Source organism: Cottoperca gobio, chromosome 14 (genome assembly GCF_900634415.1).
Source record: "Cottoperca gobio chromosome 14, fCotGob3.1, whole genome shotgun sequence".
In the NCBI taxonomy this organism is placed as follows: domain Eukaryota; kingdom Metazoa; phylum Chordata; class Actinopteri; order Perciformes; family Bovichtidae; genus Cottoperca; species Cottoperca gobio.
In genome coordinates, this window is record NC_041368.1 from 327,713 (window position 1) to 471,891 (window position 144,179).

The 144,179-nt window shown below is 40.8% G+C and overlaps 3 protein-coding genes across 7 annotated transcripts; 1 reads left to right on the top strand and 2 right to left on the bottom strand.

Moving 5' to 3' along the window:
- Positions 1–667: 667 nt before the first annotated feature.
- Positions 668–63,228, top strand: cblb (Cbl proto-oncogene B, E3 ubiquitin protein ligase). 3 transcript variants are annotated; one of them, XR_003833394.1, is made up of 20 exons: positions 668–905; positions 1,899–2,069; positions 2,642–2,892; positions 21,897–22,043; positions 27,872–28,028; positions 30,471–30,592; positions 42,440–42,577; positions 43,488–43,575; positions 44,539–44,670; positions 48,920–49,120; positions 49,795–49,989; positions 50,493–50,879; positions 52,849–52,940; positions 56,847–56,981; positions 57,091–57,155; positions 57,360–57,476; positions 58,701–58,880; positions 59,096–59,212; positions 59,683–59,952; positions 60,101–60,238. XR_003833394.1 is itself a non-coding variant. In XM_029447526.1 (19 exons), the coding sequence occupies exons 2-19, from the start codon at positions 1,902–1,904 to the stop codon at positions 60,352–60,354; spliced, it is 2,946 nt and encodes a 981-aa protein (XP_029303386.1). In that variant the 5' UTR covers positions 668–905; positions 1,899–1,901; the 3' UTR covers positions 60,355–63,228. The 3 variants fall into 3 exon arrangements, 2 of the variants coding, with proteins under 2 accessions (XP_029303386.1, XP_029303387.1); XM_029447526.1 differs by lacking the exon at positions 59,683–59,952 and having other exon boundaries at positions 60,101–63,228; XM_029447527.1 differs by lacking the exons at positions 59,096–59,212; positions 59,683–59,952 and having other exon boundaries at positions 60,101–63,228.
- Positions 63,229–65,126: 1,898 nt separating this feature from the next.
- alcama (activated leukocyte cell adhesion molecule a) lies at positions 65,127–121,238 on the bottom strand. 3 transcript variants are annotated; one of them, XM_029448350.1, is made up of 16 exons: positions 121,007–121,238; positions 90,253–90,359; positions 88,402–88,621; positions 87,398–87,462; positions 85,254–85,341; positions 84,859–85,029; positions 82,755–82,879; positions 82,221–82,353; positions 78,254–78,366; positions 77,763–77,886; positions 77,217–77,338; positions 76,773–76,902; positions 73,698–73,724; positions 72,429–72,543; positions 71,892–72,008; positions 65,127–67,306 (listed from the first exon to the last, which is right to left on the bottom strand). In XM_029448350.1, the coding sequence occupies exons 1-15, from the start codon at positions 121,062–121,064 to the stop codon at positions 71,924–71,926; spliced, it is 1,683 nt and encodes a 560-aa protein (XP_029304210.1). In that variant the 5' UTR covers positions 121,065–121,238; the 3' UTR covers positions 65,127–67,306; positions 71,892–71,923. The 3 variants fall into 3 exon arrangements, 2 of the variants coding, with proteins under 2 accessions (XP_029304210.1, XP_029304211.1); XM_029448351.1 differs by having other exon boundaries at positions 65,127–67,310; XR_003833429.1 differs by lacking the exons at positions 65,127–67,306; positions 71,892–72,008 and having other exon boundaries at positions 76,773–76,924.
- Positions 121,239–133,140: 11,902 nt separating this feature from the next.
- On the bottom strand, positions 133,141–142,125 carry zpld1a (zona pellucida-like domain containing 1a). The gene is made up of 10 exons (XM_029448545.1): positions 142,020–142,125; positions 141,463–141,683; positions 139,989–140,170; positions 138,939–139,011; positions 138,372–138,469; positions 136,434–136,514; positions 136,161–136,332; positions 134,926–135,028; positions 134,473–134,514; positions 133,141–133,446 (listed from the first exon to the last, which is right to left on the bottom strand). Exons 1-10 carry the CDS (start codon positions 142,123–142,125, stop codon positions 133,283–133,285), a joined length of 1,242 nt encoding a protein of 413 aa, XP_029304405.1. The 3' UTR covers positions 133,141–133,282.
- Positions 142,126–144,179: the final 2,054 nt, after the last annotated feature.

Consider the following 144,179-nt stretch of genomic DNA (forward strand, 5'->3'; position numbering starts at 1 on the left):
GTGCACATGTGTATTAATGTGTTACATCATAATATAGAAAACAACTAAAAACAAATGGACAAATATGTATTTCGAAATCACAAGATCATTCAGAGGCATGCTGTTTTAGTGACCCTACGATATTATTATGATGTCAGCCGTCCACGTTGTCCCCTGGGGTCATCAAAAAGCCTTTTATCTTGAGAGTTGAGACCGGAGGTCGCGTTTCCTTCTGAGTCTGTCAAACTTGACATCAGTGACACCGTTACAGAGCACCAATGGGTGTATGGGTGCTTCTGTCATTGCGTTGGTCGGTTCCTGGAAAATATTGCTTCATACTCCCATTGACCCTCCTACCGCTGTAACATCTCCATCAAGCCCGCGTGAGCACAGACAGACAGTGCCGGAAGTAACCAACTTTTCTTCAGAATAAAGCGGAAACATGCACCATTATTGAGAGGAAAGGACAAGTACTGGGGATATTAGAACACGATTAACTTAATTAAAAAACACAATTCAATAAAATATGAGTATATAGCAGCAAAAAAATAATTATAAATAATTTAATATTTATATTTTATAATTGTGTTAGTATATAGAGACTTTGTTTTGAAATTTGAATTTGAAACTGGATGTGACATTTTTACAATAGCTAACTTTACACATAATGTGGCTGTACAATACATACTGGAGCCTACTACAGAACTCCCAGGTTTGCGTTTATCCAACTCCTCCGACAACAACTGGGAACTGCTTTTAAGACGTCTAAAAAACATGGAGGATTGTTCGTGATAAACAGGATTAAACCTGCTGGATACTTTTCCTGCCACTCTTTACCTCTGGACGTTTGGACACTCCTTTATTTGTGTTCGCTGCATGTGGACCGAGTTTTGCATCGATCCCAGCAAACATTCCCTGGTGGTTTGGTAAGTTATGCTTTTCAACGCTAATCATCGATTCATGTGAGTTCCTGTTTAAATAGCCAAAGTTACTGTAACGGGATCTCTTCTTCTGGGCTGGTGTGAGTTGCTCTGGTAACATTAGCTCAGTCGCTTAAAAATCCAACCCACGAAAAACAATATAGATGGTTATAGTGTATATTTATATATATGTACTACCTTAATAACAGCAAAACTGTAATTATTAACACCAGATCATCACAAACAATACTAGCACATCAAGTTCATATAGGAGTAGTATCACAGTGATAACCAGTGTAAACTAATCCTTCATCTAACCTCAAAACAAAACACATATACCATACACACTATAATCAGCTGTTTTTTTTACGAGTAATCTGGTTACACTTGCAGTTACATTTCTGTGTGAGGATTACATGATTATCAGTAGACAGTAACACTCCTGAGGGAAGACAGTAGCATGCATTTAAAAAGGGGGTAAAATGTCAATTCAAGGACCAACCACACACATGCACAAAACAATGGAGCCCACCCAGTTTTATAAGCATTTGAAACAAGTTATGATTTTGTACAGGATTTTGTCGCCGCTGCACTGTAGGTGAAGGAGATGCAACTTCTGAATAGTCACACATTCCCTCTTCATGAAAACCTCTATAAAAATGTAACGACACAAAAGTAATTAGCATTTAACTGAGGACCCTCTTTCACAAACAGGCCTGTTGGGCACCAGATCAACACAAGGAGACCTTCCAGGTATCTGTTGAACAGTACTGATGGTAACAGTTCCTTGGAGTGTACTTTTGTTACCAAACCAAAAAGATGCAGCTCATTTTTGTTTCATGTAAAAGTTGAGGAATTCTCTCTGAGAAAAAATTGACGACAACAATCAGCCAAAAAAACAACTATGAATGGATAGGAACCAATCAATAGGACAACTCTAACTGATTATTTGTAAAATGTTGTTGTCTGTAATAATTCCTTCTTTGGCTCAATGTGCAGGACATGGCAACTGCTCTCAGTGGCCGAAACCCTGGAGGAAGAGGACCGAACCGAAGTAAGGGTCGGATTTTAGGCATCATCGATGCTATCCATGATGCAGTGGGGCCCCCGAAACAAGCGGCTGCCGACCGGCGCACTGTGGAGAAAACCTGGAAACTCATGGATAAAGTTGTAAGTTTGGAGTGTCAGGCTTGTCTGCCAGATGTGAGTCGGTACTTTGTTGTAAAAGCACATGGAGAGGTGGAGCTAATGAGTGCATTTGTGCTCTCTGATCGTTTTCTGATTGTGTCTTCAATTAATTCAAGTCCTGTCCTCTAAAACAAGGATGGTACATATCTTATATCTATAACTCATTGATGATGTGTTCTAGGACAGCAACACACTGATTTTTGTTTAACCTAATTCAACCAGATACTAAGTAAAGGTACTGGTAACAGTGTTAGTGAGTTGGCTGACTAATGTTAATATTAAGGTGGAGATGTGTGTCTTGCAATAAAGATAAAGAAACCATGGGCATAAGCCTACTCTCTACATTGTTGACCTCAGGCACATTTTAGAGTTCGCCTTTGAGTAGAGTTAAGAGTTTCCTTTTCAAGAGGTCACATCAAAAATCGGCTTATCGGACTAAATCAGTTTTACATGTGATGCCGCTGGGTTGTTGTGCTCACTTTTTCTCATGTGGTAAACACAATTATATGTTGGAGCCTCAAGCAAGCAATCGGTAATAGATTTCTTTGTTACAGGTCCGGCTCTGCCAAAATCCCAGACTCCAGCTGAAAAACAGTCCACCATACATCCTGGATATCTTGCCTGATGCCTACCAGCACCTGCGGCTCACAATGGGCAAATATGAAGAGAACCAAAGACTCACACAACTCAGTGAGAATGAGTACTTTAAAGTCTACATCGATAGCCTTATGAGGAAATCCAAACGGGCCATCCGGCTCTTCAAAGAAGGAAAGGAGAGGATGTATGAGGAGCAGTCACAGGACAGGTAAGAACACATTTGATAAGAGAACATTTTTTATCTTGATTTTGTTTTGTTTCTTTACTTTTTTAGTTTATGGAGGCTTCTGAGATGATAATGTTGGGGTGATGGCCACAGAGTACAGAGGGTCACTGACTTGACCTGCCTTGACCTCTCACTGGAAAACTATTTTCAAAGAATAAACACTACCTTTACTTAGCTGACACACAAGTTCTTCATTTTAATTTATGCCGGTTGTTAGCAGCATAGCGTAGTGGAGAGGTGATAATCCTGTGATACCTTCCAATGAGTAAAAGGGTAAATCAATGGGTAAAAGGGAGTTAAATGGACAATCTGAAAGTAGCTTAAAATATTACAGTTAAGCATTAAAGGTGCTTGTTCTGAGGGTGCACTCTATTCAGGCCCATAGTTCCAAGGCTGTGTGCCGTATTCTGTGAGTTAAGCATGCAGTAGAGGTTTGCCTATTTCACCAGAGTTACAGGAAGGACACCAAGCAGCTCTGCACTCTCCACGGTCTAATTTGCAAGCTGCGACATAAAACACAGATTTTGGTTTGTGGTCTGGCATGTCATCTTTGCTTGAATCTGCCCAGTGTGATGGTGACGTGTTAGACATGAGCCTGACTGACTCATATTAAAGAGTGAGTGGGAGGTGAAGATGGAGAAGTAAAATAGAGGAGAGTTGGAGGGAGAATAGAAAGCAGCAGCATATTCAGCAGAAAATAAATGTTGCATTCAATTTTGGTTATCTGTGTAAAGAAGCCTATACTGTAGCACTTACTTTAACTGTCTGCTTTATCGTATGATGAATTATACAAATGGCACATTAATGTAGTACTGGGATAGGCAATTTGCTGACAGGAAGTTTGCCAATGTTAAGTCAACCCAACTCTAAAATGTCTTTTCCCACCATTTATTTGGGATTTTCACAACAAATGTTTATTTGAGCTTGCATCATTTCCTCTTTAGAAATAATCTAATGCATTAAGAACACTTAGTATTGACTGGAGCAGCCTATATAAGTAGATTGAGACATGATGAATGGGAACTACTAAGCAGTAAAGTTGTTTTGGATGATAGTAAAGTACTCTGCAAGAACAATGGCTCAAAAATATTAAAGAAAGTTGACTGCCTCAGTACAAACACCACCAGTGTATGTTTTGAATAACATGATGCCTCTTTATGTGATGATGTGTCTAAAAAGTAGAAACAACCAAGAAAGTGAATTTTGTTCCTTAATCCTTTCATTTATTAAACATGTTGTGCAAGAGGAGAAGAGCTCAAGATAATCGAGGTGTGAAAGTCTCCGTGATTCTCAGGACCTCTCTGCCTGCCATGTGCAGAGCAGAGGGAAAATCCCCATGTGCTTTACATCCTGTTATATTTCCTCTCAGGTTGAGCTCTCAAATAGTCACCCAGCAGATGTTTTGATCTATCCGTGTATTCACGGTGTTTACAGTAAACACTACACATTGCTGCTGTACTTACTGTAAAAGATGAGATCAGAAATGTTGAGAATATTTCAGTTTTTCTAAACTGAATGTCAAAGTTGAATCACTTGACATTGTAATGTAGCAGTTTTTGGTAGGTACATGCATCATTTTAGTTTGTCAAGGGGAAGAGGATCTACGACATATAAGGTCATTTCTATTTCAAACTACAACTCATCTCTCCAAGAAACACAACACTACTCTCTGCCTCTTACATTTTAAACAGGCATTTCTACAAGTAGGCAAGCATGTCGAACCCTCTGCTTTTACAGATGTGAGCCAGCTGCTCCACAGAAACAGGGCAGTATTTCACCAGTAACTCACGGTCTCACTAGTGTAACGGCAGCAACAGAAATTTCTGGCGGAGAGTCGGCTGAATCAGTGCTGTCTGCTGATGTCTTCCGTCTCTCACACTCTCCTCCCGGTGGAGCAGCCTCTTGGCAGCGGTGAAGAAGAGACGATGCTGCGAGTCGTTTTATCGTTTCTGTCACTTTGGATTATGGATCATCAGAGATCATGGATGTAATGTAGACAAGCCCTGAGTCCGCCAGAGTCTGTCAGTTAGACTGCTAACTTCAGTAGATATCTCTGCAACACATAGACGTCTTCACTCTGTTGATAATGTTAGTTCATTGTTTTAATGTTTTAAGTTTATATTCTGTCATATCTTACACATTGAACCTTTAACATCACCCCCAGCACCTTAATACTTGCATCATATTTTAAGAATCATGCAGAATGTGTCAGCTGCCCTAATGAATGGACTGAATTACTTTTGATAAGCAGTGAGAGAAGCAGTTAAAGTTAAAATTAAAATTAAAATTAAAATTAGTTGAGAAAGGAAACCTCCAGCCTTGTTACCCTGTTTATTTCTTCTGTTTTATCAGACCAGATAGGAGATGCTGATGTGGCCTCTTTTTAATTTTGTCATTTCATTACTTAAAACATTACTGAATATTGACTTTGATTTTTGACACTTTCTTTTGCTTTAAAAGTTACAAACATAGTACATTATCCAGTGTTCAATTACATAAACATATTATTGCATTACTGGCAAAAACAACTGTTTATGTTCCAGGATTTTATTTTATATTGACAGGTGTTATTGACTTTATTGCATTTATATTTATTACAGTAGTGTGAGCTGTTACTTTGTTGCTAGAAGCCATAATCATTGCTGGAAGCCATAAGCATTGTTGGCTAAAGGAGACTGAGTGGGAAGTTTTAAGCAGCTTCTTTAGCTCCTCCACAGCTATTCAAGGCTGTGTGTGGCTCATTTCGAATGCAGTGGGATGTACTAGTGGACAGGAAGACCGTCCTTCAACTGAGGTCTTATTTTTGAACTCCGCTGTCTTTATGCGTCTCTATCAAATCAATTTTACATACAAACAGCCTGTTATCACATACAGAATTGACCTATTTAAGTATACATGGTTGGATGTGATTCAGGCCTTTACTCAATACAGTCTCAACTCCTTGTTAACATGTATGGATCCCCTCTTGACCCCTGAGGCCCCTTCTGTGCCCGGTAGGCCCATTCAGTAACCTGTCTTTGTTGAAAGGTACAGTGACACTAGATTATTAATTTCAAATTGGTTGTGTGAGCAACCATACAAATCATATAGAGGTACACATCAATATAACAAATAGGATTTATTTCATATTGTGCTGGATTTAACTATTAGTTCTTTGTTATGGTAAACATCAGTAGTGCTTCATCTCAATGTATAAATCATGTTTTACACAACACACAATATCCTTTGAGAAAGATTCATGAAAGGAAAAAAAATGTTGTTGAGGAAATAGCAAAGTGTTCTCATATCTGGTATGACATCTGTCTCCAGGGACATGGGTCCCCATATGAGGGCTGCTGTGTCTTTGTGGCAGCCTGTCTACCACAAGTCTGTTTCATACGCTTGATTTACTGCTGTGATCATCTCCAGACCTTTCTTCAGGGCTTCACTCTGTTTTAGGCCATCTGATGTTCATGCACCCCACCCAGCCTTCATTGTCGTAGTCTACACATCTGACCAGCTGATCCCTGTCTCGCTGGATCTTTCTTTTTTAAATGCTGAGCAAGACATGCATGTGATAGGAATATTAATTAGGAAGATGAAGGATGAAAGACAATTGCAAACAATTGTTCTTGTTAAAAGTTACAGATTGCAGAGGAACATTCTGTTAAAGTAATTGTCTTTGATCCTGAAGTTATATTCGCCACCTAAGCTTGAAAAATGATTTGATTTTGTAGGTTCTTTTCAATCGAAATGTTCAAGAGCCCCTCATGTAAGTCTGCAGGCTGTTTTATTTAACTAGGTAAATTAGTTTCCTTGTCCATTGTTTTCAAGATCCTTTTCATGAAAGAATTAACTGACTCCTACTCTCTGCATTAGTAAAGAGGGATCAGTGTTGAAGAAGAGTCCCTTACTTACTTGGGATGAAGTACATTATGGTCAACAATGCATGGTGGCAGACAGTTAATGGTCAAAACAGCTGAAATAATTCTTTATTCAGCCAGATTAATCGTTTCTAAGATGAAAACTCTTCTCAGGAGAGAGACCTGCAACCACAGCCTAAAATGACATTGACAAACACAATTAAATGCATGAGATGTCTTATGCTGAGGCTGTGCTGATGAACATAAAGTTGCACTTTAAATGAGATATCTACCTCTGCTTTATTAATCTCCCTTACTTTACTGAAGGTTGGGTCGACTTTTCATTTTCCCAGGAGGATCCCATGACTTTCACAGTAAATCAATTAGGTTTAAGTAGAATAATTACAGAATTGCAGCCCCACCACTAAGTGCTCATTTGATAGTCAGCCTGCTAGCTGCACATAGAGTGAATCAAATGTTGCTGTAACAAACAGTGTCTTTAAAAAATGGAGGATTTTGAATCCTCACACAGTGATATCTAGACTCTGCATTTAACCCATCCTAGTATTAGGCAGCTACTATACAGCGCTTGGGGAGCAGTGTCGGGGTCTGGTGTCTTGCTCAAGGGCACCTCGGCAGTGCTCACGAGGTAAATGCTCTAGCAGTCCAAACTCCGTACTTGGTCCGTTTGGGGACTTGAAGCAGCGATCCTCCGCTTCCCAAGCCAAGCTGTGGGCTGAGCTACTGCTGCCCATAATGCAATTATGCGCCACATGCGCATGTGGCCAGACTGTAAACTCCTTCATGCCCTGCTGATGCAGCCACAGATCTGAAGTGGTTTGTACAACAGAGTTTATAGCCAGCATGACAAGCATGGCTTTAGCAGTTTCCTAAAGTGATTGTCTCTAAATTAGCTGGATTAGAAAAGTACTTATTTTGCCAGGAAGCAGAGTGTTGCAGATAAAAGACAATCGGACCTCCCTCCCTCCTCAATCCATCTATTTGCCCGCCCCTGTCTGATTGTGAATAACCCCTCATGGTGCAGAGACATGTTGGAGGAACCTGCTCACTATGTTGTAACTTTTGATTCTCAAAACATTAACACAGCATTTTTGGCTTTAAGAATGAATGAAGAAAAAGTATTTCTAGATTACTCCGTCACTTGAATCTTAAATTTTCGATTTCAATTTTTTCTACAATTATAATGGAAGAAACCCCAGGGAGAGACTGACAGACGTCAGGCAGGACCAGGGCAGCAGGCACAGCCACGATTCATGATCCAGACATAAACTATAACAGTGGCAACCTGCCACATGAGAGACACAGAAACTCCTGGTGCTGAGTTAGTAACATACATTTACATAAATGCATGGAGAGGAGGGGAGAGGGAGAGGAGGAGAGAGGAAGAGAAGGAGGAGAGAGGTGTCCCCCCGGCAGTCCAAGCCTATAGCAGCATAACTAAGGGCTGGTCTAAGACAAGCCTGAGCCAGCCCTGACTATAAGCTTTATCAAGTGACCAGAGCCTTACCAAACTCACACTTAGCCAGTATCAGGAAGCACCCTCCAAATGACTATATATCTCATGCAAAGTGTCTCATGACTGTATACTGAAAGAGATGGTCAGAGTGACAAAAGCTGAGACCTTAGATCTTAGAGAGCCACCTGACAATATCCTTTTAATAAGTAACTTGGTGACAAACTTTGCTTCCCTACCCGATCGTCATCCATATGTGGGAAGGGAAACTAGTCTGGCTTAGTAACCGCGTTCACTTTGCAGTAATCATTACAAAAGCGACTAGTGTCTTGGCTTCAGCGTTTTAGTAACTCAAAAGTAGAAAAAAATGTAATCAAGTGCTTTCGCCCTTAGAGACTGCCCCAGGAAAGGGTGTGGCTCTGCACATCATGGTAAGCTGGCTTTGGCGAGGGAATGACACAGCCTGTTCACCTGTTACCACGATCAGATGTAAAGGAGCCAGAGGAATAAACTGGTTCTGTTTCTTAGTTATTTGGCAAACATGACAAGATCGACAAAATGTAGACAAAAAAGACGATTTTAACTCGCCAAAAAAAAAGAATGGAACACCCGATTGTATGTTTTTTTTAACTCCCAAATCGCCATACCATCCGTGGTTGTTGGCTAAACGTAACACCTGCGGACGTAAGTCTTTTTGGCACAACAACCTGCTTACACTCCATCTCAGCCACCGGAGACCATTTATCTAGCAACACACCCTCATCAAACAGGTAAATTGCAGGCTGTGTAACACGTTCCTGTCCCTGAGCAGCAGACAAACAGGTAGTTAAAGTACTATCAGGTTGCTGAGCTTTGATGAGTTGATCCTTATCTACTTATCCTTATCCAAGCTGAAATCCCTCTCATCTGTCACAACATCAACAGAAACAGGCACACTAATAAGTTCAGAAGAGGGGTTGGTCACATCATCAGAAGTGTTTAAAAAATAATAAGAAAGGCCCACTAAATCACCATGTTTACGAACCTGGGCAAACGTCACGATGCAAGCCGTAAAGACGGGCAGGCCTTTCCGTTACCTCTGGACTAGTATGGGTCAAAACATTCCCGAGAATGACCTCAATCCCTGCAATAGACAGCATCGCACGGCAACTTGCACTGGATCTCGCGCTGCAGTGAAAAAACAATCTTGTGAATAAGGTTAACACATCTGCAAGGACAGCCGTGTCAGCAAGACACATAACCTTTTGTTCACTCTTCCAAAATGTAGAAGCTCCCCGAGCTGCGCAAATACCCTAACTTTACTGGCTTGCCACCATTTTTCAAAAAGCATGACTTTGACACATGCAAACTCAACATACATCTGTTGCACCCTTTCCACCACTTCTAAACTTACTTTTATAGGCTTCAGGCACTAACTCATATGCCCTTCGCCACATCATAATCAAGCTCTGTTCAAATGTGAGGGTGGCACACAATTTCTGTGCTTTTCCAATTTATTTACACTGGAGCAACAAAGTCCAAACATCCTTTGGCCAATTCAAAATGATACTTTCAAATGCATAGAGAACACACGCTCAACAAACATTATGTTACTCTATATCATGTGTACACCACACAATGTAAGACTTTGGACTTGAACTCCACGAACCGGTTGCTGTCACCCTCTTTCCTCAGAATGAATAAGACTGAAGGTGATTTGCATGTTTAAGAGATTGAACGCAGACATGATGGTTGTGGCACACTTGAGTGCACCTATGAATGGCACTACTTTCTCAATAAGCTGCCAATATTCATCTTTAAGTTCCAAAACTTTGGCATCTTGCAGTTTGTTGACTGTGCAGTCAGAGAGTGCAGCGGTAACTGCCCAGCACTTCTCCAACAAGTCTTTCAAACATGTTGCAGACCTAGTTTCATCTTGTTTTTCAGGACTGTATTACCGGTGAGCTGGTAGTTTCAGTTGTTGCTCTGCAGTGCTTTGGTAGCAATGGCACAGTGATTGAAGTGACTCACCAGCTGCAGTAATGGCTAAATGTAAAGTTTGCGAGTAGCATGGAACAGAATGCCAGTTGGCACGAATGGGATTGTTTTGTGCCACAATATTTTTTGTTGTCATGGACACAGGCTGTCACTCGACATCCTAGCCCCCACGCCTGCGCAGCCTTGTTCAACTTTTCAGCTAGGTTGTCTGCTGTGTGTCTGACTGGCATAGCTTGGTTATTAGGACCGCTGATTTCAAATGCCAGTCGAATTGTGGCATGTAACTTTGATGTAACTCTCTGCAGTTAAAGCAGTCCTACAGTCAGTCTTTATAGACATCTTTGTTGCCTCAAAGTAGCTGTGCCTTAAGCCTTTCTTTTTGTTGTACCGCTGCTCAACACGGCTAGTATTTGTACCTCTTGAGGGGATGTGATAGCCTAGTTCAGGGGTGGCCAACCAGTCAGAGGTTAAGAGCCAAAAATGTTACTATGTTACTGCAAAGAGCCACATCATACACAAAGTCACAGATGCACACCGCCCCCCCCCCCCCTTCTCTCTTTTGTTCTCAGCCTTTCTCTGTGCTCCCTCACTCTCTTCCTCCTCTCTCTCTCTCACACAGACAAAATTAAAATCTAAAACTTTACACACACACACACACGCACACACACACACACACACACACACACACACACACACACACACACACACACACACACACACTCAAAGACCCTCCCTCCTGAAGACACACACACCCTCACACAGACAGACACATAGATCTGCTCAGACAGATTTATTGTAAATGTCACACCATAATATTGACAGAAATTGAATTAAACCTCCTACCAGTATTCAGAGGCCAGTTATTATCAACAATGAACATTGTGTGCACTCTCACACACAAACTCTCAGTAATTTATTTTTGAAAAAGTGTTTTATCTTCCTATGCATGTTGCTTCTTTAAATTAGTGGGCCTTCTGACATTCCTTGCCTTCAACAATCCTCCTCAAATCTGGCTTGTATTCCGTTGTGGTCACTCAAAGCAATTCTTTCACGTGTCAGAAGCGATCGATACTTTGATTGCACGTGTTTCAGGGTAGATAACACCGACTCACAGACCCAAACATGTTGACCCAAACATTGATAGTAGCTTGAGCACAGCCCGTTTGACATTGGGGTATTTTTTCCATTGGCACAGTTTTGCAGAACTCAAGGGTCCCTTCCCTCAGAACAGGTTTCAGTCGGTCTTCCTCAGAAAGTTCAATCATCTCCAACTGAGCCACTGCCTCGTCCGTGACTAGCGCATACCTGTCAACCCTCCCGTTTTTCCCGTAATTATCCCGTATTTTTAACCTTTCAGAAAAAAAAATAGGTCTAATTAAAAAAACATCATCCTGGATTCTATTTTTAAATACGATCACACCATCATTTCTGTCACATGGATGTGGTATTTTTACTGCGTTGTTTATTCTCAACACACGTCATCTATTACAGTCTGTGCGTCCTGGGAGAGGGATCCCTCCTGAGTTGCTCTCCCTGAGGTTTCTAACATTTTTTCCCCCTTTAATTATGGGGTTTCTTTTAGGTTTTTTTTCCTTGTGCGGTGTGAGGGTCTAAGGACAGAGGGTGTCATATGCTGTACAGTCTGTAATGTCCACTGAGACAAATTTGTAATTTGTGATATTGGGATATATAAATACATTTGATTTTATTTTATGTAGGAGGCAAGGAGAGGAAATAGTATAGGAGAGGAGAGGGAAGAGGAAACCGAGACAGAAGACAAGCGTCTAAAAAAACTTCCAAACACAGGAAGTCTGGATGGGAACCAAAGTTTCAAGAACAATTTCTGCCTTTTTGTGTCAGTACTACATTCATTTAAAAGATCATTGAAAATAATTTTTCAAATTGTATTTAGACCATTTTTGTTCTGCCCCCCGTAACATTGTCCCCACAACAAACCTCTTGTTTCAATCAGAAACATTGCGTGAACCGTCATCAATTATGTAATCGGCAGACTTTTACAGCGAGGCGTGGACAGCCCTTAAATATTTAACTCAGCTGTAGCCTAGCCATGTCATGTGATGTTCTACTTCAGTTCACTTTAAGAACCAATGATTTGCCTGAATAATTTATGCTAATAACAATTCCAATGAACAATTAAATCAGTGACTCCACTGAGTGCCCTTGGCTTCTCATTTTTCTTCCATCTTTCTGCTTTGACCCACAATGTGTTTTCACCCCACCTTCCCTCCCACCAACTCTCCTCCACACTCTGTATTCTCCTCTTTACCCTCATCGCAGCTGTTTATACTCCACCAGCCTCCATCCCACACTTGTGGCGGCAGCATGTTGGAGATCTGATAGACATCTTATTTGTCTGATAGTCCCTTTTGTGAAGGCATTATAGTCCCTCATGGCCACTCACAGTATCTCGCTGTCAGCTGCACGAACACGTACAAACACAAACACACACATAGGAAATCAAGAGTGGACCCTCCTAGCCCTATTGTAGATTTTATTCAGGTATAAACATTTAACAAAAGTCAAAATGGGATAAATTCTATTTAACGGTAATGCAACTAGTATTGTTGTGTGATACATGTATATCACTATTAATTGTCAGATCATCATTTTGAGACTCCTCTCATTTTGGTCCAAATGTTTTATAGGGTAATGTACACTGGCACAGTGGGCTACAGGAGCCACAGTTTGTGACAGATGATGTGATATTGTACAGGTGACAGGAAACCAGTAGGAATAGAGAAAGTGGGCGGTTGAGCTGCACGAGTGCAGGTGTCACCACAACAACGGAACGACACCATGTATGCCAGTGTCGACAAGTTTGTGTTTTTGCACATGTTTGACTGTAAGATTCTATTTATGACATTTTCAGTGACCGTTTTAGTGGAAACCATTTGTTATGGTTGTATTTAGAGCTGTCAATGGGTTGAATATATATGCACATAACAGAGCAATCGAAAGATGTCTGTAACAACTGTGTTCAGCCAACAGTTTCTAGCCAGCCTACTCCACACATTCTGAATACATTAGTCCGAATGAAATGAATGGCTTTCCTGGGGCGCTTGTCAAACGAAGCAGATTACACAATCAGTCTAATGACAATGGGCATCGCAAGGACACACAAGTATATCAAATCAAATCAAATTTATTTATATAGCCCAATATCACAAATTATACATTCTGAAGACGACGTCCAACGTGACAAGGTATCTTCTAAGAACGGCCTGGAGTCGTATGCTCTCAACATGAAGTCAACTGTGGTGGATGAAAAGCTTGCTGGCAAGATCAGTGAAGAAGACAAGCAGAAGATTTTGGAATGGAAGGAACCTCAGGGAGAGCAACTGAGGATATCTATTAGAATGTTATCGCAGACGACTTGAACATACACTCTGCCCTGCACTTTATGCCCAGTGATATGCTACAAATATACATCTGTCTCCTTGTCATTGGGCAGTACAGTCTCATGATGCATAAGCAAAGAGTAATACTGTATACCAAAAATGCCTGCAAAGACATCATACAGCTCAAAATGTTTGTTTGGGGATGATTTGGATCTGAGCCCTCCACCACAACAAGGCTGGAAATTGAGTTCAAATCACAACCATTGTGTAAGTATCTGCAACATTTACCTCTGCATCCCAATGGAAAGTTTTCTTTGGTTGATTAGAAGCCTAATGGTGACTGGGGAGCATGAAAGCACGAGCATGAAATTACTGAGACGGGCTTGCCTTTGTCAGTACACACACACACAATCACACACACACACACACACACACACACACTTATCCCACTTTAACATGCTGTTCCCCTCTTTACTTTTGTAACGGCCCCTGCTTAACCTGTCTTGTGTCAGTCACTGTGTTGTATGTGACCTGGCTGATTTTTTTTGTTTTGCTGTTGCCGGTAGCGGTAAACATTTGTTGTTTGGTAGCGTTTAGGAAGAGGACACTCTTGGTTTGGTTGAACAGGATAAATTGGATGATCTGTTGGGATTGTCAGTATGATTTTGATTGTGTGACTGCTGTAAGTTATTATTGTTTGGACTGTGGAGAGTTGTGGTCTTAGTGCCAGCTATTGTTTATGCTCGTAGCGGATTAACAGGTGTATGTTTCCCAGTGCGTAGTTTTGATAAACTGGGGCGGATTTTTCCCTGGTAGGCTGTAGCGGCATTCCCTTTGGGTTTGTCGGGGGGATTGTTGTAGTGTTGTGGCGAAAGTGGTTGAAGGTTTGCTTGGGAGCATGTCCGTGGTTTTGGGAGGGTTGCTAGCTTGCTAGTCGCCACCCTGAGCCAGCGGTCGTTAGTGCGTAAATACCCACCGCAAGTAGCTGCATGAAGACTAGGAGGAAGTTTACTTAGTGGGGCTAATTTGAGATAGTGGGAAATATCCAAACCAGTTGAGGGAAACACAGGGAAACTTCACTGTGTGGCTGGTCCTGTTTTGTCGTAGAAGTTGTGTTGTGTTTTGCTGGTTGAGTGTAAAGATTTGGAAAATAAACATGTTGGATCTTGAATCCTTTATTGCTAGTCCATCGGAGGAGGCGTTACAGAAATTTACAAAGGAGCAGTTGCTTAAACCTTCTGAGCATTATTCAGTGGTTGTGGGGGACAAACGACTTAAAGAAGATATTAAAGTGGCTTTGAAATTAAAACTGATTGAGATGGGAGTTTTGACGGAGGATCAGGAAGAGCCTGTTCCAGTTTCCACAACTATGTCTGCCCAGACGCAGGGGTTGACTTTTGAACAACAAAAGGAGCTTCTTGCATTGCAAAGGGAGCATGAAAGATATATGCAAGAGTTGGAAATGAATAAGCAAATTGAGGTAGCGAGGATTCACCGGCAAACGGAACATGCAAAGTTAGATCTGGACATTCGTCGGTTGTTTTGATGTAAAAGGTGGCAAGTGGTCCACTGAGGATCAGAGCGAGATGCATAAAGTTGGTGTGCGTCCTTCTGATGTCAATAATTTGCGTTTGTTGCCGCACTTTAATGAGAGGGACCCAGAGGTGTTTTTTGCATTGTTTGAGCGAGCTGCTAAGGCTAGGGACTTGCCTGATGCGGACTGTGCTCTAATGCTCCAGTGCGTCCTTACAGGAAAAGCACAAGAAGCATATTCGGCGTTGAGTTTAGAGGATAGCTCTAGCTATGTAAAAATACAAACTGCCGTGCTTAAGGCATATGAGCTTGTGCCAGAGGCTTATCGCCAGCGTTTCAGGTCTTGGGAGAGACGAAGTGGTCAGACGTATGTGGAATTTGCGAGAGGTCTGACAACTCACTTTAAACGTTAGTTAAAACGTTAATTTTAATGATTTATGTGAGTTGGTGATTTTGGAGCAGTTTAAAAACTTGCTTCCTGGCCGAGTGGCCAACTACATTACTGAGAAGAAGGATGCCACTGCTGCTGATGCTGCTGTGTCAGATGAATATGTGCTGCTCCATAAGGGTTCTTTTCGAGAGCACACGGTGCGTGATGACGTTGGCTGGAGAGGGAGTAAGTCTGACGCTGCATCATTTGATCCCACGCGGTCTTGGAGGTCTGGTTCGTTTAAATCTGAAACCAAAACTCGAACATCAAACATCAAACATACTATTTTGTGTTCTCTTAATCTGCTTCTCAGGTACCGGGGTTGCTGAGGATATGGAGGGTAAAGTGACAGGCCAAGGGGCGTGTTGAATTATGAGTTGTGTGTGTGTATATGTTGTGTTTTTGTTTTTTTCACTGGAGTCACTTGGATGTTTGTACTTGGGGATGGTGATACAGTGCTGATGGCCCAAGTTATGTCCTTTGTTACGAATAAATCACTTATATATTTTGCCATTTCGTGTCCTTAACGTTTGTTTGTCCTGCCCTATAGCCTGGGTTGTGACACTTTATTCCAGTCAATACTCTGCAAGTACAAATCATGGAAACTCTCTGGATTATTTGAGATATTGATCAATCTAGTATGAAGAGAATGCATCTACTGTTTGCTGCTAAAGGAATTGGAGTTAATGCATTTTCTAAGTAGCTTATGCTTCCTGTAGTCAGTCACTGTCATGGATTGAGTCATATCACTATCAGCTATGTTGTGTACACCACAAGCAAAAGCTGTGCGTGTGTGGTCAAGGACAGAAAATAAAAACAGCATGTACTATGTCATAAATGGTTTGACCCAAACAGTATTGAGATTGATCGTGGTCTGTTATCTGTAGAAGAACTCATTGCAGCTATAAATAAATCATGCCTTTTTAACTTTGTAACGAGCATCTAGGTGTAGAATTTAGAACAGGTTTAACCGGAGAATAATAGCGTTCTAATTTCCTTTATTGCTCATTAAGTCTTTTTACTGCTGTTGGTTGCACTGCATGATGCCAGAATAGAAAGGATACAATTTTCTCAAATATTTAAACATGTTGTTGTAATTACTTCATCCTCCTGTAATCATAGTAATCTTGTGTCTTTACCTTTTGACTGTATATACAAAGTGGACATAGACCCCGTGACGTTTCCCATTGGTTTAGTTTGTTGACTGCGGTTTGGAAGCCTCGAGTTTGGTGTTTAGTTTTTTGGAACCAGAAGTGACACGATAGGGTGGAGCTAAGTACAACTGAACGCTGAGAAATAAAACAAAATTAGGAGTCCATGATGTTGATCTAACTTAAATGAACTGAAAACACACTGTTAAAGCTTTAAGACGAAAACTCGGACAACAACCAAACTGTACAACGCCATGGTAGCAACCTGTCAATCACAAGGTTGCCACGCCCTATAGCAGGGGTATTCAACTATAATGTAAAGAGGTCCAGTTAGAGAAGATGTCCTCTGGATGAGGTCCCTGCGACGGGGGGGGGTTAAAATAGAAGTGCCCCGTCAAAATTTAAAACCTCTTAATAATTTATTGATTATAGCTCCGGGTCCGTATAGGTCGGCGTCTGGGTCCGGACTTGGACCGCGGTCCGCCTGTTAGTGGCCCCTGCCCTATAGCATATCTATAAATATAATATATAATACATTTTACTTCTTGCTGTATTGAAGAAGACTTGAAACTAGAGATAAAAACCATAAACTCATTAGAAAAATGTTTACTTCTCATAGACTTCTATACAATCAGACTTCTTTTTGCAACCGGTGGAGTCGCCACCTGCTGGCCATTTGAAAGAATACAGGTTAAAAGCGCTTCCGCATTGGCCTCACTTTTTTGTCCCAGTGGTTGTTGCTTTCAGCATTTCTGCTTCTTGTTCCAACAAATATTTAATGAATATTCAATAGCAGGTAATATCAGTGTTTTCACGTGTAGAGGAAAGCATTAGTGATACAGTAGTTGTGACTGCCTGTTGAGAAAAACTGAGAGCCATAGCCCTCAAGCCTCAAGAAACGCTGATGCCTTGAGGCTGTGTTAGGTTTGTTCGAGTGACTGAACCAGAAATGCATGTCTTATTTTCAATATTTCTACAGGGGACTTTATTAAACTATAAAATGACATGATCGGGCAGTGGTTCCTAACCTGGGGTCTGGGCCCCCCTTAGGGAGGCGCCAAAGATCAGAGGGGTTCTGCCAAGAAGAAAATTTGATTTACACATGTATAACTTAAAACATAATAACACACTTATTGAATATTTTATACAAAACTTTTTGAAAAGATATGTTTTTTTTGTCCTCACTCAAAAATAGTAGGCTATTTAGCAGGCCACACCTCTGTGACCTCTCAACCTCTGTGATCAGCGCTCTCAGTCACTTAAGTCAGGTCAGCTAGTTTGCAGCTCATCTTAATTTTTCCATCATTAAGAACATTACTATTTGAATGAAACAAAATCTCTGAGAAACATGAAAATGCTGATGACTCAGTATCAATATCAAACGTGCAAACAATCATGATGATACAACTCAGAACAGCAAGAATCTTGCAAGTACATTAGCTTTAAATAGGCCAAACCAATGCGCAACATACAGAAACAATAGAATACAAATTCAACCATTAGCTTCAAATAAGCCAATTTAAGTAACTGAGAAAATATAATTTTAAAATTATTTTATTGGCCAAGGTGCAGTCGAAACAGGTGGGTTTTCAGTCTGCGATGGAAGGTGTGAAGACTTCCTGCTGACCTGATCTCAATGGGGAGCTCGTTCCACCATTTTGGAGCCAGGATAACAAACAGGCGGTTTTATTTGAGGGGAATCTGGGTCCCACTCGCAGTGTGGGAGTAGCGAGCCGATTGTATGGTTTGACCATGGCCTTGATGTAGGAAGGGGCTGATCCATTCACAGCACGGTAGACCAGCACCAGAGTCTTGAAGCAGATTCGGAGGAGCGGTGTAGTGTGGGAGAGTTTCCTTAACTTTGGTATTATTGAAGAACAGGAAAGGTCTTGGCCAGAATGTTTCATCTGTGGCGAGAAGCTACCTAACGACAGCACAAAGCCAAACAAATATTGTTAAATGTCAGATATTATTTGAAAGAAAAAGCCCTATCAAAAATTCCACAGACATCAGTAACCCAGAGAGGTTGGAATGAGATATACTTTTATAAACGTTACAATTCTAAGTAAAAACCTGTGGCGCTAACAATATCAGAGTACTTTATCAAATCAAATCAAATTTATCTATATAGCCCAATATCACAAATTATACATTTGTCTCAGTGTGCTTTACAGACTGTACAGGATACGACACCCTCTGTCCTTAGACCCTCGCATCGCACAAGGAAAATCTTCCTAAAAGAAACCCCATAATTAAAGGGGGAAAAATGGAAGAAACCTCAGGGATCCCTCTTCCAGGATGGACAGACGTGCAATAGATGTCGTGTGTACAGGAGCCAGTGCAGTGCAGCTAATACAGGAGTAATATGATCCCGTTTCCTAGTTCTTGTCAATACACGTGCCGCTGCATTTTGGATCAACTGAAGAGTCTTAAGCGACTTTTTGGGACAACCTGATAACAATGAGTTGCAGTAATCCAGCCTTGAAGTAACAAATGCATGGACTAGTTTTTCTGCATCATTTTGAGACAGGGTGTGTCTTATTTTTGCAATGTTACGTAGATGAAAGAAGGCAGTCCTTGAGATTTGTTTTATTTTGTTAAAAGACAGATCCTGATCAAAGATAACGCCAAGATTCCTTACGGTGGTGCTGGAGGCCAAATAATAATAATAATACATTTTATTTGTAAAGCGCCTTTCAAAGCTAAAAGCAATCTCAAGGCGCTAAATTAATGCCATCCAGATCTTCTATGTCATTACAAAATGCGTTTCGGAGGCGTTTAGGGCCAAGTATAATAACTTTTTATGTCCTTAAGGCATGCTTGAAGTTTAGCCAATTGATTGGTTTCGTCTGGTTTAATTGATAGATATAATTGGGTATCATCCGCATAACAATGAAAGTTTATAGAGTGGTTCCTTATAATATTGCCCAAAGGAAGCATATATAAGGTAAATAGAATCGGTCCAAGTACAGAACACTGCGAAACGCAAAGACTGACTTTGGCTGTCATGGAGGATATATCGTTAACAAGTACAAATTGAGATCGCTCAATAGGACTTGAACCAGCTTAGTGCGGTTCCTTTTATGCCAACACAATGTTCCAGTCTCTGTAGAAGAATGTCATGATCAACAGTGTCGAAAGCAGCACTGAGGTCTAACAAGACAAGAACAGAGACAGGTCCTTTGTCTGATGCCAATAGAAGGTCATTGGTAACTTTCACCAGTGCCGTCTCTGTGCTATGATGAACTCTAAATCCAGATTGAAAAACATCAAATAAACTATTATTATGTAAAAAATCAACTGTTAGATATCGGCCTATAGTTGGCTAAAACCTCTGGATCAAGACTAGGCTTTTTAAGAAGTGGTTTTATTACAGCTACTTTAAAGGATTCTGGTACGTACCCAGATAATAGAGACAGGTTGATCATATTTAATAACGAGGTGTTAATTAAGGGTAAAACTTCTTTAAACAGTTTAATTGGAATCGGGTCTAAAAGACAGGCAAAAGACTAAAAGACTTTAGCACATCATTACCTAGCATTAGCACTTCTATGCTACGCTAGCATCTGAAGGTATACTGAATGAACACATGCTGATGATTGTAACATTGAATAAAGAGCTACCCTTTTAAAGTACGCTGTGATCTGTAGGCTTTATCTTCATCTTTTAACCTGTTTTTACTGATGAATCAGTTTGACATCCTGGATATATCATTCTAACACATATTGTAGACCCTTCTATCTGCTTTTCTGTGAAATCGCTTTTTTCTCAAAACATAAAAAAATACTTTTTCAGGGAGTGCACTTAGTAACAGTGTGGGCTCCATGGTAGCAGGAAGTGGCAGTGGGGGCGGGCTTAGCAAAGGGTCAATTAATGCATACTCAATTAGTGAGCAAAAAATACAGTTTGAAATTAGCTCTCGCAGTTGTGTGTTAATTATTTTTAGACTGTTTCACTTGTTTACATGACTCGTGATTGCTTTTAATTTCTTTCAACTGAACTTTTCATGTGAGACACAGGAAACATTCGGGTCCACCTGAAGCTCAGAACTCACTGATAATTAACCTTAATTTGAGTAAATGAGCATTAAGACTCAGTGTTCTAAAACCACAAGGACTAGAACATAACCACCTGCATGTATAAATTGGCATATATTGATAGTGTAGAATAAAAAAAAATCAAACACCTGCAACACAAAGACACAGGCGTTGAGATTATAAAACAGCCGTCATTACTGGCAAAATGTGCATGTGAAGGTGTTAAAACACATTAATGTACAATATACTTGTCATTACCAGGAAATTAAAGCCACCGACTTCACAATGTCTCTTCAGAAACCTATGGGAGACTAAGTCCATCTTTTATGCAGTCTATCGTAGGGCTGCATGATTATGGCTAAAATGCTTATCACAATTATTTAGATAACTATTGAGATCACGATTATTCATTGTTTTTTAGCGGCAACATCTTTTTATTGTACTTTCACATGAAAAAAAACAGGCACTACTTTAATTTCCATTTTCTTCTACAATCCTGCTAATGTACAAATTAAGGCTGCACAATATTGAGAAAAATTACATTGCAATATCACTTCCTGTAGATCAAAAGCCCTGAGGGGCTCCAGTTGTAAAAGTCAGGGTTGAGGAGGGGGAGGTGCTGGGGGTCTGCCCAGCTCAGGATCCAATTACAGAGGGCTGTTTAAGGGTTGACTTTGTGTTTTCTGACTTTCAGAGAGAATGTGCACTCCCATACAGACTGGATTGTTATTGTGGACGGTAGAAATTAATTGAACGTGACTTTCCTTAACATGACATCTACTTTATCAAACATTTTGACATGTGCTAGACAGTTACGAAGGTGTAATTCCAGTCAAAGATGGTTTGAAACAAGCAGCAAGTTGATTCGAGCAACTTTGCAGGATGGAAAATGACAGAACTTTGCTTTGGTTTCAAGTGTGACCTGAGTCACATCAACACATTTTGAGTGATATAACACACAGTGTTTTGAGACATTTTGTGAGATTTATACAGTTTTTCTAGATTTGCTTTTGTCAATCATCTCGGTACTTTAAAGCTGTGTATATTGGGCTAAGTTCGTGTTTGAAGATGTACCAATATTAGTAAATCTGCATTAAACAAAATGTGCATATATGTCCAGAATTGTGAAGGTCAACCATTTTTGTAATAACCCTTCCGTCTCTCTTCTGTCTCTTTTTCGCAGGAGGAACCTGACCAAGCTGTCTCTGATCTTCAGCCACATGCTGGCTGAAATCAAAGCCATCTTTCCTGGAGGACAGTTCCAGGGGGGCACTTTCAGGATCACCAAATCTGATGCAGCTGATTTCTGGAGGAATTTCTTTGGAGAAAAGTAAGATTCAACTCATCTTGTCGACTTGTTGTTGCGATTGGAAGGACTGGCAGGCAGATCTCACTAAGTTTGGATACATCACTTGCTGTGTGCCTTGCAAGTGAACAAACATGACACTTATTGTCTTCATGTCTTATTTGGGCAAATAAGATAAACTTACAAAGTCTGTATCAGGGGCTTTGAGCCTTCTTCCTATTGGGACTGGGATTGAGACAGTATGCCGACTAACTGCTGCGAGTTAGCAGCCTCGACTATCAGTGCTGTTTCAGTTATTTTAGTGATAAATTGAATAAAAGGTGCTGTAAAAAAACACAAAATATTCTTTAATAAGAGTCATTTAAAGGTTTGAGTTGTTCTTCGAGTAATAATGGCACTATCAAACAGCCTTTAGCCCATAACTAACCCTTAAATAATCATTTTGCAGTGTAGAAGAGAGAGGTCTTAATGAAGGAAGGGTCCCATATTCATTTTCTGAATTCCCTAAGTCATAGGTCTTCAACAGAAGTGCTCAGAGTTACTGCAGAAGGGCGGGCAAAATATTATTTGATAATGTTTTGAACGTTTAGTTTTTTTGTAAAAATTACAATGTCTGAAAATACACCTTTCCATCAAACATAGCAAAGATAATTTGGTCCATTTGTAAAAAAAAAACACCAACCCATTTAATTCACACATCATTGATGATAGTCTCATTGTACCCATGAGCCCTATGCAATCACGTGAGCTACGTAACCTAAATCACTGTGTGGCTAACTAGTTAGCGGCTACATTAAATATGCAACTCAATTTTATACATATATTGTAGGGGGTCCCTGTTCTGTCTTTTCAGCTAAAGGAAGTACATGTAGGCCTATTGTTTTGCAGAGATATCTACTGAAGTTAGCATGCTAACAGCTAGCTGCGCTCCGTCCAGTCTGTAATACCACTTGTTCCTCTAGAGGTGATAGTGAGTCACTGTAGCTGCAGTCTGCCTCAGTACAGAGAAAGAATAAGTACAGCTGCTTACTCTGGCAGACTCAGGGTCAAAATTACATCCATGATCCCTGGGCACTTTGATTAAAGCCAAAGTGGCAGAAACAAGAAAATGACTCGCACCCTCACCTCGCCGAGAGTAGAGCGCGCGACGAACGGATTTTCCGTTAGCAGCTTTTGCCGTTACTGTTGCTGCCATTGTGCTCCCCCAGCCCGCTGTGACACCGGTGCTGGGGTTCTCGCAAGCCAAATCCAAGCAGCCACAGCCGCTAACTGAAGCTGCTTCTCCCGTAGCCGCTGCATACTCCCTCCCTGCAGAGCAGTCCTATTTCGGTGGGGAAGACAAAATAAATGGTAAATGGGCTGCTTTTATATAGCATCTTTCCAATCTTTCCAATCACTCAAAGCACTTTACGACACATGTCGGCATTCTTGCCCAAGGACACTTCGACATGCAGACTGCAGGGGCTGGTGATTGAACCAGCGACCTTTCAACTGGTGGACAACCACTCTACCTCCTGAGCCACAGCCGCCACATTGTTAACAATTTCAATCCCAACTTTGTGCTTCCCATGCATTACAATTATGTTTATGTCACAGAGCGAAGCAGGTTTATTGTATGTAAGAATGTTCTGTCCTCTGCACAATTATGTTTTTATCCGGATAGTCTTTGAGGACGCAGTGGTGCGTTGTAGTGGTAGTTTTGTTAAATGAACCTCTTGGTTTTTCATAGGGTGCGACTCAAATGTTATGATAATACATTACAAACATGATAATACACAAACAGGGGTATTTTTGTTTAACACAAACAGCTACACAATAATGTTTCTGATAAAGCATTCATGACTCCCGGTGCTGGTGTTTTCACCAGCGGAATTCCAGTTAGGGCTGCAGGATATATCACAATAGTCCTGTGATGTGGACAAATTAACTCAAACATGTTATGCTTCAATGTTTTTGCTTCTTGATAAAAAAGGAAAATTTGCACGGTTCTCATTTTCCATGACTAATCCAGTGTTTTAGCTACAGTCTTAGGTCCGGCAGTTTCATATTTACACTTCTCAACCGGTGCAGTCCGCATCTGCTAATGTAAACTACCAGCCAACTCCACATGCATATGCATTATTATAAGATAGCAGTGTTATTTTGACTCTTTTTAGGCTCTCAGATTTTAACCAGTCTGGTGCAATGTTGCATATTCTTGCCCTGCTGTTAATTAAGATTGTATGGTCCCAGCAGTAGAGGTGACATGCTGCCCCCTCATTATTTGGAGCATGTGGCACACATTGCTCCCTTTTTTAGGAGAAGTGTTTATGTGTTCAGCTAAGGTTTGTATTTACAATTGGGAAGAACATCCTAAGTATAGAAGGAGGGCCTTCAGCTAAGACATGGCTCCACACTCGAGTGCTCATGGCTGAGAGGTATGATTTAAAAGCCTTGCATTCAAACAGGCTGGCCAACAGCAAGCCATTTCTCTAGAGCTTCTCCTCAATGAACTCCTCATTTTGTGAAGTTTCAGGGTTCCACCTTTAGTGCAAACACATTTCTGTATTTGCTGCAGAGCCACATTTGTGGCAGTTAACAGACGTATGGAACAAAAGGGACATAGATAATTGATACATTCAATAATGCATACATTGCTTTCACAAATTTCAATCTTAACGCAATGAATCTTTCGATGAATATTTGGTGCAAAAGTGTTTTTTTCTCCCTTTGTGTTATCTCCAGCTTGATGTGGTACATCCTCTGATGATAAAATCATAAACCGCAAGACAACAACATTGATAATATGCTGTGTAGGGGTTTTGCTTTAACAGTTGCTGGGTAAAATATTATACAGACCTCTGACCATCTAGTTCAGGGGTGGGGAATTCATTTTTACAAGGGGCCACATGAGAAACCCGAGCTGTGTTGGAGGGCCGAATCAACAATAAATTGAACTTAATTCTGCTCAATATTAATTTTCTCCCATTGTAAAAAGCAGTACATTATATGTTTTGATTAGCTGCTACTGGTAATCAAAAGAATAAAGATATTCTCTTCCAATAAATATATGAAATTGTGGAGTGGGTCAAATAGGAAAATAATAAACAGTCATTACATTAGTATTTTATTTTTAACATGTTAATCTTCACAAACCAATACTGAAAAGGTGTTTTACAGTATGTAAAGATAAGCAATGAATCAACTTTATACAAAAAGCAATAAGTGCTTTTGATGTATTTCAGTTCATTTTACTTCTTCAGTGAGAAAGATCCAGTCTGTCTTGAGCTTGAACAAGTGCACTGAAATCTGGTTGAATGTCTGAGGTGGAAATGCGCAGGACAGCTGACAGGTGATCATCAGTGATAGAGGATCTGTATCTGAATTTGTTGAACTTCATCACTGAGAATGTCTGTTCACATATGTAGGTAGATCCAAAGAGGACCAGAATCTTCTGAGCATGTCTCCTCATGTGTGGAAAGTTCTCCTCTTTCAGGGAAGAGTAAAACTCAGGCAGTGAGACTGACCTAAAGTGCTCTGACAGAAGTGTGTCAGACTGCAGGTCAATGAGTTCAAGCTGAACATCACTGGGTGCATCATCCACATTGCATGTAAATGGAGGAAAAATCATGTGCATTTCATTCTCAACTGTTTTAAAGTCTTGAAATCGCCTCCAAAACTCACCATGCAGTGCTTCTAACATGGATGAGTACCTGTGGAGGTGATCAGCTAATGGTGTGGCTTCCTTCAGTGTTGGCAAGTAGGTGAGAATGTTGTCCTCCATTTGGCTTGAGAGAAGCTGCAACTTTCTCATGAAGGCCTTCAATGAGCTGTACATGTACATGCCCAAAAAGGCCCTTGCATTACAGTTTGACATTTAGTTCATTCATTAGTGCAGTCACATCTACAGCAAAACCAAGGTCTGCCATCCAGTCTTCATCTGAAAGCTGTGGGACGTCTTTTCCTTTCTTCACACAGAAGTCTCGAATCTCAGCTCCCATATTGAGGCTGAGCCACCTGACAGCTGTGTGGTAGCCTATGTCACGATATTCAGTCTCATTTTCCTCCAAAAGTGCAACAAACTATCTTTGATTGTAATGCTCTTGCCCTGATGAAGTTAACTATTTTAGTTACAACATCAACAACATGGTTAATTTTTAGAATTGACTTACACAACACTTCCTGATGTATAACACAATGCAAAAATACCCATTTCTGTTCAGGGTTCATTTCTGTCTCTTCAAACTGCATTCTCTTCAAAAGTCCAACATTTTCCCCGTCAGATTTGAACAACCATCCGTTGTCACGCCTGCCAGCTTGTCCCATTTCAGTCCCAACTTGTCCACACATGCATTTACCTCCGTGAACAAATCACTCCCTGTTGTTGTCCCTTTCATTGACTGCATGGCTGCCAGCTCCTCCGTGATTTGGAAGTCCTTAGTTATCCCACGTAGGAAGATGAGTAGCTGGGCAGTGTCACTCACGTACATCGCAGCGCTCATCCAAACCAAGGGAAAGTTTACCGCTCTGTTCTGCAGCTGAAGCTCCAGATTTTTCAATCCTCCTCGTTACAGTGCGTTGGGAGAGGGGCACACTCTCAAAGGCCTCCTTTTTCTCCGGGCATATGAATTCTGCAGAATCCATCAAACACTCCTTGATAAACTCTCCGTCAGAAAACGGTTTACTTTTTCTAGCGATTTTGTGGGATAAGACATAACTTGTCTAGAGAGCTGCATCTCTGGATGTGCAATGTTTTGTAAAAAGTCCTTGTTGGTTTTGCAGTTTAGCTAGCAAAGAACCTGACTCCTTTTCCCGCTCTTCATCAGACAAGTTCTTGAACGGCGACTCAAATTGTAATCCTTGAACACAGCGACCTGCGCATCACAAACTAAGCACACGGCTTTACCTTTGACTTCTGTAAATAAATACTTAGCAGTCCATGTCTTCTTGAAAATGCGGCATTCTGTATCAATCTTTCTTATTTTAGCCTGAGCGGACATTTTGAGGGCTAGCCGGTCAGCATTATGTAGCTGTTCACGCGTGCGACGAGCATACGCAAATAAAGAAAAACAGCACCCTTTTCAAAATAATAGCAACACAGTTAGAAAGTTATTTACACCATGCACGCAATACAATGGTGTTGCTTTTATTTTGAAAAGGGTGCTGTTTAAAAAAAAAAAAGCTTTTTCATATATGTTATAATTTACGATTGTCCTCACACTCCGCCGCGGGCCGTAAAATGCCCAGGTCTGATCTAGTTCCTCACTGATGTGGCTTTTTCCAGGAAGACTACAGAATAAACTAATCTCTCCGCTGGTGTCTTTTTCTAATTTAATGAGCAAGTGGTGTTGCCAAGTAAGGGGGCATTTTGATTTCATATTGTTGCTGTAATAAAAGCTTTTATCTATGTCAAGAAATAGTGTGAGATTAATTTCTTGTGTTTGGCCACTAAGGCACCACATCGTTGGCAATTTAACATTCGATAGAAATGACATCACCAACAGATACTTTCATTTCCCATGGCAAATCAGTTGTGGGTGAGACACGTCACTTCTCCGTTTGTACCATCAGACTTCACTATCACTTCATGATACTTAATATTCAACCCTGAAGAAAATGTTTTTCTGTTCTCTTCATTGTGTTATCTTCTAAGAGAGCCATTAGAGCTGTCTGATTAAAACCAAAGTTCAACCTTATCTCATCTTCACATCAGCTGTGAATTTGCACAGTTCTTGTCGTGCATTTATTTTGTACAGAAACTCTTCCTTTGCATTTGTCAAATGTACAAATATGTTTTGTTTGATAAAATCCCTTTTTGTCTTGCAAGGTGCTGCATCTTTGCTTTTATGATTCGACTTGTTGCTCTCTTGCAGGACAATAGTGCCATGGAAAGTGTTCCGACAGTGCCTTCATGAAGTGCATCCCATCAGCTCAGGCCTAGAGGCCATGGCCCTCAAATCCACCATCGACCTCACCTGCAATGACTACATTTCTGTGTTTGAGTTTGACATTTTCACACGCCTCTTCCAGGTTGGTAAAATAAATCTATGGATCAAACATGTTAATCAAATGGTTTTGACACACATGGCACATATCAACTTTAATAGTGGTTAATACTGTATTCAGATACAAAAGGTTTTGGCATTTGCGTGCTGTGCCTCTAGTTTCCAGTTGATTTTGCACACATCTTCTTTGTTCTTTTGTTCTAATGTTCCGCTGGAGATTGTACGTGTTTCAGTCTTCCTTTGATGTCATATAACAAACCAGACATATGCTGTCAAATTAATGTGTGTGTGTGTGTGTGTGTGTGTGTGTGTGTGTGTGTGTGTGTGTGTGTGTGTTAGTGTATCTGAGTGTTGATTGTCTCACCAACTTGAGGAAGTGCAGTTCCCCATGTGAAGTTATTTGGATCCGAGTTTCTGTAGAACACTGCCCAGCTGGACTTTAGTGCATTAAACTGTAAAAGTGCAAATTGAAATCCACCCAACAGCATGGTCACGTGTCTGTGAAAAACATGTTGCACATTTATCCGTACCGTACAGGTGCCCGGAGCGGCCAAAAGGTGTGCTGCCCTTTAAATGAGGACGTCTTTCTTCCAAAGCTTTTCTTCCAAAGCTTTCATCAAACCAGGGGCATACACATATAATGGGAGCTTTTGCACTCATGATGCGTACACTGGTTCTGCGTGTGTGTGTGTGTGTGTGTGTGTGTGTGTGTGTGTGTGTGTGTGTGTGTGTGTGTGTGTGTGTGTGTGTGTGCGCGCGCGCGCACAATTTAGATCCCTCCTGTTGACAAGTATTGGCCCATGTGGCTTCAAGATGGTGTGTGGGCAGTGAGGCTTTAAACTGATGTTTTACATTGGCATAACCTTTGTACTTTGCATGATCAGTGTCACAATAGCTGGGTGTGTTTTTTTTTCAGGTTATGAAGTGGGAAGAAAAAGCTCCAAAACATTTTTAAACCTCTGATTCATCACAGACTTTTCATAGATTCTTGAGTGGTGCTTAATGGTGCAAAATGGTCTACTCAAGCAAATAAAGTCTTGGGTAGGAACTGCCATTGATTGACTGTATCCTGGTAAGCTACTTCCAGACTGGTGTAACCTTTGTGTCAGTCGAGGAAGTCCCCTGTGGTCAGGCCTGGAAGTCCTGGTGGGAAGCTTCACATGAAGGGGAGAATTAGTGGGAGAAAAGCAGGAAAATGTGCCAAACTTGGTGACATTGTGTTGATATCAAATCAAATTTATTTATATAGCTAAATATCACAAATGACACATTTGTCTCAGTGGGCTTTACAGACTGTACAGCATACGACACCCTCTGTCCTTAGACCCTCACACCATACAAGGAAAAACTTCCTAAAAGAATCCCCACAATTAAAGGGGGAAAAATGGAAGAAACCTCAGAGAGAGACTGAGGAGGGATCCCTCTCCCAGAACAGACAGACATACAATACATGTTGTGTGTTCAGGATAAACAACATAGTACAAATGCAACATCCATTTGACAGAAATTATGTTGTGTCAAAAAGGCTTCCCGGTGTCCGGCAGGATCAGGGCAGCAGGAGCAGCCACGATTCATGATCCTGACGTAAACTTTAACAGTGGCAACCTATCACATGAGAGACACAGAAACTCCGGATGCTGAGTTAGTAATATACATTTACATAAATGCATACAGATAGAGAGGGAGGTGAGGGGAGGAGAGAGGAAGAGAAGGAGGAGAGCAGGAATGTGTTCCCCGGCGGTCTAAGCCTATAGCAGCATAACTAAGAGCTGGTCCGAGGCAAGCCTGAGGCAGCCCTAACTATAAGTATAATATACTGCAATCCTCTCAGGACAAATGTTGTCGAAATGTTATAGGGTGGGTTCAGGTCTTGTACTGTAACAGCACAGCTATTGTGCGTAATGCATCGACTAGCTTGCGTTCATGAATAGGTACAAAGTGATTAAACCCATGTAACACAAGTATGTGACCTCCTGCCTCTTTGGGCCGGGCCACTATCCAGTTTACAGCTTGAAGCAATAAACTCATAGAGTGGTCAGGGCTTGCTCCATTGCCATCCCAGCCAAAAGGCCAGTAATTCCAGTATTTATTAGGGTTTTTCTTCTCCTGCCAAACCAGCTTCAAAGGTAGGGCAGCAGATCATTGTCTCTGGTGAGCTCCAGCTGACATGCAGGATGGAGGAGAATGTTATCCACTGAAGCCCTCCAAACACAATGCCCCACAGCTTTATACTTTTAGTTAAGGGATCCGATGTAAACATATTATCTGTCAAAGGCAATGTTCTTTTTTCGAGAGGATATTTATGCAGAATTTCTGAATTTAGAATTTTGTAGAAAGTGTGAAAAAAACAACATTTGAGCTGTCATTAATAGATGCAGATGCTAAATTGTTGTTTTCTTTTGACTGTGCGGATAGTTGTCAGATGTCAAGTTCTCATATGTTACAACATTTGGGTTGTCTTTTTCAGCCATGGGGATCAATTCTGAGGAACTGGAATTTCCTGGCAGTGACACACCCCGGCTACATGGCCTTCCTTACCTATGACGAAGTCAAAGCCCGACTGCACAAGTACATCAACAAGCCTGGCAGGTAACTGTGTATTTCAAGTACCTAAAGATTAGTTTTTTCTTCTGGAAGAAAAGCACTGGCATTGGGTGCACTTCATCAAAAAAGTGATCCCTGAAAAGTTCAGAGATTTTCAACTTGAAGCATCAGAGGAATATCATAGCTGAGTTTGACCAAGAGCAGCGTCACCAAGTTTAACCCAACAAGAAGTGTGTGTGTGTGTGTGTGTGTGTGTGTGTGTGTGTGTGTGTGTGTGTGTGTGTGTGTGTGTGTAATGGCAAATTTCCAATTTCAAATGTTCTAATGTTCTTATGCCATCTACACAGGTAGGTGTGTGCGTTATTACGCAGATGGAGCTTCCTGTTGTAGTTATGGATGGGTTTGGGTTGAAGACTATCACTGTTGTAGTCTGTCACTGTTCCGGTTGAGTAGCTGGTTCGGTTGTTGGTTGATCACTGTCACTGATCTATCGCTGATGCGTTCGGGTTGTTAACTGGTTTGTTCGGGTCGCCCCCTGGTGAGAATTGTATGCTCCCTCTATCTGTATCCAATCACCCACTTCCTGTCACATGTGCATCCTTATATATATATATATATATATATATATATATATATATATATATATATATATTATATAAAATTATATTGCAGGGCTTAAACCAAATAATAATAAATGCCAACAATAACACAAAACGGCTTCTACAGTGTGTGTGTGTGTGTGTGTGTGTGTGTGTGTGTGTGTGTGTGTGTGTGTGTGTGTGTGTGTGTGTGCACAACCTGTAATAACAATTCAAGTAGTATGTAGTAATAATACTAAAGTAAAAGGAGAAACAGCCATATATTAAAGTATATAATGAGCAATAAAACAAAAACAAGTGTTCGTTTGTGTGCGTGGGTGGTTTATGGGTGTGTTTTTGTATATTTGTCAGTGTATGTGTAAAAAAATAAAATACAAATAAAACTAACAAAAGAATACAAAAAAGAACAATACAATTAACAGCGAATATATACAGCTCTCAAAAAATAAGAAATAAATGTCAGTAAATTAATATTAAATAATAAATAAATAATATGAATGAGTTCTACTGTCGCATTGAAAGACAATAGATAGTGTGCAAACTCGTGACAAAACTGTGTGACGTATGCGTGCGACTCCATGTTGGCTGAATAACAAATCAACAATGTGAACAACAACAATACAACTCCGACTTCTTCAAAGTATTCTGACTCTCTGGAGTCCTCTGCAAAGGCAAGATTCAGAGAAAAAGTCCAAATTTGCAGCCTTGACCCGTACACGCTAAAGCCGTCGGATTATATTGAGGATTTAGATTCATTACCGCCGATTGAATATCCGGATATTGTGAACTACTTTGTGCTACAAACGTCGTGGGCAACCAACGCACAAATGAAGGCGTACAAGAGCTTAGATGCTTATAATTTCTTTGTTTCTGGCTGGGTTGGTAGTCTTCTTACCAAACCAGTGAAAGATGACAGGGTGCTCGTCCATGCCCGTGTAAATCACTCGCAAAGAGTTCGAGATACACCGCTCAAGCCGTGGTTTGTGAGTGAGAAGAGCGGCGATGTTAGCCACGCACACTGTGATTGTATGGCTGGATTAAGCGAAGCATGTTCTCACATTGGTGCTTTGCTTTTCGCAAGTGAAGTAGTCTCAAGAATAAGCCAAACAAAAACATGCACAGAAGAAAAGAGCAAATGGCTGCCATCACATGTAAAGAAAGTGCCTTATTTACCAGTCAGCGATATGGAGAAGTAAGGTCTTACAGTGTTCGGGTATATCATAAGCACAAATGTGTAACGTAAACATTGAAAACATAGCTTTAGCATGAGCTCTTATCAGATATAAAGTCGACGCCACACACACGGGTGAATTGTGCTTTTTCTTCTGTTAAATCCTCATGATTTATGTTGCTAAACCACAGTTTACGGCGTTCAGTAGACAGCAACTCACACGTGAATGGCCGCAGTCTTGGTTGTGTATTCCAACCAACATGGCTGACTTCTGGGTTGGGAAATAAGCGTGACGTCACATGCACATGATCTATAGGACAGACCTGACACCATCCCCCGCGACACTCTTCATCAGCTCCATCCCAGGAGCCCCATCTCCCCCACCTCAGCAGAGGCCTTAGCTTCTCCCCTACTGCCCACCTCAGCGCCCCCCTCCCCCGCTACTTCCACAGTGACACCTCTCTCCATTCTTGAGAGGGACGTCAACACCCTATTTCAAGAGGCAGAACCCCCGCAAAGCAGCCGGACCCGACTCTGTCTCTCCTTCCACTTTGAAGCATTGTGCTGTCTCCAGTGTTCACAGACATTTTTAACACCTCACTGGAGACATGTCACGTGCCAGCATGCTTCAAGCCCTCCCCAAAAAAACAAGGATCACAGGACTAAATGACTATAGACCTGACCTCTGTGGTAATGAAGTCCTTTGAGCGCCTTGTCCTGTACCACCTTGTTATGGCCACGGCCTTATTTATCTGCGGGGATTACTTTGTGGATGCATGCACCTTGTTTTCCCTAGTTAAGTCTGCAGATTTGGATGTGTGACCACCGCCCCTTGATTGGCTGCGGCGACACCTCCTCCGCCCACCTGATGAGGACTGAGTTGTGATTGGCGTGTACCTGTTCCGGTCCACCAATCCAAGGGACGCTGGAGAGACCAGAAGCTACAACTGCCTGGCCAGCTCGACAGTCGGGGCTGCTGGTGTTGTCAGCCTACGCATATGCATTTCTGTTTGGTCCGAGACTGTGGCGCTCTTATAGAGTATATTGAATGTTGCATATTGTGTTTCACGTTCCGTGCAAGCTGTCCGCGTTGTTTAGTTGGGACAATTTGATCGTCAGCCTGTAAAACAAGCTGTTTAGAGTTATTTTGTTAAGCACGCTAGGTGCTCCAGTGCTGTTTATGCCTTTTTGTTTGTATTTTGTATTAATCCCGTTAATTTTCAGCCCAACCTTTGTTTTATAATTGTTTAGGTTGGGGTTTATTTTTGTTAGTTGGCTTTGACGCCTTGTTACTCTTATGTTAAGAGCCCTCCCTGTGTTTATTTTTGTTTCCTCAAAAGCAATTGATTGCCAATTGGTCCATATTACACCAATAAATATATCTTATTTTACCACAAACATCTGGTGTATGTTACTCCCTTTTCCCTCGCCGAGCCGGGGTCATAACACACCTCAAAACCATCACAGACCCACCCAGTTTGCCTACAGAGCCAACAGGCCTGTAGACAATACTGTCAACATGGCACTCCACTTCATTCTCCAGCACCTGGACTCTGCAGGAACCAACGCCAGGATCCTGTTTGTGGACTTCAGCTCTGCCTTCAACACCATCATCCCAGCTTTGCTACATAACAAGCTCTTCCAGCTGAGCATGCCTGACTCCACCTGCAGGTGGATCACAGACTTCCTGTCTGACAGGAGACAGCACGTGAAGCTGGGGAAACATGTCTCTGACTTCTGGACCATCAGCACCGGATCTCCCCAAGGCTGCGTTCTTTCTCCTCTACTCTTCTCCACCTCCAGTCACCAGTCCGTCAAGCTCTTGAAGTTCGCGGACGACACCACCCTCATCGGACTCATCTCTGGCGGGGATGAGTCGGCCTACAGATGGGAGATTAACCAACTGGTGAAGTGGTGCAGTGTGAACCACTTTTCTAAAGACAGTGGAAATGATAGTGGACTTCAGGAAGAGCCCAGCCACACCTGCCCCAATCACCCTGTGTGACTCCCCTGTGGACACAGTGGAGTCTTACGCTTCCTGGGCACCATCATCGCCCAGGACCTGAAGAGGGAGCTGAACACCATCATCGAGTCCATCCTCACCTCCTCCATCACCGTCTGGTACGCTACTGCCACTGACTGGGACAAGGTCAGACTGCAGCGTGTCATTCACTCTGCAGAGAAGGTGATCAGCTACAATCTGCCATCCCTCCAGGACCTGCACTTCTCCAGGACCCGAGAGGGGTGCAGTTAAGATTGCGGCTGTCTAGATTACCCCTACTGTTTATATTTTGTATATATTGTTGATTGTAATGTTTTTATATTTATGCACCAACGTTACCAGAGCAAATTCCTTGTAGGTGTAAACCTACATCCATCCATCCATCCATCGTCTACCACTTATCCGGGATCGGGTCGCGGGGGCAGCAGCTCCAGTAAGGAACCCCAATCTTCCCTTCTCTGGGCCACATCTTCCAGCTCCGACTGGGGGATCCTGAGGCGGTCCCAGGCCAGTGAGGAGATATAATCTCTCCACCGAGTCCTGGGTCTTCCCCAGGGTCTCCTCCCAGCTGGACGTGCCTGGAACACCTCCCTAGGGAGGCGCCCAGGTGGCATCCTTACTAGATGCCCGAACCACCTCAACTGGCTCCTTTCTACGTAAACGAGCAGCGGCTCTACTCCGAGTCTCTCTCGCATGGCTGAGCTTCTCACCCTATCTCTAAGTGAGACGCCAGCCACCCGTCTGAGAATACCCATTTCGGCCGCTTGTACCCGTGATCTCGTTCTTTCGGTCATGACCCAGCCTTCATGACCATAGGTGAGGGTAGGAACGAAGATCGACCGGAATATTGAGAGCTTTGCCTTCTGGCTCAGCTCTCTTTTCGTCACAACGGTGCGGTAAAGTGACTGTAATACCGCCCCCGCTGCTCCGATTCTCCGGCCAATCTCTCGCTCCATCGTCCTCTCACTCGCGAACAAGACCCCGAGGTACTTGAACTCTTTCACTTGGGGTAATGGCTCATTCCCTACCCGGAGTAGGCAATCCACCAGTTTCCTGCTGAGAGCCATGGCCTCAGATTTTGAGGTGCTGATCCTCATCCCAACTGCTTCACACTCGGCTGCGAACCGATCCAGTGACTGTTGAAGGTCACAGACCGATAATGCCATAAGGACCACATCATCTGCAAAGAGCAGCGATGAGATCCCCTCTCCTCTACGACTACGCCTCGATATCCTATCCATGAAAATCACGAACAGGATTGGTGATAAAGCGCAGCCCTGGCGGAAGCCAACATTCACTGGAAACGAGTCCGACTTACTGCCGAGTATCCGGACACAACTCTCGCTTTGGGTGTACAGGGATTGGATGGCCCTAAAAAGTGACCCCCTCACCCCATACTCCCGCAGCACCTCTCACAGTATCACCCAGGGGACCCGGTCATACGCCTTCTCCAGATCCACAAAACACATGTAGACCGGATGGGCGTACTCCCAGGCCCCCTCCAGGATCCTTGCGAGAGTGAAGAGTTGGTCCGTTGTTCCACGACCAGGACGGAATCCGCATTGTTCCTCTTCAATCAGAGGTTCGACTACCGGCCAAACCCTCCTTTCCAGTACCTTGGAGTAGACTTTACCAGGGAGGCTGAGAAATGTGATACCCCTGTAGTTGGCACACACTCTCTGGTCCCCCTTTTTAAATAAGGGAACCACCACCCCTGTCTGCCAACCCCTAGGCACTGTCCCAGACTTCCACGCAATGTTGACGAGGCGTGTCAACCAAGACAGCCCCTCAACACCCAAAGCCTTCAGCATTTCTGGACGGATCTCATCAACCCCTGCGGCTTTGCCACTGTGGAGTTGTTTGACTACCTCAGTGACTTCCATCAGGGAAATTGATGATGATCCCCATCAGCTTCCAGCTCTGCCTCTACCATAGAGGCCGTGTTAGTTGGATTCAGGAGTTCCTCAAAGTGCTCCTTCCATAGGCCGATAACCTTCTCAGTCAAAGTCAGCAAGGTCCCACCCTTGCTGTATACAGCTTGGATGGTTCCTCGCTTCCCCCTCCTGAGGTACCGGATGTTTTCCAGAAGCACCTTGGTGCCGACCGAAAGTCCTTCTCCATTGCTTCTCCGAACTTCTCCCACACCCGCTGCTTTGCCTCTGACACGGCAGAGGCTGCCGCCCTTCTAGTCCTTCGGTACCCTGCAACTGTCCTCCCGGATAACCTAACCCGGAAGGACTCCTTCTTCATTCGGACGGGTTCCCTGACCACCGGGGCCCACCACGGTGTTCGAGGTTTACCGCCCCTTGAGGCACCTAAGACCTTGAGACCACAGCTCATCACCGCAGCTTCAGCAATAGAGGTTTTGAACATCGCCCACTCAGGTTCAATGCCCTCAACCTCCACAGGGATGTCTGAAAAGCTCCGCCGGAGGTGTGAGTTAAAGATCCCCAGGACAGGGGCTTCCTCCAGACGTTCCCAGTTCACCCGCACTACCCGTTTGGGTTTACCAGGTCTGTCCAGAGTCTTCCCCCACCCCTTGATCCAACTCACCACCAGATGGTGATCAGTTGACAGCTCCGCCCCTCTCTTCACCCGAGTGTCCAAAACATGCGGCCTCAGATCAGATGATACGATTACAAAATCGATCATTGACCTTTGGCCTAGGGTGCTCTGTTACCACGTGCACTTATGAGCATCCTTATGTTCAAACATGTTGTTTGTTATGGCCATTCCATGACTAGCACAAAAGTCCAACAACAAACGACCGTTCGGGTTTAGATCAGGGAGGCCCTTCCTCCCAATCACGCCTCTCCAGGTGTCTCCATCGTTTCCCACGTGTGCGTCTCCCAGCAAGACTACGGAGTCCCCTACTGGAGCCCCCTGCAGGGCTCCATTCAGGGTCTCCAAGAAGGCCGAATACTCAGAACTGCGGTTTGGGGCATAGGCACAAACAACAGTCAGAGTTTTCCCCCCCATAACCCGAAGGCGTAGGGAGGCGACCCTCTCGTCTACCGGGGTAAACACCAACGTAGCGGCGCTCAGCCGGGGGCTAGTGAGTATCCCCACCCCGGCCGACGCCTCACACCTTGGGCAACTCCGGAGAAGAATAGAGTCCAACCCCTATCCAGGAGTATGGTTCCAGAGCCAAGACTGTGCGTAGAGGTAAGCCCCACCAGATCCAACTGGTAGCGATCCACCTCCCGCACTAGTTCCGGCTCCTTCCCCCACAGAGACGTTCCACGTCACCTCGAGGTCCCTGACCATCACTGCCACCCGTGTGACAGCGCACACGACCCCAGCGGTTTTTCCCATGAGTTGTGGGCCCACAGGATGGATGGATGGGAAGTACCACGTAGCTTCTTCGGGCTGTGCCTGACCGGGCTTTCCTTTCCCTTTTTTTCATGAAGTCGTTTTTGAACCTACATGACAATTAAAATGATTCTGATTCTGATTCTGATGAATCTTCCGCCCCAGGGATCACTATGGACAACTCCATCAAATTGAACAAAAATTCAACATTAAAAACTTAATGTTAACAAAATAATCAGAATAATACAAACAGAAGTTGATGTGTGTGTGTGTGTGTGTGTGTGTGGTAATGTGAGAGTGTGCGCAGCCTCATAAACACTCCGATCAATGCAGTGAAAGCAGGCCTTCAACTCCAGCTTTGCTTTGTTGCTCCATCTCCTCACAGTCTTGACACAGGCTTCGGGAGTAGAAGAATCTGACAGTGCTGCATGGGGGACAAAACGATAGGCATCCTTTAATGAGGTGTAGCAATGGTTCAGTGTGTTCTAATCCCTGGTGGGACACTACAGACAGCTGTCTGTATTTTAAAAGTTAGGTCTCTTAAAGGTCCCTAAAACATTGAGCAGTGAGTCTGGATGTTTGTGAGCCACGTTATTTATCTGGTGTTCTTTACAATCCATTCCATTCGGAGGAATAAGTACAGAGTTACAGGTGACATTTTCCCTTCTAAACCCCCCTTCCCATTCCCACCTCCCATCTCATCCAAAGTTAACATACAGACATACATTCAAATACATTTAGCATACATTTAGCATACAATAGACACAAATTACAATATCTAAATAGACTGTATTTGCTTAAAAATACTGTGCACATATAGACTGAGTCAGACAATAGAATTGATCTTCTTTAGTGTCTTTATATTAGTAGAAAAAGGGCACCTGGTTAATTTGCTATTGCTAGAAAGGGCTTAATTCAAACAAAAGACAATGTTTCCACATATATCCTATAAAAGGGGACCAGGTTGTATAAAACTTTTTCCAAGACACACGTACTGAATACCTGAATTTTTCATATTTCAGAAAGGTAATCATAATTCATCTGACCCATTGAATAAATGAAGGGCTTTGTTTATGTCCACTTGAGAAGAATTGAGATGATGGGCCCAGAGAGATGCTAATGCAGTAGTCAGTAGTGTGTTCCTGAAGAGCAGATCAATTCTTCTCTGACTTGATAGTGATAGGGTTGGGGTCAAGCGTTCTACCACACATGTGAGAGTTACAGAAATGATTCAATACTTGACATGCCCAAAAAATGTTGCTCAAAGGGGCAGGGCTTTGGTGCCATCTGGAACATTTGGGATTCACTGTGGGTATATTTGAACTCATCTAGCATTTGAAAGATACAGTCGGTCTTAAGCCCACGACTAGTATTGCTACACCATATTACAATTGTGTTGCCGTGCAGCACATTTGCGAAACACAACACGTTGCAAGAAAACCCAAATCACTAATATTATCACATGATTGCCGAAATATGGTAGATCATTCGCAGTGGACTTGACAAATTTTGGACATGGCAGATTTGCACAACCTCCCCAATTATTACAAATGACTAGAGGTCCCCAGGTGATACTCGTCCCGTGTGAATAGAGCTTTATACAAAGGGATAAGGTGTGGCTGTTTACTGCCCAGTAATAATAACTGGGTATATATAGTGCACCTTCTGGTTTTGACCTTTCCAGATATAGCCTACCTATCACATATGCAGGTTAGATATATAAATACATTTGTCCAATTGTTTAAAAAATGACTTTGGTAGAAACATGTGGATCATCAGGATCAAGTATGATAATCTAATTTGAACAGATTTATTGCACCGTTCTAAATAATAATAATAATAATAATAATAATAATAATAATAATACATTTTATTTGGAGGCGCCTTTCAAGACACCCAAGGACACCGTACAAAATACAAAAGATAAAAACAGCAGGACATTGGAAGGGAGAGCAAACAAACAATACCAAAGATATGGTTGAGACAGAGGAAGAAAGCAATAAAGAGAAAAGGGGGGGAGGGGAGGAGGATACAGGATAATTGATACTACAGAGAGTAGGCCAGTTTGAACAGGTGAGTTTTGAGTTGGGACTTGAATGTTGCAACAGTTTCGGATGTGTGGAGGGATGGAGTTCCAGAGCTTGGGAGCAGTGCAGCTGAAGGCCCTGGTACAGTCTACTTATGGGGTAAGGGTTATGTGAAGGAGTGCTGGGATGAATATGTTACATGTATCACAAGGTATGTAAAGCACTTTAACTCTACTTTGAATGGAAACTGGTCATATCTTATAATAACTTGCAATAGGAAAAGTACGCTTTTTGAAAATGTAATATATAACCTGAGAACGTTCCATACTCGCTGAATACTTGTAGTACAATAATAGTACATGTAAGTGAGGTATGGAGTTTTTCTGAGTTGTTCAAAATACAAATCATCTGTGTACAGTTACACCTTGTGAATCATTTATGTCCTTGCCCATCAGAACGCAGAGGTAGAGGCTTCATTATTTTATTGTAAATAACATCCGAAATTGGAAACTGTTCTCGAACTGTGTGCAGAACTATGTGAAGAGCGACTTAAAGAGTCAAATTTCTTGTACACACTTGGCCTATAAAGCTGATTTTGTGTCTAACCAGTACCTAAAGCAACACACCTCCACTAATGCAGCCCCTTGTATGGTTTCAATGCAGGGCTGTTTTCTGCCTGAAAGCTTGCTTAAGCTAGCATCGGTCAGTGATGCGGGTCTCCTTTGTGGGTGTGTAAAACAATATAATGTGCACACACTCATGCAACCCACGCTGTCATCCACGAGGTAGTTTCCATTACTTTCCGACACTGTAGTTGGTACTGTTAATCAACCTACAACGACACACGTCATCTTTATAAATATGTAAGTTGTTACTGTTGTTGCTGTGTTTTGATGGATGTAGAAATGGAAGCGACTGGGTCATATGGTGGTCCCACAGACCAGCTTGGGTCTGTGCAGAGTTGTTGTAACACACCACATACACAATAATGGAGGAGGTGCGTGCAAAAGCAGTTAGAATAGAGTTTACTCATCTCTATGGAAAACAACATTCATAATAATATAGATTAAGTGTGTGTGTGTGTGTGTGTGTGTGTGTGTGTGTGTGTGTGGCAGTAGCCTACCACTGGTCTCTGAAATGAATTCTGACGAGCTGTGTTCGATGTGGTGGGTTTTTTCTCTCCATGTGGCAAGTTGCTGGTGGGGTGAAGAAAGTAGCTTGAGAAATACCTTTAACAACAGCGCTAATTCATTCATTGCGAGCAGCTCGTATAGCCTTGAGCTGAGCCATGCATGCTCTGTGGTTAGCTGGTCTTGCATGCTGTCATGGTAGAGTAGAGCAAATAATGACAGGACATGAAATGTGTGTGTGGGTCAGTGTGTAAGTGAGCATTGAAGGAGCTAGTGTGTGTCTGAGTTTGCAAATGTTTAGGGTGATGATCACAGAGTGAATCACGCAAATACCATTGATATGAACCAACACTGAATCAAACACACACAGCTATGTGGGGGAGGGCAGTCAAATGTCATGAGCCGCTACACGTTACCACTTCAACTCACTCATACACACATTCAAACCCACACAGCATACACACAAACACACACAATTCACTTGGAATAAACCAGATCTTACAGATTGTTGAAAAGTCAACTCAGGATATATTGATCATAACTCCGTTAAACAATATCACCAAACATGGTTTTCACACTGAAAGTGGGACTGCATGTGTGATTTCTTAAGCATTTCATTATCACGTAGCCTAAACAAACAGGCAGAATTTCTGTCTTCAGCAAAGTTCTCCCCAACAGAGGCAGAACACATCTTATGAGCAGTGAAACAGTGTGAAAGTCTGTAACTGTCTTCCTACATCTGTTTTCAGTCAAGGTGGATTTAGCTTGGTGCTCTTGTTGCTGGTGGAGGTGGGATCATTCTGTGGTCAAGGCTTGCTCTAAGCCCACTACTCGCACCAAACTACATTTACAATACCTTCTTTTTCTCTTTTTTCACATTTTCACCTTCATATTGTTCCTTCTTGTGCTGAGTGGTTTCCTTTGTATTAAACTGAGATTTGCACAAGGAAATCCCAAAAAATGGTATGGTGCTGCACCATTGTTTAATTTTTAATTTTTTACAATCGTTTTTACAATATTTCTATGTTTGCTCTTATTCTACATTTTGATTCTGTTACTATGTTTATGTATAAACCATTATAGACCAGAACTATTTCTGACAATAGTAGTACAAATGGTGTTCATGTAAAGATTAGAGCTTGTCTTGTTCAGACAGTTGTTAATGTGCAGCTCAACCAGTGTTGGGTATACTTGGGGTTAAACATGTTGAATCCCATTAAACCTTATGTATTTGCTTATATCTTATATCTACAGTAGACAGAAGAACACCATGATTAAAATCCAGGAACATCAGCAGGAAATACAATACAAAAATAAGACTTCTTATCTTGTCTTGTTTTATGTTATGTTATCTGATATTATAATTATCATATAATCATATAATTCAGCTAAAAGTCGATAAACATATGTTAACAAATATTCAATTTATGACTGGTCAGAGTTATAAAATATTAATATTTACAAATAAATATGTTACAGTTTTTACATTTATTTATAAACACAACTGATTTATTATTCAAAGTTAATTCAACAGTCCACAGATATTTGAATGTTCTCGATACAACACCACAGGAAACTTGACATTCAAATGTAGTTGTTTGGTTTTGCAGCTTGTGTGTGTAAACCATGCACTTCTTTCCCTCTCGAACAGTTACATCTTCAGACTGAGTTGTACACGTCTTGGCCAGTGGGCCATCGGCTATGTGACCAACGATGGCAACATACTGCAGACCATCCCCCACAACAAACCGCTGTTCCAGGCGCTCATTGATGGCTACAGGGAGGGCTTGTACGTAACCACACTCACACACGCACACACACTATCCCTCTCTAGCTCACTCTCTGTTTGTATATTGATAATTTGCTCAGTGCTAAACTCTCCACTGTGTATGCACTGTATCCAAATGAGAAATTATCAACTGTTTCTCAATGAGTCAAATCGGATTTGCATATTCTTAAAACAGCAGACCAGAGTGTGGTGCCTCTTGAAGGTTCTTTACTGAAAGCCTACTTCCTAGATGAAATTGTGTTTTTTTGTCTCAGAAAGACAAGAGGATGTCTGTTCCTATCAGAACTGATAATCTGACAAGCGCATTAAAATTTGAGCACCAGGCATATTTGATGTAAATACACAGTCCGCCTCCTCTCGTCCCACCGGAGTCCTGCGCGCTGTCCTGCTGTCCGCCCGTCAAATGCAGCAGCTTGATCCGGGATGTCACGTTGGAGCCAGGTCTACATAAAGATGTGGACACAACAGTCTCCCATGTTGCTGCATCAGACATCAGCCAGGAGCTAGCTGGTAGTGGAGTAGCCTTAAGTCCGAGCTGGGTCAGTTTAACTCCCATCTCAGCTCTCCTCACTTCCCTCCCGAGGCGGTCCTTTGTCCTTTGTCCACATGATACATATTTATAGGGTTATTTACACATTTATATTTGTAGAATATCATAAATATAACATGTTCAAATACCTTTAGTACAGTTAGTGCAATGCATACTTGATAACTTGTTAGACATGACAAACGAAACGTGACTTCAAATCAAATCAAATCAAATTTATTTATATAGCCCAATATCACAAATTATACATTTGTCTCAGTGTGCTTTACAGACTGTACAGGTTACGACAAAAATGTTTCAAGCAAATATCTTACAGTGCGTTTGTTACTTTTAGCTAATTTAAACTTTTTTTCTCATTTGCAGCTACTTGTTCCCTGATGGTCGCAGTTACAACCCTGACCTCACTGGTTTATGTGAGCCAACGCCTCAAGATCACATCAAAGTGACACAAGTGGGTGTGTGTGTGTGTGTGTGTGTGTGTGTGTGTGTGTGTGTGTGTGTGTGTGTGTGTGTGTGTGTGAGTGTGTGTGTGTGTGTGTGTGTGTGTGTCCAACTATGTTGCAGAACATTCAGTAAACTGCAGGAGCCATGAAATGTGTTATGAAATGAAGCAGTCATCCAACTCCATGACTTTTTGTCAGAAACTGATTCTTGATCTTTTCAGAAGTGCTACCACATTTTTCTAGCTAAAGAATGTCCAGTGTGAGCGTTCATCCAATCAGGTGTATTGTATTGTACACATTAATCAAAAATAGGCTGCTGCTGTTGTGTGGCTGATCATTTCTAATATGATGATATTTTTGAGAAGTATATTCAAAATAGGGAAAGTAAGTGAACACCAGGGGATTTTACAAATTGGTGATATATAAATTGTTTGTCATTAACCCTAACTGAGATGAACCCCTTCTGGCTGCAGCATTAAACATCACACTTTAAGGTCATGGAATAATTCTGCACTGGGGCGTAATCACAATACACTAAAAGTATCAAATATGTGTATTGATTTAGAATATAGTCATAAAGTTTGGCACCAATCGACATGAATTTACAGTGAACCAAATGCTACTTACTAATGCTAGCGATTGTTAGCTACATACATTGTTACATTGTGAAATAAGTACATTAAACATTTATCATTTAAGTCTATGTTCATAACTGCTTTCTAACATTACTTTAATCATCCAGGATTTTTGTTTCAAAATGCTTTAATATGGTCTTTTTAGTTTCTAAATATTCCTCCAGATTTGGTCGCAGAATGCATACATTAAAAACGCATCATCATCATATCATATAACATAATGTTCATGGTGGAAGCTTGTTGTGTATGTAAACTGTATGTGTGTGTGCTCTCTTGTTGTTTAGTTTGATACATGAAGGACTTGATGACTAACAGGAGTTTGCTCTGTCTCAACAGGAGCAGTATGAGCTGTACTGTGAAATGGGCTCCACCTTCCAGCTTTGTAAGATCTGTGCTGAGAACGACAAAGACGTCAAGATCGAACCCTGCGGTCACCTTATGTGTACTTACTGTCTTACAGCATGGCAGGTATCGTAATGAAGCATACTGCATGAACTCAATTTCTGTTGCTATTACACATGTACATCTTCATCAGCTCTGTCTCTGTTACACGGTGATTTATATACAGAAATATCTGGTTTGAAGATTAATATGCAGCTGCATATAAGTGAGAACACTACGAAATAATAGAAGCAGCTTCCAGCCTCCAGTACAAGATACAAGATAAACCAAACAAAGAAAGTAAACCCCCCTCACTTCCACATGGTGTCATTGCATCTGTCCATCAGTCAGTCTTGGAAGTGAAAACTGATCGTTTGCAGCCAATATATTCCAGTGTTTCTGCATTTGTTTGTTTTTCTTACTTTGTGCTATATTTCTCATGTGTGCATCCCAGAGTACACTGCTGTTTTCATTGTGCTTGTGCACTTATTTGCAATTCAGAAGCTGTGCCAGCAAAGTGTGTTTGTAATTACCTTCCCCTAATGAGTCATAAGAGTCCAGAGTTCCCTCCTCCCCCCTTTCACCTTTGCGTAGGATATTTGTGTTGCAGTTCTTTATCAAGGTTAATTTTAGTTGTCTGAAAGTGCATTTGTTCTAATTCTCAGTGGAGTTCATATCAAAGACCTTTAGACTGCAGACATATTAGGCCTCTTTTTGAATGTCCTTATTGGTGTTGAATATGAATGGAATTGCTCAACACCATGTGAAACCTCACTGAAGACATTCTGTTTTCTAACTGGAATAGTTTCAAGTAGAGACCAACAGCAAATCTATATTTTTTGTATTATGTGTATTATATTGTTTTTACACAAGAAGCCCATATCCCAGTTCTGCTTTTCAAACATACTTAAGTCAGTGGAGCCTTTGCAAAGGACAACATGGAAGATGATTCAGAGGACAATGAGTCAAGGTTGTATACATCACGTGTATATATGAAGTGTGCACTTTTTGTTTTCCGTGTCAGTCAGTGCTATAATAGTTTCCATGTATCCTGAGCCTTTGGTTTGTATTGTGTAAATCAGAGGAGTTGATATCAAATGAGCAAACAATGAAACACATTTTATACCATTAGAACATAAATTCATTGCTTTTTATGTTTTGCTTACCAAAGTGATGTTAAGAGATGATAAGCATGAAATCTCTTCAGTAGCCCCTGTGATGATGCAGTCTCTGCTCACTGTCACAGGAAGTCTTCCTCAGTTGTATTTTTGTAGACTTTTTAATGATCTTCCAAAAAACAAACAAACGTCAAACTCAAATTATATATTTGGGAATATTTTTTCCCAGATCAAATGTTTTTGTTCACAGTTATCACAACAAATCAATAATGAAGTCCTGCAGGGGCTGCAGAGCATTTGTTAAAGTAGGATCTATGATCCATAGAATGTAAGTTCAAGGGTCTTTGACATGAAGGGTTTTGGAAAACAGGACCCTGATTCAAGTGTTTGAGCAGCTTTTGGAGCATACACACTACTGTTTGGTTTGCTGCTGCTACGTCCCCCCTGATTCACTCGCTGGCCCACGACTCACATATGCGTACACGTATGCGAGGCCTCTGTGAGGTGTTTCTAAACTTGAGCAGGCTTGTTCCCAGTAATTGTTTTGTTCCTTAATATAAATGTTCTTCAAATTAAACCTGTATATTTGTATTTTTAAGAAAAAGAAGAAAAATAAACTTTTCACTAGCCTACTTGAAGAACGATGAGTCCACGCACATCAGATAATCAGTAACATTTATTGTTAAATAAGAGACCAAACTATATTAGTGTGTGGTTAGTTAGCCTATATACTACAACAGCATTCTGAAATTCACTTATGGCTTTTGGTCTGATGTGCCACCCCAAGATTTTTAGTGGCCACCTCTATTAAATATTTCTGGGGATGCCACTGCTACAAAGCTGGAAAGCTTTTTTTGGGTGACTTAAATTTGAACATAGTTGTAGGTTTAGAAAATGAGCGCAGTCTTTCTAGAGCTCTGTAAAACGTGGGAGTCGGCAGCACCCACATTGACAGTGTTTGTTTGTCATACTTCCTGTTATGACAACTCAACATGACCCTGCCTCCTCCACAGCCTCAGTCAGTGATTGAGTGACGTGTGTGTGTGTGTGTGTGTGTGTGTGTGTGTGTGTGTGTGTGTGTGTGTGTGTGTGTGTGTGTGAGAGAGAAGTATTTTCCTCCACATTAGCAACATTGTGAGTCAGAGAGAGGGAACCCCCCTGCCCTGGGACAATGAGTAACCCGTTCAGGTCATTGACTCAGTGGTGGATCTTTCCTCTCACTCTGTATATAAGCTGGGGTGGATCAGACATGCACTCCTCAGTCACAGCTGGCTGAGTAATTCCACAGCCTGTTTTTGATCTCTCAGAGTATGGGGGCAGATAAGAGGGTTCCCTTGTTTCAGCTATTAGTTTTATCCTCACTAAGTGATTCACAGCGACTTTTCTTTGTCTTTTATTTACCAAACTGTATGTTTCATTAGATGATAAGGTTTGTGTATCTTACTAATGATTGTATCAAGAGCGATGGCAAATTGTAACTAGTTCCTTCTACAAAGTGTAAACTCAAACAGAGAAGGTATGTTTGGCTTTGAACTTTGTAATTATTTAATTTCTCTCCATATTTGACTTTCAAATCACAAGACATCTAGGACTGGGCTAAACCTAAAATGTGGATGATTTTGAAAGCTGCTCCAATCAATACCTTCATTTAACATGGATAAAAATGACTGATGTATAAAAAAGAAAGCAGGGGGCACAATCTTCAGTGTGTCTTACCTGCCTCATTAAGCAGTACATGTTTGTAAAAACACATTAAATCTATAGAAGATTAAAAAATAAAGCCTCTGCATAATATTTTCCTGATGAGACACAGTCAATGAAAATGTTCAGCCACTAATGGTCACACCACAGTGTGGGAGTGAACAGTGTCAGCCTCCATAATCACTGCTCCTCCTGGTGGATAGATGCATCACTGCAATTGGTTTCCACACTGCTTATGGGCATCCTCAAGGGTGGGGTTACATACACACCAAGTGTAGAGCTCAGTCATAGCCAAACTGCTTATTTTAGATTGCTGCTACTGTATAATGTGAAAGGTGTCACTCATAGTGACAACTCCACGGAGAATAACAACCTGACTGCACATTCAGGTTGTTATTCTCTCAAAGATGTCAAACAAGTGTTTGACATCTTTGAGAGAATAACAACTTTGAGCTCATTCAACTTTGAGCTCATTCTTTTGGTTTTACAGCTCACCACTTTACTATTTTTGTTCTTTCTCATCATCATATGTTACCAGCTAGTTGCTGGAGCATTTAGCAGCTGAAGAGCAAGATATTTTTCTCAGGCGATGCTGGACACGAAAAGAGAGAAGGAATCTTGGACTTTTGCCAGGACTCCAAACATGACTCCAAATAAGTGTTAACTTTGTACACTTTATGTGTTAATGTAACAACTCGTTCAAAATATCAACTTTACAAAGTGATAATATGTCAATGTTGTTCTTACAGCTTGTTTTACAGTTCTTACAGTTCAGGAACAGTTTGTTTTAGTTTGTCACTTCAGTCATGTCTCATGCTGAATAGTATGGTTTACATCACGTCTATGGCCATCAAACCATCTCTTCCCCCGTCTGGTTTCCCTTCCTTTTAACATCCCACTCCTTCCCTTCACCCACTCTAATTATGATTCAATTTCAAACATGCCTTTGGTCCTTCCCACGCCAAGTCCCCAACCATATGGCCAGCATAAATGCAGCTTTGTTCTCTGTAAATATTGTCTGCCTTTGATTGTAGCCCCTGACTAAGTGGAGAGAGATGCACTGAAAACCAAAACCTCTTTTATCCTCTTATCTATGACCCTGTTTGACAGGGGCTGCCATGTGGAGTATGTATATGTAGCCAATGAATATTGTAAAGTTGCAAAACAGTTTTCCCTGGAGAGTATTTTCACAAACATGTGTCCTGTCGATTTTGCCAGAGTCCTTTCATGAATCGGGGACATGGGACTAAGATATAGGTCAGTAGTTCGGTGCATAACTTTAACTATGTGGATGCCAGCTGTGTGCAGGAATAGCCTTCCTGCTTGATGGCCCAAGCAATTCCTCATGTTCCCAAAACCCAACAGCTCGAAAGCCATGCTCATCGGATCATTATCCGGATCATTAGATTTACAAATGTCTACGGGTTTACAATGTCTCAAATGCACCTGCGTCTGGGTACGTTTGTTTGTGTTTGCATGAAATATTCTGTTTCAAGTCTTTCCCTTATCTGTTCCAGGAATCTGATGGTCTGGGTTGTCCTTTCTGTCGTTGTGAGATCAAAGGCACAGAGCCCATAATTGTTGATCCCTTTGACCCACGAAATGAGGGCACCAAGTGCTTCTTCCTCGACCAGCACAGCTGCCCAATGCTAGAACTGGATGATGAGGAAGACCGCGAGGACTGCCTGGTCATGAATGGACTGGCCAACATCAGAAAGGTAAAGATGTGTTGTACTGGTAAAGGAAATGGAGGATTTTGAACCTAGTATTAGGAGCAGTACTAGCTGGTAGTTGATATATGTATGGGTAGGTTTAAAGAAATCAGATTTGACTTGTCTTTTCATTGTTTGTAATACAGGGCCATACTTATCAAACCTTTTTGAATGATAATTAATAAGTATAGCTCAAGATGAGCCTTTTAAGAGTAACTCTCAAGTGATCACATGATAAATCACACGCACGCTCAGAAGAATAGCCAAACATAGACATGGATGAACCCCATTTTTTTTTATTCTTAAATTTGATCATTGATATATTATTCTGCAAAAATTTAATTTTATGGTTTAAAATTTTCATTTTCTGTTTGAGGTCTTAAATTCTTCCAGTAGCAATTAAATATACTAATGATGTATAATAATATGGATTAAATATCAGTATTATCGCTAAAATTGAAATATAAAGAAAGCTTAACTAAAACAGGAAAGAATTTCTGGTAAATAAGGAGCACAATTTAGAAGCACAATGACCAGTCTGCATAAAAATGGATACCTCATATATGCAAAAGAATATGTCCTATAAAAAGTTAAAAACAAATGCAAATAGTCCGCTGATTTTACATCCATCTTGCTTCAACTAACACATTAGTCATGATGATTCTTTACTTTTCTATCAGCACTGTGCAGAGCGTCAGAACTCGCCCATGGTGTCTCCGAGCTCTTCACCTCTAAGCCAACACAGAAAAATCGACGGAGGAGACCCCAGCCACTGTGTCCAGCACCTTGGCCTTCCCCCCGTCCCACCGCGACTCGACCTCATCCAGAAGGGCGCCATTCGCTCTCCATCTGCCAGTCCCACTGGCTCCCCGAAGGTCAGTCACAGTATTCCCCAAATACAAAGAAAAATAGGGCACCTGTATTTTCCTGTCACATAATTTTTTTGTGTTTTTTTATATATAAATGCAAAGTCTAGAAAGGGTTTTACAGTACGGCTTAAAAACAATGAATTTGAATTTAATTTCTGAAGGATTTTATTACCCAGAATTATTTTATGTGACACTTTTACACTTTTGCTTAGTAGCTGGCAGAGGTGGAAATGTTTGGGTTTTCACGCCAGGTTTAAGGCCAAAGTTAAGGAAGAGGTTTTATAATTCACTTGCACATTTTTATTTGACAGCTGTAAAATGCCATGAAGACCTGTGACCATACTGAACGCCAAAAACTGGGGTATCTTACACGATGTGCTCGCTAGTTTTCTTGAAGTCCACACAAAAACCACAACAAAATGTAAAAAAGTGTGGTGTGATTTAGAAATGAGTCTTATTATTATCTTCTGTCATTTCAATGAACAAACCATGTCTCCCCGCCTCTCTAGTCTTCACCAGGCATGTCCAGGAAGCAGAACAAGCCCCTCCCAGCGCCACCTCCTCCCCAGAGGGACCCACCACCCCCGCCTCCTCCTGAGCGTCCACCTCCCATCCCCCCAGAGTCGCGCCATTCTTGGCTCCCCAGTTTCTCTCCCATGTCATCTTCTATCTCATCTTCTACCGGCACACTGTCAGATTCCCAGATGCCCCCTGAGACACGGTGTCCCAAAGACAGCCACTTTGCAGATGCCCACAGGGCTCGATCAGATCACCCGCTCCAGCTAGAACCCACTGGCCCCTCTCACCTGAATGGAAGACCACTCAGTTGTCCGTCTGCTGGATTTGGGAGATTACATCCCCGAATGGAGGGGGCGGGAGCGTCAGAGAGCTCCAAGGTAAGCCTTAAATATCAGTTTTACATTAAAGAGATTGTTTGGATCTTTTGAAGTGGGGTTGTATGAGTTAGTTATTCATAGTTAGTGTATTACATACGGTAGATGCAAAGCTACTTGCTGCTGTTGACGGGGTCAGTATCAACTTCCAGTGCTGTGATATACACCGGCCAAATCTGAGCCGGATTTGTTCCCTCGTCTCCAGACCCAAGCCAACATACAAACTATCCAAACGTAACGTTACACGGAGCGTACAGCCCTCAGTGCCACAGGAAACACAGATATATAAGAACCACGTGAAGATTAGAAGATAGCAGAGATATTTAGACTCTCAGAGTTTCAGCAGTCTGCTTTAATGAACTGACTGTCTGTCTGTCTGTCTGTATGACTGAATGACTGTCTGTCTGACTGTCTGTCTGACTGTCTGTCTGCCTTTTCATCTAGCTCAGTGGTTCTCAACGGGAGCGGTAGCGCACCCCCAGGGGGCGTTCAGAGAACGTCGGGGCTGGAAGCAATATTTTAGAAAGGGGGGCGTTCATGTGTTTTTGGGGGGCGTTTGTTTTATAGCAGGTGTGGGGAACTTGCGGCCCGCGAGACCATTTGATCTGGCCCTCGAGGTAATTCATAAACACACGCAAAAAAATCAACTCCAAAAAATTTAACCAAATTTAGTTTGACTGACTGTTTTTCCTGGCCTGACCGTGGTCAGGGTCCTTGAACACAACACGAGCGGAACGTGTCATCTCGTGGTCACGGCATGTCAAAAAACTTCAATACTTCACAAGACTGTCATTGGCATCAGTGAACGCAGCATGGCAAGTGTAAAAAAGAGAAAGGTGGATGCGGAATGTTACACTTTCCAGGAGAAATGGACGGATGATTATTTCTTTGTGGAAGTAAAAGGCCAGTGTGCCTAGTTTGTGTAGACGTGTCCAAAACATGCGGCCTCAGATCAGATGATACGATCACAAAATTGATCATTGACCTTTGGCCTAGTGTGCAAGTGTATCATTTACACTTATGAGCATCCTTATGTTCGAACATGGTGTTTGTTATAGCCATTCCATGACTAGCACAGAACAACAACAAACAACCGTTCAGGTCTAGATCACGCCTCTCCAGGTGTCTCCATCGTTTCCTACGTGCACGTTGAAGTCTCCCAGCAAGACTAGGGAGTCCCCTACTGGAGCCCCCTGCAGGGCTCCATTCAGGGCTCCATTCAGGGTCTCCAAGAAGGCCGAATACTCTGAACTGCTGTTTGGGGCATAGGCACAAACAACAGTCAGAGTTTCCCCCCATAACCCGAAGGCGTAGGGAGGTGACCCTCTCGTCCACCGGGGTGAACTCCAACGTAGCGGCGCTCAGCCGGGGACTTGAGTATTGAGTAAGTCATTAAATGGCTATCAGAAGGAATTCATAATTATCAAAAATAATTATTACATTTAATATAGTTATTAACTTAATTTACACTAAATCACCTCCCCTTAGATGGCGAATCCTTTGAGATGGAAGAAATCAGCATGCTGTTTTCTTTGTTGCCGGTCGAGTCGTTGTGTCTTTGTGCTGTTTCAGCTCGATCAGCTGTATGAAGGAGTCTGGTGGCTCCGTTTGTTATCCCGCAGAATGCAGTTAGGTCATTGCTAACTACTGGTTGCTTCTATTGTGAAGGCGAGCTGATGCTGCTGGGCCGATGCTGCTGGGCTGATGCTGCTGAGCCGATGCCGCAAAACAGTTGAGAACCGCGTGGTGTGGAGGAGGTCCATGGGGGTGGACCCAGAGAGAGAACACATGGCTGTGTTTTGGTTTTATCAGCTGAGTTTTCACACCTATGTGCGAAAAGGTGATGTCAGGTTGTGAGGGAGGGTCTAGACACAAAGGATCATGGGAAATTAAGTCCAATAGCTCAATCTCCATACTGTGAGGATCCCAACAGTTTTTATAAATCCCCCCCCTCCCTCCCTTGTGTGTACAGCCCTTCTCTGATGGTTTGCAAGCCAGCGATGAGTATGACATCCTGCCCTCACGGCCCTCGCCAATGCAGTCCACGCTTGCCAGTAACCATAAGTGAGTATTACACATCGACACACACACACACACACACACACATACACACACACACACATATAATGGGACTATTCTTTCAGAAAGATATGGACAAAGTTTCCTTGGAAATATTCTGAAAAGGTTTGAGCAATACTGAAATATCTCTGGACAGCACTTCACTTCAGTTCCTATTTGTTCTTTAGCATTTCCTTTCAATCTATCTCCCAAACCTCTTCCTTTCTTTTCTCTGTGGTTTTCAGTCTCAGAGACCTTATACCAGGGATGTCTAGTAGCCTTAGGGAGAATCCTGGTTAAAATGATGGCTGAGCATCTAATAGTCTTTTAGCTGCAGCCAGAATTAGATTAGGTATGTCTGTGTATCGGGTTGAAGTGGAGGCAGGGTATAGAGCTGTCACTTCTAATGAAGCTTGAGCTGAAAGGGGAAGCTCTGGATCTGCTAAAAACGATTTAGTGTTGTAAAGTATTGTAAGGCTGTTAGATGACTCTAACACACTTCCCTTAAGGCCCTGTCACACATATCCGTATGGCAGAAATGTATGCTGGTGTATACGAAATATTGGCAATATATTGATATAAATTAAGGGTAAGTTGTGATCGTTCGTAGGACGCAGACGATATGCCGAAAACATCTGACATACGACCCTGTCACACAGTTCCGTATGGCAGAAACATGCCGCCGTATATGAAAAGTAGTTCAAAATCTGTCAGAGTCCAAATACGTCCAACTTTTCCACAGCGGTGTTGTTGCTGACGTATACATAACGAATACATAACAAATTATTATACGTATGTCAAACCTATTGATAGCGTATCACTTACTTATACAAAACGTATCAGAGCGTCTGGCCAACAGAGCTGGAAAAGTGCCATTTGGTTCACGTCATGCTGATGCTGGAGAACGGCTAGAATGTACTCTTGTCATAGCCTCTCAGCATCCTTCATGCTCTCTGATGCTGGGTTGATGTATTCATCAAGACGTGCTGTGAAGAAGTGAGGATGAGCTACTCACAGGGACCCTATATACTATATTCAAACCCCAATAAGCTCCCAAAACGCTAGCTGAACGCTAGCTGTACTGTAGAAACACGTTTAATAAATGACTCCGTCGTCAGGGATAAGCTTAAAATAGGTTACGAATAGGTTATCCACTCGTTATCAATAAATTGGCTCTAGGGTTCACCGTCAGCCGACGTAGCCTATATCTAAAGTACCTCTACCGTATTCACGTACTGTATTCACGTAGGTATTTACGTACTATATTTACTTAGGTAAGTATTTACGTACTATATTTACGTATGTAAGTATTCACGTAGGTATTTACGTACTATATTTACGTAGGTAAGTATTCACGTAATGTATTTACGTACTATATTTACGTAGGTAAGTATTCACGTAGGTATTTACGTAGGTAAGTATTCACGTAGGTATTTACGTATTCACGTATGTCTAACGTAACGTAACTTATGTGTAACGTCTGCATAACTTATGAATCACAATAATAATAATTTTGAACATGTGTATCTGTATACGATCCAATGAAAAGTTGGACGTATTTGGACTCTGACAAATTTTCTTATATGCCAGCATACGTTTCTGCCATACGAATGTGTGACAGGGCCTTTACATACCTGCCTGCAGCACATATGCATTTTTTAAGCATAGGTAATATTAACAAGATCACTCTCACACATGTTTTTATTACTATATATATATATATAAAACACACCAATTATTCCCAAAAGCCCTCACCCTCACCTGAATGTAAATTTCTGCATCTACTGTAGTAGCTTAGCTTAGTTTAAATGCTCATGTTTAAAATGTATCAGTGGTTATGGTGTTTCCTGCATCATTTGTGTTCCTTCACACTTGTTTAATTATTACCTACAGAAGACACAACAGTAAGTGTACTTTGTACCTTTGCAGCACAATAACATTGTACTGTAATATATAATGTAGGTACACACAGCTAGCACAGTGGAACCAGCTGACAAGTGGTGCTGCATATTTCCACATTACATTTACACACAGTTGAAGTCGTAATGAATTTTGCCTGATGGCCTTCGGTCTCCAGTCTGTTTATGTGGAATTAGTTTTGGTGGCACCTGGAAGCTGTTCCATCCTCCTGCATCCTTCTTTTACATATACAATCACATTATCATTTTTGTCATATGAATTGTCTATGTTGTAATTGTATTATATTTATTCTGTACACATGACATCTACTGTCTGTCTGTCCTGGGTGAAGGATCCCACTAATTTGATTGATTTGATTGATAAAGAGACTGAAGCCATGATCAGTGTTGTTTTGGGACATTTGATACATTCTTAAAAAACCTGATTATTATCAATCACAATTACTCCCAACATGAACATCACTTCCACTGATCAGCTACACTTCATGGCTTATTATTTAAATTATCTCAAGGATAGCTGAGCAGCTATGAGAGAAGCGAGGGTGTTGCTCACATTTTCCCAATGATTTTAAATTGATTACAACATAAACCCCAATATTTAGATGAGTGGTTTTCACCTTTTATAACCACATCACACACCAGACCAAGCTCTGACTCTCCTGGCAGATAATTCCTCCACTTGTTTTTTCATGTAAGCCAGGAATGAAAAAGTCAGCTCACACACGTATGATGCTAGGAACAGTAATACTGCACTAACTGCAGTGTTGGACGGTGATGGATATTTGTACCACAAGCATCTAAAACATGCATTCTGATTTTAGCTATTTTGGTCAGATCACACATCTCAGACTTCATGGGCTCTACTTACGGGGACAAATCTTCTCAGTTGCAATTTTCAACTGCTGTGTACCAGAAAATGTCAGAAAGCATGTTGCAGGGTGTCCCGGTAGCACAGGCGTCCCATATACAAAGGCTTAGTCCTTGCCCACAGCGGCCACTGGTTTGAGTCTGACCTGTGGCGTTTTCTGTATGTCGTTCCCTCTCTCTCCCCTTTCACAATCTGCACTTCTCTATCATAAAGGCATGAAAAGCCCAAAAAATATTTTTAAGAAAAAAAGAAAGCATGTTGCGTTACTTTGACAAAACTACATATTGAGCAGAGTGTGCAGGACTCTTTATATGACTTATTTTTGTAATTTGACAATACAATTTACAATGCAGTTAATGTAAAAGGGATTTTTCTTTACCTTTTTATTTAACTAGTTAAGTCAATTGAGAACCAATTCTCATTGACAATGACAACTTGGCCAAGAGGCAGCGAGAGAAGGCAAGTCGATACAAGACATTAAAACACAGATACTACTAGTGCAATAAAACAATAGAAGACAAAATTCAAACATCACAATATATACAGTATATACAACTAGAGAGATATATGTACTGTGTTCCAGATAAACTAATTCAAAAGCAGGTGCAGTGATCAGAAACTATGGTTTGTAATGTTATTAATGAGTTTTAGCATCTTTTGCAACTTGTTGCAGTCACTAGGAGGCACACTGGGATGAGGGAGGGAGGAGGTGCGGAATGACCGTAATAATGAATGAACTAGAACGTAAATTGCAGTTGCTGTTGGATATATTGAGGGCTTGTATTTGTATATGTAGTTTTATAAATGATTATAAAAACTGATTCAAGGATCATTTGTAGCCATTATGCAACACAGGGTTGCACATACTGATACTGACACAGTGGATGTGTTGCCTGGTGCGTGACGGCCCGTTGACTAGAGAAAATGGGTTTCAGTGATGTGTTGAAAAGGGCTCCGGTTCACCTTTATGTTTTTGTAAAATCACCAATCTTGCTGCACCAGGACTGCCATCCTCCTCCTTCTAATGGGACTGTGCTGATATCAGTGATTGCAGTTTGAATGTAATACCTATGTGAATGACACTATTGGAAAGGTTGGGTTGATAAATCATGGTCATCTTCACAGACCCTCCAAGCCTTTCAGCAGCCCTGTGCTAGAACGGCAGCGGGGAGTGATGGAGAGGGTGGAGGACAACTATCAGATCCCTTCATCCAACCTCTGCTTGAGCCAGGCTCCTGTCTGTATCTCTGTACCCAGCAGGTACTGCCCTCATTCTATGTGTTGACGTTACTATGGTGATACAGCAATGATAGTTCCATTAGAGTTTGATTAGGCTGCTGTGAACCAAAAAATATTTCCTCTCTTTCAGGCACTTGGAGAACGGTTCTCCAGAGCCCTCCATCAACGAGAAAAAGCTCCAGCTCCCTGAGCCTGGTGAGTCCTGAAACATCAGAAATGATAAAACAGTTATAAATCTATTATCTGAATCACTATTACTATGAAAGCACTGGCATCTTCCTCTGATGTTGCAATGAGAAAGGTGAATATTATGTCCAGAATTGATCTGTATGAACATAAAGACACCTTCTTCAGTCCACTATTGTCCACTACAGTCTTTTCTCTGCCTCTGTTCTTTAGGTGGCCAATCTGAGTCCGTCAGGGGAGTGGCGGCCTCACGGGTCGCACATAGTGCCCTCTGTCCCTTCAACATCAACAAGATACCTTCTGACTATGACATTCTGCTGCCCCCACAAGGTAGCCCACCCCCACCTCCCCTCAGCCAGGCACTGCTCCCTGTCTTTTTATGTGTTTTATTTTATGTTGTTGTTCAATACAGGCAGATTAGCAGAAGATCTATTACTATACCCCATTATTTACTTTATTAAGCCTCCATGACAGCCGAGGTTTATGTTTTCGAGTTGTCCGTCCTATTCTTGTGAACGGGATATCTCAGGAATGCCTGGAAAGTCTTTCTTCAAAGGTGGCACAAAGTCCACTTGGACACAAGGAATAAATTATTAGGTCACTGTGACCTCACAAAGCATGTTTTGGCCATAACTCAAGAATTCTTACACTTAATATGGCAACTTCACACAAATATCTAGTATGATAAAATGATGAAGTTTATTCTGAAGTAAATCCGGCATTAACGGATGTAAACTTGACTGGTTGGCAGTAATTCTTTTAATTCTTTTAAAAAGTTAATATTCTGCAGTTGGTAAACACCATTTCTGTTCAACTGTCAGATCATCATACCAGTAGCAACCCATGTAGCAGAGTTCACGTGGTCCTTTGAATTGGAATGGATGTACTGTTCTGTTGTAAACAAATAGAAAAACTAGGCTTAAAATATAGTTGTTCTGGGGCGTCCCGGTAGCTCAACCGGTAGCACAGGTGTCCCATATACAAAGGCTTAGTCCTTGCCCACAGCGGCCACTGGTTCAAGTCCAACCTGTGGCGTTAGCTGTTTGTCCTTCCCTCTCTCTCTCCCCCTTTCACAATCTGCACTTCTCTATCATAAAGGCATGAAAAGCCCAAAAATATAACTTAAAAAAAAATATATATATATATATATAGTTGTTCTGGGTGTTGTTAACCCAGTCCACCCACTGAGCAAGCCTTCGTCTCCCTCCTGTCCCTGTGATCCTCTCTTGTCTTTTCTCTAAAGGGCAGCATTGTCAGCTGGTACTGCAAATGGTTTACTATTATTACAGGTCATTTATCAGACGCTCTTATCCAGAGAGACTTACAGTGAACTAACTACAGGGACAGTCTCCCTGGAGCAACTCAGGGTTAAGTACCTTGTTCAGGGGCACAATGGTGGCAGCCCTGGTATTGAACTCACAATCATTTCTACACATTTTTACTTCATATGGTTCAGACTTTATAGCAGCGTCAGCCACATCCTCATGGAATAAGTATAAACTTGATCAAAGCACACGAGAGAGTTCAGTCGTGTTGGTTACTGTTGTGTTTCAGCGTTAGAAGACCCCTTCAACAGCCGTCCTCCATCCCAGCCTCCTCTTCCACCGGCACGACACAGCTTCACTGACCTCTCGTCTCCATCCTCATTCTGCCTCTCCTCCATGTCCTCCTCCACTGTCATCGCACGACCACACAGGCCCTCCTCTGGACACGATCACTTGCTATTAAACCCCGGTGAGCTGGACGCATGACATTAAATTAAAACTGTGTCAAAAAACAAATGGAAACATAAATCTCATGCATCTCTTACAGTTTTATGCTAATCCAATGATTTTCTTTCACAGTGGATTAAGTGTTTATTATGCTCACACTTAATACACACTGCACACAGCATTACAGCTAGAAACAGGCTCCTTTACCTGCCTGTTTATGTGTCATCTATGTTCTAGACACAGTGTTTGACATGCTGAACAGTGCTGCCCCTCTGCCTCCCGTCAGACGACACACAGAACATGTAAAAGGTTCCAGAGGCTGCCTGGAGAACGACCATGTGCCCCCTAGTCAAGGTAGTTACCTCTCCTTCTCAGCAAATGACTACATGAGGAAATGCACACATATGGCTTCAGAGAAACAAGTCTTGATGAGTTCACTTTCACAAAAACACTGGACAATATAATTGTAATTTACAACTGCATGTTTTGTATTTTAGACCCTAGTCATCAAACATATTCTGACTGGATATATGAATAAAAAACTATGAAAACCTTATTTGTCTAGAAATTAAGGTCTGGAAAACGTATAAGCCTTGGAACTTGAAATTGTGCAATTCAAGTTAGAAATATTTTTTGGTAGCAAAGTAACTGAGAGACAGTCCTGCTCTAGCCCAGATAAAATGAAGGAAGGAGAAGGAGGTTTAATGCTGTACCACTTTAGCCTTTTCAGGCAAAACAAAAACGCCACGCTCCAATACGGTTTTTCAACAGTGTTCACGCATGAACGTCTCTGATGGCTCTGGCTCTTTGTCTGCCGTACCCAGACTACTGCAAGAGACCAGAACCAGGTCATCACCATCTTATGTCATGTGACTGATTACCTGATTGTGTCCAGCTGGCTGACCCCAGCAGCCGGTGGCCTCACCACACCCCACTGCCACAGTAACTCAAAGAAAGAATCATGTTTGCTCTCACGGGCTCGGAGAGTCTCATCAATATGACCAAAATGCTCCCTGTTTCCCTTGAAACAGCAGACCACATTTTACACTCTCTGGCATTCTACTGAGAAGGACAGTGATTACTTAATAATAAAGGTTCGAACTCAGAAGGTATTAAAAAAAAATGTTAAAGCTTCTGTTCTGTGAAAAGCAGCATTTGGTCTACAAACTTCTCCTTGACCACTAATAACACTCTCAAGTTGTTGTGTGTGTGACATGATTTCTCTCCTTCTCACTCTCCAAGTGCTGGTGGACTGTTTTCAGGCCCCTGCCAGGCCGCCCAAGCCACTGCCCAGGAAGATTCCTCCAGACAGTCAGCCGGGCAAGTCCCACAGCTTGGAGTCAGAGAACGTGGACGCTAAAATCGCCAAGCTGATGGGGGAGGGTTATTCCTTCGAGGACGTTAAGCGGGCATTGATGATCGCCCAGTATAAAGTGGACGTGGCCCGAAACATTCTGCGAGAGTTTGCCTTAGTGGCCCCAAGACTGAACCTCTAGTCCTTGAGACAGTGAAAGGGGAGCACAACAATGAAGCTGTGCCTCTGAATGGACTGACAAAAAAGGGCTTTTTCATTCTGCTTGGCCTGGAACTGTTGGAACTACAATATTCAACAGACATGACGATTCACAACAAAATGGCTAAAACCAAATCACAGTAGAACAGAGAGAATCAAAAAGGGGAGAAAAGACCATCTGTGATGTAGTGCTGATGAAACCTGTGAAAAAAGGGAACCAGGCTTGGTGTTGTGACGGTGAGCTTTGCCGGTGCTGGCTTCTGGTTTTCAAATGCTCCTGTTTGTCTCCAGACTTGGACTGTTTTACAGGCCTGATCCTGCTCCTGCTGCTAATGTTCCTTTCACATCTTGCCTTCCTCTGCATTTAGTTTGAAGGGCCTTTCAATAGAAACTCTTTTCAGTTTACAGAACATTCACAGCCAGTTTGTAGGGGTCATTTCTATTTACAGCCAGTGGGGGGAGCCAGACTCAACCGTCTCTCTTCTCTAAATCTTTTTTGTTACTTTCTTCTCTTCATTTCTACAGTTTCACCCACTCCCTCCTCTTCCTCTGTGTTGCCCATTAGACAATACTCCACGGTTTGGGGTCAGGGTCTGGCTGACTTGTAGGTCTTAATAATTGCTGGCGAGTCGGAAGAGGTTAGATGGAGCCAGAGGATGCCTTATTGATTCACCTGTTTCCCCTAGACCCGGAGAACACTGTACGACAGCTAATGAGGACACTTCTAGTATCTTATTTGGACAAAAGAAGCAGGAGCAGGAAGAGGGGGGAAGGGTTGGTTTTGCTCTTCTGTTCCTAGACCAGGGGATTAATCAGATGGGGCCTTTTTTTACACAGCAGACCTATGAATGTATTTGTTATGTGTGAGTGAGCTATACTTTTGTACTCTGAGCTCCTCTCAGGCCCTTTTTGGCAAGTGAAGTGGTGGAAAATGTTTTAACGTTTGTGCATTTTTTTAAATGTCTCCTTGACGATCGTGCCTCGATTTCTGCTCAAGCATTTAAATGACAGGAGCGAACTGTAGATCAGCGAGCCAGTCGTCTGAGCTCTGAAAGCAATGTGCTCTCCACTTCAAATACACAGCCATCATGTAGTGAACATGTCCACACATCCCCCACATGTTTGAGGAATCTGATTTGTAGTGAAAGTCTGTGTGACACAGTAGAGACGAGCAGAATGCTACAGATCATTCAAACTATGCGATGAGTCATACGCACATCCACTGTGCAGTACCGGTGCAGGGAAAAGCCCTTTCCTCCCTAATGACTGATGTGTCACCAATGGATATATAGGATTTGTTCAAATGCAAAACAGTATTCTTTTATTACCTTTTCTTTTTTCCCCTTTGAGAGTAGTATGTGAGATGTTGGTAGATATGTGCCACACAGCCATTATTCTCATACCGATTAAAGGATAATTCCAGTTTATAATTTAGAAATTCATTTATTGTTTTGACCATTGGTTATGACCACATTGTATTCACCAAAATAATTGTTGAGACATTTGTTTCCTTTGTTTTCTCTTCCACAAACGTTTGTTTAAAACCTGTGACATATGAGCGCTCCTGTTTCTTGCCCCATCCCATATCTGTTTAGGTTTTAAGATCTCAGCAATATAGAGGGTACAATGTTATTGTTACTGATAAAAAAAACTATTATTTTAGTTAAATCGGGCATTAAGATTGCTACCTGTAGAATTAGAAATGTGAAGACTGACGATCTCTTGACTCACTTTGTAGTGTTTGCTTCCATAACAGTCACATAACTGCGGCTGTAACAGATATATTATTTAAGCAAGGTAATGGTTACGTTGGGGTAGCAGAGATAGACAGCTTACTTCCTGGAGTGTAAATAGATGGGTAGAGTGGAACTTTTCCTTCTGACAGTATAATGTGATGTGTCAATGTGACAAGTTTCCAATTATGTCATCCTAACAAATGTATATCAGGACTGTAGCAACTTTTATTGTATTAACAGTTGCTGCAGCGGGCTGAGCGAGGCACTTTTCCACTCTGCATTCTCTGGGTGTGTGTTTGAACAGAGTAAGTCAGTCTCAGTGCTGATTCAAGAGCAGGCTGAAGTGATGATCCTAATGATACAGCTTGCTCACTTTTCTACATTCACATGTGTCAGAATGTAAGAGTGTGAAGGCACTTTCTTGACTTGAGTGGTGTTTTTGTGTGTTGGAATAAGTCTGGTATCCATAATTAGAACATTATCTTATGGTAAACTGACCATCTAACATGATCTGACATGTAAATATAATCACAGTGAGTGAGGCTATCTGTGCTGCACGGTCAACGATTAGTGAATGTGCTCTTAACTTGTCTCCTTTTCCAACTGACGGATTAGAGAATAGTTAATGTTGCACATTCGACTGAATGATGTCACACTGGTCTGGTTTATTTCCATCATACGTATTCAGATATGAAACTCAGTGGCATTCCCCTTTAACTTGAGGCTTAATTTTGCACTGGTGTGTTATCACTTTTATTTTCTCAAACTTGAATTACTCTGAGTTCAGTATTGTGCATTCCATTGGACTTATTGTGAAGGGGGTAAGTGGCCTTACGTTGCAAAGGGGACTTTTAATTTCTAATGCCATTTTTATATTAATGTGCTCTGGTGACAAAAACAGTGATATGATGATAATATGTAAAGCATAGAGTAATGTGCAATTAATTTATACATTATTAATGCTTTTTTTCTTGATGTGTTATCTTCATGGATAAGTAAATAACAAGTCACGGTTCCTTTGTTTTATTTAATGTTTTGTGAGTGTGTGTGTTGTGTCATACCATGGGACAGCTGTTACATGTACAAAATAAACACACTTCTTTGAGCAGTGAGTCAAAAGAGTTTTGGTGATGTTGGATATCTTTCTTATTTTCAGCTAATCCCCTGTCCATATCCAAACTGATAAATAATGTGTGTGTGTGTGAGTGTGTGTGTGTGTGTGGGTGTGTGTGTGTGTGTGTGTGTGTGTGTGTGTGTCTAAAGCCTGATATATCATCACCAAATGTGGATTAATCTGAAACTGAAAAATGAAATATAAATATGTGAACTGTTTTTAAAGATTTGCATTGTCAGAAAGCCTTGGGCTGAGACCACAGACAGAGTAGGTAAGTCACAAAGTACTAAACAACATGCTAGTCGATCCCGACTCTCTGAATGTAACCTGCCTTATCCTTTAAAACGTACACTCAATACACGTGATGTACTCAGCTTTACTTCAGGAGCCAGTTCAGGTCAACAACCAACAATCATCTGCAGTGATTGTCAGCTGTATGTTGACAGTTCATAAACATCCACAAATATCTAAGTGCTGTTTATTAGTTTACTGTTTATTGATATTTCAGTTCTTTTATTACACCAACCACCATGACTTGCTCCTCTCTCTGCTACAGTATGCACAGTATGCACTCTAGCCTATTTTTGATTATTCCAGGCATCAGATGTAGGATTTGTTCCACAACACAATATCACCTAATACAAATGCATTGGACAGTATGTTGGGTTTGAAATGCCAAAACCAGCGATTATTCCCCCCACAGTGAGCCAAGAAATGTGTCTAATCCAAATAGCTGCTTCCTGGGGGTGCTGGGTTTCGGCATCTATATTTTTACACAAAGGACGAGACTTGCCTGAAAAATAAAATGAAAAACATGGATTAAAGAGGCATCAAGAAATGAGTGAAGCTGAAACCAGAGTTGTGATGATCTTCTCCTCCCCCTCACATCTCCCTGGGCTGTAGTGGCCTGCAGTTGGCACAAACAGTCACATTGTCATCATACAGAGACTTAAACCCACTAATTAGCAAGGAGATCCAACAGAAGAGGTTACATCACAACGTGAAACACTGGAATGATCTTACAGCTGGTTCATTTGTTTTTCTTAATGTTAAGTTTTAAGCCGTTCTCTGGTTTGGGGCCCGCAACAGAAGGGGGAAATGACACAACCTATTGCACATGAAAGATTCCTCCAGTCTTCAGTAGTCCTGCTGGATACTTGGAGGCCGCTTCAAATCTAGCTTGAGCCACTGTGGTCCTGCTGGGACACGGGACAAAATGTGGGACAAAACTGGTAGTTCTGGCTGCATCTCTACTGTGGCTAAGGGAGACAATACGTTTGTTTCCAGCTAATTGTGATGAGAAATAAGTAAATGTTTTTACATAAACTATCAAATAAGATTTAGCTATAGTTTCCAAATCTATTACCCAGTGTAACCATGGGGATGTGTCTGACTGTTTCATTCAAGCTCTAAATTCTCAGAGGTTTTATAAAAAGGTACAATTACAAACACATCTGTTCAAAAACACAATCCAAGTCCTTTGTATTGATCAAAGCTTAGTTTACAAATCCCAAAGGCTCAATAGCTTTACTCCATGCATGAACCACCTTGCCAGTGATCCAGAATAGATCAGTCAAATAGGGCTTTGTAAATACTGTGTTTTACAGATGTTGTATTCCTCTTCAGTTTATCATTTTCATGGCAGTTAGCTGGATGAGATTAGTCTTCGATGTCAGTAGGAAGGTCAGTAATTGTATGATGATTTACCCAATAATGTAATATATTACATTTGAGCCTTATTCCATGTCTCAAACTAAATATTTTTTCTAGGGGGAGATTAAGATGAGCCAGCCCACTGGAACCCCACTGCCATGTGTACGCCATGCTGTACAGGACAGTACAGACTCATTGCCACTCATTGAAAGGAGCACTCAAAACTGACCCACATACATCAGACATCACTTCCTTTTTGTTTCAAAATGTCCACTTTATTGTCAACAGTACAAAAACAAAAGTCTGTATTTACAACACATCATTACCATCTTTGGTTTCACTTCTGACCTGATTATTTGAAAAGGAACGAAAGGCATGAGAACAAATGTAACTTCTACACACGTGTAGATTGGAATGTCATCTCTTTGCTTCAGTTTGAAAAACTGACATGCAAGAGACATTCACAACTAATCTTTTGGTGCAATGTTCCTTTAACTTAACATTTAGTGTGTTATGAGCAATTAACATTATCTGCATTAGATATTTGAAAAGTCAACTTAAAGGACCAGTGTGTAGGATTTAGGGGGATTTATTGGCAGACATATAATATAATAATTATAACTTATCGTCTTTGGTGTGTATTTCCCTGAAACTAAGATTCTCAAGAATGAGGCCTTCATATCGGCAGCAGGTCCTCTTCCACGGAGTCCGCCTTGCTGCGCCGAACCAAACTCTGGCTTTAGAGAGGACCTTTCTATCTTTGTACATTACCTGAAGGCCTCTACACACTTGGACATCTGCAACCTCATTGCTAGATGACACTAAATCCTTTAAAATACTGGTCGAAAGTCATTAGTCTACAAAACCAGTTCATCCTTTAATTACCACAAGTAAATTGCTGCCAGATGGCGACTCAAATTTATTCTAAATCTGACTATTGGTAATTAGTCATAACCCACTGGTAATCTCAGAAATATTAACATGTGGTTGAAGTGAAAGGTGGAAGCTTCTTTTGTTAAGTTATTTATCAGAACAACTTGTTCTATCAACCCTTTGTCCTTGCGAGGTCACTGGGGTGTTGCATTGTGGGATGTACTAGAGCAAAATGAGAGCTACCATCTTTATGCACCTCATCTAATCTGCAAATCTCAACCACGGTCTTCAGTATGGGTCATTCTTCACACCACTGAGATAAACATGACACATGACACATATAATAGATAATATTAATAATAATAATACAGCAGAGAATGAGCGCAGATACTGTATAGCCTTATTCACTCTCATCTAACTCTCCTACTATACAGTACCTTTTCACTTGATGATGCCTTCCACGCAGGCTTAAAAACAGAGAAATTGCACACAGAATATAAATACATTGAAAACACGAAAACAGATTTGAGACATGGCATAAAGTAATCTTCCAAAATGAAAACTTGAGAAATAAAATATGGTACAGGAACTGTAGCGCAGACAGGTCAAATGTAGTGTAATAAACTAAATTAAAGGTGAACAAACTCATTTTAGCATGGACTTATAAAAAAGAAACATTATGGCAGTACCCACTTTTGCATTTCTTACAAGTTGTTGCACTTTTTTGAGGACTTTTTGCCTTTTCAGATAAAATATTTGCAATGCAAAGGAATTCCAAAGTCTCTCTCTCTCGACTAACAAAAGCTGGGGAGAAATTACTGTAATTTACAAAAACTAATTAGTGGTTAAGTGTGTCATAATGCAAATTTGCTGATATCCAATTTACATTTACACATATGTGATTCAAAACACAATAAGTTTGTTTTTGGGAGTCACAGTTACAATAAACTGAATGTAAAGATATCATTCATTGTACTTCCAGTTCCTTATTTAATATCATGACTATAACTTTCTGTAGTGGACAGACAATGTGGTGAAGAGATGTTGAGGTGATCTTAAAGTTTGAGGACAGTCTTAGTAGGGTTATACAGTAGTAAAGTGTAGTTTTCTCCGAGCTTTTCCACACAGCGCTCAAAGAAAGTAAAAAATTACAATAAACATTGGCATTCTCAAGCAGGGCACATGCATTTAGCTATTAGAATGCACTATAGAGGCCTTAAAAAGTGTACAAGGGATTTACATTTTTTAAGAAATTCAAGAACAAACAAACCAAAAATAATATCCTAAAGGAAGAACTAAGCGTCAAAAACACCCAACACAGCCTGAGCACAATCGCTCAACAAAACATATCATGGAGCATTCACCAGGAATACAAAATGAAACAGTAACACGAGGCAGCCTCAGTGCAGACTTCAAACAGTGAGGTGGGACAGCAGGATGTGGGCAGCACTTGGTGAAAATTACTCTGATTCTTGCTGCTTATGTGGAGCCTGATGAAGGGTGTCAGCAGCAACTGGGAGTCTGTATTTGTAATGTTCCACGGCTGCTTTCAACGGCTTCTTCCTCACAAGACAGGACAAGAGAAATAAAGTCGTTATAATTTCCATCATGTATGTGTATTTTAACATATAATTCCCAGAAAAACACCTTTACACAAATATAAATTCACATATATTTTAAAGTATAATTCCAGTTTATTACAACATAGATCTTATTCATTATTAGTTTTGTCCATCAGTGCTATTAATTATGACAACCTTGTACTAAACAAGCTAAACACTTCAGGGCCCACATTTATAAACTGGTAGCTGGTAGGCTAACATGCTATCAATGCTGCTAGCATTAACAGGTACTAGTGCAGCGCCTGTTTGGGATGTGCTCATGTCGCTGCTCCTTTGGTCTATGCACACAGTTACACACGCTACACGCTACACATCATAAACATGTTTAATTTTATGGCCTCAATAAAGTCAAAGCCCCCATAAATGTGTACGCCCCAAGTTTGGAAGGAAGTTGAAGTTCAGACTGGCCGACACCATAGACCAAGAGCTATTCAACTATATTGTTCAGGAGGCCACATAATCAGAAAGCTAAGGGACTTTTCGCTGAGCTATTATTCTCTAACATAAATGTGTGTTTATTGGGAAGCATTTTGTATATACACTCCATATATAACACATGTGTTAATCAAAACAAAGGATAATATACTTCCCACAGACACATTCTGTTAAGAGCAATTCTGTCAGTATCACATCGTGATATTTGTGTTTTAGTAAAACAGTGCCCCCTCCAGCACATTAGTAACATTTCAGGCAGAGCGTGGTACTGCAGCACGGGAGCCATTTAAATCAAAATGATAATAAATTCAGATGAAGTTCTGTGAGAAGTTGATGAAGGAAAAGATGGTAAAATCAGAAAGACACCACAGTAATGTAGAAAGTGCTGTGTTGTGTCCAAGTGGTGTTAGTAAAATAATCTCACTTTTCCCTTTCCGTTGTACGGTGAGAAGAGGGGTGAATACCTGGGTTGTATTAAACTAATACTTGCTGCAATATGCGCTCTTTGGTGGATTATGTGTTAATCGAATTACAGGAGATGTTTGGACAGATTCAGAAAAAGATGGTGAAGGTGAATGTTATCAGTACATTTGGTCGGTAATTAGAGCGGTTACAAGATGATTAATGGGATAAGAAAGAAAAGGCTTTTTTCAGAAACAAAAAATGTGTGTAATTTGTTAAATTGGTCCCAACCTATTGATTTATGCTGTGAAGAGGGGTCCATAGGAAACACATTTCTGTCAAACCCAAAAAAGTAGGTAAGCAGTGGCCTAATTTGGAGGTAAAACTGAAAGTGAGCACACCTGACAAAGGAAAGGATAAAGTTGAAATTGGTAGTCAGTCTGTAATGTGTAAAGGATGTTTACAACAGACATCATTCACCTTTGTTTTCTCTTCCAAATATGTTTGACTAACCTGTTTCTTTTGTCTGATCATCTGGCAGATCAAATGTTGTATCATTATGAGATCTCAGCAATTAATTTGCTGAGTAATCTTTAATACAGTAGATCACTTGGACCTGGTCATTTTAAAAGTAGTAGCCAAAAAGGTGTGGGCACCCCTGACTTAACGGAACGCTGTCAAGTAAAGTGTGGGGAAAGCTAAACATAACTGTCAATGATGATATTGGGCTAGGTGACAGCATTTCAATTATATAATATTGGTGAAACATGCTTATCAGCCTGCCGCTCCATCCATAGGTCTTCAAGTTCATCAACCTCCTGTGCATGCCTCAAAGCAGAGGCTGAAAGGGCTGCTCTCCTAGCTATGGCAGCAGCAGGAGCAAATCAGGCAAAAAAAGGAGTTGCTTGAACTACAAAGTCAAATTGCTGTTCACACAGCTAAAGTTACTGTGCTGAAATACAGAGGTTCTGATGTACAGAGCTCCAGAGCTCAGTGAGAAAGTTCTAAACGCAAATCTTCTCTCAGATCCTCTGCCACTGAATTTGTCTTACAAGATTCAAACCATCAGTTCAATCATCCACCAACAGGAGGCAGCAAAGCTACAATACCAATGGAGGCATGGCCCAAGAAAACCATTCTAAAGCAAGTTGGGACAAAAGCTCATGCTTTAAATTACAAACCAAGCATGCCTCAAGGATCTCAGCCAATAGAAACTTTCAACATTTCAAAAAAGGCTTCCAAATAGAAAACTGGACGGCTGAGAGTTTGATGCCAGGGCTGCCACCATTGTACCCCTAAGCACGGCTTAACCCCGAGTTGCTCCAGGGAGACTGTCCCTGTAGTTAGTTCACATTAAGTCTGGATAAGAGTGTCTCCTAAATGACGAATAATAATATTAATAAAAGGTTCACATCAAGGGAAAAGGAAGCAGTTTGGCTACCTGTTAACTCCTAACCTAACCTGTCAGCTGTTAAATCTGAACTGCAACTCAACAGCAAAAGAAAAAGGCACCTGATAAGCCAACAAACATATTATGTCTGTTGCGTGAAGAGGGTCACAGCTTTGAGTTGTGTCCCTAAAAGGAGAAGAAGTAGTACTAAAAGAAATGGACTTTCTAAAAGAGAAAGGTACTTGTTTTTAGTGTTTATCTGTTGGACACGTGAGCAAAGACGGTCATTGTCATTTGTCTTGCACTTTCTGTAACTTGAAACATCCTACCATCCTCCACATTCTTAGATTCTGGCAGCACAGCCACTTTCTGCTGAGCGACTCATGAGGGAGCTAAAGCTGAGAGGAAGAAGCGCTAATATATCCTGCTAAGAACAATGAACCAAGAAAAGTATGTGGACAGTCATGTCATTTTAGGATTGAAGGTAGCTGCCTACACCTACCTTGAACTGCCTGATGTATACACACAGTTTAAAATGCCTGTGACTCGTGACAACATTCCACAACAAGAGGAGTTTAAGTGTTTGGCCACACTTAAACTCTGTGAAAATTCCTGTCATCGATGCTGATGTGGAGCTTTTAATTGGATCTAACGTTTCTAAAGTAATGGAACCATCGGAAGGGGAAAACAGCATAGGTGAAGGACCTTTTGCTGTCAGAACCCTGCTGGGGTGGGTTATCAATGATAGGAGGAGAGGAGAGGAGGCAATGAGACTGGGAGCAGCTGTCTCACCATAACAGTCAACCAAATATCCATTGCTAACATAAAGGAACTACTGGTTAAACAATACAACCACAACTTCAATGAGAGATCAACAGAGGAAAAGCCAGAAATGTCAAGAGAAGATATCAAGTTCATGAAAATCATGAACAGTTCAGCTGAACTTAACAACGGACATTACTGCTTGAGATTACCTTTCAGAGAGGATAATGTTACCATGCCCAATAACCACCATGTTGCAAAGCTAAGAGTCCTCTGCCTGAAAAGTAAATTGAAGAAAAGTGCTGCATTTAAAGAGGAATACATCCAATTTCTTGATGACGTCATAAGCAAAGACTATGGAGAAAGGGTGCCAGAACACTGGAAGGAAACGTCTGGTACATCCCGCATCATCAGCTTCAAAAGGATGTCACTTAGCAGTCAGCTACTCCAAGGACCTGACTTGACAAATTATTTGCTTGGAGTTCTCACAAGGTTTTGTTAAGAATCTTTAGCTGATAGATGGCTGATATACAAGCAATGTATCATCAAGTTAAAGTGGCAAAACAGGATGTAGATGTATTTGCTTCCTGTGGTGGCCTAATGGGAACTGACATAATATCTCACAGAGAACAGAATGACTGTTCATCTGTTTGGGGCAATATCATCGCCAAGATGTGCTAGTTTCATCTTAAGAAAAACAGCTGAAGACAACAGAGCAGAATTCCCAGCTCATGTGACTGATAGCATGAAGCACAACTTCTATGTGGACGACTGCTTGAGGTCCCTGCCTTCAGAGGCAGAAGTCACGGCGTTGGTGAAAGACCTTACAGCTGTATGCCAGCTGGGAGGGTTTCAGCTGGTGAAATGGATCAGCAACAGCAGGTCAGTGTTGGAATCCATTGATGTAAAAAAAAGCAGTCAGTTTACGCAGTTTACAAACTTGATCCAGTGCTGGAAAAGGGGCTCTTGAGAGTGGGAGGAAGGCTCAGCAAAGCAGCAATGCCTGATGGCATGAGGCACCCAGTCATTCTTGCTAAAGACCAGCACATCTCCACTCATTCTACACCACACTCATGAGCACTTAGGACAATGTGGAAGAAAGATCCTCTCTCTCACTGTGTTGTTTGCAGACGTTACAGGAGCAGCTCAGGGTTAAGTACCTTGCTCAGGGGCACAATGGTGGCAGCCTGGTATTGAACTCACGACCATCTGGTGTTCTGTTTGGAAGCCATATCACTAGACCCAGGTAACTGAACAGAATGTGAACTGAGAGAAGCTCTTTCAGAAGCTCCCAATAGGGCGACCTCTGGTCACATATATGAACAACATGGACTTTAAACAAACATATTTGCAAAATGTACTGTAATTAACACCAATGTTTATGGTGTTGAATTTTTATGTTAATGTACAGAAACAATTAGGAGTTGCACCTAGCCTTTTTTGTTGATAGATTGCCACTACAGTAAGTTTATTAGACTCACTCTGCCTGTGTTTGTGTATGATGTATGTACATTTAAAAGGGACAATTCTTACCTTTCATCCCATGTCGTACAGCCTGAGTGCCTTCAAACCGTGTGATTGTTCTCCTCTAGTTTCTTGCTCTCTTCAGATGTTCCCACCTCCTTCTCACCGGTTTTCCAGCTTCCTTGTCTGTGTTGAATACAGAATTGCAGAAGCGTGAAGCAGAAGCACCTATGCTACAGGATGACCTTCCCACCATGCTCCAGACATCACTCCACAGCAGGCTGCAAACTCAGCCCTTCAATAAACACACATCACATTCTTACTTTCTCCTCTGCACTCACACCGCTTCTGCTGTATCTCTCTCTGCTACATGCTCTGAACACCTCCCACCTGATAGTACATCCTCAGCTGCCTATCACCTCTTTGACATGTGATCATTTTAGGGCAGACAGTAGTGTTTGTTTAATATATTGTCAGAGATTGTGGCTGTAACCTTGACCACCTTTTCTTCTGATTATTAATCTAAATTCATTTTCCTGAGTACACATTTTGTGTTGGCACACCAGTTGGTCTTGCCAGTGTGCGTTAAAGTGTGTGTTTCTATACCTGGAGTTCTTCATGTAGAGCCAGTAGATGAGTCCCACGATGGCAGCAGCTATAAGGAGCCCTGCCACAACTCCCACTATGAGCTTCGCCTGGTCCTCTGATTCCTCCTGAGAGCCTGACAACAGACAGCAGAACTCTGCTTCAGCTGTATGAACTAACACACACACACACATAAGCTCTCATTGGAAGACTGTTTCCACTTAGCTGTGATGAGAACACACACAACAAAATCATGAAGATTCCTCTGTAGATCATTCACTCCTTGGGCGACATTAAAGAGAGCCAAAGTCCCCCACTACCTTCAAACTGGCCTCTGCAGCACTAGTTTACACTGAAGCAATAAAGGGACACTTCATCACACACCACTTTACTGCTTTGTCTTGTGTTTATGTTTCAGTGAGTTGTTACTGTAGCAACATGAAGCCACACTGAGTTGAATTTTGTTTATATTCCAGAAAGCATCAGCAGCACACATTGAAACGTTAGATATTTTGGAGATGGTGGCTAGAGGATTCTTTTTATAGAACAGGAAAGGTTTATCATTGTAACAGCTGACTTTCTGGTATGAATGCATTTTCTCGTCTCCCTGAAAGTTCTGTAACTTGCTCTCGATGCATCACATTGATACAGTTCCCTTTTCTCACCAGGTAAATGCAGCTGTACTATAGATGCTGAATGATACAGGTGTGTGGAACCCGTCGCTGTCGTTCAGAATTTATGTTTCCTGTAGGCCAACAATGTTTCACTACTGTATAATTGAGGGTTACAGTGACCTGTTTTGTTAACAGGAATTAAAATGGCAGGTGACGGCAGCTACAAATCAATTTTCGGCGGCCAGAAACATGATTACTCTTCTAATACTGTTTTAAAATTTAAAATTAACCATATGTATCTACATCAGCTACTCTGAAGTTTCATCTTTTAAATACACAGTATAAATCTAGAAGACTATATAATAAATATTATCCATGTGTATGTGTATCACATGGACAGGTCTGATGACCACTAATAGCCAGTTAGAAGAATAATAACGAAGATGGAAAATCTGTGATGAGGGTGTATGTTGACACAGTATTGTCTGTCGGTAAAGTGATGGACGTGGTGATGAGTGTTGGGTGTCGGACAATCCACCAGAACAGTTTGGTGATTTGTTTTTGCCATGGTAGTAGGTTTTACCTCAAGAATAGCTTGATATTTTTGAAAAACATCAACTTCCTAAGAAGGTCTATAAAGTAAAAGATAACAGCAAAGAAAAAAACTAAATCTTACCTTTTTTCTCTTTTTCCTCCTTAAAAACTGAAATTCAAACATAAATAAATTAGAACTCATAAAAATAAAAGGCAAATAAAACATATATATTCTGTTAGTCTAAAAACAAACAAAGCCAAACTAAATGATGTGCTAAATAAATGTGAGAGGCCTGGCCAGGTGCAGCCTCACAAAATCGAAAAAACAAAAACATTCTGATAATGCCTCAAATAGAAGAAAGCAACAATACATTCTAAAAGCAACAATTGACTAAGAGCATATTCCAGGCAGTGGCTCTTAAACTGCAGGGAAAATGCGAGACAGGTTTAGCATCCCAACAAACCCCAGAAGATAGTGAAGGATGAGAGACAAAAGAAAGGATGATTATCAGACAGAAAGAAATAATGACGAAGAACAGCAAGAGCACAGAATGAATGCATGAGCATTTAGCGTTAGCCTTTGATAGTCCCCCTTTTGTTGTGTTTTATTTCATTCCAGTATCCATAGAAGGCATACTGAAGAATACTGCTGATCCCAATTTATTAAGGCTGACATGGGTTGCATCAGGGATGAATTGAGTCTTGGTTTAAACATGGTGTTCTAGATATCAATATCATTCATACTTCACATGTTCAATACTTGATGGTAATCTTATATTCCAGATAATACTAGTTAACTTTCTGTTTCTCAGTATGTTTGGCTCAAACATCATGCTTCCCTGCCAACTATAACAAATTGTTTTTATACTTCTAACCCGATCCATATACAGTATATCTCAAAAGTGAGTACACCCTTTAGATTTTTGCAAATATTCTGTTATATCCTTTCAGGGGATAACATTATCCTACTGAAACTTTGATATAACTTAAAGTAGTCAGTGTGCTGCTTGAATAACAGTATAGATTTATTGTCCTTTGAAAATTACTCAGTACACAGCTGTTAATGTCTAAACAGCTGGCAACAAAAGTGAGTACACCCCATAGTGAACATGTCCTAATTGTGCCCAATGATGTTGTTTTCCCGCCCTGGTGTCATGTGACTCGTTAGTGTTACAAGGATTCAGGTGTAAATGATAAGCAGGGCTGTTAAATTTGGTGTTTTGGGCACAATTCTCTCTGAATGCTGGACAACATGGCACCTCATGGCAAGGAACTCTCTGAGCGGCTGAAAAAAAGGATTATTGCGCTTCACAAAGATGGCCTTGGCTATAAGAAGATTGCCAACACCATGAAAATGAGTTGCAGCACAGTGGCTAAGATCATACAGCGGTTTTCCAGGACAGGTTCCACTCGGAACAGGCCTCGCCAGGGTCGACCAAAGAAGTTGAGTCCACGTGCTCAGCGTCATATCCAGAGGTTGGTTTCCAAAAATAGACGTGCGAGTGCTTCCAGCATTGCTGCAGAGGTTGCAGAAGTGGGATGTCAGCCTGTCAGTGCCCAGACCATACGCCGCACACTGCATCAAATCGGTTTGTATGGCCGTCGCCCCAGACAGAAGCCCCTTCTGAAACCGATGCATAAGAAAGCCCGCAAACAGTTTGCTGAAGACAATGAATCCAAGAACATGAGTTACTGGAACCATGTCCTGTGGTCTGATGAGACCAAAATAAACCTGTTTGGGTCAGATGGTGTCCGGCGTGTGTGGCGGCACCCTGGTGAGGAGTACCAAGACAAATGTGTTTTGCCTACAGTCAAGCATGGTGGTGGCAGCATCATGGTCTGGGGCTGCATGAGTGCTGCCGGCACTGGGGAGCTGCATTTCATTGAGGGACACATGAATTCCAATATATACTGTGACATCCTGCAGCAGAGCATGATCCCCTCTCTTCGGAAACTGGGCCGTAGGGCAGTTTTCCAACATGATAATGACCCTAAACACACCTCCAAGATGACAACGGCCTTGCTGAAGAAGCTGAAGGTTAAGGTGATGGACTGGCCAAGTATGTCTCCAGACCTAAACCCAATTGAGCACATGTGGGGCATCCTCAAGAGGAAGGTGGAGGAGTGCAAGGTGTCCAACATCCGTGCGCTCCGTGATGTCGTCGTGGAGGAGTGGAAGAAGATTCCAGAAGCAACCTGTGCAGCTCTGGTGAATTCCATGCCCAGGAGGGTTAAAGCAGTGCTAGATAACAATGGTGGTCACACAAAATATTGACACTTTGGGCACAATTTAGACATGTTCACTATGGGGTGTACTCACTTTTGTTGCCAGCTGTTTAGACATTAACAGCTGTGTACTGAGTAATTTTCAAAGGACAATAAATCTATACTGTTATTCAAGCAGCACACTGACTACTTTAAGTTATATCAAAGTTTCAGTAGGATAATGTTATCCCCTGAAAGGATACAGAATATTTGCAAAAATCTAAAGGGTGTACTCACTTTTGAGATATACTGTATTTCTCATCGGTATATTTAAAAAATAAACACACAATTGCTTATTCTTTCTTACTGCATACATACTTTGTTATACCCTATTACATTCTGCTGGTGCAATGATCTTATTTCACTGGGCCAATCGTTGAAGTTGACCATAAAAGATAAGATAGCTCTCACCAAAGCAACTTGAATTGCCCTTAACTGCAGAAAGGCTTAGAGTTGTTTAGACGTCCTGTTTCAAGTCACATCTTTAGTTGTGGAACAAGAATTTCAGTGTTATAATGAGTCATTAATAATATGAGGCTGCAGCTGAAAGCTGATGCCAAGATTCCCTCTAACTGTGACTTCACAATGGCAGTAACTCCCTCATCTAATCCCAGTCTGTTTGTTTCCTACAGGAAAACTGTGGTGTAGGTCAACAAGGTTTGAGAAAATATATAAAAGCTGTCACTATACAGCAACATTCTGTGATTTCATGCTTTCAGGAACATTAAAAGCCTTGCACTGAGAGTGAAGCTAAAATGTAATTTGACTTAATGTCGCCTGCTGTAATTAGCCTAATTACAAATATTAAGTAAAAGTAAAATACATGATTTGTCTCTTTAAAGCTGTATAACTTTAGTTCTCCACTACATAGAAACATTATTGCACCGCTCTCATTTCCCACAATTGGGAAAATGAAGCCAACCAACCAAATTGTTGACAAGCATTAACTTACCAGAGGAAACATTGATGGTCATGATATCTTCTCCCAGCTTGTTGCTGACGCTGCAGGTGACAGTCAGATTCAACTTGGGAATCACAGTGATCTTATTGGTGGCCCTGCCACTGGTGTAGGAGCTCTCCTCCTGGAGGCACAGCAAAAAGACACTTACAGGAATAAGAGGCATAAAACATATTTTAGGAAACAAACCCTCACACACGTAGCCGCCTCTTTAATTGTGCATCAACCTTTCCATTTCTATTTCTCTTTAAGATGTTATGTATATTGCTCGACAGGTGGGGAATGGTGAGGTAGTGGGACGACAGATAATACTGCAAAGGTCGACATCAAACAGGAGTGCTGAACTCTGCCAATAAGTAAACACCAATAGAGAAACGTTGTCTTGTTGTTAGAGCATTACTTACACACAAACACACTCACTGATGCTCCGACACTTACGTTTGTGCTATTGACACTCCACATGAAGTTGGGTTCTGGAACTCCCGCAGCCTCGCAGATCAGAACTTTGTAATTGGCATCATCAGCACGGTGTTTGGTTAGGCTTGTGATCACAGGCTTTCCTGATGCAAACACATTATATTGTTACCAACATAGTTTAGTTCAGTAACACATACCCAAATATGCCATGTGATATACACATATATATCGAAGCATTTTTAATGAAAAAGGATTGAGAACAGGTGCAGGGTGCACTTGTGGATTTCTATTGAATGCACTTCAGTAATGAAAGAGATGCACTAGACAACGGAGATACAGTATGCAAGTGTGTGTGTTTACACTTCCGGTATTGATCTTAAAATGTTATATAGTTTAGTTTTGAGACTTAAAGTCCAAATTCTCTTTAAAAATAACTGACTTTCCACACTGGCAGATTTAAAATTTCTTCAAAGAAAAGAAGATTGTGCGACTAAATATAAGAGTAAAACATTTTTAATGTTCTACTCTTTTCAGCCAGGAGTTGAATACACAGAAAACTTTATTCACCTTCTACGACCAGTTCAAAGCTCTGACGTCGCATGAGGCCGGTCATGGAAACCTCACACACATAGACTCCTGCATCAGCATACGTCAACTTGCTAAACACCGGCTCCTTCATTGCCTTTCCATTCTGAAAACCAGAGTCACAGTGTCAGTATGTGTTTTCTGAAGCACATTGTACCCGTGATCCAATATATCAACGGTATCTTACTAGGATACTAGAACTACTACTACTACTGCTACTCTACTTTTGGTTGTAGATAAGCCTTTTAACAAGTTCCCTTCACGAACACTACTAAATCTACCATCCCATCTATAAATGCAGCTTTGTGTTTTCCTTTATGTTTTTTTGTAATTTAGGCTGTCAGATACTGTGTATAAATGGTGTGACAGTACTATCTATCTGCAGTCAGGTTTGGTTACTGGCTCTTCTTTCATTGCCTTGCATATTTTGATGCCACTTCTCCCCGATCAACTACCCACCCCAGCAGCATTACCTTTGTCCATGACACTTTAGCGTCACCCGAGGCGCTCTTCTCCACCTTCACAGAAAAGGTGTCCCCTTCTGCCTTCACAACTTTCCCAGTTGGCGTCAGACTCAAGTCAATGTCTGAGAAAACAAGACGGATGGTTCTGTTGAGTCATATCAGTTGACCTTACGGTCCCTTTCAGACACAATTCACTGCTGAGATTTCAGCTTTTATGTCAACTTTCTGAAGAGCTAAAAGGTTGTTGTTTTTAAACATCCATTGATTAACAAAAATCTAATGGATCAGACATTTATTTAGTATTTGCTTATAGAAAATAGGTCAATTGTCATTGTTTAATTATGGTTAAAAAAACAAAAACTTTATGCTTCAAGGTGACATCTCTTATTGATCTAAGAGTAAAGGCTTACGAGATTACATTTTTGCTGCGACTGCTAGGGATGTTATACATCTTCATAAATCTTTTTGTTAACAAATTCAATGCGCACAACCAAATCAACAATGAATGTCCACTAATATTATGTGTGCACACAAAGCCGGATATAACTTCCTTCTCTGGCATAGAGCTCACTGAGCCACACGTTTGAGGATACTCTTGTTCACATGAACATACACACACACACTGCAGTTTATTTTTGACTCAATCCCACATACAATGTCCTCCCACCCCAAACAATTACTAGAGCACCAAATGTGGATTCATCGACCACAGACAATAATCCCCCAAAAAGTGTGAGTAACGTTTGCTAAAAACTAGTAACCCGCTGATTTAGGAAATTATTACCCCTGAAATATACCATTCACATCAGTCTTGTGAATTCAGTGTATACTTGTATATAAGTATTCAACCATGATCAGGTAATAATTATAAAAACATGTATCACTGCAATAATACATTGATTTTTCAGTGTGGTTTAAGTAAACTTGCTTTTCTTCTTGTAGATGAAGCAGATGTTATACTCCAGAATATTTTGGTTCAAAAAGTAGCTACTTTTGCTACTCCATAAAACAGCAACTCAGTTGCTGTTTTATGGAGTAGTAACCCAGTTCTTCATCTAGTCACAAATCACATCAAATCACATCATACATAGAGGTGGTAAATGTGTAGCTTCTAGGGCACGTTCTCTTGAGAAACACACATACAGTCACAACAGTATCTTAAACTGTTCAAAATAAGCAAATGTATTCTTTCCTCACAATCTCAATTAAAAAGTTGGGAGCTGGAAATAACTGTTCTTTGTTTAAGATTTGTGAAATGTACAGAAGCTGCAATATAGTGCAGGGAAAATGTGTCAGACTTTTTTATTACAATGATAGGGATAGCCTAGATAGATAGAACTAAAGACTCAGAAACATACACCTGGGAAGAAGGGAGTAATTACTTGAGGAAGTGCTGTTGGATGTCCAAGACTGGCACTCAACGATCTGCCTCCCTGCCAGGATGGGCTCTCAAAGTTTAAATTTGATTACAATTACTCTGCTCCCCTCTCTGGGAACCATCACCTTATCGTGGTGGAGAGGTTTGTGTGTCCCTATGACCCTGAGAGCTGTGTTGTCTGGAGCCTAGTGCTCCTGGTAGGGTCTCCCAAGGCAAATTGGTCTCAGGTGAGGGGCCAGACTAAGAATGGTTCAAAAACGACTTCATGAAAGAAAGGGAAAGGAAAGGAGAGACCCTGCCCGGAGGAAGCCCAGGGCCCCCGTCTGGAGCCAGGCCCAGAGGGAGGGCCCGACAGCGAGCGCCTGGTGGCCGGGTTTGCCACGGAGCCCGGTCGGGCACAGCCCGAAGAAGCTACGTGGTGCCTCCCATCCATCCATCCTGTGGGCCCACCACTCATGGGAAAAAACGCTAGGGTCGGGTGCGCTGTCACATGGGTGGCAGTGATGGTCAGGGACCTCGACGGACCAGACCCGGGCAGCAGAGGCTGGCTCTGGGGACGTGGAACGTCACCTCTCTGTGGGGGAAGGAGCCGGAACTAGTGCGGGAGGTGGATCGCTACCAGTTGGATCTGGTGGGGCTTACCTCCACGCACAGTCTTGGCTCTGGAACCGTACTCCTGGATAGGGGTTGGACTCTATTCTTCTCCGGAGTTGCCCAAGGTGTGAGGCGTCGGGCCGGGGTGGGGATACTCACTAGCCCCCGGCTGAGCGCCGCTACGTTAGAGTTTCCCTCCCTACGCCTTCGGGTTATGGGGGGGAAAACTCTGACTGTTGTTTGTGCCTATGTCCCAAACCGCAGTTCTGAGTATTCGGCCTCCGCAGGGGTTGATGAGATCCGTCCAGAAATGCTGAAGGCTTTGGGTGTTGAGGGGCTGTCTTGGTTGACACGCCTCGTCAACATTGCGTGGAAGTCTGGGACAGTGCCTAGGGGTTGGCAGACCGGGGTGGTGGTTCCCCTATTTAAAAAGGGGGACCAGAGAGTGTGTGCCAACTACAGGGGTATCACACTTCTCAGCCTCCCTGGTAAAGTCTACTCCAAGGTACTGGAAAGGAAGGTTCGGCCGGTAGTCGAACCTCTGATTGAAGAGGAACAATGCCGATTCCGTCCTGGTCGTGGAACAACGGACCAACTCTTCACTCTCGCAAGGGTCCTGGAGGGGGCCTGGGAGTACGCCCATCCGGTCTACATGTGTTTTGTGGATCTGGAGAAGGCGTATGACCGGGTCCCCCGGGTGATACTGTGGGAGGTGCTGCGGGAGTATGGGGTGAGGGGGTCACTTTTGAGGGCCATCCAATCCCTGTACGCCCAAAGCGAGAGTTGTGTCCGGATACTCGGCAGTAAGTCGGACTCGTTTCCCGTGAATGTTGGCCTCCGCCAGGGCTGCGCTTTATAACCAATCCTGTTCGTGATTTTCATGGATAGGATATCGAGGCGTAGTCGTGGAGGAGAGGGGTTGCAGTTCGGTGACCTGAGGATCTCATCGCTGCTCTTTGCAGATGATGTGGTCCTTATGGCATCATCGGTCTGTGACCTTCAACAGTCACTGGATCGGTTCGCAGCCGAGTGTGAAGCGGTTGGGATGAGGATCAGCACCTCCAAATCTGAGGCCATGGCTCTCAGCAGGAAACCGGTGGATTGCCTACTCCGGGTAGGGAATGAGCCATTACCCCAAGTGAAGGAGTTCAAGTACCTCGGGGTCTTGTTCGCGAGTGAGGGGACAATGGAGCGAGAGATTGGCCGGAGAATCGGAGCAGCGGGGGCGGTATTACAGTCACTTTACCGCACCGTTGTGACGAAAAGAGAGCTGAGCCAGAAGGCAAAGCTCTCAATCTACCGGTCGATCTTCGTTCCTACCCTCACCTATGGTCATGAAGGCTGGGTCATGACCGAAAGAACGAGATCACGGGTACAAGCGGCCGAAATGGGTTTTCTCAGACGGGTGGCTGGCGTCTCCCTTAGAGATAGGGTGAGAAGCTCAGCCATCCGTGAGAGACTCGGAGTAGAGCCGCTGTTCCTTTACGTTGAAAGGAGCCAGTTGAGGTGGTTCGGGCATCTAGTAAGGATGCCACCTGGGCGCCTCCCTAGGGAGGTGTTCCAGGCACGTCCAGCTGGAAGGAGACCCCGGGGAAGACCCAGGACTCGGTGGAGAGATTATATCTCCTCACTGGCCTGGGAACGCCTCAGGATCCCCCAGTCGGAGCTGGAGGATGTGGCCCGGAGAAGGGAAGATTGGGGTTCCTTACTGGAGCTGCTGCCCCCGCGACCCGATCCCGGATAAGCGGTAGACGATGGATGGATGGATGGATACTCTGCTCCCATGACTTTATTTACAGTAAATAAAAGTGCCTTGTTATATATAGGAAGTTAAGACATTTCAATAAAGGTGGAAAGAGCGTGGGAGAGTTTGGGGGGAGCAGCCATGGCTCGAGGCAAAGGCAAAGTGAGGACAACAGTTGGAGGTTTTGTCTCATGCTACAGCAGTGATTTCCCTCGTTGTGGTACAGGAATGCTAAGGCTCTGCATGTCACGAGTACTCACAGCTAACAAAAATGCTTTGGGAGGCGTCCATTTTCTCGTTGTCAACCAGGGAGCATTTGTATTCACCCCCAGCCGCTCTGTTGATGTCAGTCAAAGTGTAGCTGTCCGAATTTTCCACCAGCAATTTCTGGCCCTGGAGGAGAGAGAAGAGCATGAGGAGGTCAAGGAGAGATGTACTTCTGTTGTTTTGATTTGCTATCAGGAAATCAGAAAGAAAGAAAGAAGACAGCATGAAGTCTTCAGCTAAATTATTTATTTATTTACCCTTTTATTTTAAATTAAATACTCTTACCTAAAGTAGGGCTTTTATGTATAGCAAAAAAACAAAAGTAGGCAAGTGCAACACTTGAAATATAACCATCTTCACAAAATTCCAGTTTATCTTTTGAATAGTATCTTTTCCAAGTTTGAGATTCTAATTTATGGTGAGTGATAATCAGTGGCTGCCACAGACTGGACGGTGGCTAAATTCTCAATGACCAAGTATTCTTCCAGAGCATGCAGGACGCTGTTTATGTTTTGGCTTTGACTGACCTTGATGTGGAAGAAGAAGGAGCTGGGTGGAGGGTTGCCATCAGCGTGACACTTCAATGTCATGTTATCTCCCTCTAAGATGGGTCCTTTGGACATTATTTGGAGGCTAACCTTCTCTGTTGGATCTGAGAGGTTCGGAGGGTAATTAAGGGGGAAAAGGGAATGGAAGAAAAGAAAGGAAGCATGTGTGTCAAAGCTTCACAGACAACTTCCATTGACAAAGAAATCACCTTCAAACTGGATCAATTCAACCATCAGGCAGTACAGATACACGAAACACTCAAATAATCTTTCATCACATTTCAAAAGGTGACTTCATCTGTCTTCTGATGAGCAGTGTAGACCACCGTACTCACACAGGAATAAACTGGGAACAAGTTGCCTGGTTTACAGATTGGAAATTCCCCCATGAACATGCTACCACCAAAGCTTTCGAAAACCATCACTCTTTTATCGATACAAGCGTACCACTCTATCTGCTCTTCTAAGTTTAGGGATGTGACCAGGAACAACACGAGTGCACTGACTGTAGTCTTTAATGCAATTATTATATAAAGTACACATCAAATTACAAAATGAGCTAGACTGTCATGTACACAGCAATTTATACATATTTGTCTATAGCAGGGGTCGGGAACCTATGGCTCGCGAGCCATATATGGCTCTTTCGATGACGCGATATGGCTCGCAGACAATTTCTGAGCTGACATTTTTCAACATGTTTAACAAGTAATAAATAATTATACTGTGTCATTTTAAAGTAAAACATTTAGCAACGGAATTTGTTTTAGTTCTCCCCTCTCCTTTCCTCCACTCTGTCTCTGACTGTAACTGTGTGCGCACTTGTGTGTGTGGGGGGGGGGGGCGGAGCCCTGCCCTTCGTGAAACAGCTGAGGAGAAACTCAGTCCAGGGGTCTCAAACTCAATCACAGAGAGGGCCAAAATAAAGGCATCGTTTCAGGGGTGAAGCTTGGAAACTGTGCAGCGCCCACAGAGTCATACTTTGTCTTGAGTGTGGCGTTACACTGGAGGTCAATCAGCTCCATTTGGATGTTCACATGTGCTGTTTCCACGTCAACTGCAAACGGATTGCTGAGCAGTTCATGCACAGTCGGGAACACAGCGGTGGAGATGGTTTGTCAGTGTTTGGAAACACGTAGTGACCAAAGTTTCCTTGCTGCATCCGAGTCTCCCACAGGCAGCACAGACAATGGTAGGGGAAACACTGATACTGCTTTTAGTACTCTGATTTTATTAAATATATGGCTCTCAAGGAAATACATTTAAAAATATTTGGCTTTTATGGCTCTCCCAGCCAAAAAGGTTCTCGACCCCTGATCTATAGTATATGCAGTCTTTATAGCTAGATGTCTTGCAGCATCCTTGTAACATCTGAGGCCATGTGTCTTGTAGCATAAGACAATATGTACTGTTTAGTTGTTGTCATTACCTATGATCAAGCATATTTTTGATTATGTGGCTACATTGGAGGTGTCTTCGAAGAGTGCCCTAATTCAGAGCTTGAATACCCCTTACATTACATCTAAAAATGTTTTAGTGCAATTTCATACTGTAAATGCATTAAATATATCAGACTATCTATCTCCCCTCTCTATATAATGACTGCTAGAGTTGGCTATCAAAGCAGTTTGCAGCATTTAAAGTGAGATGTCACCGCTCGCAGCAGTTCCAACATCTGAATCAGGGGAGCTGCTGTTGTCAGGCAATCATTCCAGTATTGAGCGGATTTCATTCAGTTCATTCAATTTAACTACATTTCTCAGAAAGAAGCTTGAGAAGCATTATTCATATCTAGTATCATAATATATGGTGTGTGTGAAAAATGTATGGGGAAGTCTGTCTGATGCATTTTACATTTAAGACATTCAGCTGGTTGGGAGTTGACAGTGAGTGAGCTACTGTCTTCATTGTCTTTCTCACTAACATGCAAATGTTCATAGACTGCAATTGTCTTTATGAAACTATCCAACTGTCAATATATATTACATTTCTATAAAAGTTTAATAGACCACTCAGTCCTGCAGTATGTGCAGAGAGAACAAACACAGGACGGAGCCTGATAGCGGTGCTGTATTCCACTTACAGTGAATGGGAAAGGGTTTCAGGTCAGTCTCCTGATTGGTCAGCTTATGTGTGGACATGCAAGCAAAGACTGCGACAGCGTCCTCCTTGGAAGCTGCATACTGGAGGGTGGAGGAGGTGGTGGATAGGCCTGTGGCTGGATCCAGCTTTATGCTGGGAGTGATCAGAACGGCTGCAGAGAAAGAGATCAACAGGTAGATGACAACCAAGTAAACAAGAGTGAATGACATCATTAAATATTGTTAATGCTATTGTCTTGGGTAACTACTATACACTGTGATTAAATTTTTACTCTCATGTCACTGTACAAAAGGGGGATCTACGCCTGACAGCACCTTGTTGTGTGACTGTTGGATAGTTTCTGGATGTGTCAGCAAACAGCATACGATGCGTTACCTTTCCCATCGGCTACCAAAGGGTTTCCATTCTTTTTCCATGTGATCATAGCTGCGGGGTTTGCATCTGCCGCAACACATGTTCCCACCTGAACAAAACAGAAAAGTGATCAAAACAATAGAATAACAGACAATAAAACAGAGTCTACACACTCATTTAATTGAAAATGCTAAGAAGAGGATGGCGGAGGATTTAACAGTTACATTTAGTTCATCTGGTTTCATCAGTATCTACTTTCAGTATGGAAGTGACAAGTTTGATATTTATTAAGTCAATAATATAATACCGTTTGCTTCAGCCCTGAAGCTGAATAGATTCTTATGAAACACTTTTCACACAAGAATATATCAATAAAATATCTTGTGTTTTTAATGTGGATGACAGTAGTAATGTTATATCAGAGGCAATTTCAACCCGAGAAGAAGAATTGTGTAGAAAACATTGCAAAACAATACTGTATGGTCTGATGTAATGGGAATGGCTGGAGAATGCAATGCTTTTGAACCACAGGAGGAAAGAAGTCTAAATGTGCAGTCTGAGTCAGATAAAAATAAATCTTCCAGCAACCATCCATCATCCGACAGTCCACAGTAATACGAAGAGCTTTTAACATACTGTAGGTCCAGGAGGAATTTATAATAATTCTTCATGTCAGAATCCTTTCAGTAAACTTATGGATATATTTATTGATTCAGGGGTTTGTTTTTAATAATTGAATAAATTAAACACTTTACTTTAAACCCCCTTAATTTAGCATTCACATGCAGCATATGGACTTTTAATAAATGGTTTATAACACAGTATGATGTAGTATGCATTAAAAACACTGTATTAAATGGTTATATACTGATTATAAATGCTTAATAAGCAGTGTGTTGCCACTTACAAAAATATTAATGAATGTGAATGTGTTTGTAGGACTTTAACTATGACTATAAGTAAGATTTTGAAACGTACGCATTGTTCTTACAGCTTAGAGACACATTTGTGAACATGCTGTCATATTCTGACATTTGTCGTTGTTTTGCATGTCAGTGTTCTCCAACAAAAGTATTTTGTATTATTTATACAAGAGACATTTTGATACCGTCATCTTTCACCACAGCATTACTTTGACTGCAGCTGAATCTTCTCGACTTCCTCTAACGCCTCAGGCTGCTTGGACTGTGGGATAATACCATCCATTTTTCTTATCATTAGACTGCTATATTATGTTATTATAAAAACTTATATTCTCTGAGATTTAAGTTACATAATAACATTTCCAAATAATAATAAATATTATATTATTCAAATATTTTAGTTGTTGTTGTTTTTACCTTCAATTGCCCTAATACGCCATGTACCCAGGGAGAAATCAAAGCCATTTTTTTCAGGAGTGTTAAACAAATGCAACGGTAAGAAGTTTGAGATTCATCTGTGTCACAGACTGCAGCCAATCAGAAATGGGTCAGACATTCAAACTGTAATTTCTATTAAACATAGCAGCCTCATAAAAGTGAAACAATTTGTACTCTTAAGTGTTTCAACGATAAACGAGCAGCCAACAAAGTCTGAGGCGCTTAGAAAAACATTTCTAATTGTTCTAATGTTCTAATTATTGTTATTATTTATTGTAATTCTTGTTATAAAATAAAATATGTGTAAACTTATAAATATGTCCAAATGCTCTGTGAAAGGGCACGCGCCAAGCCCATCAGCGGAACAACCCTCTTGTAAATCTGTAACCACGTCAATAACACAGCGTTCATGGTGTATCCTTGGAAAAACATTCATGCTTTCGAGCAGTGGCGGCTGTTTTTTAAGCAGCACTTTATCGCTCAGCAAAATAAAAGTCTAAAAACAACACACAAATTACCTGAACACTGGTTAGAATCAATGCAGAATTTGGTTTATTGGCAAGTAAATTTACACGTACAAGGACTTTGCCTCACTCTTTTTTTCAAATCTCAGATTTAACAACATAGCAGAGCCTATAAAATAAACGCTCCCGTTGAGAACCCCTGCACTACAGGTAACGCAGTTCATGAAAAAGATACTTCAATCTACACAGACATTTACGTGTGTAGAATTCATCTGGTGATTGGAGCTTCACACTTCCACTGTACGGAGCACTAAAATGTAAAAGCTGTAGAGAATCTTACCGTTGTCGGTTTGTCCTTCAGCAACACAGCAGTCGTGTCCATAATCTCAACTGAAGACGGTTTCTCTGCAAACACAAAGGGAGGCAATCAGGGTTTGAAATCACAAAGGTGTGATTTGGGGAGAATTTGCATTAAGTTGTTTAGATGTCCTTCTTTTCTTCATATACTGTCAATAATGTTTTGATAATATCAATAATATGTCAATAATGTCTTCCTGGAAATTTCACCAAAATCACTTGTTATGACAATATTCACAAAACATAAAAACAGATCAGTCTGCATTAATTGATTTATTTGAAAAGGACTTAATATGTAAACAAGAATATTTGTAGCAAATTATCTCCATTCTAGCACTCAGTTGTAGAAAAGATGCTAATATCGTTTTACAAATGTTTCATGGTGGTTCTTATAGACCTTTTCAGATATGGAATATGCAACATTCCTGGCTTCAGTCATGGTTTAAGTTGTAGCTTTTTGTCTATTATTAGTGTCTTTTTGTGGTTTTAATCAGACATTGGACACATGAAATGACAAGACTACCATTTCATTCCTGCCTTTTTTAGGCTGAAAGTCATGAATTATGAAGTATGAATGAAAGTTGAAAAAAGAAGGGGACTAGTACTTTTATGTCGCCTTAGTGAGTCACAGCCTTAAAATGCACGGAACCTTCAAGTCACAGAGATGGGACCAACACGTAAAATTGCCAGTACATTTACGCAACAAGGTTCATGTTGACTGGGATTTTTCTGCTAATTTGTCCATTTGTTTCAAGAGAAAAAAAGGAATAGGAATAATAAAAATATATACCGGTATTTATATTCCATATAAAAATGCAGATGTTATTACACTGTCACTAAGTAGAAAGATTATATATTGATGTTGATTAATAGTGTGGAAACATTGCAGACAAAAGTGCTTAGAATGAAATCTTATTTCAGATTAATTCAACAATGAAGTTGTAGGTATAAAGTTGTTTTGGTGTTTTGTGTCAATATTGAGCATACTGTAAACAGCGACAGAGACGGGGTACTCCATGAGGTTGCTGCTGGACACCACCATGCAGGTGAAGGTCTTTTGGTCTTTCAGCGAGGCCTGGGTGATGAGCAGGTTTAACTGGTCATCGATGCTAACCCGCTGGGCATAATCGTCTGTGGCCTGAACTGTGGCCTGCTCGTTGCGGCCTTGTTTGATCAACAGGTCGCCAGGAGTGCCATCATCTTTTTCCTAAATGGAAAGAGATGACAGAAAGGTTTGGTAATCTGTACATCACAGTTCAAATGATAGTTTACTTAAACAGAGATGTACAAACATTTTACAATCTAGGACACAGTATTAAATTTGTCATTCAACAAACCTGTGCAAACATTCACAACATTCACAAACATTGTGCAACACTTTAATCTTCCCACAGAAGAAAGGACAGACATTTAAAACAAAGTTTACCGGGAGAGAAGAAACAAGTCTTTTGGCTCTTCTCTTGGTTCTGTACATCAATGATGAATTTGATACGGGAGCTACAGTATGTTGTAGTCCAGGTTGCCTGTGTGTAATTATATATAGTATACTGTTGGTATTTGTGACAATGGGTGACCCTGCTATTTAATAATACATTTAATTTATTTACTATTTCTAGGTACACAAAGACATTTATTATTTATGACAGATGTGCCTACTCTGTTTTTATTCTTCCATTATGCTTTTATTTGTTTATCTTATGTATATATTTCCATGATATTTTTTGAGTTTTCTGAATTCTTATATTTATTTAGTTTGCTTCAGTGGTATCCATCTTTTATTTGATTTGATTTTGGCCGATGATTCTGACTAAATCTGTAAAAATGACACAGGTGTATTTATCGTACATATTGGGTGGTTATATTTTTGTGTATATTAGCACTTTTCATACGAGAAAACAACACGTTTAAAAGTGCTTTATCTTTCATTTGCAAATGTGCAGAAAGGTCTTTAGTCTTTAGGAAATGTGAGCGTAAGCATTGATGGGACATTGGGCCTCGTGCCTCTTTTTTATCTTCTTCTATGCCAGGAGTTGGGAACCTATGGCTCGCGAGCCATATATGGCTCTTTCGATGACGCGATATGGCTCGCAGACAATTTCTGAGCTGACATTTTTTAACATGTTTAACAAGTAATAAATAATTATACTGTGTCATTTTAAAATAAAACATTTAGCAGCGGATTTAGTTTTAGTTCTCCCCTCTCCTTTCCTCCACTCTGTCTCTGACTGTAACTGTGTGCGCACGTGTATGTGTGGGGGGGGGTATTGCCTTCGCGAAACAGCTGAGGAGAAACTCAGTCCAGGGGTCTCAAACTCAATCACAGAGAGGGCCAAAATAAAGGCATCGTTTCAGGGGTGAAGCTTGGAAACTGTGCAGCGCCCACAGAGTCATACTTTGTCTTGAGTGTGGCGTTACACTGGAGGTCAATCAGCTCCATTTGGATGTTCACATGTGCTGTTTCCACGTCAACTGCAAACAGATTGCTGAGCAGTTCATGCACAGTCGGGAACACAGCGGTGGAGATGGTTTGTCAGTGTTTGGAAACACGTAGTGACCAAAGTTTCCTTCTGCATCAGAGTCTCCCACAGGCAGCACAGACAATGGTAGGGGAAACACTGATACCGCTTTTAGTACTCGGAGACGTGATATACTTAAAACTCAATTTTATTAAATATATGGCTCTCAAGGAAATACATTTAAAAATATTTGGCTTTTATGGCTCTCCCAGCCAAAAAGGTTCCTGACCCCTGTTGTATGTCATTGAATGTCTTGGGAAATTGTGCATTCAGTAAACCTCAAACACTTTGTAGACAGCACTGAGAGTCAGTATCTACTTACGTATTTCCACTTGACGAACATCAGATCTTCTGGTGCTGGAGCTCCATCATTGCATGGTATATTAATGATCTCTCCATACAAGGCAGTCAAACTTTCTGTACCCCAAACTGCAACAAAAAAGGCAATAGACTGTTAATATTATCACAAATATACTGCAAGAAGAGAAGAGAGCAACAATCCTGACCTCTTGATTCAGTCACAGGTGTGCAGCAACAGTGGGAGCTTTTGTTCTGCTGCTGCTCGGGAGCCTGATCTGCCGAATCTGAGCAGATAGTGTTATGGAATGCTTGTGCACAAACTCCAAACGTTCCCAGCTGTGTTACAGTCAAAGGGTGTGAAAATAGTCTGAGATTGTGTTTAACCCCATGAAAGAGACTGCGTTTGGACTGGGCAAATCCTTCCAAGTATAAATGTATAGAAATGGATGGGTGTGAACAAAGTGAAAAAAGCTACCCTCCACGCCACGATGAAGTCCCTCCAAATGTCATGATACCACATTTCAAGCATGCCTCCGATTAAGCTGGATGAGGCCGAGCTCAGCGAGTCAGGCTAAGCCTTCCGTGTGTAGTGCCAGGAAATAGTTGCTCCTGTCCACAAAAGTGAGGAAGCACTGAGGTGGAGTAGTTGCTATGGCGGCACAGCCCAGTCATGTGCAACGTGGGAGGAGGGAGGAAAGGGGTAGAGAGAAGATGGATGGACGGAGGTCAGAGCAGGAGTGGAGTGACACTAAAGTCTTCACGCTCCAACTCTTTCTCTTTGAGCTTTTAGCTAAACAGGCAAAACAAGAAGCGGCTCAGATTCTGGTCATTCCATAGTGATGAGGCCAGAAAAGGCACAAGCTGATGACTGAAGAGGCTCATCTTTCCAGACTTCCACTGCTGACTTCATATCAAATCTTTAGTAAGAATACAACAACCAAAGTATCAATTTTAATTTTAAGTTGATATTGTCAAATGTTTTCAATCAAGCTAAATATTTAAACAAACCACAAATAACAGATTATAATGCTTGAAATAAAAAGCATTTTTTCTCTATCAATCTTAACTAATATTTTATAAACTGTGCCAATTTCCCTACCATCTCATTATTGAATGTGTTAAATGTTTTGTTGATGCAAGAATACAAACATCTATTTTCTCTCACAAAATAAGTGTGTTGGTCCATCCAGTAATCAGTGATTATCACACATTCATCAATTGTGCTATTTGAAATCTGTTATCCTTTCCATGAAAGTGAGCATATCCTTATTCTGCACGATTTTAGTCAAATTGTACTATATTCTTCCCTTCCATATGATATAATAAGAAATGTCAGTTTTGACTAGTTGTGCTGTTTATATAACAGAGGACATCTATAAATAAAAATCCTGCACAAAGCTGCTTTAACATTAAAGCAACGACGTATACAATGTGCAACACTGGTGATGGTTTAGTGAACAAGACTGTAAAAGAAGCTGCATGTTTCCTCTGGTAATGCATGACACAAGTCACATGGGAATTCATCTCAAAAAGTCAGCTAAATGTATCATCTTTGAACATATAACAGCAGTTATGGAGAAGTAAACAAACTGTCTCAGTGACTTCAAGCTGGATGGAAAATAATGAGAATGTGTTTGCCTGAAAACGTCTGAGTGCAAAGAACTAAAGTGGAATTAAAAAACTTGGTTTCCCTACTTTCTTGTCACACTCATACAAAGGGGACAGCTGCAGTGGCTTGCAGAAAATAGAAAGGAGAAGTAGTGTTAATGTTAAAAAAGTGTGCATTGTGGGCGTGCATAGTAATGAGGAGACGATAGACAAGTTGTCAAGTCGAACGTTTACTTCCCAACATGAACAGCGATACAGCGGCAGTAGTCAAGCCTCCACCCACAACAGTCACGACAGGTAAAACAATAACAACCCCCGGTTGCTCACTTCCATTAACCCTTAACCTTTCCCAGAAAGCTCCTGGGTTACCTGTCTTAAAGGAGACGTGTCTCCTCTCATAATGTTCAATGAATGTCTGTGTCCCAAGTGGGTCACCACAGCATACAAATATATTATGCATTTCTATGATCAAATATTATAACTAGTAAATAGTTGATCGTGTGCATGTGACGTCATGCTTATTTCCCAACCCGGAATTCAGCCATTTTGGATGGTATATACAACCAAGACGGCGGCCGTTCACGTGTGAGTTGCTGCAACGCTTCGTAATTTTCTTTCTTTTTTAAACGTCTAAGATTGAAAGAAAATGCCAATCGTGTGCGCAGTGTATAATTGTGGTAATAAGGCTACTCGTGACCCAGAGAAACGGTTCTTTAGATTTCCTACAATCATCAAAAACAACAATCCACAAAAGAGGGATGAATTACTGTCTACTGAACGCCGTAAACTGTGGTTTAGCAACATAACTCGTAAGGATTTAACAGAAGCAAAAGCACAATTCACCCGTGTGTGTGGCGTCCACTTTATATCTGGTAAGAGTTCATGCTAAAGCTATGTTTACGTTTATGTTAGCGAGGATAACATCGCCGCTTTTCTCACTCACAAACCACGGCTTGAGCGGTGTATCTCGAGATCTTTGAGAGTGATTTACACGGGCATGGACGAGCAACCTGTTATCTTTCAGTGGTTTGGTAAGAAGACTACCAACCCAGCCAGAAACAAATAAATTATAAGCATCTAAGCTCTTGTATGGCTTAATTTGTGCGTTGATTGCCCACGACGTTTGTAGCACAAGATAGTTCACAATATCAGGATATTCAATTAGCAATGTATCTAAATCCTCAATATAATCAGACAGCTTTAGCGTGTACGGATCAAGGCCGCAAATTTGGACTTTTTTTCTGAAACTTGCCTTTGCAGAGGACTCCAGAGAGTCAAAATACTTTGAAGAAGTTGGAGTTGTATTGTTGTAGTTGTTCGCTTTAGACGCCATTTTTTATTTGTATATCATCCAACATGGTGTCGCACGCATACGTTACACAGTTTTGTCACGTGATTGCACACGAAGAATTAGCCAAAAAGAGATGAAATAACAACTTATATCACCTCTAAGGCAAGATAAAGACGTTTGTCTAAACCCCCCAGGATTATGCAGGAAAATAGTGACAACTGGATAGAAAATACATTTTCAAAAGCAAAAGACTTTAGGTGTAATTTAAAAAATGACTCCAAAACACCAGTGTTGTTTAGCTGACTTGATCAAAGGCCATTGTACTGTAGTGAGTAAAGAATTGATAACATGTATCTGACATGCCTACAACTTTATTAAACCCAGATTATTTCATAACAATATGAACCGAATGGCCAAATGCTTTACAAGTAAATACATTTGTTCCAGTCTGCTACAGTGCATCATACACACACAAAAAGGGAACTATTTAGTTCTCCCCTCTCCTTGCTTCCGCTCTGTGGGTGTGTGCGCACGTGTAGGTGTGTGTGTCAGCTGCGAAGCCCCGCCCTTCGCAAAACGGAGCGAAGGAGAGAATGTGAATGCGCAAAGTAGACAGTACAAACTGAAACGTGCACATAAATTAGATCAATAGCATCAGCGTTTAGTTTATTTAATAAAAGAGCACCTGTCAATGTGAAAAGTGAGTTGTGAATAAAAATATATATTTTTTTTTAATTCGAGAAAAAGACACATTGAATTTCAGCATACCTGTCAACATTGGAATTTCAAATTAAGGGAAATTTTTTGCCGGACTCCACCCATACTTTAACAGCTCTCAGCCACCAATGTAAACGTAAACACATAAGGGACGGGTATATACATTCAGGAAATACATGTTTATTTAAAGTATGTATTACTTGTACAGACATGTTTATAAGATTTATGTATTTTATTTGATGAGTTATTATCATCAATTTGATGATTGATGAGTTGTGTGGCTTTTGTTCCCCCCGACGAGGACTTCCTTGCGATGTCAGGGTCGGGGAACATGTCCGCTACACTGCGACTGAAATCAACGCAGAAGCTGAAGGCCACATTATTTTTTAGCGCAAAGCATCGACATCTTTCCCTCAGCTTTGGTCACTTGGTTTGCCTCCGACACAGTTCTTGTCACACATGAAGTCATTGACAGTGTATGTTCTGTGCCTCGTACTTGTGCTTGGACGATTGTTCATGCTGGTGAACATTGCTCATTCCGCCGTGTGCGATGCTAACATCTGGCAATGGCACACTTTACAAAAAGCAAGACTGACTCTGCTTTTTATTAAATAAGGGAAGGTCTCCTCCCATTTGTTCAGGTACTTACATAAAGTTTTAACTTGTTTGACAGGTACAACTGCGTCTCCATCTATCTCCTGTTCACTGTGACTCTCATCATATGTTTTCGTCTTCTTCTGTGTTATTGTTCCTGTTTTCTTCTTCTGTGTGTTTACTGGCGGATAACGTTTTTCAGCTCATGTTAAACATAATACTGCCATCTGCTCGACCGGAGGCCACTTTACACTTTTTTTAATACGCCTATTTTTATTTATTTTTGAAAGGTTAAAAATATGGGATAATTACAGGAAAATATTTAAATGGGAGAAAAACGCGATGGAAGTAAAAATACGGGATAATCCCGCGAAAAACAGGAGGGTTGACAGGTATGAATTTCAGGCAGGGCGCTGGGCTCCGTTGGCAGGGCGCAGTGTCTCCAGTAGTGATGAATCTGCAGCTCCGCTCGGCTTTATGGGGCTTTATAGTGAGTTTCAACTGGTTGTTTTGCTGTCCGGCTCACAGCTTTACTGTTTTGGTTCACTCTCAATGCATCGGCATGCAGCTGTTTTCAGAGATAACGCTGTACACGACCTGCTCGGCACCAAACTGCGGACAGACACAGTTAAAGACTAGTTGTTGAACATAGTTGAGCATGCAGTAGCTAAAAAGCAAGATATTTCCCTCAGGAGTGGGTAGAGACGAAAAACAGAGCTAAATGAAGAATATTGGAATTTCATTGGGTGGACAAAACCGCCTAATGAATAATGTTACTCCACCTGTTTGCTGACAAGTTTGCCATATTAAATTACGTGGTATGTAAATGTAGGTTTCACAATTTGTTTCCGCTGCCCCCAACTAGCCAAAGACAATTATTATTGCAGGATTATTAGCTACAGATACTTTCTGTCAACAGCAAGAAAATGTTGTTTATTGTATGGAATGAATAATAGGAAGACTTGTATTAGCATGAGCAGTGATGCCACCATAGCTGAGTAGACAAAGACCAGAACCTTCAGACGCTGAAACTTAATCAACAGAAAGTCAAAGAATACAGTGCATGGAACAGTAGAGGGGAGATATGGAGACAAACACCTTGAATCTGTAAAAAACACCACTATGCTCTCAAACTAAACTGGCCAATTACTGATCACATATCAGCCTACCCCACATGACCAACAAAACAATATGTGTATGAGTGTGTGAGTAACCCAGAGAGTTGTTTTTGCCTGTGTATGGATGCCTATCCATAAGTCATCAAAAGAGTTTCTGCCATGGCAGTGATCAAAGGCAGACTGAAAGTCAGACTGTAGGTTGGCTAAAAATGGAAGCTTGGTTAGGGGTAAAGAAGTTATCTTGCTGTCTGTTGACTCTGTGTGTGTCATCAGTGCACGCAGGTAGGAGGAGATGTTTATACTTCCCCTAAACAATGTGTGTCGCCAGATATGTACTGTACCTTAACAAGCCTCAGACCTCTTTCCATGGTGACACTGCCTGGTGTTAACATGTGTCCAGAGTGGTGGCACTGCTGTTGTTTTAGAGTTCTGTTTCTCATTAGTGCCCTAACTTAATTGGAGGGCAATAATAGATCACTGGAACCCTTTTAAAGATACTTTGTGCAACCAGGTTTTGTATTGTATGTGTTAATACACATACAATACAAAACCTGGTTGCGCAAAGTATCTAGTATTGCCCTCCAATTAAGTTAGGGCACTAATGAGAAACAGAACGCCGAGATGTCCTGACTTTTAGTCCCTAGTATGAACCATCTTCCTAAAACACTGCTTACTTCACTATCCATAATGCAGCCAAAATCACCTTTTCATTACACCCTCCTGTCTTTCAAACCCACTGAGTTTTTGACTGTTAAACTCTACATAAATAATACCTAAGGATGTTTTTTGTCAAACTTCAGGTTTAATTGTTGCCTGAGAACCTCCGCCGGCCTCCTGAGCGGCTCCGCCCGCCTCCAGCCCGGCCTCCAGCCTGGTCTCACCCACTTCGCCGGCCTCTACCCTGGTCTCGCCAGCATCTGGTGTAGCTTTCGCCCATCTCGTCGGTCTGCCCGACCTCCTGCACGGCTTTCCCCGTCCAGCTACGCCCTTAGTTCCCTGGCCTTGTTTGTCCCTTGATTTGATCCTCCTGTGTCCATTCACCCTGCCCTTGTGTCTTTGCCTTTTCCCTCCAGCTGTGTCTTGTTCCCTTGATTAGTGTCTGTGTGTATTTTGTTGTATTGGTCCTTGTCTGTTCGTCACCGCTGTTACCTGGTGTGCTTTCTCGTGCTTCCTCGTGTTTTCCCTGGTTTGTGTTTTCAGTTTACTTTTTACTGTTTGTATTTATTAGCTACACTCTCAGTTGTTTCTTTGTACCTTTGTTTTGTTTGGCTTTGTTTAAATAAAGCTTGACCTTTGTTTAAACTTGAATTCTGCGTGTGGGTCCCAATGTAATATATTTTCACCCCTCTCCTTTCCTCCACTGTGTCACTGACTGTAGGTGTGTGTCGCCGCCCTTAGCGAAGTACAGCGGAGGAGGGAATGTGGAAAACAATTGTGATAAATAAATTATTTATTGCTTTATCTACAAACAATTTTGCGACCCCCCTGCAGTACCTCCGTGGACCCCTTGGGGGTCACGGACCCCCTGTTGAAGACCTATGTTATAGAACATAATGTAATGTCAATTATTAAGGATTTATTTATTAAATAAAAGAGATGATGGCATAAAGAAACTTCACAGTCAAAATGTTGAATCTGGGGTGTTAGGATTCCAGTGTTCTGCAAACAGAGGAGAAAATAAATACTGAACAATTCAGCTCCACCGCTTTGAGCCCTCAAACCCAGCATCACATATAACGGTTCTCACCTGGTGAAGATGCACAAATTAAAGCTGTAAAGTCATTTTGTGAGACGTAACTGAAAACAAGCCAGTGTTCCGGGGCCAGGAAGTGTAAGTGAGCAGAGGGTAATTAACTCCAGCATCATCCCAGTTCAGAATAGCACATTACCCCTGTGTCAAGGGAAGTTTGATCCACAGTTTACATTTTAACTTGAGCTTTCCTGGCAAAAATAAGGTTAACTCTGAATGGAGACTGCCTTCCCTTCCTCCAATACAAAGCCTTCTTTTCGCATTCTACTTTGAACTACTTTTGATCATTCAAATGTATCCCCACTCCTGAAAGACAGTGTGGCACATTGATAAGATGGAATGCAAGAGAGGGTGAGATGACCTATTCTTACCAAGGTCAAACAGCCAGCATATCAAATTAAAACATCTTCAATCTTGATAATTCATAATGTTTGATATACAATCTAAATTCAACAGCTAAAGAGAATCTAATCTCTTACACATAGAATCCTACCGAGGACAGTCCTGTACTCCTGTCCATGTCCAGAGTTCCTCACCCCAGTGTAGGAATACCCATCTGGAGGCCTGCAGCCAAGCTGTTAAGGTCAATGTTAGTAATGGATTGGGTTGCTGGCACTCAACAAATAATTTGTCGGCAGCATAAACGGCAATCAAGAGGCCATATGTACATCAATGATGAAGTCAATATCTGCCAGCAGCACCATCTGTATCAGGCTGAGGCAAAGCGATAGGGAATACATTTGAGCTGGTAGTGTGGACTTAAGTGTCATTGTATACCTCCTACATAGTCTCACATTGCCAACCATCATTTGTTATAACGCCTTATGTGATATACCAAAAGCTCCATTTTAAGTTTGTCTCACTGCAACAATCACAAATGAACTCCCCAAAGCTTCCTAACAACGCTAGTGGTAATAAGATGTTTGAACCTAACAGACATCATAATAACACTAGCTGCTACTAAAATATTGAGGGTGCCGTAATGGCAGGGAGCGAGAGATCACTGACTTTAACCTTCCTCCCTTTCTATCATTCCCTCCATCCATCTCTCGCAAAACTAAATGATAGAAGTGGCACATCACCAAGTGGAGCAGCTCTTTCTGTGTCATTATTTGTTAGTCAGCTACAGCCCCCACCTACAACATACAGACACTCACACACAATCTCCATTTCACAAGATAAGATAGTGTAAATTTAGAGAAGATTAGAGAAAAAGCAGGCTCCTCACGAGTACGACTCAAAGCCTGAAGTCACTGCTCCAACTTTTGGCCCTGAGTTAGGCCGTATAGTATAGTAGTATTCCAGAATATGTGACATGGGGACCAGTATCAGGGATAGCTGTGTTTGAAAGATTTCGGTAAGCTGTATGTTATCTGTCCTCATGTTACTGTATTTACTGCTCTAACTGCCATGAGGATATGTCTTGACCTGCATTAAGGAAAAATGCTGTCAACTACTGTCTTATTAAACTGTGTAGTCAAACCTGTTTTTGCAATCTGACAAATACCTCTGTGGACTGAATCATCATCCTTTTCTATAAATTAAATTATTATATTGCGAGCAAGCATGGCAGTACTTCACCGTACCGATTTCACTTTATTTTTGGCTACACTTTGACTCCCACTGGAGAGAGGCCGGCTGTCATCATCTGTGTCTGATAAAAAGCGAGAGAAAAGCAGGTCTGAGGCTCAATGGTTTGATTATTTTAAAGACGTGACAAATAATACATTCTTACGTTACTGAAGTAAAAAATAACTAAATTGACCACAAATGCACTCTTTCAACTTCTTGAATCAAAAAACAGTGTTAAAGAGACTTTTCAAAAGAAAGAAGGCTGCAGAAAAAAACAAACCCAAATATGCATATGAATATATTTATTATATATTTTACACAGCGATTGACAAGCAAATAATGCAAGTCAGCATCAGCCATACAGATGTGTGGATAAATGCTTTGGAAATCAACACATTTCCATTATTCCTCGTTGTTGGAAAACACATCTGCCTTGTTTCTCAAGCTGTTTGTGAAAATAAAGCTGCAGACCAATTTGAAAAGCTCTTCAATTTAGACACAAATTCACCAACATGGCAAAAAGTAGTTTTCTAGATTTTTCATTCTCCACTTTGTGCTGTTGATTCATTATGGACTTCACTCATTTTGAATAATGAGACACTTACTAACAAGAATTCAATCCATTCGGTCAAATCAGTACCAACAATTAATTACCAGTGTTACCTCACCCTGAGTCAAGGTACTAAATTACACTTTTATAAGACACAGGCCTTTGTAGAAGCATACACACTCCATGCAAGCCATGAGTTCATAATTTAATTTATTTTGCCATACACAGAGCTTGCTAATCATTCAACCTCAACTACCACAGAGACCAGAATACCGAAAATGTGAGCATCAATATTTTCTTTCAAAGTGCTCAAAAATCCGATACACAAGATTACATCAGATAACGCTAATGACTGATTTGAAGAACATTGTTATGTATTGCATGTCGATTACGAGCCTATAAGAAGCACAGATGTCTCTTTGTTACAATTCAATAAAAAGGAAAACACTGGAGAATTGCATTTGCTTTAGTGTCATGTAATTCATTTTACACCATGTCTTCCTATTTTTCTCCACCCACCTGCAGTGAAATAAACACTGCTTTTTGAGAGAAAGAGAGAGGGTGAACGCACATCCATTATTGTGCCACACGTTGTATGGGTACATTGCCAGATGGCACGCCTATCAAATGGCCCTGAGAATTCAAAACACAACCTGTGTTCCCACAGTTAATGCACTAAAAAGGACAAACACACATAAGGCTTAGCTTCAGATGCACTGAGAATGAGGAGAATGTGGTAAAATCAGAAGATATGTGGAATTATTTATTTTACTTTCTAACAATCACAAAAATGGATATTTCTCCAGAGTGTTCGGCTCTTAAATCCATTCGTACAGACACAGTTTGAAGATACATGCACTTCATCTGGACTCTGACTGGACATTAAGTTGTTCTTAGAAGAGCTTGCCGCCTGCATCAGCTACTGTGAAAGATTCTTCTAACACTCCAGGTGTTACAGAACAGCCCTATCATTATCCGCCTGCCTCTTTCCCTCCCTCATGCTTCAGTCCACTCTCTTCTTTTGTCTCCCCTGTCTGTTTCAAACCAAGTTTTAGAGCCTGAAACAGTGCTTTGATCCAGCCCTAATCCCTAGTCTTGCTGCTTGAGAACTATACAGTTTCCCTTCTTTTGCATGCACACACAAATGCACTTCAGTACCTGTCTTGTCTTCACCCCCCATTTATCAAAATCAAAACAATATTGCTTTTCTTTGGTAAGAGCTTTAGAGGCAGCTGGACAGCGAGACAAGGTGGGGAGATAAGGCAGCACTCTTTGTGTTTGCTTTTGCCTTCTGTAGTGAAATGTAGACCTGACTCACTATATTGACACACACAGTGCTGAATTAGCACTCCCCTGGGACTAACTCGATAACACTATTTTGACACACACATGAGGGCATGAAGACACACATACACACTTCAGTTGTTTTCTGTTAGGAACTGTGTGTCCTTCTTATCTAAACAAAGTCCTTGGAATTTTAAATGTACCTCTTGTCAATGTACCATAGTTGAGGACATGAAGAAAGGCACTATTAAACAATAAAGTTCTTAATATGTCAGAAGCCCAACTATGACACAGCTGAAATACAGCAAACCAGCAATTCCTGTGCTTAAGCAACAAAGGCACATAAAGCTCTTTTGTTCCTCACATGAGTGCCATGGACATGAACAGGAATGCCAGGGAGGACGTGGCCTTGACTTGCTGCTACACTCAGGCAGAGCAACAAAAAAATCAGCAGTCCTCTGCTACAAATCATCATGGCCCAACATACCAGGGTTGTAAGCAATGGGACAACAGAAGGACTGGAGGCCACAAATGTTTCAAGTGTTTTCATTCCTACATCAGCTACTATTGTTTGAGATCAGACTCCCTTTGTTCCTACAAACACCTGCCGCTGCCAAAAAAACTCCTGGCATTCCCAAAGTAAATAAGACATGGGTAACCTTGGTCAGGGAGAGGATGCTTTAAAACTACATTTCAATTGTATATAGCCTGAGATATGCTTGGCATTCTGTTACAGTTCAATTGTTAAAATCTCATTTCCCAGGCTGACTTATTTGTTAAAAGCCAGACTTTACATGGACAATGTGGGCTTAGTAGGCCATCAAAACTATTTTCTAATTAATATAAAATGTCCTTGAAACAATTGCAACATCTTGTTTCCAGTGTTATTAACTTCCTTAAGTTGTCTTCAGGCTTGGTGGTTTGATCTAGCTTGAGTTTCATGAGTTGAACCATTACATATTTGTACAACCTTATGTTTTCGATATTTAATATTTTTGACCATATTGCCCATTAAGCACTGTTTTGACGAAACAGTTCATGAAATGTGATTTTCCAAATATTGATCTTTGTAGGATACACTACTGTATCACACAATAATAATCTGTCATCTGCTTGTTGCTCGTTTTCACACACACACACACACACACACACACACACACACACACACACACACACACACACACACACACACACACACACACACACACACACACACACACACACACTGCTGGATAAAATGTTGAACAGGTGGCTGAGAGAAAAACAACCCCTGTACTCCTAAGGTCTCTCACCCTCCAGCCATGAGTCCAAATGAATATAATATGTCGTGGAGGTCAAACAAACCCTTCCCACTGCCTCTGAAGTGTGTCAGGTGGCGGGGGGGGGGGGGGTAACTCTGAGGTCTAACGGGGTCGGCTATTTATATTATAACCAGAACGGAGAGAAAGAGAGATTGATTTAGGGTTTGGGTTTGAGAACAAAAAGCGAATGTGATTAAAATACTAATTGACCAAAGCACAAAATGGTATGATGAATATAATTAGACTCCTTCTTAGAACATAGCAGAGGAAACAGATATCTTCAATCGTTGCCTTCAGTGGGGCTACAAAGTGTCCATGGATTTAAGCATCTGGTCATTAAAAGATTCAGAGAATATTTTGGGGTTAAATACTTTAAAAGCCTGTAACAGATTTATACATACAAGTTGCCAGACGCTTTATTCTCCATACTGTACTCAAAAGATTACTTATCAGTTCCAACCTTTTGACAAATAAGACATAAGACAGCAAACAGATCATTGCAAGTTAAACATGTACATTGTTGGATATAAGAGATAACAATTTGATCTGATTTTAATTATAATTAATTATATTATTTTATTTTCACATTTAAGATCATATTGCTACTCTAGCTAGCTTTTCATCATATTATATTTTTTCTCATATTTCATTATCTATTGTTGATTTTAATTAACAAGAGAAAAACAGTATTTGAGTGGAAATAAAACCTGTCCTGGGAAAAATATGTTTTAAAGACTATCAGCTGCATATTCAGCCACTGCTCAACACTCATGACTTTTATTCTGAGACAAACTCAATGTGGAAGTGATTCTGTTGGTGCTGATGTTCTCGTGGTTTACGATTCTCACAGAGTCCAATGTTCCTCAATCACACGAAATGTGTACGACATGGGCCATAGTTTTCGAGATTTGGAACAGGCTGACTGAGAAAAACAAAGAACTGCATCTCATCTTGATGTTGTGTTGAGAACCTCAGCTGCTACCTTTCCTTCTGCCTCTCTCATGGGACCATGTTATTGCTGGTCTACTTAACATCTGTGTGCCCCAGTATGGGCTGCCTTGTAGTAGGAGGTGGAGATGGAAAAGCAAGTACTCTTCAGAATTGAGGCTAATGCATTCTCTATGGAAAAATGCCCTCTGCTGCTTCAGCAGGCTGCAGAGGCACCAGCATGTCTGGAGAGCAACATTATGCTTGTCAGCAGAGGTACACACAAACATAAAACCTCTTGTTTAAAAAATAAACCTTAGTGCCTGGCATTACTTACTAACCACCTAATTTGCCAAAAAAACAATGGGCACTTAGAGCATCTGTTTTCTATACTCAGGAGACTGCAATTAAGAACGACCAAGAAATGTTGACCTTCAGGAGATACCCTGTCATTATGCCCGTTTGTGTGTATCAATAAAGTGTGCACTAACCAGTTGAAAAAAAAGTTAATTATAGAATCACAATCGTCCATTACCAGTAGGCACGCACGGCATGAGGAAAATGTTCAATGTGATGACGATATGACTTGTGATAAATAAAGAAATATTGAAGTATGCATATTAGCTATACATCTCTTATGTCAACCTGGTTGTCTTTAAATTAGATTAGGATTATAATTTTATAATATATATTTTAAATATTGATAGGCATAATGGTGTTTCTAGAGCAGCAACAGTACTGTTAACAACAGCAAAGTCATTATGTAAATATAATACAATCTTCCTGGAAACAACTTAAAATGTCAATAAAAATAAATCACATTGCTGACATCAAAATACTGAAGTTTAGAAAAGATGAAAAGTCATTCATCCTGTCCTCTTCTAATGTAAGTGATGCAGTGAATCACAGGGAAGGGGCGATGCTTTGTCTCAGCCAGGGGGTAAATTTACAAAATGTTAAGAAACGTGGCAAAGTAAGCCAAACAGTTAGACTTACAGTTAGACAGCTTTTCTTTTAGCTCATTCGTCACAATCTGCTATTAGAGGAGAGACTGCACGACGTCAACTCGAGTAATCTTTGAGCTATCTTCACTTCACCTGGTTCACATCACTGTCTCCCTCCCAGCTTCCCCTCTCTGCTGTCCGCTCACTTCGCTGTGTGCATGTGCATGTGGAGGAGCTAGTGTGATAATAATAAATACTACGGTCTTTAGCTCTGGGGCCCTTTTAATATGTTAGTGGTTGTTATGGATGTTAGTCCCTATATTAGCCATTTTGTAGTGAGACCATTTTTAAAAACTTGACCTCACTGTATAAAATGTTTGTACTGTTTGATAATCACAGACTCAACTTTACAAACACAAACTGCAGACGTAGGGCTGTCAGAGGATGTATGGCTTGCATAGGTATTTTGACAATAAGGGGGTTTCTGAGTAGTTTCCAGAACAGAAGCACTCGCCATCCGATCACTGAATGCAATTGTTGCAGAAATCTCCAAATGTCAAAGGTTTTTGATAAAAAAATCACAGAATGGATTTCTGTGATTGTTTTTCTTCTGTGAAGGTATTCCTCCTCTTGGTGTCTTACAGCGGTATTTGAGGGATTTTGGACCATTTTTTAAACACAAAAATGGGTGTATATGGGTCTCTAACTGTAAATAGGCTAATAGTTTGTTTTATTCATCACGTTTCAGGCAGTCCTTTGTGATGTGTTTATTGTGCGTGTTCATATGACGATGAAAATGTGATTTATCAGTCTGCACTAATTAATAGAAACACAGAGAGTCAACTCGTGGCAGCTCTCCATGTTTATCAGAGTGGATATTAATGGTAGCGGACTGTAAAGTGCTGCTCTCCATCAAATGGTTTAAGAAGCGTCCATCAGTTTCTAAATGCTCAGGCACTCCAAGCTTGGCTGATATGGAGGAAAGAGACACTAAACAGAGGTGTGAATGGGAACTTTATCATGACGTCTGTGAATGGTTATCTGCAAAAAACAAATCCACCCTAGAAATCCCATCAACTCATGGAAGCAAGCCACTCTTAGCCTTATCTGGGAACTATGTAGATATCAAAAGGATTTCATATAGGATCAAATAACATGGAAAAGACTTGCGTATTAACACTGTTTATGTGATGCTGACATTTAAGAGGAAAACCAGATATTGCTAGTAACTCTGGGTTTGATTTAACTTTAGACTCATCTATAATGGACTGGAAACTAAAAACATATTTGTTTTTTCTCTTTTCAGAGACATATATCATCATCTTGTTTTCATTACTATATCATACCTTTGCTTTTATATTACAACCTTTCACCTTAAGAGAAGATAATAAAATTATAATAATAATAATTTTATTTGTATAGCACTTTTCATGCTTAAGCACAAAGTGCTTTTCCAGGTTATACGGTTTACAGAATAAAACTCAGAACTCCATGTAAACTCCCACCAACATACGAGCACATATATCAAGCAGCACGGAGTCCATACATAAACAATGCCAATAAAAAAACTAACTCTTGGATTTAAAACAGATAAAAAGTCAAATATATGGAAGTGCAAATCTAAATGCTAAAATGATGATACTAAAAAAAACACAATATAAATAGGTTGTGACAAAAAAGTTAAAATAAAACACCATAAAATAGAATTATAAAGAGGAATTATAAAGTGATGCAATAATGGTTGAGAAAACATTGTTTGGTGTAGGCCATCTTGTAAAAGTTAGTTGTAGTGCTGCAGTTGAGTCTGTGGATCTCACACTCACAAACGCTCACCCTTGGTTTTCAGTCTGGTCGGTGGAACCGCTATAAGGTTTTGATCAGCTAGTCTCAGAGACTTGGATCGGATTGTATGTGGTTGATGGTTTTTACAGGTGTTAATAAGGTCAGATTTCATCCTCTTTGCATTGGTCCCTCCCTTTGCTTTACTCTTCCCCAAAAATGACAAAAATGCAGCAGTCAAGAGGCACTGTGCAGCTTATCACAGATGAATATATCACTTAAATGTAAGATAGCAGATAGTGGATCAAACAAACTGTGTAAACACACTTTACAAAAACAATGTAAGAGCACGAACAGAGTTAAATGTTAGCTGGATGTAGTTTTTGATGATTCTGATGATTTCACAAATGTTAAGTTCTTAAACTCTCATCCACTTTAACCTAATTATACTGCCAAACAAGCATGTGCATTTAGTCCCAGGTCTGAAATAGGACAAATACCAAACAGTGGGGCTTTCAGATGCAAAGGGAAAAAAACACTTTTTAGTCACATGACATGTAAAATGTGACACAGTCGGGACTAGAGTTACAATGCCTGGAATGTAGCAGTCCATGTTTTTAAGGTTTGTCGGTCTATGAGTTTAGGATGAAACGATGACAGAAAAGTGCTGACAGCAATTAGTTCTGCTGGAAAAGTGTATACTCAAGGTGATGGCACAAATGTATACATTGCCCACAGCAGATTTAGAGGAAATTAATAATTTCTTGTGCAACGTCAGAGGGTGATTTAAGGGCTCTTGGTGTCAACTGAGTTTGTTTCAGGCAGAGATGAAATCCTAATGAAAAAGTATTGTTTTTACACGTTGCCCCTGTCACTGTGGTTTAACTATTTAACTCATGGCAACTAATGAAAAACAGGGATGCAGCTCTTAAAAAATCTTTAAAATCAGAATTGGAAATGGATCGCTTAAAGTTTCAAAGTGTCAGATATGGCAGAATATAAACTTGGACCAATAAAACAATGAACTAACATTATCAACAGAGTGAAGAGGTAACAGTGATGACGTTCTGTCAGAGACGTCTATGTGTTGTGTTGCAGAGATATCTACTGAAGTTAGCAGTCCAACTGACTCTGGCAGACTCAGGGCTCGTCTACATCACATCCATGATCTCTGCACGTTTTCATAGTTTGTTGTGGTTTAATCCAAAGTGACAGAAACGATAAAACGACTCGCAGCATCGCCTCTTCTTCACCGCTGCCAAGAGGCTGCTCCACCGGGAGGAGAGTGTTAGCAGTCAACAGATAGCACTGACTGACTGTCTGCCTGCCTGCCTGTCTGTCTGTCTGTCTGTCTGTCTGTCTGTCTGACTGAGTATAAAGTATAAGTATAAAATACACAGTAAATGAGAAGAGAGAGATATTTAGCTTTAGAATACAGAACACAATATAAAGAATACATTAGAATACTCTAAAACTTAGAATACAATAAATATGACAAACTACTACAACTAAAATATCATTAAACATAACATATATTGGCTTTTTAAGATGATTAAGAAGATGGTTGATGAATTTAGAGTGTATGGACCCAGTTTCAAGGTGAAATACTACCCTGTTTCTTTGCAGAAGCTGGCTCAGAACAACACATTGAACCGTTAAAGCCCAAGTTGACCCTTCATCTGGTACAGAGGCAGCAAGTTAACTCAGGTGTCATTGAATATAAAGTCTACCACCCCCACCCTTTTTTCCCCTGATAATGCTACATTGTGAACAACAAATCTGTGTTGAAATCAGCAGGAGGAGAGCTAGTTAAAGTTAGCTGTTAGCAGTTAGCAGGCAGTGGAGCAAGGTTCCATAGAGTTGCACTATGGTGAGTTCAGGCTTTATTCAGTAAAAATTAATATTGGTCAAAGGTAAATAATAACATTATAATGATATGTACAAATGTAAGCAATATAAAATATATATAAGTGAGGGAATTATGATCTATTAAAGGACTACATGGGATTTATTGTTTTCTTTTAGACTTCTACTGTGACGAGAATCATGGAATTTCCCGGTTATTGGTATCAACTACTGTATTTCTGGTATCGTGACTCCCCTTGTCCCCATAGTGTTGAATGACAAGGGGGAATACTGTTGGACTTCAATTTGGAATATGTTTTCCAGTCAAGAAAAGAGGAAGTGAGCCTAGATCATTATTGAACCACATTGGTGCAACTAAGCTTTAAGCTCTAAATTAACAAATTAGTTTGTCCGTTTTTCTTTTGGTCCCCTGCAGTATACCCAGAGGTTAGATTGAAGAGGTTTAAACTGTGAAGTTTGAAGAATATCTTTGCTAAAGCACGTTGGCTGTTATTTCCAGTTTATCATAGTCATTACTGTGGACTTGACACTGAAACAGAAACTGAACACTGAAACACTGAAAACAGTTCCTATTTTAATCCAGTTTATTTTACCAGTGATTGGTGATTCCTTATATTCTTATTGAACTGTTGCTCACAGGAATGATAATTGAAAGACAAAAAAAGACAAAGATTGTGGCGGCTGTGGCTGAGGAGGTACAGTGGTCGTCCACCAGTAAGAAGGTTGGTGGTTCAATCCCCAGCCCCCAGTCAGCTTGTCAAGCCCCCAGTCAGCATGTCAAAGTGTCCTTGGGCAAGATACTAAACCCCAAATTGCTCCCAATGGCCAACAGTGTGAGTGTGTGTGAATGGGTATCTTGACGAGCTGATGTGCACCTTGTATGGAATTTTGAAGCTGTGCATCGCCAGGAGAAACTGTGCTTATATAATCCACATCCTGCTCCAGCCCTGGCTTAGAATCCTCACTTGTTTTAGCAAGTTCCCACTTACAGAAAAGACTGATTCTAATTGTTTAGTGCAGGGGTTCCCAAACTTTCTGTGGCCAAGGCACACCAAAGAGCAAGCCAAAATCTCAAGGCACACCTGTGTTCATATCCGGGCAGAATTCCCTCTATAACTGTTATCACTCTGTGAACATTTATTTAGCCTAGTCCTTGTAAGAAGCTATTCTCCTTCACACTAGCAGAGAGCCTTTGATGTGTCACACTCTAATATTTCCCACCATGCGCAAATGACTAAAATGGGGTTCTCTTCGACAGATTTCTTCTTTTTTTTAATGATTGTTTTATTTATATTTAGGCCAAAGCATATAAGACCTATTGTTTCTATATTGTATATAGGGGAAACACTGAAGTAAATTACAAACCTTGTGTATAGTTAAATGCAATAGGCCTAATTGTTTCAAATTCCCACGGCACTCCGGGATTTGTCTAGTGTGAAACTGGAGGTGGGGTCTACTCCCTTTAGGACTCTGTTCAGTCTTCCAAAAACAATTTGGAATTTGCCCTCAAGCATTCAACCAGTCTTCTTTCTATGATCAGTTTCCTAAGAACTCTGCAAGTTTCAACTTGACCAAAAAGAAACTATTCATAATCTCCTGGCAAAAGAACATACTGTTCTACTCAATATGACCAGCCCATATGCAAAATGACTCATCATTCCTTCAGGTTGCCACAGCTTTATTAGCTGCTGTATATGTCAGCAGGAGACACAGGGATGGAACTTTGCATTGTTTCTGTGTGGGTTGATTTATAAATGAGGAAAGGGGTGCCTTTTCTTTCACAGCCTTATCTTTTACTTGAGTGGCCACGGCAGCATGCCGCAAAACTGTACTTGGGTTTCAGTATCAGACAACTCTGTACTGTGTCTGTTCTTTGTCTTGCTCTACTGGGTGGAGACAGATATAGATCATCCCAAAAGTGTCCCTTGATACAGAAATCCCATCTTGATTTCTTATCAATGGTAAACACGCTTAGAAAAACTTTGTTGCAGCTTTCAGCAATAGAGTTAAAAGATACATAGTGAGAAAGCTGCTGCTAAGTGTTGTCTCAAAGAGATGTTAGTCCTCATGAAATACCTGAGGGCTGACTATCCTGGAAGACAACTTGGTGGTGGTGGGTGTTATCTCTGAATGGTCTATAGGAGATCACCCTGGTATTTCCTCAATAAGGCAAAGAGAGGCAGAGCTTCCAGTGGTTCTCATCCATTCCCAAAATTAAAATTGGATGTAAGTTTTTCCAATGTATAAAATGGTGCTCTTTGATTTCCAGTTCATGTGGGGGTTTTGTGTATAGTTAGGGCCATAAGGAGTAATCTCATCTTTGGTGGGCATAATAGATGATAATGAAAATTGATTCTTTAATAGAATGAGATAAAGAAGGAGAGAAGGAGAGAGAAAGAGAATGGATGAGGAGAGTATGTGTCTGTGTGCGTGGCTCCCTTGTCGATGAACTAGTTATTTTCGTTTGTGTTTCAAATTTCAATATGTTTGGCTGTGGTCGGTTGTTGGAATTCTTCAGTGTCAGACAGTGTACACGTGGAATGTTGACTGTCTGACCCTGTCTGCGAGTAGTTTGAGATGTGTGGTCATGAATTTCTTCATTGATTTCTGGGGTTTGTTTGGGAATACTAAATTGTCTCTTTCATGGCTTTGTTTTAAGGCCCTGTCACACAGTGCCGTATAGCAGAAACGTATGCCGGCGCATATGAAAATTAGCATATACAATGTATATGAACGTATACAGAGCCTATTGATAGCGTATCATGTACTTATACAAAACGTATCAGAACGAATGGCCAACGTATTCGACGAATACCCAACAGATACGTAATGCTTTCCTAGCGTATTCCTTCGCCGTATGGCAGAAACGTATGCCGGTGTATATGGAATATTGGCAATACACTGGTGTACTTTGTTGAATGCTGAGGCCGTGAAACGTTTTTTGAGCATATTCAAAAACGTTTCACGGCCTCAGCGTTCAACAACAACAACATAAGTTTGATTTGATTTTACAAGCAATCATACCAGCACAATGGTGCCTGAAACACTATTGTCTGTTCACAGCTAAGGATTTCTAATACATACTCTCAGGCATAACGCTTGTGTTTTAGCATACGTTTTTGGCCCTGTGCCCCTTAGGTGGGTGGATTTTTAATGCTCTGACAAAAACAGTTTACAATGCCATCTGTGCTAAGTTGGGCATAGCAGGAGAAGTATCTAGTCCAGCCTCTATCCCTGGACTGATATGACAACGTCTGACATTATTAGCATTTCAGGCAGGTAACAGGGTAAAGTGCTTTTGGCCAGGATCACAGACGTTATGGTTATTGGGTAGGTTCTTGTGTTTCAGCTCATATGACAACATAGTTCTTATCTGAAGCAAGACGATGACGGTCTTTTTATTTACAGAGTCTCCGCTATAGGTGCAGTAGCGTATTTGACAGCTCTGATGAAATGCTGCAGGTCACTTAAAGATTGGATAGAGAGCAGGGAGAGGATGGACAGACTCTTCTCTCTGCTGGAGAAACTTGTTGACAAATGAAATGTAAATGAATTGAAATAAATAATATATATAATGATGAATATATTGTGTATTTAATTTACATGAACTATAAATTAAAATGAATGAAAACTTAGCAAATGATCGATTAATTGACTTCAAGGTAAAAAAAAAAAAAAGGGATTATTTAGAAAGTGACCTATCAATGAATGGAAATGAATGATCGAAAAATTATTGAATGATTATTATAAACAGAATTTTTTAATAAAACAATATTAAAGTATATAAAGATAAAGTTTGCTGCTGGACTTGGATGGGCTGCCACAATAAAGCCCTGGTGTCTCCTGATGGGGGGCATCATCTGGGGTGGTCTCCAGAGTGTGCATGAGATGCCCCTCCACCGTCTAAAATACATTATGCGCCGGTGATAGAGCATATCTTCAATCAAGATTGAAAAGAAAAAAAGAAAAGTATTATCTCTGGTTCCGTTCTCTGGGAAAAAGTGTTAAAGTAAGCCGTTAACTGCGCATGATAACTTCCGAGAGTTGCTAGGTGACGGGAGCGGCAAAAGGTAGGACCGTGAACGGCTGGTGACGTACCAGGAAATCCCCCGTAGACCAGACCGTCTCATTTCATAGACCGCTCGGTTCAGCCTTTGCGGTCTACGTAGGACCCGGCCTCCAAAGACAACGAAGGGAGACACAGCTACTGACTATAATTAAAATATAGTTAATTGATCCTTGTTGAGGCCCTGATTGTTGTCTGTCCTGAAAATGCTACAGTGATACAGAGAATAATTGTCATACTTAAAACATTCAAGTGTGGCTTATATTAAAATATGGTGCTATAAGCAGCTGTTACTGACACATTCTTCATCTTTTCTGATTTGATCTCTATGGGGCTATCATGTGTCATCACAGATCAGAGGGAGGGACAAACCCTTTCTCTTTCTTTGTAATGCTCAATAAATACATATCGAAATGTTCTACAATAGTAATGGGGCACTTAAAAGCTGAAATTCAGTGGTAATCCCCCAGATGTATTAATGTGAACATGAGGGTGGACATGAGGATGAGACTGGGCAGCATTCCTACTTCACAGGACTGAAACCTGAGAAGTTTGGCAACACTAGAGATCCACAACTAAAGTCATATGTGAGGCATCATGTCGTACCAGCAACGGCTTCACAAGCACAGAGGTGGCTATCATCTTTAAAACCAAAAGACTGGCCTTCAGTCTGCATAAGGTTTAAGATTACCAACAGAAACAACATGCTGGAGGGATAAAGGAGGGAATTGGATAAATCGCAAATCTAATAATTGCAAAACTAATTTAAATTTTGTGATACTGTAATTATGAGGTCAGAATTAAATTGTCGATTTTTGATATTGCTTTGTTTTAAAATACTTGTAAGGTTAAATATTTCAAAAGGTAGAAAGTACAGTACTGTTGGGATGACAAATACTGTGGAATATCTCTCAACTGCACTCGACTCAGCTCAGATGTTACAGCTTGCCGTTTGTCCAAGCTCATGATAGGGCAATTTGAAAACAGAAGAAAAAAGACAAACAAATGCTTCAACAGCGATGCCTTTTCTCTTCAAAGTGGTATTAACTGAGCCAGATCGTAAGACACATACGTGGCATCCGACAATTTGTAAGCTCAGGATCTCACTAATTGTGAATCCTAAGACTTTATACCAAAGTTTTCCCAAACTGCTAGATTTTACGGAGGTTGCAGCCTGTCTATGTCTTTGGAAAATAATGAGATGCATGTTTATGGAGCTGAAACTTCCTCTCATCCCCATGTTAACTACCCTGTGCATCAAGGTGTGTTTATCTTTCATGCCGAACTGAGGAATTTCCGAGATTTGTCTTGCATTGCACTCAAACAGCGACCTTGTAAAACCTAACAACACTCTCCCACACACAAACTGCTGTGTTAATTAACCAAGATTTTAAATCGAGAGTGTAGCTGAAGGTTTTCCCACAGCAGCTCTTAATCTCTGCACAACCCAAATACAAGACAAGAAATATTTCAACGTAAAAAACCTCAGAAATGATTCATCGTGTCTTCAGTGGCATATCCTAATCAAGAGAACATGATGTTGCATTATAAACTGTAGTTTGAACCCTTGCAGGGCCATTCAAGTCAGTGTGTTGAGTCAAAAGCATATTGGCTGTTGAATTACAACATTCAATAGCAACAATACCATTATTTTGATGCTTACAAAGAATCCAAGAGCTGAAGTGCTGAAGATAGGTGGTAGAAACGTTAGATGGAAGTGGTTTAACACAACTAGGGTGATCTACAACTGTACAACTGCTTTCATCAAGCATTAGGAACCTTCAGGGGAAAACACGACATGAATGCTTGCTTTGTGAAGCCACTGGGACACACAAATTAAAAGTTGCAAACAATGTCAACATGACCTACTTTCCTGTCTCCTCTGCTGCCCATGTTGTCAGCCACCACTCTCTGTCAGCCAGGCAGTAGTTGCAAAACAGACTCCACATCCCCTGCACTAACAGGCAGGGGACTTCTATTTTAACAGCACATTTTACTTTATTTTTTAGCTTTGCGCATTCACATTCGGCCCCCTAAGCTTCACGAAGGGCGGCAATTCGCACACACCTACACACACAAACAGAGGGGAGGAAAGGAGAGGAGTGAACTAGAGAATCATCGCACACACCCCCCACCTTATGGCAAAAATAATGAAGCAGCTGAGTGAGTTAATTATTGTATTGTGTAAGTATTTAATGTGGTAACTTGCATATGTTCATTTTTACCTCAACAGAACCTCGCTGACCTGAACCTCTCATGAATGCAGGTTAAATGCTTGTATCTCAAATATCAGGCGTACTCATGTTCAGAAACATGCAAGTATGTGTGTTTAGTTTCCAGAAAACCTGTTTGTTTTGCAATAAAAGGCATCTGAGAGAATGCACTATTAACTTTTAACAACTGTGTCCAGCTGGTTCACTATTGTGCTCTTCAGTCTGGATTTAATAATTTCCTTAATGCACTTTGTTGGGCTATCATTCATCTTTCTTATGTTCATTGAATAAATAGCTGGTTGAATGGTCATTGACAGTAGGCTGGGCTATTTAATCTCAATAAATGCATCCAGGCTGCCTGTTCAGTGGAGTAATCGGATGGTTTAGGGATCAATGCTAATCCTGAGACTTGCATTTCTTCATTAACTTATAGATTCAGAGACTAAAGGCAGCACTATTCAGCTTAATGCAAGTTCATTTGACCTGCGATGTGGGGAATAAGTGCTAAATAGCCAGCTGTAGGCATATAAAATGTCGTAGGAGGGTAACGCTACTGAGTTCTAACAGGATCCCGGGAAGTGTTTCACCATTCACTTGAACAACTAGCACTCTATGACTTTTATGTCAGCTCATTAAGTCACAGGTTGTTTCAGTCTTCAGTTCAAAGTTCATTTTCATACAGAATATAAGGCAAAACCAGATTGCTAAGTGTCTGTCCCCTCGGGTGGCCCACCAAACACATGTGTCTTCACATTCTGTTCCACTCTTTCTCTCTACTAGTTGGATAATGTATTCAGCAACCACAAAGTGAAGTGGACATTGCAAATACATTTGTTCTATCTTTTATTTATAGCTAACAATCTAACAGAGCTTTTCAGTGGCCCTCTATGCGCTGCGTGGCTTGGGCTTCTGGGTAAGAATAACATTTTATCTACATAAATAATAGTGTTTCTGCACACAGCATGCTAATTTTAAATGTAACACAGCCATTCAGGATCCTAATCTCTCTCTCACACACACACACACACACACACACATACACACACACACACACACACACACACACACACGCAACTATACAAATATGAAAATGGAAAAAAAGTCTCATCCTGTCCCCAGGTATTATTCTTCCATCAGGAGAATATCAATCTCACAATTCTATGGGGTTAAAAAAAGAAAAGAAAAAACCTCCTTAGATTCAATTCAGAACACGCTGCCTGAGTCTGTTTTGTCTGTTGACAACTGAGTCAATAAATCCGAGCGCAAAAGCATGATGACACTAGTTACCTAACTGCTTATATTTTATTTCCCCACAGAGTCGTTCTTGGAAAGGTGGACAAACACAGTTCACTTCTCGTTTTGAAGCAGTCACGCTTTGACAATTACAAGATGCAAACAACCTGACACTCACCACAGGAAGAGTGTAACACATGATTCATACTGCCTCATGAGAGAAGTGTGTGTGTGTGTGTGTGTGTGTGTGTGTGTGTGTGTGTGTGTGTGTGTGTGTGTGTGTGTGTGTGTGTGTGTGTGTGTGTGTGTGTGAGTATCATTTAGTGTCAGCTACTGTTGCTGGTACTTTTTGGACATTTTGGTGAGTAAGGTAAATTTTTTGTTGGGGGAGTTGTTGAAAAGTGCAGTGGGGAAAGCCCACTGTACTGCACAACACACAAGCTAGCTTGATGTGAGGCCCCAGCATTAGACATACTTCTAACCTTGACAAAAGGGACTGAGAGGGCTAATTCTCACTGAGCAAATACATTTTTAAGATGGCCTGATTCAGTTTTTTCATTAGTCTGCTTTTGCTCTGTGTAGCATGTTAACAGGTTTTCTCTGTTAAAGGTGCAATGTGCTGGATTATTTTGCAAACACATAATATATTATTATTATTAATATTATTATTATTAATAATTATTATTATTATTAAGCTGGTTCAAGTCCTATTTATCTGAGCGATCTCAATTTGTATGTGTTAACGATAAATCCTCCATGACAGCCAAAGTCAGTCTTGGAGTTCCGCAGTTGGCTAAACTTCAAGCATGCCTTAAGGACATAAAAACTTGGATGTCCAGCAACTTTTTGATGTTAAACACAGACAAAACTGAAGTTATTATACTTGGCCCTAAATGCCTCCGAAACGCATTTTCTAATGACATAGAAGCTCTGGATGGCATTAATTAATTAATCTGTTGTTTAATTCCCACATAAAACAAATCTCAAAGACTGCCTTCTTTCATCTACGTAACATTGCAAAAATAAGACACATCCTGTCTCAAAATGATGCAGAAAAACTAGTCCATGCATTTGTTTCTTCAAGGCTGGATTACTGCAACTCATTGTTATCAGGTTGTCCCAAAAAGTCGCTTAAGACTCTTCAGTTGATCCAAAATGCAGCGGCACGTGTATTGACAAGAACAAAGAAACGGGATCATATTACTCCTGTATTAGCTGCTCTGCACTGGCTCCCGGTAAAATACAGAATAGAATTCAAAATCCTTCTCCTGACTTACAAATCAATTAATGGTCAGGCTCCAGCATATCTTAAAGATCTCATAGTACCTTATAAACCAACTAGAGCATTACGCTCCCAGACTGCAGGGTTACTTGTGGTTCCTAGAGTCTCTAAGAGTACAATGGGAGCCAGAGCCTTCAGCTATCAAGCTCCTCTCCAGTGGAACCAGCTTCCAGTTTGTGTTCGGGAGGCAGACACCCTCTCCACATTTAAGAGCAAACTAAAGACGTTCCTTTTTGATAAAGCTTATAGTTAGGGCTGGCTCAGGTTTGCCTTGGATCAGCCCCTAGTTATGCTGCTATAGGTTTAGACTGCCGGGGGACACCTCCCTGCTCTCCTCCTTCTCTTCCTTTCTCCTCCCCTCCCTCTCTCTTCCTTCTCTTCCTCTCTCCTCCCCTCCCTCTCTCTTCTTCTCCCTCTCTATCTGTATGCATTTATGTAAATGTATGTTACTAACACAGCATCCGAGGCATCATCCCCGGAGTTTCTGTGTCTCATGTGGCAGGTTGCCACTGATAAAGTTTACGTCAGGATCATGAATCGTGGCTGTGCCTGCTGCCCTGGTCCTGCTGGACACCGGGAAGCCTTTTTGACATTTTCCTGGATTCATCCAAACTTTCTCTTTTTCAACACAACATCATTTCTGTCAAATGTTGTATTTGTACTATGTTGTTTATCCTGTACATACGACATCTATTGCACGTCTGTCCATCCTGGGAGAGGGATCCCTCCTCAGTTGCTCTCCCTGAGGTTTCTTCCATTTTTTCCCCCTGTAATTATGGGGTTTCTTTTAGGAAGTTCTTCCTTGTTCAATGCAAGGGTCTAAGGACAGAGGGTGTTGTATCCTGTACAGTCTGTAAAGCACACTGAGACAAATGTATAATTTGTGATATTGAGCTATATAAATAAATTTGATTTGATTTGCTTGCCGTTTGCAGATTTGAGAGATTATTGGAGACCTGCAGTTCAGCCACCATGTGCTTCTTGGGGATCTTTATTTATTCAACAGTATGTTTGCATTTATATGTGGATGAGGGGGAAACAAGTAAATTAATTAAACACATTAATTTAACCTGTCAGGGCTGCTGACTGAAGCATTAATCCTGAAACACTGATTACTCGACTGTAGACTTATTTCCATGATCACATTTTAACACCAACATTTCTTCTGATTGCTGATATATTCATCATGACATCACAAGCTGTCTCAGCCTTTTAAGATGTTAGTGCTGCTGGACCTTGTTTCTTCCAAACATCTACTTTCCAGGATTTAAATAAAACACTGTTGCATTTAGCTCGACCACTATGTCATTCATGGGTTTAAAATGATTTCACCAGCAGCTCATGGAAGATGGAATTTTCTTAACCCATAGAGGAACCTTGTAAACCCTTAACCCCTTTCACATGACAATAGCAAGTTATGGGATGTTTATGTGACGTGTCTGAACAGAGAAGGGGTTGGGTTTTTCTGAATAACACAAGCCATCTGACAGAAAGATTTAGGTGAGGCTTCAAACACACTGTGACCTTTCAGAAATCGGCTACTGGGATTGTTGCATGAAGGTAGCTGCCCCCCCCCTTTCTCCTCACATATCCTCCCCGCAACCCTTCCCCTCCCACATCACCGCCGACCCCCACAAAGGTATTTGCCCTCCAGAAAAAGACGAGTCGTTTAACATGTCGGGGCAGACGGAGATAGCATTCCAAACTGTCCTGTCCCCCAAGCTAAAGCAACTTAAAGTGTAACTGCATACCACACCCATTATATTGTATGGCTACCTCCACTATCAGCATTATTAGCCCTTTTTTGTTTTGTTTTTAAGCGAGGACAGTTTGGTTTAGGGGAACTTCACTTATTTGCATATTATCCACAACATAAAGCTTTTGGTACTTGGGTTTCAAAGCACTTGAGTAGAATATAGTTTCAGCCTGACTGAAATTAATTATAATCCGTGCTCACAAAGGTTTAAAGCTTGACACTAAAGGACCAGGTACTGTAATGGGGGCTGAGTTCTCTGAGAAAAATGATGTGAAAATGGGAAACTTTAATAATGCTACTGCAATATGATGGACATCATTGTAATTGGTTATGTGGCCATGTACCATTCTGGTGGATCTGTCCTATTAGCTGGTATTTAATAAATATCCGGCAGATGGAAGAACTTCTGAAAAAAAAGATTGCAGTGCTAGGATCTAGGCCAACAGGAAGTCATGAAAAACTGAAAAGTTACATTTTATTCAAACTTAACTTTTATGAGCCTTCCTTTGTTGCAAGAATTTAGTTTTGGTCTGTGAAACCAAAAACAGAGTGACAACTCCAAAAGAAATCTGGCCTGCAACAACGAGTCAATAACCCGCCTCATCTCTGGGTAAGTTTCTGTGAACTCGCTGTAACTTCTCCCTGTACTTTGTAATTCAAGGTTTCTGTCTTTCTAAAAAGCAGAAACATGCCCATATTTAATTAAACAGTATCTCTACTGCTGTACTGGACAGTAACATTTTAGCACCTTGCCGTTTGAGCAAAGATGAAGGACAGAAAACCATAATATCTTTGAAGAAATTAAAAGAAAAATACAGCATCTTATAAAACGGACAGGACTTCAGGTCTCTATGATAGATTAATGATTGCCTTAGTGGGTGTTCAGACCAAAACAGAAAAGCGAGGGGGTGTCTCTTCAGGTAACAGTAGGACATGAAATGTGATCCAGGAAGTCCTGTTTGGGTAAACGATCCATGAATTTCAAGGCGTGTGAAACTGAAAACACTGCACAGTGGTTGATATTACTATGAAACAAATTTCACATCACACTGATAATCATTGTATCTTACTGAATGAATGTGAAAGTGCTATTAATTCATCTACATTAGACACCTAATGAGGAAAACCATTCTTAAAATATTATTCTGTCACTAATGATCACTGTTCCAACCAGTGTTTACTATTCATTTCTACATTATTTTTTCAGCAGCCCACACTTTGCAGTATCCCCTCACATCTGTGCTGGCAGCTTACCACTCAAGAGTCACCCTGAAATGCCTCCCGTGGCTTCAAACTTCTGAGTCTGAAAGTCCCTTTGAAAGCATTCCCTCTTTCATGTGAGGAATGCTACAGATCAAGCTGGAAACTGACTTCAGCTGCTATATACTGAGCTGGTACCTGTCATTATGTAGAGGATAAATATGGATTTTATATGCCACACACACATACACACACACAAAAAAAAATGTGTCCCCTCCTCCTGTGGAGTCACTGATCCGGAGACAGGCCAGATAGCATCAAGTGATGGAGATGGTGACCCTGGCTGTGTCGAGTGTCAAGCCCCCATCACCCCCTCTCACCACACACACACATACGCACACACTCTCAGCCCCCAGTCAGACAGGCTGTCCGCCCTGCAGCCCCTCTGACAAAGAGCAGCTCTGTGAACAATGAGAGATGGCCAGTGACACCGACACAACTCACAGATCAGAGCTGGGAGGATATGTATTCTGATTTATCCTGTGTAAGTGACCCAAGACAATGTCAGTGGTGATAGTGTTAGAACTCTTTCAAATTCCAGCTCCTGTTTTCTCACTAAGTAAAGCCATTCACTATCAGCATCAGAGATCATAAAGGGCTAAACCACTGAATCCCAAAACAGGACTTTGCTAGCCCCAGGGGCTGTTTGTAAAATTTCCAGGTCGCACCATTCTATATAATGAATATTCAGTTGCTTTCTAGATAACTACTGTCATTAGATGTTACATTTTCCAACATAGGAAGAAAGAGTGTCTTTCTTCTTTCCAATTGCAAATCTCTAGCATTTAGACCTTGAGAGGTAAATATATGTAAGATCCCCTGACTTGAATGACAAAGTCATGAAATGTGAAAGTTTTTTAACTCTGGCCTCTTCTTGGCCCATTCAAACACACGCAATAGTAAACACACACACACACACACACACACACACACACACACACACACACACACACACACAGAGCTTGGATTAGAATGAATGTAAACAACCGCACCCTTAATATCAAACAAGTGATCTGATAGCCACATTTTTACCCAAGGGTTCGAATCCTGCTCCATGACACCATGTGACTGTGTTTGTGTGGACAGGGAGTTTGAGGGAGTTGCTTTATAAAAAGTAGGCTCATAACCAAGGAGCATCGTGGAGGATAAACCCACCTGTATTCACACCTGTCCGTTACTAGAGTGTACCTAACATTTAAAGCTCACATAGTTCTTCATGAATGCATTGCTATATAGTTAATATAAAGATTAAGTATTTTAGTTTAGCTACGTGCCTTTATATTCGTCAACACTTACCTTATATTTAAATTTAAAATTTTAAACTGTATATGGCAGAAAAGACATCGAAACAAATGATGACATTTTCAAAGTTTCACCTTTAATTTTTGCTGTCACTGCAGTTTAAAATCCGTAAAAAGACGTGACCGTGTCGGAACATCAGTGGGTTGTTACTCAGTCATTAAATAAGAGCGGTAACTTCAGGTACAGGCTACTACTTGCCCTCTCCCTTCAGGTAGTCTGTTAACATTCAGGCGAACCGGCAAGTTACTAGTGAAGAAAACAAAACGTGGCTACAGTGTAATGACTACCTCGTAAAACCGCATCAGCATACCGTGTCTATACTATTCTGAAAGGTATTCCTCCCACATTATGAACGAGGCTTACCTTGGAGAAGCGTTTCGGTGCTCACGAAAGCCAGCAACAGGAAAGCAGCCGAATCCATTTTTATAAAGAAACTGTCAGGCTGTGTGGATTCCGCTGGTGAGCTTCAAGAAATGAGGAGTTGAAGTCGGTCTGAGCTGTACAAATATGGCCCGCAGATATGTCACTAGTGTTTGGAATAGGCGGGGAAAGTCCGAAACAATCCAATGTGAGGGAGCGCAGGTGAAATACAGAGAGCCGACTGTGAAGACAGGAGGAGGCGGAGGACTAGGAGGAGGCGGAAGCTCTTCGGGGATTTTGCGTGTATGTCGCCTTTAGGTGCTATCGGAAATATGGACACGAAGGTCATCAAACAAAGCCACAGGCTACATTTAAAAGTCTATGTTGTATTTTATTCAGAGTAGCCTGATATTACATTGCCAAACCGTAGAGCATTGAGGTATTCACAAAACAATAATTGCAATAAACCCACAGTTAGTTAGGCCTACATATCGTGTGAAAATGTGCTTAAATATCGCCATGTAACTGCCATTGTTGGGAAGTAACTAGTTAAAAAATAAATGTAGATTCATTTAAATCAGTTACAGTTACTAAGAAAAATTATGTTATTAAATACAGTAACTAATCTAAATGTTGGTGATGACCAAAGGGTTTCATCAGAATAGGCAATATTATTTTCGATTCAAAAAAGCTTATTTGTAGAATATAACATGTATTCTGGCTCTGTTCCCATCTGGATTCAAGTTATGTTGAAGAACTTTAACTACAAGTTTGACATTAGGCCTTATCAGTGGTGAGTAGCCTACTGTTTTTAGGACTTTTCAGCTTTATTGCTTGGTTTAAAACGTTTGTTAAAAATTAATCAAATGTAATGTTGCATTACTTTGATAAGGAAGCCTAATTATAAATAGTTACATTACAATATACATTTAAACTGGGTAACTAGTAACCTGTAATATTTTAAAGGTAACCTTTCCAACACTGGGGACTGCGGAAAGGTAGCTCCACTATGACGCCCTTTGTTTTCGGTCCTAAAACACTAACAGGGGAACTGTAAACTCACTAACAAAGTTTTCGAGGGGAACTCGAAGGCAGCATACTTTCCCGCCTGGTTTGCTCCCCCTTCATGCCAGTGTTTTCGATAAAGCAACAGTTACCTATTATTAGAAAGAATCACCGTGTAATTAATTTCCAGAAACTGTGTCGGGACGCTCTGAACCTACTCACAGAGGTTTTTACTACAAATCTCATTCCAATAATGCCAGACTAACACCTTGATACTGTTGTGAGTAGCTCTTTACCTGAGTCTATGTTTAAAGTGTATTAATATAACTGCCTTTGTTGTTATTATGATTATATTAATGGCCTGAAATTGTGATTTGGTAATAATCAGACTTGACAAACTTCCCTCTAAATCAGAGCTATGTTATCTTTATTTTAGAGTGGTAGAAAACAAACATACAATGACTAAATAGGAATAGTCTGCTAATGATATATCAAATATATGTCATGTATGATAAGGTTTCTGTAAATAAGCTACCAAATAAGTCTGCATATGATGAACATCACGAGGATGCAACAAGTGAGGACTATTATGTTAATAATAAGAAAACATCAGCACCGTACATTAGATAACACACAGATGCCACCAGAGATTAACTTTAAGAAATATGTGTATATGATTCAGAATCAGAAATCCTTTATTAGTCCCACATCGGGGAAATTTATGTTGTTACAGCAAAAGAACAAGAAAGTAAAGTGGCGAGTACACAATAATTAAATAGAATAAAATAGAGTAACAGTAGTATAAGTACACAGTCATTGATAAAAGTTGTAAAAGTGAATAATGCACATGGCAGTGATAGTTGCACAACAGTGGTGGAATAGCCTGTTCTTGGTGCCATGGTCTACCAGGGGCAGTGGTGATTGTACAGTCTAACCGCTGCAGGGAGAAAAGACCTACGGTATCTCTCCGTGAGACACCGCGTATAACATAAAATTAGTATAATGCAAGGTGGAAAGTTGAAAGCAGTCTTTTTTTCATTGAAATTACAATGAACAAGACTTGGGCTGTTGATACAACTGATGGTGTGAAATCAAGATAATAAAAATATCCATTGAATACGACAAGGAAACAATTATTAGCATTAAATCGTTATGGCATCTCCTGATTCACTCGGCAGAAGAATTAATGTAGAGTAACATTAATTTACCCCTAAATTAAATGAAAATCTCTTTGGATTATATTTACATTGGAGCTGATAACATGCAGTATTGTAGCTGTCACGGCTTCCTTCTCTTGCTTTCTAAAAGTCACTTTAGACACCTTGTGTATGGACATTTCCTACGCGTTGTCTGTCAAATTATTTGGCTTGCTTTACTCACGGCTTAATGTCGAATGGCTCGTTTAGGTAATTGTTATATATTATATAACTTATTATATATAATAATTATGGTTGTTTCAGCACACATTCAACAAAGAAAATAGACCTTTACAAGAGTCAAAAACAAATCAAAGCAAAGGATGCAAAACTTAAATAAAAGGATAAACAAAGTTAGATTGTCTACACGTTTACGTTAGATGGTAAACATTAACACTGATGTGTCTCTTCATCCTCAAACTGCCCACATCTGTCTCTTTTAACTGGCTGTGGAAACGTTGGAATTCCACTCCTATCATTTCTATGGACGCCAGAGTTCGCCACTAGATGGCAATATTATTTGGCTATATAAACAAAACAAAACAAAAAATCTGTCTCAACAGTAGTTTATACTGCAGGTATTATATTTATTTATATTGCATCTTCTGGTAAAGCTCACAGTCAGTAAATGTATCATGAGTCCATTGCATCTTCTATGAGTTTCTGCCAGACTTTAGCAGAAGATAGATTTGAATGATATCTTATTGATGTTCAAAATAATAAATGTTCCATGCCCTTCTCCACTTGGAAATAATGTAATATTTTATTGATTGCTGTATTTTGCACAACTATTTCCACAAAGGGGCAAGGGGTCAGTTTTAAAATTGCACCTTTGGAGCTGGTATGCATTCAGTAGTTGCTCAAGTACATTTCAGCAGTGTGGGGTTTCACAGACAGAACCCAAGACATTCAGGTAAAGAATGGCCTTTAAAATGAAAAGGCTCACAAACTTGAAGTATACTGTATGCAACAACCTGAAGGTGTAGCCAAGTTGAGGTGAGGGTGCGGGTCACTTTCTTGTTTCTGCCACTTTGAATTTATTTCAATAATCCAACATAAAACAGATCATGCACATCTCTAAACTATCCAACATATGTTTTTGTTAAGTGTTTTCATATGCTTCCAATCCCTAGAGCATAGGTCTTCAACAGGAGGTCCGTGACCCAGGTACTGCAGGGGGGTCGCAAAATTGTTTGTAGATAAAGCAAAATAAAACAGCACCCCCCCTCCCCCAACTCACACAGAACTCCGACAGCACCCCACCCCAGTTTGGGGGTCCTTGGCCTGAAAAACGTTGAAGACCCCTGCCCTGGAGGATTAAATCAACATTTCATATCAAATTCATATTGCATGTCTATGAATATTTTCAGATTTGTTGTAAATGTAATTCCTGAAAACACATAAAACATGTTCATTATAATATGTACATGTTGTGTAACCATATACCTGTCTGTATGAAAGGTGATTCACAGAGGCTGGTGGAAGCCTCACTCTCACAAGCAACTAATCCAAACGGGAACAACAACCAACATATCAAAAATGGTCACTTACATGTACAGGGGAGCTAATTAGAAAATGAGGAAGAATGCAGGAAGGCAGCTGATAGCAAGGCAGTCAGGTGGTCAACAGAGGACAGAAGTTCACTGGGGCCATCTAGTGGACAGGTGTGGCCTGATTAGTTCTGTGCAATTGCACAAGATGGCACATTTGCCTCACTTGTACCTTTCTTACCTCTTGCGTTAGATATTAATAAATGGTGGCAATCATTTTCCATGACAACTGGGAACAGATGAGAAAACGATTGCTGTGGACGGAGACTATGCAGAGAATATATGCTCTCTTAACTGGATTCACAGTATTTTGCAATTCAATATTTGGAATTAGGCTTTTTTTATTGTATAATATTGAATTCTTAAAGGTTTTTGTTAGCTGGGAACCCCCTAATCTCCACAAGGCCCTTTACTACACACAGTTTAGACTTTAAAGATACAAACCAATGAAGCTAGAGAGCAATGATTTTCATTTTAAATTTAAACCCCCGGCAGATACACCTGTGTGTATTGAATTTCACATTCAATACACACAGGTGGTATTGGGAGTATATGAACAAGTCTGTGTAATACATATATTATATTAGAGGCATACTTATTCAGCAGGTGAGAAATTATTGAAATTAATGATCAAAGTTCCTCCACCTGGTTTATCTGAGGAATTACTGCAGAATAAAACAATCTTATAGTGAACATTTCGTCCAAATAAAATGTAAGATTTAGTAATCAAACTATTCCAAGTATTACCCATTAAATAATAATTATTGAACTGCCTATGTGTGTAACGGCACTTACTGCTAAATTACCTGTAATGTAAATGTTCTTTGTGGAGACCCACTGTCTCTCCTCAGGACCATACCCTTCCCAGTCCACCAGATATTGGTAACCCCTGCCTCTCCGTCTGGCCACTAACGGTGTAAACGTCCCCTCCCTCGAAGAACCGGGGGGGATGAGGGGGCTTGGTTGTGGGAACCAGCGGACTCATGCGTCTGAGAATACAGCTGGCCACGTCTCTCCACACCAAATCAGCCGGACCAGTAAGATATTTCTCTAAAAACTGGAGTCTAAATGTGGCTGTTCGGCTGGCCAGGTGGACTAGGCCCTTTCCCCCCTCCTCTCTGGATAAAAACAGCACCCCTTGTGGCACCCAGTGTAGACCATCCAAAAGAAATCTACCATTTCTTTCTGTATTTTAGCTAAAAGGCCTGAGGGAGGGTCTACACAGGTCAGACGGTGCCACAGTTGGGATGCCACCAGGTTGTTTAAAACCAAAACCCTACCTAAAAGACATCTGAGGGAGCAGCCATTTCCATTTGGAAATCCTTCCCTCAATCTTCTCAGTGATGTTCTCCCAGTTCTTCTGGACTATATTCTCTTTTCCTAAAAACACACCTAGATATTTTATTCCATCTCTTCTCCAGGTGAGGCTCTGGGGAAGAACTGGGAGACCGCCACTCCCCGACAGCGAGGGCTTCACTTTTCTTCCAATTCACCCTCGTTGCTGATGTCGTGATAATTCTTTTTACAATATTGGTTAAAATATCTGCTTCCTTCTGGCTTCCAATGACAACAATGACATCATCCGCATAAACTGATAAAACAATGCTGCTACTAAAACCAGGTAAAAACAGACCTTGAAGGTTGGAGCGTATTTTCCTGAGGAGAGGTTCAAGGGAGAGCGCATAGAGCATTCCTGACAGAGCACAGCCCTGCCGGACCCCTCTACACACTCTAAAAGGAGCACACAGACCATCAGCACACTCTCAACTTCACTGTACAACACATTGATCTTAGCTATGAATCCAGGGCTGAAACCCAAACTTCTCCATCACTTTCCAGAGGAAGTTGTGCTCAACCCGGTCGAAAACCTTTTCCTGATCTAGAGAAATAATAATAATAATAATAATAATAATAATAATAATAATAATAATAATAATAATAAATTGTATTTGTAAAGCGCCTTTCAAAGCTAAAAGCAATCTCAAGGCGCTAAAATGCAGGACAACAACAACAACAACAACAACAGACATAAGAGGTTACGGAAATGCTTTTTTGAAGAGAAAGGTTTTTATGCCCTTCGTAAAGGAGTCGGTGGCCTGTGGAGCCCTCAGGTGTTCTGGGAGGGAATTCCACAGGTGAGGAGCGACTGAGCAGAAGGCCCGATCGACCATGGTACACTCCATGTACCCCTTTATTTTCCTGCCATGTTTTCCTGCACCTCTCCTGCCTCCTTTACCTGCTCTCCTCCCAAATCAGCTGCCTCCTTTACCTGCTCTCCTCCCAAACCACCTTCCTCCTCCACCTGCACCTCTTCTCCCTCCTTGTTTTTTTCGACCTCACTTCACCTAGAATATCTTGGTCATTTTTTCCCCCATAAGTTTTTCCCACACCACTTAAATTACCACACACCTCGTGCGCCAGGTCGGACACAACCGGAGCGGCCGGTGGACATCCCCCCGCCGGAACCACGGCTACCCTCGGCGGAGAGGCTCTTACGGTGTGTCCCTCCTCCCCGCAACCAAAACATTTCATGTTTCAGGTGGCAAAAATCACATAGTCGTAATCATCCACTTTAACATGGAAGCGGAGGTTGATCTCCACATCCCGGTTATTAAGAATCATATACAGCTGTCTACGGTGAGACATTACATGTTTAAGTAACTGAGACTTACATCCAGACAGGATCTTTTTCACCAGGGATACAACTTTCCCGTGTCTGGACAGCTCTCTGCTGAGAAACAAATTGGTTATGAATGGGCTGCGTGAGTGGCAACACCTGCACAAACAAATCGTTCACCACGATACCTGTCTCAATGACGCGGATCATCTTCTCCAGCTGGTCCAGGAAAATGACAACAGCGTTCATCCATGCCAGTGACTTAATACTGCTGTGTCCGACCTTTTCCCCCACAGCTAAACCGATCTCCTCTACGCTACACGGGAAACCGGCTGAAATCTTCATGCCGTGTTTCCTCGTGAGCTTGGCAAAATCTCCATTTACCATGGCGTCAGACGCCGACCGGCGAGACGCCGGCAAGAGAAAATCCCACACACACACCTCAAACACCACACCCAAATGCACCAAAAGTCAACTAAATCAAACTATCACCAGTAAATTAAATTAAATTAACACCCATTATTATCAAAAGAATCAACAAGAAGAATCGAAAAAGCACACGCTCAGCGTCTCACTCGCACACAAACTCCCAGTATGAGAGAGAGAGAGAGAGAGAGAGAGAGAGAGAGAGAGAGAGAGAGAGAGAGAGAGAGAGAGAGAGAGAGACAGACAGACAGACAGAGAGACACAGAGAGAGAGACTTCTGTTTGCTGGTAGATTGAAAGTCTCAATGATTCTCTTGTCATCCTTTTTTTCATACAAAGCCCACAACTTCTCTCTCTCGCTCTCTGAGCATCTTGCTGAAAGAGTTTCCCTTTGAATCCACGGTGCCATTTTCAACAGAACTGAATAGGAAATTCCATCCTATTATTTTCAGGCACAGTCAAACTAAGCTTGTCATGTAGATGAAAGTCAATGGCAAACAGTGCAAGTACAAGCACCCAGTTGGTTGAAGTTAGCAATCCAGCTTCAAAACACAGAGCAGTCAAGCAGTCAGTCAAATTGCTAGGGATAGAAGGTAGCTACATAATTAAGAAGGCTGTGAATTGCAAAGTTACATTCTTGCAGCAGAGTTTTCTTCCCTACACTTATCAGTCAGTTTGGAAAGACTGTATGATTTATGACTCTCTTCTAGCTAATTCAACCAGAAACCCATTGATAGATACAGTATATAGCCAAACACTTCAACTTTAGTAGTCAAAAATCCTAACAAGCCTATTTTAATTTGAGGACCCTATAATGAACATAGGGCTCTCTTCACCAAAATAGAGATTCACCATGTATCTACTCGGGAGTAGATGTAAGACCATTACATCTGTTATTAGCATAAATGTGTTCCCTGACTTTATAATATTCAAACTCTGTTTCACAAAGTACATTAACATACAGGATTAGAATATGATCGCTTAAAGTAAACATTGCTTTGTTTAAAATGTAGTTTATGGTTTATGGTCCATGTCTTGGATATTTTCTACTTCTTTTTTACATTTTGTAGTAAGATTGGAGGGAACCGGAAAAGAAGAATTTAATTTCCAGCGACTGCTCCCTGTAATTGTTGTGCATATGACAAGACTTAAAACTTGATTTGTCGAGTTCCTGATCATAAAAGTAATCTTTTCATCATCCCAGTAAGTGATCAAATAAAGCATTCAACTGCTGTGACTAAAGATTGTCAGAATTCATTTAACTTTGATTTTAGTTACATATAGCTCCCGTATTTCTATCCTTTTCAGTCTTATTGGTTCTCACAAATCTTTTTTATTCAAGGTCAGGCAAGGTCTCCCTACATTTATTATTATCTGCTTACTGCTTGCATCTACGAGAATCATCAATCAAGTCAAACTATTACAGTTTTAAGGCCACCCTTTTTCATTTGCAAAAAACAGCCATTGATAAGTTTATTCTAATGTTGTTGAAGCATTACTCAAGTCAAATGATTGTCTCAGAATATTGTAATGTCATAGGGCAGGGGTTTTCGTTAGGGCCCCCCAGGACGCGTTCAGAAGCAATATTTTTGAAAGGGGGCATTTGTTTTATAGGCTATACTATGTTGTTAAATCTGAGATTTGAAAAAAAGAGTAAATATACTTGGCAATAAACCAAATTCTGAATTGATTCTGACCAGTGTTCAGGCAACTATGTGTTGTTTTTAGACTTTTATTTTGCTGAGCGATAAAGTGCTGCTTGAAAAAAAACAGCATCGCCCCCCTCACTGCTCGAAAGCATGAATTTGTTTTCCCAAGGATACACCATGAACGCCGTGTTTTTGATGTGGTTACAGATTTACAAGAGGGTTGTTCCGCTGACGGGCTTCTCCCCGCGGGACCCTTTCACAGAGCATTTTGAGATGAACAAACAGTTAAGACTCATATTTATAAGTGTTCACATATTTTATTTTATAACAAGAATTAGAATTGTTTTCTAATTGTTAAAACTAATCGGAATTAATGGAAAAGAAACTACCGCTCTGGTCGGGACTTGGACCAGCAGCAGATGAGCTGCACTCTGGCTGCTCGCGGTAGCAGAGCTAACATCTGCATCACTGTTGCTGGGTTCAGGCTGTGTGTCTTTAAAAAACGCAGATATTTTCACCTGAGTTTCTGAACGTTGGGGTCGACGTCGCTCCATTTATAATTAGTGTGTTGGATTTTTGACCTTTTGCACGTTGTAGTTCTCTCCTCTCCTTTCCTCCGCTCTGTCTCTGATTGGAGGACGTGTGTGTGTCAGGAGTGGAGCCCCGCACAGAGCAGAGGAGAGAATGTGAATGCGCAAAGCAATGCAGTAGACGCCTCAGACTTGTTCCTTTGTTGGCTGCTCATTTTCCGTTGGAAGAGTGCAGATTGTTTCGCATTTCTGAGGCTGCTGCGTTTAACACCAATTAAAGTTTGAATGTCTGACCCGTTTCTGATTGGCTGCAAAACATTCACAAACACTCACACACCGTTGGCCATCGGGAGAAATTTTGGGTTCAGTATCTTGCCCAAGGACACTTTGACATGCTAACTGCAGGTGCCGGGGATCGAACCAACAACCAGCCGCCCTCAATTCTAGTGTGAGAGAATGATATCTCATCTCTTTGTTGCAACTTCACAAGGTGAAGAGGTGAAAGTATTTCTTTAGAAATTAGAAATTGATGCTTTTGCCTCTGGCCTTTTCAAACTGCAATCACATACTTTTATCAAGCATATGTTGGTGTTTAGGCCACTAACTGTCACTCCTATTCCATCAGCCACAGCTTCAGAATCAGTACATAGTTCAAAGGCCAGACAGGAATTTAAGATTCATACTGTATGTTTTCAGACTCTAAAAGAAACCTCTTTTTTTATGTGATATTAACAGTGACATTGAACAGGCAGCTGATTCACGTTTTGGGTCTCATTGCTGTTAAAATGCTTTTTTGGCATAAGAGTTCGTCATTAGTTCATATTTTTTATGTCGACTTTTACACCATTTACTGAGAACAGCATATACACATACAGTATATTGATACAAATAACAAAAGAAACAGAAAACAAACACACCAACACAGATCCAACCCTCTCACCGCTTTGAAATGAATGGAAACCTGACAGTGTTACCTGCAGTATGCATAAACAGTCAATCTTTCAGAAACATTTTACATATAGTGTAGGATTTAACTATATCATCAACATGAGCTAGTGCCTCATAATTAAGACTATTAATAGATTAAATTCACCCTTCTTAAACTAAAAGATTGTGAGCTGCAGTCAAGTCAAAAAAGATAGGGTCTTCTTTTGATATATTTCCTCTTCCCTTGCAGTAACACAGCTTTTGCTCCCTACCTTTTCTCTCTTAGCCAACACAGCGCTCAAGTGCCCCATCCATCAACTCAAGGTGCCCAACCAAAGCTAATGAAGTTGGTGACTCTCAGCCAGCTCCTTCATTTCCAACTGGTCCATTCACAGCATCCCAGCAGATTCGGGCAGCCACTGGTAACCAGATCAGTAGACCAGTGCCTTTGCCAGTGGGTCTGAGTGAGTGAGTGAAAAAGTAGGCTGCGGAGAGAGCAGCAGGGGTGGAAGTGTTATCTGGTGTGATCCAAGTCTCAGTGAGGGCAAGGAAGTTAAGGGATTGCTGGGAGGCGTAGCCCGAGATGAACTCAATCTAGTGAGTAGCAGATCAGCAGTTCCACAGACCTCTTCTGACGAGGTGTTGGGCTTGTGAGGTGTGGGTGGGATATACAAAAGCAGAGAGGTTACGGAGGTGTTTCCCCCTCTCCCTCTCTTTAACCCCACCCCATCCCTTCCCCAATACCCAAAAAATGTTCTCCCTATGTCTATAACTACAGAAATAAGCAAGAAACATTATTTAATTTCCACTCGGTGTTCAGCAATACGTTCTCGTGCTCCCGGCTTGCTCTCCAGAGCCAACTTGTGACGTCACAGGCCCCCCACCTCCTCTACGGGACTGCAGCCTGCACCAGCAGTGCATCCTGGTCTGGGCCAAGTTGTACTTTTTACTGTGCTTGTCCTTTGTCACTCAAGGTCTTAATTTCCACTGAGGGACAAACATTTATTTCTTCTTTTTTATTTTACAGTTTCAGTCCCTAAAAGCAATGAGTGTTTGTGGCATTATTGCTCCCTGGGTTTCATCCCTCATGCATATACAGTAGGTTGCCTTTTCGCTGAATGTATGCTGCCTTACTCAGGGTTTAGAAAAAACACTGTGACCTTCAGTGAATGTTCTTCTGGTTAAACAATGGAAGTTGTTCTTGACAGTTAATCTCCTTATAAAACAAACTAGAAGATAATCAAATATAATGCAATAAAGCACAGAGCTCTTTGTAGTTAAGATGGAAATACCAACTTCATCATAATTGATCATGATGTTGTTTGCTAGATTGATGCAAATAGGAAATGCTTCATCTTTTTTATTAAAGAACCTCTGACCTCATTGTCGCCCCTTACTGCCGTAGACTAAAGTTCTCCAATCAGGTTTATGAGGAAATTCATACTGTATGTTTAGAAATATGACACCGGGCAAGTTTTAATCACATTTCAATTGCAATATTTGCAATATTCACAATAGTACACAATTTGTACATTTCAGAAATAGATCATCATGACATTTTAAGAACACAATTTTGGGAAGTTATACACAATTGCATTGGGTACATTTACAAATGAAGCTTTTATATATATAACAATTTTATTGCTGCCACATTACATAAACTAAGGAGTGAAGTTCATATTTAGGTAGAACACACCAGTCAATTGATTAATCATAAGACTACCTCTCTAATATGTAGCACAATTAATAAATTAAAGATTTGTTCTAATTATTATATAAATATAGTTTAAAAGTTAGATTTTATGTCAAGAAGACTTTCAGTTTAACGTCCAAGCCTGAGGCTTTCTGTTAGTTCACTTTATCATTAAATAGAAGTCGGGTTTTAACTTTTAATTTTATACAGTAGTACAGAGTTTTACTCATTTTCTCAAGTTATATTTTCAATAAAGTGTTCATATATTTCGGCCTCCAAGCAGGAAGTGCGAGTTTTACCAACAGATTATGCACTATTATGATGTACTGTAAGCCTTGTAATTGATTCTATACCCTGCAATTGAAAGCTGTATAGCTGAGGTATTGAATTAAGAGTGTCCCTGCTATGTGGGTCAAAGCTGCATGACAAATAATTATATGCAGGTTGAGGCGTAACCTGCCACATAGTTGAAACACAAAGTACAGAACAACATATAAAAAGTCCTGCTTTACTTCTACACTAATGCACATTGTACATACCTGTTAACAGTTTTCTAAATCAACATTTAGCTTTTATTCTCCTTTTAAATGACTACATGCACAAACATCATGTTACATCATGTTTCTTGCCCCTCGCTTAGCATTGTCAGTTGTGAAGGAGTGTCTGCAGTGAGTTGGGTCCAGGTGTTCAGTTGAAAGCTGGGTTGCGGACTCCAGACAGGGTGCTGACAGGAGCGCTTTTGCCTTTGAGGAGGGTGAGGGAGAAGATGAAGAAGCAAACACTCATGACGCCCAGGATGATCACCCCCGAGATGAGTGCACTTGTCACTGTGTTCATCTGAAACACTGGAGCTTTCAGATGGGCTAGAGTAGCACAAACACAAAGAAACAATCACATCTATTCATATTACTACCACCTTTTCATTACTTGCTCTTCACTTTGAATGGAAAATCCCCGAAACTGAAACAGCTATGGGTGATGCAGAAACAAGGTTTGGGCATGCACAGAGCTTTTCTCAGTGCAATGTATTCAATGGTATGTTTTTTTTGTTCCTGAGAAAAGTAACTTTTGACTTTTAACGTCACGCTGAGTACTACACTACAGTAGTGTTTGATAGCAGAAATAATTCAGCCATCCAGAACACCAGGAATCAATCAGCAGCAATCCTCAATCAGAGGAAAGAAGAATCCATCAAAACAGCAGACATTTTGATACTTGTATTTTTACTTTTATATTTATAACAGCCTTTATCTCTTAATTTTACATTTATTTTTACTTACTTTTTAATTGCGGGAGGGGGAGGGGGGGCAGATGTGTAATGTCATATATCTACTGGATGCCTAAATTTCCCTCGGGATCAATAAATTCTCTCTTTCTCTCTCTCTCTCTCTCTCTCTCTCTCTCTCTCTCTCTCTCTATATATATATATATATATATATATATATATATATATATATATATATATATATATATATATATATATATGTATATCTATCTATCTATCTATCTACTGATTTTCTCCCTCACATTAAAGTCAGATAGACCATTATTTGTTTGCTGTACAATTAATTTCAATAAATTATTATTTTTCTCTCAACCTGTCTAAAAGCAATAGTTTCTGGGGGACTTTTCGATAGTCATTCTGTGTTATGTAACAAAATAACTAATGTGAGTGCAATTAGTAAAGGCAGGGGGAAAAGAGTACTTAATGTAACTCTTGACATGCATGAAACATTGCAGGACAATAGGACAGAATAGTGTAGAAGAGTGATAAGAAAGATTCCTTCAATTTGAAAGCGTTCACTATTTTAAAGGGCTCCCTTTCATTTAATTGATAGGCCAAACTCCTTTAAAAGTGTCCACACAATGGACAGAACGTGAAGGCTTACCCAGTTGAGAGTTGTTGGTTGGCGTTTCATCTGTGGAAAAAAGTAAAGGGCATTTAGGGTACTTTACTGTGCAATGGCGTGTTCATTTATTGCAGAGTACAAGAGTCAACAGGATGCCTTCAGGCGCTCTCTGACGATCTAGGTCACCCAGATAAGTTCTCTCTATCAGTCAACACCATGAGGTTTGACACACTTCTGTACCGTTTATTATATTAATTCTGAAATTGCAGATATAAACAACTTGAGTTAGAAATCACAGCAGAGTATAATAGTTGTAAAGTTTAAAAGGAAGAGCGTAATGTATTGTGTTTCAGGTGGGAAGAGAAGGCTCCTCAGACAGTAACAGTGCTGTTTGGATAGTGTCGAGAAGATAAGGGAGGTTGGTGGGGAACAGACACTGAGGAAAAGGAATAACAGAGGAGGAATATTATCAAACTGTACCACTCCGAGTGATGATAGGCCCAGCAGTCAGGACGGCATTCCCAGATGCAGCGCTTGATTCCTTTCCCTCTGAGACATCTCTCCTTTTTCTGCTGCCACAGATCTATGAAAAGACGGATATGGTGGTAGAATGAAACTCCCTGATGTGCTGCACTTTCTCATGATAAGGTAATCAGGAGATAGTTAATAAGACCAATTAATGTTGCCTTTCTACATTTTCTAAACTGTATTGTCTGTTCTATTCTGGGCTATATTCATATGAAATGAAATATATTAATGTTTGGATTTTAAAATAGCAAAGGTTTTCTAATAACATCTTAATTAGCAGAAAAGATCATACATTTTACTTTAAAGGGAACACATTTTTATTTTTTAGCCAATAAAATATGTGCAAGTAAATACACAATATCTGACTGCAAATATTCAGCATGTCATCTCAACATAATATCAATACCTCAAAAATAATTTGAAATTCAGATGTTGTTATGACTAGAAACGTAGGGGTAGCCTGCCATTCTGACTTGGTAGTTGATCTTGTAATGTATTCAGTATTCAGATCCTACTTAAGTAAAAGTACCAAAACAACAGCTAAAGAAGTATTCCTATTTAAGTAAAAGTATTAAAAACAAAATATACTTAAAATAGTAAAAGTAGTTATACAAAATGACCTAGTGTTAGATTGATATGTATTCATTTTAGTTTATTATTATTGTAGAAATTGAGTGTAGATGGTTGAGCTGGAGCTAATGTTCACAATTTGACATACTGTTGGGTCATTTAATTAGTAGAAATCCATCATATTTAATGAGATAAGAATATGTTTTGCATGTAAAATCTTAATCTGCAACGTAATTTAACTTTTTGATCATTCTCTATGTTTATATATATTTATATTGTAGAATGGGAGCCACTGTAACGTCAGGGATCAATAAAGTTGTTCTGTGTTTTCTAATTGTCAAATAAGTGTAGTGAAGTAAAAAGGAACAGAAAATGTAAATACTTCAAAATTGTAATAGTAGCAGAGTAAGTGTACTTAGTTACTTTCCATAACTGATGATTATGTTTATGAGTGAAAGCTGTGAAACCTGTAGTCTCTTTGTCACATGTGAAATACGGCTGTAGTTTAAGAGAGATACAGACTAAATATGGTAAATGGACTGCATTGCGGTTTTTCAATATGTGTATTAGATGTTATCCTAATAGTTTGTCTTGTGAAAGTGTCCCGTTAGTCTCACTGGCATGAGCATTGGACAGTCATCAGCCCGACACAGTTTGGTGACACAGTGCAGGAAGACGGTGGACATCTTCTGGTTCTTGTGCTTTACAAAGCGGAATACTTCAAAGGCAAAGCGGCCCATTTGGCTCTTCCCATTTTCAAAGATGGCGGTCTGGGGGTCTTTTTCACAGCTGGCTCAGGGAGGGACAATCAGAAAGTATTAGGAGAAAGTAGAGCAACAGAAATAGAAGAATTGAACAAAGTCATTGAACTGTTTTCATATTTGAGTTACCTAAAGAAAAGATCATAGCGGAGGTCATCGTTAGGGTTTCCAGAGGGCGTGGTGTAACAGTAGTCCATTAGAACGTTCCATCTGTTCAACATTAAACATGAGTAAATCCTTACTTCATGGATTTAAATGCAAATGAGACCATGTGAAGGGCGACACTTTAGTGGCACATTGCTCACCTCTCTCGGTAGGTGAAAAGAACATTGCTCCCAAAATGATCTTTGTGTTTTCATTGGATAGAACTATCATGTGACATTACAACCCTGTCTCCTAGAAATGACATCTATAGAATACTTATTTGTTTTCCCAATGATGTTTTATAGAACAATATAATTGCTGCCTGGATTATGTTCCAACATAACTGTTGTTCCACTTCTGTAACACTTGTGAGTCATGGGTCAGGATGTATTGTGGACAAAGACTGGGGTTCCCGCTTGCAGCACTTTGGTCAGGGTTAGAAAGGTGGTGGTTTTGTGCTCTTCTGACTTTTTAATATTCAAGTCCAATCTACCAAAAAATGTGTTTTGTATTTTGTTATTGTTCCTTTACACTCAAAAATGTTGACACTAAAAGGCTGTTTTCACAACCATCTGCTGAAGGGGGAAAGGTTCTCTGTGCTCATCTTAAATCTCAATTCAACACACATTATGTACCGGCAGGGTTGTTTTAATGTTTAATGTTTAATTGTGGTCCAATATGCAAATATGCATAACTGTGATGTGGAAACTTGAAGCCTCCAGAGCACACACACTCAGAATGGACTTTTCAATGAAGTAGGAGACATTTTGTGTCCAGAAATTAAACTTTTAAAATGAACAATATTTGCAGAGTTTGCGAATTAAAAATATATTTTTAGAAGCAATAACAAAATGCAAATAGTTTCCCAGAGTAGTGAACAATGTTGCTGCAGATCATGAATTCCCTTAAGAATCATATCATTTAAAGACATTTGTTCTAGTCAGAGGAGCCCAGGCAGTTTGATCGATTCTCTGGAGACGTCAGGCATACTTAGCAGAATTTATTTCCAGCAACGTTCCCACATTAATTCCATTAGGTGATGTTAAGCCCACATGGGGAGGTAAAGCAGGTCATTGATATCTGGAGCCATATTCACAAACCAGTTTGAAATTAAATGTTTAGGGCATGAAAGGTCTCAGACATGGTTATGGGAAGTTATTATATCCCCTTGTTTGTTTTTTATCAAAGTATTTGAGGATCAGCAGTGTATTGTTTCACTTTTTGCAAGTTTTTGTTTTGATTATTATAGAGTCACTTTCACACGATGCATTCCTACACTCTATTTATCATCAATAGGAGCTGCTCACCATAAAACACAAAAGTCCTTTTCAGGTGAACAAACTGACACAGTGAACAGCCTAATCCTTCCCATGTCCCATGTGAGTTCATAGATCAGGCTGCTTTCAAAGCTTCTTCTCATTTGTGAGCTTTTTATGAGTCAGGCAGCTTATCTCATTAAAAAAAGTTATTCTTATAATAAGTCTTATATAAAAAGCACATTTATTTTCATTTTAATGTGATCTGATACCAGCTAAATATAGAATGGTTAGAAACTCTAGCAACACTTAGTTTGTACAAAGAGTAAGGAGGAGGAGCTTTCCCTTGGAGATGAAGTTGTGCCAGAAATTCTCGCTCTGCTTCTACATCACCTAAATATAGGTCAGTGTTGTTCTTCACTTTGTGTTGCAGTCAAATGTGTTATTTATGTTAGTATGGGTGTGGCTTTACAATATACTTGTACTCATCACATTTTTCCCATTAAAAATATCACACAATAAGGTCAAAGACAAACGACAATATAAAACATAAAGTTATATGGTAACCTACTCTCCCTCCCTCTGTCTGAATTAAAAAGCTTTAGTTTTGGTTAAAGTGAACACAGTCTACTGGCTAATTATTCAGATTGAATGGCTAGATGCATACCTTTTATCAAGGTTAGCAGCTTTAACAGCTGCAAACACCCGCGTCTTCAGGGTCAGTCCTGCCATGGGGATGGACAGCTGCTGAACGTATGATGAATCCTGTACATGAAGTACAATAGCATTTTAGCATGTTTCTCACACATCCTGACTCTTTCCTGTTGACAGTGATTTGTTCACTTTCACTACACTTCATGAATCCCCACAGATCTATCATCTGGTTTACATAAAATCCCATTTACTCGTGTAAAATTGACAGGTGGATTTAGCCTAAGGGTTGACATGAATTGAAGGTAAATTGTGTATAATGTGCTGCCTACTTGGGCTGCATAAAAGTGTTTCTGAGCCTTGGTATCTTCTCCATCTCATACCTGAATCATCATTCCCAGATTTTGTTGCAATTGCAGATGTAAAGAGTGCAGATTAATGTATCATCGCTGCAGAGCTTCGTATGCTCTTTGATGCATGCTGATTTACTACGCTTTGATATATAGCTTTGTCTATTGTGCAACAACCGAAGCCCCTGTGCAGCAAAATAACAGATATTTAGACTCGACTGATGAGAACTTACATTGTAAAGCAGTAGATTCAACGTGCTGATGAAAGTACCATTGCTTTCCTTCACTGAGATTGCAGCTGCTGACCTACGGTGAAGATAAAGAAAAGATCAAAGCTGCCAAAAACATTTTGAAAGGTGAGCCAATATTTTAAGTGACATTTGCTTGACGCTGGAATTTGCAGCTTTTTTTTATCAGAAAATATTTCCATAAGAATAGATATTACTTTATTTGCACATTTTTACAATATTAATAAAGAATAACACACTTGATACACCTTGAAACTATACCTGAAGATCTATCCCTCACTTTGCTTTATTCAGCTAGATTGCCTTTACACCATATCTGAATCATACGTCTAGAAACATTTCATAATCTTCAACTTTAAATTCTGATCAAAAGTCTTTATTAATAATATTAGCTCATTTGAATTTAGAACTTGTTGTATACATCTGCTCCAGAAAAAAAATTGTTGTTTTTTTTCCCTACCAGATCCAGTAATAAAATAAGAAGCTTTGTGAAGCTGCGAATGTTTAAGTTTTGTTGACCTTGTGTCAGAAACATGTTGATCCAACTCCATGGTCATTTTCTAGGCTTTAAGTTTGTGGTGTTTGTTCTCTGAATGTATTATAATTATACACAATATTGTCCATCATGGGAAACAAACTAACAGAAATAAATTCAGTACTAGTTTAATGTACTGGAATAATTATATATTGGTGGTGTTTCTTTTATTTTGTTCACCCATCTGGCATATTGATTCAAATTTGACATTATCACAAACTGCACACTGATACAGAATCAACAAAAGTTGAACAGCATCAATTCTAACAAAGACTGTATTGTTTGTTTCAGAGCATTGCATTATATTGTGTAGGTAGTTGTGGTATGTTGTATTTCAGCGGTCAAAATGTCCCTGCATGACTTTTTCTAGTCCCACTTGTTGGAGAGATCAGTGTAAGATTTTCAAAGCTAAAAGCACCAACAATTAGTTCTACTCATTCCAATGAATGGCTTGCTGAATCTCACTTTTAAAACAATTTAAAAGCAGAAGTGAGACTTACGAGGCCAGCTGGGTGTTGTTGACCAGGTATTCCAGCGGGTAACTGCAGCTGAACTTGTACAGCAGACCTGGCAGGTAGCTGATGATGGTGGGGGGATCTGGTGTGTCGATGTACCCTGATATGTTTCCAATCTGCACCAGTGACAGGTTTCCATAAGCGTTTGGTCCTTGAGCAGTGGAGACCTGCAGCAAACAACATCAGTGGTCACACTCCTGGCTCGCTAACCGACCAGCAATATCTTACTGTGGGCACATTGGACAGGAGTTGACAATGAGCATGCTAATGCACCTCACTAATCCCCAACTCAATCCCTTTTTATCTGAGAACGGACCCTCCAGGAACAACACTCAACACTCAGCAAACACATGGGGGAGAGACAGCCGCCGCAGCAGAGACTCACTTTAAACCCTGTAAACTGTTTTTCACTCATCATCCTGACAGGGCCTCTAACATCCAACAGTAGCCCCTTTACTGAGATAACGAGTGCTGGACTTCATTCCCATGCAGGATAAACACAACTAGTCAACGTCACACATGGATACTGTGATCTTTTTATTAATTTTACAAACTTTTTGTTGTTTTTAAAGTTGTCCGCTTCAGTTTGTATTTGTTCCGTCAGTTAACATACAAAATGTTATAAACATAATTGTCAAGTCACCGAAAACTATGAATCATTTTAGGCAGTGGTGGGCCGTCAGGGCCAGCAAGGCCTTCTCTGCTGGCCTAAACATCATCAGAATATACGTTTAATTTTTATATATTTTTCCCACAAATATGTATTAAATTATTCCCCATAGTCTATTCTCTTCATTTCATAGCTTTCCTCTTGGTTGCGCTGCTTCCAGCCTCAGATCGAGATTTGGAGGTCTGGCCTTAATGTGTTGCCAGGGTCCAAGAAATCTGCCCTTAGGCCTTCAGAATCAACAGTGCGGGCGACAGTCGACCGCAAAAGATAGACATCGTGAGAAGAGAACGGCCTTGGCCGGGTTTGGCACTGCAAATTGTACTGCTGGGAATGCCTGCTATTTACAACTAAATGTTTCGTGAATATTAATATAACTCTGTTGTTAGGGTGATGCAACGCCCGGTTATACTGCGTTTCTGTCTAAATGTGTAGTTTCTAGAGCCATGGCGTCATAATGATGGTATTAAGAGGTGTAATAATTCAGGTAGGACTGTGTAGGACATCACTGAAGGCCGAGGTGTGAAATGCACGGCCCGCCACTGATTTTAGGATAGTTTTCAACTGGATGACTCTGTAATGCCTCATTTCTGAATTACAGCACAGACCTTACATTATCCACTTATATTTTCTCAAAGCTATTGGTATTATAATATTACGCTATAATATTTATTTACCTTAACAAAAACATAACCATAACAGTTAAAGCATCACATGCAACTCCATCATGAACAGTGTGCAGGGTTAGTGATGCTGACAGTAATACTATTATGATATTCCTGTTTTACTTACCACCAGGGAATTGCCACAGGACTCCAGCGTTGCCAGGCTGATACTAAAAATGACTACAGTAGGAAAAGTATTGTTATTGATGAAACCGCGGCAGTGGGCATCTCCATGGCGACCATTAAGGGCCAGGTCAGTGTCGGTATAGCCAGAAAAGAGGACGGGGCAGAAGTTGATCTTGAGGGTCATGGTCTGCACCCCACAGTACACACTGATATCCCTTTCCGCTGCAAGACACACACACACACACACACACACACACACACACACACACACACACACACACACACACACCCACACACACACACACACACACAAATGGGTCACAAGATATTTTGTTGTATAGACAAAATAAATTGAAACTTGAAGCTCTGGGATAACGATCCAAAACCATCATGTTACATTTAGTTCAAATGACAGGTCAGTATGTAGTATGCGGACACACATGTAATTATCTTCTCTTCGGAATATGTAACCAGTTTGAGGAGAACTTTCCTTTAAAGAGACATTCACATATAAATTCCATCCAGTTATTTTGTAAGAAAAAGTATTGAGTTCCTCACCGGGGAAGCGGCTGTGAAAGTTGGCATCACAGTTGTATCCATTGAATTGAGCTCCAACTGGTAAAGCCTTACTAAACAGTAAAAGAATCAAAAATATATGTTCCATTTCAGCACCTGAAACAGAGCAAGAATTTGCACTTAATGTAAGAAGTCCTGTCGATGCACTTGTCATTTCATGCATCTGTCATTTCAGAAAACGTAAACAGAAAGTGAAATCTGTCATATGTTGAATTGTTTTTGCTGAGTAACCCCAAGATATTTGTCTCCAAGTGTCCTAATGTCAGCGGAGGAGATTTTCCCACAAGATTTAATTTATCTCGCGACACTTTTGACTTCAGAGGAACATCTTTCATATGCTTGCCAACCAGAATCATAGCAAACAGATGTAACATGGAATTATCTTTGAACACCTGCAGCTTTGGCTGCAAAGTTATAAGAAACGATGCTGGATAATGTGCTGGTTACTACGGACATTTCATCAAAGATAAAGGCTCTGTGTGCACATCTCATTGTCCTGTGAAAACCTCTTATCACATACTGAGTTTCAGTCCTGAGGAAACAGCTACATTAAAGGAGTAATTGCACCAAGTTAGTAGTTAGCACATCTAGTTTTGACAGCAGAAGGTATTGTTACTGACAGCTTGAGGTAAAAAAGGCAGACTGTTGCTTTACGAGAAGTAGACCCACTCACCCTGGTTCCTGGAAGCCAGCGAGTCAGCGGTTCTCCATAAGCTTGGGACAGACGATGGAATGGTCCGCACAGCATCCCTACCCGACAACTAGAAACAGGACTCGGGAGCAGGGGGGGAAAAAGGGATCTTACACATAAGAGATTCATTATTTGAACATGTCAACAAAAAAGGGCTGTCCAAAGTGAACATGGGAAAGTCCATCAAATCTGAATGTGTTATACAAATCCTTTCACGTTTGCAGAAACATGAGCAGGTTTTGAAGTTTCCCACTCATATCCTTTCGGCCCAATCTGGCTGTGTCACTGCTCACAAATGGTTTGACGCCGCATGAGGTCCAGAGGCGGTGGGGGGGAGAATTATCTTTTCATCGCTCCAGTGGCCCTGGCCTGCTGACTGAGCCATTCTTTTCTCCCCGGGCCGGTCGGGGAGTGCAGAGCCCACCACGCGGGCCGGAATCCACACTTTTCATGCTTTGTGTGCAGCAGTCCTCAGTCAGCACAGCAGCAGGCAATCTGCTTGGTGGGGCTGCGAGCTGCTGCCTGCCTCCTACCTGATCCCCAAACTTTGATTCTTGGTCACAGGACTCCCGCCACATAAAGAGAGCAAAGAAAAAGAAAGCAAAGTTCATGGAGTTTCAAGGGATTAGCTGGTCCTCGCTGTCCCATCTTCCATATGGACAGCAGTATATGTGACTGGCTTGCCGCAGTGTGAAGCAGACAGAGGACACACTGAGATCCAGTGAATATGGAATATGAGATGGAAATGACATTGCAGTGGCAGGTCTGAGCAAACTTCTCACTTTAGGTCCAATGGAAAACAAAAGAGGCACCTGTTTGGTTACTCTCATCTGACCGCTCGATAATCCACCCACATGTATTTTTCCTCCCTGCAGAGGTCTGCCATCGTCATGATTATTTCACACTAGCTTCAAAAGCAAAAGATTCCCCTCAACAATCTGTCCTGCTGAACATCATCAGTTTTCCAAAAGATGACATCTTTTCTTGAAAGCAACTTAGAGTATTTGACATTGCATTTTGTATTTTGCTTGAAACAATAGCACATTTAATCAAGTGGTATCTGCTCTTACCTTGTTCGTACCATTTTTGGGGTTTCCGTCAGTTCTTTAAAGCTTTGGCAATCACTATGATTTTATATCAAATCCATTTTTCCTGTTTAAAATGTCTTGTTGAAGCGTCCAATATAAAGTGGACAGTGGTGACTCTCAGCAGCTTCCTTCAATGCTCTGATAGTCACTCGGAGAGCTGTGTAGGAAAGTGAGCACTGGCAGTTGGGAATGGGGAATGGCAACTTCTTATTTCTAAGGACGTTGCTAATCCAGATAAATTGTAATTACGAGAATCTTGGCCAAAAACTGGAAATAGTACTTTGCTTGACTGCAGACTGATAGCCATCTAGAGTGCCCCAGCACCTCAATTATCCAGGACTCATTTCATCACTCTATATGCCT

What these genes read in the sequence shown, in the direction of transcription:
- cblb (XM_029447526.1), top strand. Translation starts at nt 1,902, where the DNA reads ATGGCAACTGCTCTCAGTGGCCGAAACCCTGGAGGAAGAGGACCGAAC. An exon ending in TTTTCACACGCCTCTTCCAG is followed by an intron (nt 28,029 to 30,470) that starts GTTGGTAAAATA and finishes TGTCTTTTTCAG; the next exon opens with CCATGGGGATCAATTCTGAG. An exon ending in GCTCCAGCTCCCTGAGCCTG is followed by an intron (nt 57,156 to 57,359) that starts GTGAGTCCTGAA and finishes TCTGTTCTTTAG; the next exon opens with GTGGCCAATCTGAGTCCGTC.
- alcama (XM_029448350.1), bottom strand. Translation starts at nt 121,064, where the DNA reads ATGGATTCGGCTGCTTTCCTGTTGCTGGCTTTCGTGAGCACCGAAACG. An exon ending in TGTTCGTCAAGTGGAAATAC is followed by an intron (nt 88,622 to 90,252) that starts GTAAGTAGATAC and finishes CTTTCCATTTAG; the next exon opens with GAAAAAGATGATGGCACTCC. An exon ending in GGAGGAAAAAGAGAAAAAAG is followed by an intron (nt 72,544 to 73,697) that starts GTAAGATTTAGT and finishes GTCTGTTGTCAG; the next exon opens with GCTCTCAGGAGGAATCAGAG.
- zpld1a (XM_029448545.1), bottom strand. Translation starts at nt 142,125, where the DNA reads ATGGAACATATATTTTTGATTCTTTTACTGTTTAGTAAGGCTTTACCA. An exon ending in CCTGTGGCAATTCCCTGGTG is followed by an intron (nt 140,171 to 141,462) that starts GTAAGTAAAACA and finishes TGTTTGCTGCAG; the next exon opens with GTCTCCACTGCTCAAGGACC. An exon ending in GCCTATCATCACTCGGAGTG is followed by an intron (nt 134,515 to 134,925) that starts GTACAGTTTGAT and finishes TTTTTTCCACAG; the next exon opens with ATGAAACGCCAACCAACAAC.